This window comes from Rhinatrema bivittatum, chromosome 6 (assembly GCF_901001135.1).
Source record: "Rhinatrema bivittatum chromosome 6, aRhiBiv1.1, whole genome shotgun sequence".
In the NCBI taxonomy this organism is placed as follows: Eukaryota; Metazoa; Chordata; class Amphibia; order Gymnophiona; family Rhinatrematidae; genus Rhinatrema; species Rhinatrema bivittatum.
This window is the reverse complement of record NC_042620.1, coordinates 32,501,618-32,625,652: the sequence shown is the minus strand read 5'-3', so window position 1 is coordinate 32,625,652 and position 124,035 is coordinate 32,501,618. Positions and strand designations below refer to the sequence as shown.

Here is a 124,035-nt window from a genome sequence, read left to right as displayed (position 1 = left end):
CCTCCAGCCCACCCGAAATGTCCCCTACAAACAGGGACAGTGGAAGCACCGGGCGAGCTATTAGAGGTGTGAGCCATGTGTGTGTGGGGGGGGGGGGGGGGGGGAGCTGGCAGTGGCTCCTCTTTGCCATCGCTACTCATGGCCCAAAAACGAGAGGAAGGAGTTGGGGCTGCAACCCAGGGGGGAGTGTGTGCCTAGGGCGCCTAACCCACTTGCACTGACCCTGCCTACAAAGGCCTTTGTGTTGTGTTATGAAGCTGAATTGAATGAACAATCTAATAGCTTTTTCTTTGCATGCATTTTGTTTTAGAAAAACCTGCTTTAGAGTAATATTTTGTTTCTCTACCTTCTGTGTGTCTCAGGAGTCAGTTCCAGTTTTTAGTGCAGACTTGGTGAAAGCACCTAGGTACATGGGACTTCCTAAATGACAATCTTCTAATATGTATGATTAATTTATTGGAGAGAAAATCAGTTTATTAATGATTGATCAGGGATTTTGTAAAGCTACTCACAAAAGCACTTTATAAGCTTAGTATTAAAGACGAGGGAGCCTAGAAATAAATGTACTAGGGTTACATAGACTAGTTATGATGAAAACCACACCTGAGGAGTTTGGTGGGACAAAACGTTAGCTCAATCAAAAACTGACCCCTTTCTGGCTCAGGCCTCAAATCTTTTGAATAGGCCCGACTATATACTTCAATGTTTGAGGGGGGGAAAAAAGTTACATTTTCACATTCATCTATCAAAACAGCATCCAGGCTGGGTTAAACCTAACCCCAAGAAAAGGTGCTGCAGCTTGCAGGACGAGGCATTTCTGGTTAACAGGCCTGAGCTGAGCCTCACACTAGCTTGCCTCTCCACCTCATGCCTCCACGTTTATCTCAATGTAGCAGCCTGCTTTTTTGTTGGGGGGAACAGGCCTACCATTATACTTTGCTTTGCACAATGTTCTAGATCAGGGGTCCTCAATCCCGTCCCCTCTGGCCACACAGCTCATCTCGTTTTCACACTGAATTTGCACAAGATAGAGTTGCAAGCAGTGCATCCAAATGTACCTCATGGCTACTCATCCTGGCTAGCCTGAACCCATGACTGGCTGAGGGGCCAGAAGGGACTGGATTAACAACCATTGCTCTAGATTCTCCTCTTGTGACCAAATTGGAAAGGAATTGTCAGCGACTGCTACTGCTTTTTATGGGATGATAAATGGGAACAAGGAGTCATCTGTATCTTACAGTAGCACAGGAGATCATTAAAGCTTTTTGCTATAGTTCGGAGATGCAAACTGTGCCTGTTAATGCAGGAATGCTCTAAGGTCACATTACTTTTTATTTACCTAACATTTTTGGGTTTTGTATTTTTCCAAGAAAGAAGAAAATTGTTTTTTTTGAAGATAAAATATTTTTATATTCAAGTAGGAGGGAGTTTCGATCCTACCTTTAAAATTGATTTGGAAAGTCATTCCGATAGGTTGGTATTTTACTACTTTAACCCCCCTCGCCACCACCCGGTGTTTCTCAGGGCAGACTTGCTGTGGGGCTCCTTACCCCACTGCTTGTATGATAGTTAATGAAATAGATTAGTTTTTTGGAGTGAGTTTTCCTTCCACTTCTGCCAGTGGCTCAGCAGCAGGATTTCATGCCTTTTGATGAGGGTTTACATATTCAAAGAAGATAAGATTAGAAAATGCATGGAAAAAAAAAATAGTACTGTATAAGAACATAAGAACATACTGCCATCCTGACCACTGCCAAGTCTGCCATCTAATCCCATACCTTCTCTTCCTTTTATACTCTTATTTGCAAACTACAAGATGCCTTCTTGCTTCAGGTTCTTACCCTCCCCACCTGTATTGAATTTCATCAGCACCACCACATAAATTCAACTTACCTTCTGCGTTTTGTTTCGTTTTTCTTTACAAGTGTGTGGTTTTTTTTATTGTTATGTGAGCCCGCAGGTCAGCAGATCACCCGTTGTGTTGCTGAGGACATTTTGTTTTTGCTGACTGTGATTGTTGACTGTGGCAGGGTCGTTTTCTAAGGGTATGCACTTTCTTATTCCGGGTCTTGCAAATTGATACAAATACTGATTTCCCATGGAAACTGATAACTGTTTAAACATTTTAACTAAAATTAAACACTGTTTCACTGGTAAAGCACGCTTTTACTTATTCTGTGTCTGCACAAGCAACCTTCAGCTCAGCAGGAGCCTTGAGTCTTCACGTAGCGTGGGTGCTAGTCTTTAATCCTAAAATGTAATTATGAGTGTTAACACCTCTTGTATGTTTTAGTCCCAAAAGGGAAGGAGTCACATAAAGAATATTTATTTAATCAGCAACTACCAGAGAATAACCAACATGTGAGGAGAAGATGGCATTGCCTCTGCATCACCCTGCCAAGCTTCATGTTACCAGCTGCTAAAATTCTGGATTTCATCGATGGAACAACAGCATTCTACCAAAGCAACTCTTAGACCCCAATACACCCTCGCCAAGTGGTGGGCACAGCCCAATAATCATACCAGTGACTTTACTTAATGATGAAAAAAAATTGGGACGAACTAGGCTGATGCACAAAGATAATGCAGCAAACCTTGGAATTGTTCACCCAGTTATTAATATCCTAGAGTTCTTTTAAAATAAAAACAGATCCAGTTAAGGAAGCAAACACCCAAAAAGGGAGAAAAAAATATCTCTTCCAAAACATTTTCAAGTGAAAAAGGTTAAACTGCCCCAGTTATGTACAAAAGAAGAAAGTTACAGGCCTTGAAGGAAAAAATGAACACATTCCTATGCTGAGAAATTCTTTGATGCAGGCCTGCACGTAGATGGTAATCTCTCTCTTATCCCAGAGGCATTGAGGTTTCAGATCTGCCTCATTAAGTTAGAGCAATGTAGTCCCAACCTCTGACTCCATGGGAGGAAACAACTATTAATTGACTCTGACTTCAGAGGTAATTAATAGTTCTTTCCGCTCATGGAGTGAATTCACCCATCTGGTTTCCACTTTATAGGTTAGGCTGCATGCCCAGGACTGGTGTCCAGCAGCTTTTTGCTCTATGTAAGTTTTACAGACAGGGCCAGATTTTATCCTCCCTAAGGGTTGAAGAAAAAGTATAAGAACATAAGAAATGCCATAGTGCTTCAGACCAAGGATCCATCACACCCAGTATCGTGTTTCCAAGAGTGGCCAATCCAAGTCACATGTACCTGGCAAGTACCCAAACATTAAGATCATAAGCTACTATTGCTTATTAATTACTGTAATGGTTTATTAATTTAACCTTTAGGAACTTATCCAAACCTTTTTTTAAACCCAGTAACACTAAGTTCTGAAACCACATCCCCCTGGCAATGAATTCCAGAATTTTCTTCAATTTGTTTTAAATGAGCTACTTGCTAACTTCATGGAGTGCCCCCTGGTCTTTCTATTATCTGACAGAGTAAATAACCAATTTACATTCCAGCCAGGTTAAGGTGGAGCCCATCCCTTTGGAAAAAGACTCCCCCTTCCCCAAATGTTCCCCAGTTCCTTACAAAACTGAATCCCTCTTCCTTGTACCATCATCTCATCCATGCATTGAGACTCCAGAGCTCTGCCTGCCTCTGGTGACCTGCGCGTGGAACAGGGAGCATTTCAGAGAATGCTACCCTGGAGGTTCTGGATTTCAGCTTTCTACCTAAGAGCCCTCCCTCCCACATTTTCCTATGTCGTTGGTGCCCACATGTACCACGACAGCCGGCTCCTCCCCAGCACTGTCTAAAATCCTATCTAGGTGACGTGTGAGGTCCGCCACCTTCACACCAGGTAGGCATGTTACCAGGCGATCCTCACGCCCACCCGCCACCCAGCTATCTGCATTCCTAATAATCGAATCACCAACTACGCCGGCCGGCCGGCCTAACCCTTCCCTCCTGGGCAGTAGGCCTTGGGGAGATGTCCCTGGTGCGAAGACAATGAACCACCTGGAGAGCAGGTCCTTTCTACAGGATCCTTTCCTGCTGCACCAGTTGATGCTCTCCAATCAGAGCTTCCTCCTCCAAGGCAGCACCAGGGATACTAGACTGGAGTTGGAACTTGGCTACTATGTCCCTGAAGGTCTCATCTATATACCTCTCTGTCTGCCTCAGCTCCTCCAGGTCTGCCACTCTAGCCTCCAGAGATCGGACTCGTTCTCTGAGAGCCAGGAGCTCTTTGCATCGGATGCACACATACAACTTCTCACCATCAGGTAAAAAATCATACATGTGACACTCGATGCAAAAGACTGGGAGTTCTCCTTCTTGCTGCTGGACTGCTACCTTCATCTTAAATTGGTTCAGTTCCTATTTAAGTTTAGGTTGCTATGGGTGTAGAATTGCATACAATTAGGGTCTTTTAAATATATTAGTGTATTTACTATATATCTGGTAGTAACCTACAAGAGAATATTTAAACTTTGGATAAGGTATGGGGAATTTCTGAGTTTAAGTTAAAAGGCTGATTTTTTTTAATTGTATTTTTATTTTAAGTGTGAAAGTGACACCTGCCTATAAATTAAAGGATGAGCTAAGGGTGGGTGGGAGGCTTGAGAATTACAAACACACAAAGATCTGTTTGTTGCCTGACTACCTATTTAAAACAAAACAGACGAACACACTAAATAATATACCCCAATAGTTTAGTTCTTCCCAATACTCTTAAGTTTTAAAAATTTCTCCAAGCAGTACTTACTGAGTCTTTCCAGCCACCAGCAAGGTGATCCTACTGGATTGTGAAGAGATTTTAAGGAATGGGGGATATAATGGAGCCTGACCCCGATGTGATTAGGACACTCCCCCTTCTGATCTAGAGTCAGATGCGCTGCCATTGTAACACGAGTATGATCGCTCCTGCCCAAATCCTCTTCACAGAAGCATCTCTCACACTTTCCCTGCCTTCCTCATCTCGAAGTCCAGGCTGCAGCCGCAATAGAAGACAAAGACAAATCAGGCCGGAGCCTCCAGCATCCATCTCACACTGACGGACCCTTGCTATCCTGCACAAGCTGCCTGTTAACAGGGGATCCCATAAGAGAGGTGGGGCTCCGCCGCATCAGTCAGCAGGAAGTGGGGGGGCTACTGAAGGCCCCCACAGGTGGTTCTTTGTCTTCCTTGCACTAACTTGAGCCCATGCCACCGGAGGAAGGAAACAGCAGTGTAGCAGCAGACTTGGATGTAGGCTTAGGCAGTTGTGTACCTTGCCTAGGCCTAAATCCAGGTCTCTTTGCAGACACTCGTAGGGTGGGGCCTGCTTTTGCCAGATTCCAAACACCTTTTTCTCCTCTAAGCAAAAGTCACGGCAGTGCTGCTCTCTTTCCCCTTCTCAGTCTGGTGTTGGGGCAGGAGGAAGAACTCGGTGCAAACCCTCCAGTACGGAGGTACTTCTGGCTTAAAGTCCAGCCAAAGTTGATGGCACAGAGAACTCTTTGGCCCACGAGACAGACATTGGCTTGCTTACTGCTTGGAGAAAGATTGTTTTTCTTGCATCTGGGAACTCAGAGCTGATGCAGGTTAACCAATTGCAGGCAAGTACAAAAGAGTAGGAAAGTGGAACCCAGGTCCTATTAGCAGCATGGAATTAGGCTTTGTTTGAAAATAAGGATTCGAATTGAGGATAACATTTAAAGGGTCTATCCTGCAATGACAAACCTTATGATCAACCTCAGAAGTGCTTGATGCATGGTTTGAAGTGAATGCCAACCAAGATCTAGAGATACTTGGGCATCAGTTTATCCAGTGCAGTTTTGGTCTCTAGCCATTGAACAGGTACAGGATTACCAGGGGTTTGTTTTTTTTAAACCAAATCACAGCTGTTGTAAAAACAAGGGAGGTCTCTTTCCTCTTCCAAGACCTTTGCTAGATATGGCTGCATATTTCTTCATTCGCAGCTGAACGGGTAAGTGCATCCTCTTGCAGTCACCCTGAGTTTTCGATAGATTGTGGAGGTTACACGGTAGAAGGTTCATTTTGTTGAAAAATATTGCAATTTTCTATAGTTAAAATACCCTACAATCACAATTCACTTTGTAGAAGGAAACGTTAAGGACTACTTTATTTTATTAATCTGAGCTACATCTGAAAAGACAGACTGTAATGGCAGAGGTAAGGTAGAGTGGATGCGTAGCTTAGTGGTTAGAGTGGCAAGCTGCGATCCCTAGCTCAAATCCAACCATCACTCTTTGTGATATTAGGCAAGACTTTAACCGCTATTGGCTTAGGTACAGACAGACGGTAATTTTAAAACAAGCACATGCGCGCACAAGTGGACATGGAGTGGAATTTTAAATCATGCACGTAAATGCGCATGGATGATCTAAAATATACCTACCATGTGGATGTAGGCTCCTAATTTTAACAACGCTAATTAAAGGGAAACACCACTATTCACGTACAACCAAAAAGAACTAGCTGGTGGTGTTATTGTGTTGCTGTTATTTAACACAATATATCCTCTTATAAATATCCAATATATTGGAGAGGAAAAGACCTCAGCACTGGTGACAACTGAAGGCTATCGTTAGATTCTTTACCAGTAATTGCAATCATAGATCTAAAAAACCTCTCTTTATGATTTTTATATTTTTCAAAAACTTTAAAAAAATTTTTATTATTTATCATGTATCTTCCTGCTTTTAACACAGGTAAGTAAGCTGATTTTAAAACATGCTCATGGAAAGCGGAGTTGCTTACCTTGTTAGATAAGCGATCCGGGAACACCCAGACCGCATACCGGATTGGTCGAACCTCCAGGAAGGTGATCTGGCACCAAGATTGCTGAACAGTGCCCTGGGTGTGGAGGCCCTTCATATGGACCTCTGTCTGGGCACCCCATCCCAGGGTCGATGCATCCATGGTGAGCACAATCTGGAAAGGAGGAGAGTGAAAAGGAATCCCCCACTCCAAATTGGGCAGGCTCTCCCATCAAGACAAGGAGGCCCGGAGTGGCACGAATGCACATGTGGAGGTCCTGGGTGGCCTGGGACTACAGGGGCCACTGCACCCTGCGTCTATGCAAGCAGGCCAAGAGTGTAACATGGACAGTGGCCACCCTGTGACCTAGGAGGTGGAATATGAGGCGAGCAGAGATCTGACCCATAAGGGATACCACTGCAAGCACCCGATTGCGGGGCAGATAGGCTCTGGACTGTGTCGTGTGCAGCCGGGCGCCATTGAAGTTCAACTGCGACAACGGGGTCATAGTGGACTTTGGGTAGTTGATGACAAACCTGAGGGACTCCAAACACCCGAATGGGCAAATGCAGAGAGTGAAGTGCCCCCTCTGGGGTGGCGCTCTTGACCAGCCAGTCATCCAAGTAGGGGAACACCTGCACCCCTAGATGGATGGAGGTGTGCTTCCACCACCGCCAGGCATTTGGTGAAGACACAGGGGGGTCAAGGCAAGGCAGAAAGGCAACACCTTGTTTTGGAAATGCCTCTCACCCATGACAAACCAAAGATACTTCCTGTGGCTGGGGAAGATTGACGTGGGCATATACGTCCTTGTGAACAAGGAAGCAAAGTCAGTCCCCCCCCCCCCCCCCTTTGCAGGAAAAGGACCAGGGTACCCAGAGAGATCATTCTGAACTTTTCTCTTTTTAGAAACTGGTTCAAAGCTATCAGGTCCCGAATAGGGCGGAAGCCCTCTGTTCTCTTTGGAATCAGAAAACATCGAGAATAGAACCCGCTCCCTTATAGCCACAATGGGACAGGCTCGACTGCTCTAGCAGTTACAAGGGCAGAGTTTCGTCAAGAGTAGTTCCTGATGGGAGGACTGACCCCCAAGAGGGGCATGGGGGAATGTCCCCAGGAACACCCATAAAATTGAGTCGATACCCTCGAAGAACAATGGACAGGACCCACCGGTCAGAGGTGACATGAGCCAGCACTCCATGAAATAATGTAGCTGGAGGGCCTAGTGTCGCGGGTACTACAGATTGGCTCATGCGCCCCTGCAGCCAGTCAAAACCCCGTAGTGGGGCTTGGCTGGGGCACCAGCTGAGGTCTGGGGGTCTGCTGCCTGGGGCAGCCCCTAGAGTCCACACATTGAGCACAGGCATGAGAGGGCAGAGAATAATATTTCCTCTGATGGTAAACAGACCTCTGCGAGCCCTGCCACAAGGACTTCCTGACAGAGGACGGTGGGTCTGATGTACTGGCTGACAGATGCTGGAGGGTCTCATGGTGATCCTTCAACTGAGCCACAGCATTTCTGACCTTATCACCATAAAGTTTCTCACCAGTGCATGGGAGGTCTGCAAGCTTCTCCCGGACCTCCGGCCAGAGATCCAAGGCACGGAGCCAGGACATCCTGCAAGCACCAATGCCCACTACTGCCACCCTAGCAGATGTTTTGAACATGACATAGGTGGAGCGTACTTCATGCTTGCCAGATTCTAAGCCTTACTGGACAAGAGCCATAAAAGCATCCTGTTGCTGCTGGAGCAGATGCTCTGGCAACTTCTGGACCTGTTTCCAGAGATTCTGAGTGTACTGCGTCATATACAACTGGTAGGAAACAATACAGGTGACCAAACTAATGAGTCCAACACTGAGCTTAAACTGCCATCTCCCCAGCTCAATTAGATGAACTCCAGCTACCTTAGAAAAATCCCAAGCACCAGCTTGTATAGAATTTGAGGTCTAGCACTCAATGACATCCTGAGCCTGTTAGGAGCTATCCCCACCAGTCTAAGCACATGGCAGCAGAAAGACACTACTGCTGCAGCAGGGGCCTGGAGGAAGTGCTGCTGCCACCACCACCACCATCCCAGGCTGGGTAAAGAGATTATGAGGCTAGAGAGAGGCAGTAAAGGGAGGGACGTAGTGGAAACAGAACACACGTAAAGCAGAGTTGCTTACCTGTAACAGGTGTTCTCACAGGACTGCAGGATGTTAATCCTCACATATGGGTGACATCACAGGATGGAGCCCAATCACGGAACACTTTTGTCAAAGTTTCTAGAACTTTGACTGGCACCTACTGGGCATAGAAAACATATGTCAGAGTTTCTAGACAGAGTAGTGCAACAGCCTCCCTGTGGAGTTGATAGAAATGCTGCATTGCAGGAGGTCCTTGAGAGACTGGAAGATTGGGCACCCAAATGGCAGATGAAATTTAATGTGGACAAGTGCAAGGTGTTGCATTATAGGGAAAAATAACCCAATCAATAGTTACACTGAGCATGCCCAGCATACCACTATCCACGCATCCATGTGGGATCCTTCTTCAGTCTTTTCTTTTCCATGAAGCTATCGTCTCGCGTTTGTGGAGCTCTTCTCTTTTTTTCAGTATTTTTCCAATAATTCCTGGTCAGTTCAAACTTTGCTTGTGCCGGGGTCCCTCTTTTCTCCCTTCTTTTTGGTTGATTCCCGTTGGTGTCTTGCTTCAGTGGCCATTGGGCACAGACTGCTTGCTGACTCTTTTTTGCAATGGTGTCAGGGTTTTGTCGATGCCCTCAGTGTCCGCGACCATGTCCCTCGTGGACCTGCATGAGATTTGTGTCCTCTGCCTGGGGGCATCGCATGTCAGGGAGTGTTGTTTTTGTGACTGGATGACTCCTAAAGCCCATTGCACCCATTTAAATAAGATGGAGAACATAAGAAATTGCCATGCTGGGTCAGACCAAGGGTCCATCAAGCCCAGCATCCTGTTTCCAACAGAGGCCAAACCAGGCCATAAGAACCTGGTAATTACTCAAACACTAAAAAGATCCCATTCTACTGCTGCAATTAATAGCAGTGGCTATTCCCTAAGTCAACTTGATTAATAACAGTTAATGGACTTCTCCTCCAAGAACCTATCCAAACCTTTTTTGAACCCAGCTACACTAACTGCACTAACCATATCCTCTGGCAACAAATTCCAGAGCTTATCGTAACCTTCAGCTCCGGCTTTGGGGGCACTGACTCTGAGAGGCCGCCGTGGGGCACCGATGGACACACATCCTTTGCTGTCCACTCCCCCACCAGGTCGCCCTCTGAAGAGAGGGGCTGGAGATCGTCCATCATTGGTGTCTTCATGCTCCAGGAAGTCTGGATCATCTCCATCCTCCTCGGCACTGGGGAAAGACCAGGCCGAGCATCAGGGGAAATCATGGAAGCATAGTGGCATCAGGCTCGTGTTGGCACCAGTGACAGCTGTGATGCTCCCCAAAGCGACCCTGCAGAGAGGAGACACTGTCCTCCTTCAAACCTGGGAATCCCAGGTGTTCCCCACTGATGCTGGTGCTGGCACAGATCTCCCTCAGGGCTCTGAGGGGTTCTGGTGATGCCTCCTCCTCCTTCATCTGTTCTGTCCTCAGCGGACTTCCAAGAGGAGTTGGATCGTAGGGTGCAATTGCTGGTGGTCACAGCCCTTCAGGGCATCAAGCTGCCGGCCCCATCCGTGCTTCCACCAGTACCAGAGCCTGCACCCTCAATGTTGGTACCACTGCTAGAGCGCCTCGATGTCGTCCTTGGCATCCTCCCCACTCAGCTGCTGGGTCCATCGATCCCTAGCGGCCACAGTTACCTCCTCTGTCTGGTTCAATTCCCATTGTGGATTCCTCAGAGGAGGAAGGCCCTTGATTCCTTGACCAGCATTCCTCGGTCCTGTTCTGGGTCCTTTGGGGGCTTTGGTACCCTCAGTGCCTAAACTGAGAGGCCTGGGCAGGGGCCTTCCACTGGTGTCTCCGGGTGATCTCAGTGAAGAAGATGTCCCACATGACCCGTGCAGGGAATGATTCCTCTGAGTTCCCCGATAAGTCGGGGGATCTTCCCTCTGACCTATCTTCTCCGGAGGAGTGGAGCCAGTCCCCACCTGAGGACTTGATCTATGTGAGGTTTGTCCTGGCCATGGCAGAAACCATTCCCTTTCAACTTCTGATGGAAGAGGATGCCAGGCATAAGATGCTGGAAGTTCTCCAGTTTGTTGATGCCCCTAAAGAAGTGATAGCTGATCCCATGCATGACATCTTCAAGGAGCTACTCCTTACAATTTGGGAACACCCCATGTCTGTGCCTCCAGTAACTAGGAAGGCTGATACTGTCTACCTGGTACAGCAGGCCTTGGGTTTTGAGAGGCGCTAGCTCCCACACCAGTCATTTGTGGTGGAGTCCACCCTCAAGAAGACCAAGCGTTTCCGTATCCATGCCTCCATTCCTCGGGGTCGAGCACACAGAGCATTGGATACACTGGGCAGGAAGATATCATCAGATGGTACACATGGGTGACATCTGATGATGTCACCCATGTGTAATGAATAACATCCTGCTGTCCTAGGAGAAAAGATATTCCCAGTTTGCCCAGTCAAGCACGATGTCATTCAGACCCCCTTGGGATCTTCATCCTGCACTCCCCCTAGATGAGCTGGACCCCTCACCCTGTCATATTAGACCTAAAAATGTGATTGCTGCAGACTTACTCCTCTTCAGGAGCACCAGTAAATATAGGCGGCTAACAAGCCGCCGTGCGCTGCCGCCTGATTTAAAAATACAGATGTATGTACATGTGGTCCCACCCCAGAACGCCCATACCACATAGTTGCGTACATGGACCTTTTTGTGCAAATAACACTTTTAAAATTCACCTCTTAGATTGTAAGCGCTCTGGGGATAGGGAAATGCCTACACTACCTGAACGTAATCCACGTTGATGTGCCAAAAAAGCAGAGTATAAATAAAGGTATATTACCCTCAAATCAGGTTTGTTTCAACAGGAAGCAAAGAAAATTCCTTCTGACATGCAAGAATGAGAAATTTCAAAATTACTGAACACAGCAACAGTCACAAATGACTGATGCCTTAAAAATTCAAAGACTGTTTTTGGGGGAAATGTTGATCAGAAGTTATAGCAACCTGATTCCGTAAGACAATTCTGTTTATAGTCTCCCAAATAAAATGGCAAAAGGCCATAAAAGACAGGGAAAAAAAATCATACAAAAAGTGATTGTAGAAACCTGCAGTTGTTCCTGTACCTCAATCCAATACATATTTGAGTAGGCAACATATTAGTTACCCTGTCTTTTACATGTATGAAGAAACGAAATATCACAACTATGCTAAATTTAAGCTTTCCATTTCATATTTTGCAGTTAAACCACCCTCAATATTTCAATAGGCACAATAAAAATGTGAAAATGAATACAGCACCCCAGACGTTTTCTGCATATGAAGAGACCTTAAAAAGAAAACCATAATGATCCTACATTATAGACTCCCAAAAGAACAGGATGCTGGTCCACTGCCCCTGCACCTGGAGCAGGATAGGCAACAAATGCTTCTAAACATAATGCAGAACTCCAGATCTATCTGCGCACGAGAAGGCCTACTTAATTTAGAAATAAATGTAATTTACACAACATTTTTTGGATATTCAATTGAAAGATTTTAAAACCATGAACAGGAACACAGTAGAATTTGTGGGCTGAAATTAATTCCTGGGAAAGTAGCTGAAAGCCAGCAGGGAAGAACTTGAGTGGGTTATAAATCATCAAGAGTGACGTTATTAGCAATCAAATCACTGGAATCTAGCCATTTTTAGTACATTGTGTTGCAATTTCTCACTCATATTCACTTCATTTTTATGGAGAATTTGTATCTCTTTGCATCACAAATAGCTGTTCCTGAACTTTGTTTCATGACTATCACCACCCTCCAAAACATTCAAACATCATGGAAATTCATGTAAACTCCAAGCTTGTTTGAAGCAATATGGATAACAGGCAAACGCAATCCATGCACCATTCTATGAAATTTGGTCTTGAGAATGTTTGTTTGTTTTTTAATATTGGGGACATTCAGCCAACTAGACCACTGAATCAGCCCCGTATTCCACATCATTTTGTTGTGTACTACATTCATGGAGAGGAACAAGGCTCTGGTCCCATATTCCAGAGAGTTATTTTTAGAAACATTTTTTGGGATAGTCATTGACATTTCACAATGTTAGGCGATACCAAGAAACAAAGTTCCTCTTCTGCTCTCATGTGAAACATAAAGCAGTGAGAGGTGATGTAAATTCCACTATGGTAGGGTAAGAAAGCCATGAAGTGAAAGAGTAATTCTGGTCTTCTACAGCAGATGTACTAGATTCTATGAAATATCAATGCAAAAGCTCCAAGCAACCTGCAGTACTACATAGTGCTACCACCACTCACCACTGGTGAGCCCATCTGCCTACAAACTAAGAAGTCCAACACTGAACCTAAACGGCCATCTCCCCAGCTCGGTTAGATGAACTCCAGCTACCTTAGAAAAATCCCAAGCACCAGCTTGTATAGGATTTGAGGTCTAGCACTCAATGACATCCTGAGGCTGTTAGGAGCTATCCCCGCCAGTCTAAGCACATGGCAGCAGAAAGACACTACTGCTGCAGCAGGGGCCTGGAGGAAGTGCTGCTGCCACACCACCATCCCAGGCTGGGTAAAGAGATTATGAGGCTAGAGAGAGGCAGTAAAGGGGAGGGACGTAGTGGAAACAGAACACATGTAAAGCAGAGTTGCTTACCTGTAACAGGTGTTCTCACAGGACAGCAGGATGTTAGTCCTCACATATGGGTGAGCTCACAGGATGGAGCCCAATCACGGAACACTTTTGTCAAAGTTTCTAGAACTTTGACTGGCACCTACTGGGCATGCCCAGCAATGCACTGACCCTGCATCCAGCAGGGGTCCCCCTTCAGTCTAGTCTTATAGTAAAAAAAGTACATGCGAAAACAAAATAAGAAAACGTAAACGAACCCAACTTCACGGGGTGGTGGGCGGGTTTCGTGAGGACTAACATCCTGCTGTCCTGTGAGAACACCTGTTACAGGTAAGCAACTCTGCTTTCTCACAGGACAAAAAGGATGGTAGTCCTCACATATGGGTGAGTACTGAGCTGAGGATGTCTGAGTATGCACCAAATGTACCCAAAGACGTGCAACAGGGACAACAACAGGGGTCGGTGGAAGGATGTTGGGAAGTTAAACTGAAAACAAGTTGCATAGGATAGACTGGCCAAAGATGGAATCCTGTCTGCCAGCCTTAACTAAGCAATAATGGGCTGTGAAGGTATGGAGAGAACTCCAGGTGGCAGCCTTACAAATATCAGCAAGCGGCACCAAACGGAGGTGCACTACTGATGTAACCATGGCCCTGACCAAGTGAGCTTTTACATGGTCTTGTAGCGGAATGCCTGCTTGCTGGTAGCAAAAGGAAATGCAGTCCGCTAACCATGAGGAGAGGGGGTCTGCTTTCCCACAGGATTTCCCAATTTGATGGTATCGAAAGAAAAACAATTGAGTGGATTTCCTGTGGGCCGACGTGCAGTCTCTATAGAAGGCTAGGGCACGTTTGCAGTCCAAGGAATGCAGAGCCTGTTCTCCTGGGTTTGAATGGGGCCTGGGAAAAAAGGTAGGTAGGATAATGGATTGATTAATATGAAATTCCAACACTACCTTTGGTAAAAATTTAGGGTGAGTGCAGAGCACTACCCTATCATGCAGAATTTTAGTGTAAGGCGGGTAGGTAACTAATGCCTGCAATTCACTAACTCTGCGAGCGGACGTGATAGCAAGAAGGAAAACTACTTTCCATGTGAGATTACGGAGATCACAGGAGTGGAGAGGCTCAAACGGAGGTTTCATGAGCCGCCCCAAAACCACGTTAAGGTCCCAAGCAAGGGCCAGAGGGCACAGTGGAGGTTTTAAGTGGAGCAAACTTCTGATAAAGCATGTTACTAAGGGTTGTGTTGAAATAGGAACATCCCCCACGCCCTTATGAAACGCAGCTACCGCACTGACATACACCCTGATGGAGGAAGTTTTCAGGCCTGACTCCGACAGGTGCCAGAGATAGTCCAGAAACTTTGCCGAGGAACAAGTGAAGGGGTCTAAGGACATGGACGTGCACCAGACTTTAAACCTCTTCCATACAGAACGATAAGACCTTTGCGTGGAAAGCTTTCGTGAAGCTACCAGGACTCTGGACACAGACTCTGAAAGGTTAAGAGGTTGGAGTATTAACCTTTCAACATCCAGGCAGTCAGAGATAGGGCCTGGAGGTTGGAGTGGCGCAGGCATCCGTTGTTCTGAGTTATCAGAAGCGGATCCTTCCCCAGAGGAATGTGGCGACATACTGATAAGTCCTGGAGGATTGGAAACCACACCTGGCGTGGCCAGTAAGGGGCTATCAGAATCATTATGCCCTTGTCCCTCCGTAACTTCACGAGAGTCTTCGATATGAATGGAAGTGGAGGGTATGCATAGAGGAGACCGCTGGCCCACGAAAGGGCGAAAGCGTCCCTCGGTTGCGAGTGGCGTCTGCAAGTTAGAGAGCAGAAGTTTTCTACTTTGCAATTGTGAACTGACGCAAATAGGTCTATGTGCGGGTAACCCCAACGATGGAATATCGTGTCCGCTACTGTGGGGTTATCCACGCCTGGCAAGTGGGTGGCTGTGAGGTACATCGAGTGGGAAAGGGCCCATGCCCATCTGTACAGTTTCCTGACACAGGAGGTAGGAGCCCGTTCCCCCTTGCTTATTGATGTACCACATCGCTACCTGATTGGACTGTTTGAATTAGGATGGGCTTGTCTGAAAGGCAATCCTGAAAAACCCTGAGGGCATATCTGATCGCCCGAAGCTCCAGGAAATTTGTCTGGTGTTTGGCTTCCTCTAGAGACCAGGTTCCCTGAGTCTGACAAGAGCACCCCACCCTAGGATGGAGGCATCTGTTGTCAAGGTAATTTGAGGTTCTGTAGCCTGAAATGGAAGGCCTTGAGTTAGACTGGAGTGTTGTATCCACCAGGCCAACGATAGTTGGAGCTGTGTGGTAACGTGAACAGTGCTGGACATTGGCTGACAAGCTTGAACCCACTGGGATTTTAGGGTCCACTGCATGAGTCTCATGGCTAGGCGGGCCATCGAAGTGAGATGCACCGAGGACGCCATGTGACTCAGCAGTATGAGGAAGTGACGAGCAGTTGAGGATACTCGAGTTTGTAAATGATGCGCCAGAGAGGCCAGGGTGAAAGCCCGATCCTGAGGGAGGAAGGCTTTTGCCAGTATAGTGGTTAGGTTGGCCCCTATAAAATATAGTTCTATCCCAAACCCTATAAAAGATAGTTCCATCCCAAATCCTATCTTGGATTTGGGATAGTTTATTAGAAACCCTAGGGAGATCAGGGTATGGAAAGTGAGATGCAAGGATGCCAATGCGGCTTGCTGAGTCTGAGCCCTTATCAACCAATTGTCGAGATAAGGGTAGACATGGACACCCGACTCCTCAGGAAGGCTGTGACTACCACGAGGCACTTGGTGAATACTCATGGAGCAGATGCTAGGACGAATGACAGTACACGGTACTAGAAGTGATGAGGGCCAACCAAGAATCGCAGGAATTTGCGATGAGATGGAATAATTGAGATGTGTGTGTACGCATCCTGGAGATCTAGAGAGCATAGCCAATCTCCTTTTTGTAGAAGAGGAAGTAGAGAACCCAAGGTTACCATCTTGAACTTTTTTTTGTAGATACTTGTTTAGGGCGCAAAGGTCCAGAATTGGACAAATGCCACCTGACGTTTTTGGGATGAGGAAATACCAGGAATAGAACCCCTGCCCCTGTTGGGAGAGGGGTACTGGTTCTATTGGCCGGGACTGGAGGAGGGTTAAAACCTCCTGTTCCAGAAAGAACGAGTGGTCGGACGATCCCCACATCAGCCGAGGTGGGGAGTCTGCCTGTACAGTCAGGAAGTTGAGGTGGTAACCCTGAGTGACTACCGCAAGTACCCACTGATCGGTGGTGACTATGTGCCAAATGTTGGTGAAGAGGCACAATCGACCGCTGACTGGTACAGATGGAAGAGGTTGGCAGAAGCTCTCCATGGAGGAGTCAAAACCCCGACACTGGTACTGGCTGAGGAGCAGGTTGGGTCTTCTGAGGTCGTGACTGCCTGGACTGACCTTTTTGATAAGGCTTGGAAGGGCAACCTCGGGAAGCCGGAGGATAATACCTTCTTGGTTTGTAGGCCGGTTGTTTAGAGTCTCGCCTGAATGTCCTCTTGTAGATGGACGAGAAATCAGCAGGCACTGAAGAAAGTTGACGCAGCGTTTCATGGTGGTCCTTTAGCTGTTCCACAGTCTCCTGGATTTTGTCTCCGAAGAGATTATCCCCAGCACAAGGCAGATCCACCAACGTGTCCTGTACTTCTGGTCTGAGGTCGAAGGATTTCAACCAGGCTCACCTTCTTGCACTAATGCCTGCTGCGGACACCCTAGAGGCAGTGTCAAATATGTCATACGCAGCGCGGACCTCATGCTTGCCCGCATCCAGGCCTTTCTGAGCTACAGCATTAAGCTCATCCTGGAATTGGTCAGGTAAAGATTCAGAGAAATCCTGTATCTTCTTAAAAAGGTTCCTGTTATACTGGGTCATGTATAACTGGTAAGAAGCAATGCGAGATATAAGCATTGAGCCATGAAAGATCCGTCTGCCGAAAGCATCTAGGGATTTCTGTTCCTTTCCTGGAGGTATGGAGAAATGAGGTTTGGAATGTCATGCCTTTTTCTGGGCTGATTCTACCACCACAGAGTGATGATCCAGTTGTGATCTTTGAAACCCAGGAGCTGACTGCACAAGATAGGTGGCATCTGTCTTACGGTTGACAGGTGGTACTGAACCTGGGTGCTCCCAATTTCATTTTAGCAGATCAATGAGGATTTCATGAATAGGAATTGACATGATTTCCTTAGGAGCATCAAGAAACTGGAGTACTTTCACAGCATCTTGTGCCTTGAATCTTCTTCTGTCTGAAGCTAAAATGGAATCGTCTCAGACATTTCTTTAATGAAGTTAATAAAGGACAGATCCTCTGGAGGAGAACGCCTCCTCTCTTCAGGCGGAGAGGGCTCTGAAGGCAGATCATCTGTATCCTGGGAAGAATCATCAGTCCAAGGATCATAAGGTTGATCATCAGCTCCCTGAGGATCTTCAGAGGGGAGAAATGGTGTTCATCCCGAAGGGCCAGGCCTAGGCATCGATGGCATAGGAGGTGGCACAGACAGCATCGATGAAGGCACCGATGGAACCGGCGACATCGATGGATGAGTCGTGGCAGAATCCCAGACAGCAGTATGGGTATCTGTTTCTTTGTCTTCTGATGATACCGGTATCGGCATCAAAGGAAGAGGACATATCGGTGTTCTCGGTTCCAGCGGTGGAAGGGCACCTAGCAGCGAATTCAGTCTACCCAGTAGCGGTGCGAGCGCCATGGGAATCAGATCGGTGACCAGCTCAGGCACCGGTATCGGCGTCAATGGAGGCTGGAAGCCCTGCAGTGCTTTACTAATGGCCTTTGGATCATCCAATCCAATTCCTCGCAGAAGCCTGGGGCGTGGGAGGCAGCACTGGCGTAGCCGAAGGGTCCATCGGTGAAAGTGGAGTCGCAGCTCCCTGCACTGATGAAGGTGGGGAACGCCTCGGTGACCCAGTCACAGAGGAGGATAGGGCCTTCTCCAGACAAGATTTCTTTGTCGGTGGCTCTGTCGACGCCGATGCCAAGGGCTTGCTTGGTTCGGCAGACTGAGCCTTCTGATGCCGGTGTCAACGCTTTTCACGATGTTCTCCTCAGTCTTTCTCCTGAGGTGATGAGGAAGAAGTTGACACCTTAGGAGTAGTCAAAGCCGGTCGGGCAGCACCGGTGTCTCGTTGCTGGCGAGAGGTCGATGGCACCGGCTCAGACAAAGTTGAAGCGGTCGATGGAGTCAGGAGTTTTGAATGAAAAAGAAACTCCATCTTCTCTAAATGGGCTTTACGACCCTTCAGCGTCATTTGGGCACATTTGGTGCAAGTTAGGGTATCATGGTCGGACCCCAAGCACAATACACAAACTCTATGCAGGTCTGGAATGGACATTGTCAGAGGACAATTGGGGCACCGACAAACCCGACGCCATGGCTTCGACAAAAATTTAGCCATGGTGCGGTTGATGGCCGGTAGGCCCCGAAGGGAAAACTCGAAGGGAATCTATCGCAAACGAGAGTAAAGCCTTACCTTTCGATTGTGGATTACAGATATCAATAGGGGGACATCTATGGAGTAGAATTTTTTGAAAATTTTTAAAGAAGTTCCATGAGGAAAATTCCTGCAGGAATCTCAAGAGAGCTCCTTAACCCGTGTGGCTACTGCTGCGTGGAAAAAAAAAGAGACTGAAGGGGGACCCCTGCTGGATGCAGGGTCAGTGCATTGCTGGGCATGCCCACTAGGTGCCAGTCAAAGTTCTAGAAACTTTGACAAAAGTGTTCCGTGTTTGGGCTCCATCCTGTGATGTCACCCATATGTGAGGACTACCATCCAGATTGTACTGTGAGAAAAAGAATAAAACAAAAATGAGGAACCCTGATAACTCCAAAAAAAGCAAAAAGACTGCAGCACCACAAGTTAAGACTTAACCAGAAACCAAAAGAAGTACAAGAAAACTGTTAAGGCCAAAAAAATGCATGGGATTTTATTAAGAGTCACTGCAACAATTTAGGCTTACAATTGCAGGAGACGAGGGATTTTAAGTGTCAGCTTAACATACATGCAGTACAGACTGCTAAAATGCGGTAGAATCTCATGGGCAATTCCTGATCTCTGCTGCAGCCACTCATACATCATCTGTGGAAACCTTTATCACTTTAGTAATCTGCTCTCTATAACTCCTTGCCATTTCTGTTACATTAACATGTCTATGGCAAATAGGTGTCACAATTGTGCAAGAACTAGGACTCCAACTCTACAGCATCCCCAACCCTGGCTGATCTGATCAGTAGTGGAAGCTGTGATCCTCGCACAACAGCGCAGAGCACTGCTAGGAAGTCATCACGCTGTACTGAAACTGTTTAAAGTTCTACCTATTTACCATCTCCCATTGTTAACAGTCCAAGTAAAGGAGGGTAGAGCTGAGGCCACCTTCACAGCACCAAGTTTAGACAAGTGAGTGTGACTAACATGAGAAGTACTCACAAGCAGTCGCATGGAGGAGAGAGGGAATAACAATAAGAGATACACACCCTTTATTTCCAAATGTATAAACATAAGAAACAGAGTATCTTTTAGACAAAAACTAGAAAGAGCACCTAGATATTAGACGAAAAGGGGGAAAAAAAATTAGAAAACAGGCACATTTATATCTGAATGCATGCATGCAGTGCTGCTGTTTTAGAGAACCTGAATGTATCTTCTCACTGTTGAGCAGCAGTGATCTAGGTCCAGTACGTTTAATTCACCTTTGCATTTGACCTCCATCTGATCTACTGTATATTAAAATAATTTGGCCAGATGGTTTCTCTGGTCATGTGCTAATTTTATTTTCATTTCTGCATGTATTGCAATGCAACCCAATTTATAAAAGGTTTTAAATGCACTTTATGCCAACCTTTTAACAACCAGGTCCAACCAACACTAACAGAACAGGCAATAGCATGTTACATTATTATTAAATAGTATAGCAGAGTGCAACCCTATTCTTTAAGGCCATGAAGCAGTTACTATAAGGAGGAAAAGCACCCCAAGAACTCAGAGACATTTACTGTACAAGGAACGCCGACTCCAGAAAATACACTGGCAAGCACCCCATGACCACGAAGAATAGAGTAGGTCAGTGCCCTGCTTCACCTCAAAAAATGAATAATCTATTGTAGTGACATGATGTCGTTTCTTATAAGCAAGACGGGAATCAAAGCTCTGCAGCACATGCAGTCACTCCGATAGGCCACTATACACTCTGAAGAGCATATTCTAATCTAAACGAGAGAAGAGAGGGTCAGTAACCAATACAATGGAGTAAAATGTAGCAAAAGGAGGTGCCAAGAAGTGTGCAATATCAGACAGGGAAGGAGCCAAGACAAACTCAAACGCAATCTTGATGCTGTCCTCTTGAGCTGCCTTTTCTCCTCCTCGTCCCTCTAATGTAATTACATTGAACACAGAGACATAATAACTTGCTCATCCAGACATAGCTTGTTCCAATACAGCAGCCTTTTTTTTTTTATTTTTTGTTTACCTATAGAATAATACTGCCTCACAAAGGCAAAAGAGAGGTCTTGATAATATGTGCCAATATGCAGCTATACACCTTTAATATTCCTGCACATGTCAATGACCTTTTTATGCTCTGAACCAGTCAGCAGAACCTCTCTACTTTTCACTGCATGCATACGATTTCATTTTTCTTCATCGATAAATTCCAAAAGTCCTTCTTTTCTGGTCATTTTTCAATTATAGAATGTTTAGTTGTCAACTGGCAAATGGCCACAGGCATAGTGTGTTTAAAAAAAAAAATCCTTTTCGGTCCTGAGCGAGAGTGTTTTGTTTTTTTTTGAGCCGAGGCACGCGCCATCGCTTCCGTCAGACGTTGTAATCATGGCACTTCTCCAGTGGCCGCCGCATTCGTACCTGCAGCGTTACAAAGGCTCCCACCGTCACGTGGAAGAAGAGCTGCCAAAGATTTCGCAGTTCATACAGGTACATGTTACACAAGCAGATTAAACCAAAAGTTAGAAAGGATTTGACGTTCCGCCAGCTTGTCCAGTAAGCCAACAGGTAACACTGGGCAAAAAGAAAGAAGAGGTTAAAATAACTACTGGGCGAAAAATGTTAGCTCATAAACATCTGGTGGAACCGCCCAAGAAACAATGAGCTGAACTCTTTCACTGTTGTGTGGCAGCTGCTAAAATGCAGCCTGGTACAGTGCGCGTCAATTGTATAATGGAAGGGCCGAGCTGCACCCGAATCTTTAAGCGTGGACAGAGTAGCTCTCTTTTCAGAAACAGCTTTAGGATATCTTCCAGGAAAGTTATTTTGTCTTCATGATAGTTACTGTGTATAATACTCCCCATATGTGGTTTTACAATAGGAACATGTTGAAATGGATGAAGTGTTAAAGCCCCAAACTCAAGTGACTACTTCTGATGTCTCCAAAATATAAATAATCTAATGATAGACAAACATTCCCTGACACTATGGAATATAATCCAGCTATGTGGATATTAAAGAAAGATTCTGAGCTGGCTTACTGGAAATGTTCTCATCCCCCACAAGAGCTGAACACTAAACGTCAGTGCCATGCATCTCCAAAGATGAAAATTAACTTTAAGCATGGACCCCAGCTTTAGGAGCACAAAGCTCTGACAGGCTCAGTGGGCTTCTGGAAAGCTGATAGAAGGGAATGAGATTGTGTTGGGTGCACAACAAAGTCTAAACTACAAAGAATCACATTTTTTGAGGAAAATACTTTTTTTTTTTTTCAGAGCAATATTTTAGTGCCGTGCACTATCAAGTGCTGAGGGCACATTTTAACCTAGAACACTTTTACAGTAGAAATGCTTTCAGTATTTGTACCCAAACAAATGTCAATATTCAGAAAAGTGTAATACAGATTTAATATGAAAGGCTTACCTGGTATAAGCAAGCAGCCATCCCAAGGAAAAATGCAAGCACACAATTGAAGTCTTCCTCCTCATTCTATGAAGAAAAAGAGTTGGCTTATTATACACAAAGGCAAGAGGCCTGATTCTTTACAACATAGCTTCTAACTCCAAGTGCCACCAAATTCCACAACAGGAGACCCAGCCAAAGGGCAGCAGAACGCGGTAAGCACTCACTGGCCCTAAAGCAATGGAAGTGAGTCCATGTCTGGAATGGAAACTTAAAAAAAACGTAAACACCAAATACTGCTGCTGTCCACTTGAGGGCACTACAGCTCTACAGTCAACAAAAGTGAAAACATTTTAAATTTATAAAAGGCGAAAGACCAGTAGGAAGAAACAAGATACATCAATGGCACGGGAAACATTTTAAGAGCAAGAAAATGAAAATGTGGAAGACATCTGCTTCATATGACAGTTGACACTAGACCTTTGCTACCTCATGAAGTAGGACTAAAGCAACTGGACACAAAGCAGTTGGTTCAGTCTCAGTGGGGATAAGGAGGCAATTATTGTTGTGAGTCAAGGAAAATGCATGACTGGAAACACTAACACGCTGCAGATCTGAGGAATGCCAACAGCAAATGCATGATAAGGTATGCGATCTAGAGTCACATGTAACCAACAGCTCTACCAGGAGGTTCAAGGTGAGTCCGAGGCTTACAAAACCCTACAGCAATGAAACTATCATTTCCTGTCAAACGCAGACCTGAAAGCAGCAGCAGAACCTCCTCCAGGCTAGGCTACTGTTTTGTCTTTTATTTAGGGCTCCCTCGCATATCTGTGGAGCAGAGTTATGGCAAAATCCGATGAGTGGATTCCTAACAGATATAAAAGTGGGCTGTCCTATCTTCCCTTCTGCAAATGGCATTGGTTGCCAATCAACAGAATATAAAGCCCTAAACCTCACTGACCATACCCAGTTCCAACTTTCCAGGTCCCCAGGGTAGAATAAATATAATGTGTAGTTAGCTCGCACTTTTTCATTGGGAGCTCAAGGTGATTACAGTCAGGCACAGTATTTTCCCTGTCCCCAAAGCACTCAAAATCTAAATTAATCCTCTCATCATTCCCTTAGACTACCAGGACCTTCTCAGCTGCAGAGCCACAACTGTAAAGTCTCCTCCTATGCAAAGTAAAGTTATAAGCCAAGCCAGCCACCTCCTGGGCAAGGTTTTTCATAAGCAGGTTAGCCTGTGCTTATCTTAATTCAGACTGCTATATGAAATGCTTTTACTGGTTATTTTTAAAATTATGCTCATCACCACTTGGTGACCTTTAGATAAGGAGATACATACAGTGGCCCTTCAAAACGTTCACCTTTTGTTATAAGCTGGAAGAAGAAATCCAACACTACAGTGTTTGTTCCACATATCCTACCCCAAAACTGCCAAGTGAAAAATACATTCCAGAATTCCTTAGAATTCTGCTTCAACGGTAGGGGAGCAAGACTGATACTTCACTTTCAATGCAAAGCTAGCATAGCTCTCTGCTTCAACGGCAGGGGAGGAAGACTGATTCTTCACTTTCAATACATAGCCAGCATGGCTCTCTGCTTCAACGGCAGGGGGAATGAAGAAAGGTGGATCTATATTCAGGCAACAATCAACAAGGACTGAATTACACAGTCTGAATAAACAGATAAGCATGGGTGTAGCTTGCTTATTGCGGTGGTTAATACCCCTAACTAATTAAGCTATTTCACTTAGATGCAGGTCCAACACTGCTCTCTACATTAATGGCAGGGGTGGAAGGGAAATAGAATTAAAAAAAAAAAAAGCTACTAAGAGCCAAGAGAAACAGACAAGTATGTGAGAGGGGAAAAAAAAAGTGCAAAAGCTTGCTGAGCAGACTGGATGGGCCGTTTGGTCTTCTTCTGCCGTCATTTCTATGTTTCTATATATGTAAAATGATTAACTTGTTTGGATAAGTGTCCATCACCTTGTACTTCTCTAACAATCTTAAATACTTAAATCTCTGGGGTAACCAATCATCTTTAAAAGCACACACACTAAGTGAATTGGCCCTATTTGTGTTAAATTGTACAGACTCACATGATGACAGGATAAATTCAGGGGTACCTGTTATTTCTCCCTGCTGGGTAGTGTAATTCCAAGCAAAGACCCAACCATAAGCACAACCCCCCCCCCCCAAAAAAAAACAACTCTGGGCCACAGCTGTATAAAGACACAAATTTGGGGAAGGCTATAAAAGGACTCTGCAATTCTTGAATATCTCTTGGCACATGGCCAAGAGAAAAATGTTAAAAAGTGGAAGGGGTATGGCACCTAGATTAGGCCATCCCTCCAAACTGAATGACCAACAAGAAGGCAATGGATCAGGGAGTCAACCAAAAGGTCAATGGCAACGATGAAAGCTACAGGCTTCCATGGTCAAGACTGGTCCAAGTGCCCCTGTGACAAATCTCTCATGCATTTGCACAAATCTGGTTTGTATGGCAGGATGGTAAGAAGGAAGCCAGTAATCATATAAGCCCACCTTATATCCTGTTTGAAGTATGCAAGGAAACAATCAATACTGCAGCCATGTGGCAAAACATTTTGTGGTTGAAGAAACTAAAATATTATTTATTTGGCCTAAATGCAAAGCATCACATTTGGTGCAAACACAGCAAAGTGCAGCACCCAGAGAACACCATCCCTGAACCATTATGGTGGCAGCATCATGTTAAAGGGATTTTTTCATTGGGAAAGAACGAGGCACTTGTCAGAATGAATGCAGACAATGAATGGAGAAAAGTACAGAAAAGTCCTCAAGTACAACCTCCTACCCTCTGCAAGAAAGCTAAAATTGGGATGGATGTTCACCTTTCAGCATGACAACACGAAACACACAGAACAAAACAATAAATGCCTTGGAGTGGCCCAATCAGAGCTCTGTCCTTAATTCAATGGAAAATCTGTGGCATGACTTGAAGATTACTGTCCATTAATGCTCTAGAATTGCCTAATATTGGCAAACCTAGGTGTGCGCTCTGGGGACAGGGAGACCTAGCCCACCAGACACACAGCTGCAGTTGCCCTTCTTAGGTACTTCTACCAAGTACTGACTCAGGGAAGGAGACTTATCTGATTGTTGGATTTCAGTTGTGCGTTTTGGATACATTTATGTGCTTTAGCCCCCAATAAAACATTTTTGCCCTGAAATGCTTGGAGTATGATGTATAAGTCTGCATGCAAGGCTGATGCACTGACCCAATATGATAAGCCAGGCGTTTCAGAGTCAGAAGCTGCTGGAAATGGGGAAAGCATTAATCAACCAGGGCAGCAGAGGGTGATCTGGATGGAGTTCCAGAAGGGAAGGAGCAGGAATACGGAAAGTCTCTCAGGGAGATGGCTTGAAGAACAGGTGCTCTCTGGGAAATGGTGTCCAAAGGTAGGGCAGAATCGGAGAGAGGTTGGAGGGGCAAACTACAACCGGAAGTAACAGGTGTGTCTGGATGCATATGAAGCTAACTGAGGCACCTGGAAAGGAAAGAAGATATTCAAACACATGGTGGGTATTACACCTGGTCTGCTTCTGAAAAGAGGCAGTAGACAGTGAGCAATCTGCAGAAGGAGTTGCAGCCTGGGGTGGAGTAATGATGGGTCTCGCACTAAAGAGGCTGGCAAACTGACCGTACGAAGCCAGAAAAGCAGGACCAGCCCTAGTGAGAAGTGGAAGGGTTTGGCTCCTGTTCTGAGTAGATACAATAGCTTGTGGATGGTGTGGGAAAGGCTGAGTGGGGCCTGGCTACCGTGTAAAGCAGGAGGCACTGCGATCCTTGTTGCGGAGTACTGTTTAAGGGCTGGAAGTGATTTCACCGAGGTTTCTGAATATGCAGTTACTTCTGGGTCTGTGAGGAAACAAGCCAAAGTAGCAAATTAAACCCAGTTATCCCTTACAGTGGGCACTTGGAGTCATTACCAGTAGGCTAGACTGGTAGAAAGGAGACAAGGATTGTCCCAGAGTTGGATAACCTTGCTGGGGATGATGTAAACAGGGCAGCAGGGCACAGCTACAGTGGGCAGTTAAGGAAGATTGGATAAAAGCAAATTCCATTCCTGAAAAGCCGGAGAACTGGAAAGGGACGAATGTACATGTACCAGAGACCTGGATATAGAAGACCCAGTACGCAACACACAACAAAATGTAGTCTTTCGATAGCCACTGTAAATGTTCTGAAGACCTTCATACATTTCTTCTCAACTAAAAATCAGTTATTTTAAACATCTGAATGTACCATTTATTAACTAAAGCAAAAGTGTTCCAGGTAATGCCAGGCTTCATATTCAGATCATTCCAAAACATTTGTTGCATGATAAAATTCATTTGTGGAAGATAAGCAGAGGCAACAATGTATTCAGTTTATCCAAAATACATTTACCAGCGATCACCAGTCTCATATGCTGAAGAGAACAGTCAAAGAATTTAAAAGGGCATGGGATAAACACTGTGGATCTCTAAAGGTTAGAGGGCAGAAATGAGAGAAGTCTGCAGGGGGTAACTTGCTGGTGCGGTGGTTACTACCCTTAGCAGAAGTCACAGAGATTACTATCCTTAACTAATATGCTTTGATGCTTTTAATGCAACTGCAACATTGCACCCTGCTTAGAGAGCAGGGAGATAAGAGGAATTGGATTCAGGCGACAACAGAAGGCCCAACTTCCATGGTCTGGGATACTGTACTGTGGACATAAGGGGAAAAAAAGCACAGGACTGCTTCTATGGCCAATTCCTCAAGGAAACAAAGAAAGCATGCATGGGAGCAACTGGCTGGTGCGGCAGTTACTTAACCAATAAGCCTCGATGGAATTCATTGCCAGGGGATGTGGTCTCAGCAGTTAGTGTTACCGGGTTTAAAAGAGATTTGAATAAGTTCCTAGAGGTTAAATCCATAAACTATTACGGTAATAAACAGCAATAGTAGCTTGTGATCTATCTTCATGTTTGGGTACTTGCCAGGTTCTTGTGGCCTGGATTAGCCACTGTTGGAAACAGTTGGAAAAAACATAGAATATAACATAAGAACATAAGACATTGCCATACTGGGTCAGATCAAGGGTCCATCAGGCCCAGCATCCTGTTTCCAACAGAGGCCGAACCAGGCTACAAGGACCTGGCAAGTACCCAAAAACTAAGTCTATTCCATGTTACTGATGCCAATAGTAGCAGAGACTATTCCCTAATTCAACTTGATTAATAGCAGTTAATGGACTCTCCTCCAAGAACTTATCCAAACCTTTTCTAAACACAGCTATACTAACTGCGTGGCAACAAATTCCAGAGCTTAATTGTGTGTGAAGTGAAAAAGAATTTTCTCCGATTAGTTTTAAATTTGCTACTTTCTAACTTCATGGAGTGCCCCCTAGTCCTTCTATTATCCAAAAATGTAAATAACTGATTTAAATCTACCCGTTCTTAACCTCTCATGATTTTAAAGACCTCTATCATATCCCCCCTCAGTCGTCTCTTCTCCAAGCTGAACTGCCCTAACCACTTTAGCCTTTCCTCATAAGGAAGCTGTTCCATCCCCTTTATCATTTTGGTCGCCTTTCTCTGTTCTTTCTCCAGTACAACTATATCTTTGAGATGCAGTGACCAGAACTGTACACAGTACTCAAGGTGCGGTCTCACCATGGAGCAATATAGAGGCATTATGACATTTTCCGTTTTATTAACCATTCCCTTTCTAATAATTCCCAACATTCTATTTGCTTTTCTGACTGCTGCAGCACACTGAGCTGACTATTTTAAAGTATTATCCACTATGATGCCTAGATCTCTTTCCTGGGTGGTAGCTCCTAATATGGAACCTAACATCGTGTAACTTTTGCATGGGTTATTTTTCCCTATATGCAACACCTTGCACTTGTCTACATTAAATTTCATCTGACATTTGGATGCCCAATCTTCCAGTCTCGCAAGGTCCTCCTAGAATTTATCACAATCTGCTTGTAATTTAACTACTCTGAATATTTTTGTATCAACTGCAAATTTGATAATCTCACTCGTCGAATTCCTTTCCAGATCATTTATAAATACATTGAAAGCACTGGTCCAAGTACAGATCCCTGAGGCACTGCACTGTTTACCCTTTTCCACTGAGAAAATTGACCATTTAATCCTACTCTGTTTCCTGTCTTTTAGCCAGTTTGTAATCAATGAAAGGACATCACCTCCTATCCCATGACTTTTTAGTTTTCTTAGAAGCCTCTCATGAGGGACTTTGACAAATAGCTTCTGAAAATCCAAATACACTACATCTACTGGTTCACCTTTATCCACGTTTATTAACCCCTTCAAAAAAATGAAGCAGATCTGTGAGGCAAGACTTCCCTTGGGTAAATCATGTTGACTGTTTTCCATTAAAGCATGTCTTTCTATATGCTCTACGATTTTGATCTTAAAATAGTTTCCATTATTTTTCCCTGCAATGAATTCAGGCTCACTGGTCTATAGTTTCCCATATCACCCCTGTAGCCCTTTTTAAATATTGGGGTTACATTGGCTAATCTCCAGTCTTCAGGTACAATGGATGATTTTAATGATAGGTCACAAATTTTAATAGATCTGAAATTTCATTTTTTAGTTCCTTCAGAACCCTGGGATGCATATAATCCACTCCAGGTGATTTGCTACTCTTTAGTTTGTTAATCTGGCCTACTACATCTTCCAGGACCACAGTGATTTGGTTCAGTTCATCTGACTCATCATCCTTGAAAACCCTCCGGAACTGGCATCTCCTCAACATCCTCATTAGTAAACACAGAAGCAAAGAATTCATTTAGTCTTTCTGCAATGGCCTTATCTTCCCTAAGAGCCCCTTTAACCACTTGGTCATGTAACGGTCCAACCAACTCCCTCACAGGTTTCTCTTCCTTCTGATATATTAAAAAATGTTTTTATTATGAGTTTTTGCCTCTACAGCCAACTTCATTTCAAATTCCCTCTTTGCTTTTCCTATCAATGTTTTACACTTAACATGACAATGCTTATGCTTTTTCCTATTTTCTTCAGTTGGATCCTTCTTCCAAATTTTGAAGAATGATTTTTTGGCTAAAATAGCCTCTTTCACCTCACCTTTTAATGGTAATAAAAGCATTCCCGGACCCTACTTAATCTCTCTTCATATCTTTATATCTAGCTCAGTCATCCTAGCTTCAGGGATGTACTATCATCCTTACTGACATTATTCTTTCCTTTCATTTCTCTCTTCGCCCAGTTCAACATGCCCTGTTATTTGTAACTATTTTTCGCTGCACTTAAGTTAAAGTTTGAAGTTATTATACACCCCTGTTCAGATGTAAACCAGCATGATGTGATTATATCATGAATGCTGGTATATAAAAAATAATGCTGGTATATATAAAAATAAATAAAATAAATAATAGTTTTGCTTTCCTTCTACCTTTCTTAATGCGTGGAATACATTTAGACTGTGCGTCTAAGATTGACTGCTTCTACAGCCTAGTCCATAAGCAAAGCACATCAAGTGAAAATGATAGATACATGGGGGCAACCTGCACAGCGCAGCAGATATTACTATGGGCAGACTGGATGCACCATTGGTCCTTTTCTGCCATCATTTCTCTGTTTTCTATGTTTAAAGTCTTGCAATCTGAAAAATAAAAACTGAATTCTTGGAAGGTAAAGATTAAGAACATCAGGCCTGTCTAGGGACTAAAACCAGGTTATAAACAGAGTAGTAGGCACCCCACTCTAAATCTCCAGCAGAACTTTAGAGGTATGGTTCAGACATTCATTTTTATTTATTTATTTTATTTAGATTTATATTCCACTTTTCACACTTTTTTCAGCACTTCAAAGTGGATTACATTCAGGTACTATAGGTATTTCCCTATCCCCAGAGAGCTTACAATCTAAGTTTGTACCTGAGGCAATGGAGGGTAAAGTGACTTGCCCAAGGTCACAAGGAGCGACAGCAGGACTCGAACCCTGGTCTACTGGTTTATAGCCCACTGCTCTATACCATGACCCAAACTTTCCTCTGAACATGACACTTTGCATTTCCTTCCATTCAGTCTCAAAATCACAGGTCCATGTATTAATACACTAGAACCAAGTGCACGTTTTTGTACATTCACAAACTATAAATGCTTGCACAATCAGTAAAAATTATCACAGCAGGTTGACCATGACAATCATTTATACCAACCTTCGATTTCTGATAATTTGGGCTCCCTGCCCCTTTGGTTTTCCTCAAAATATTAAAACACCCTAGAACTGCTGAATGCACATTTTCGTGCGCGTGCACCTTTACTGTACCACTTTCCGGTATTATGCTGATATTCGGTGTCAGGTTGTGGTATCCCAAGGCGTAGAACCTCTGCTACATATTCAGATCACTTTTATTTTTGATTGCCATTGTTTTTGAACCACTTCACTACTGAGTGCATGAGCTTTACTGTACTATTTACTGTATTGTGCAGACAGTATCAGTCTGTGTAATCTCATAGCTTAGAACTTCTGCTACATATACAGATCACTTTTTGATTATCATTTTGTTATTGAGCCACTTCACTGCCAAGTGCAGGTTTTCGTGCACTTGAGTTTGTACATGGGTGTAGCTCCATGGTGCACAGGCGCCAACAACTTTGAAATGAGCTGTGCCTTGCACCAAAAACTACGTGCACATCCAGGAGAGCAGCAGTTGAGAAGAAGAGACCCAGAAGGTTGCCAGCGACCGAGAAGAGATAGAGGCCCAGGAGGCTGCCGATGGACCCCCATTTCGCCAGCGGCCAAAGAAAGAAGAAGCCCGGCAGGCCACCGGTGGCCAAGAGGAGGAGCAGACCTGGGAGGCCGCTAGCAGCCGAGAAGAGGAAGAAGTCCAATCTCCCACTTCTAAGCATGCTGGCCTTCAAATCACATGCGCACGGGCACTTGAGTTGAAGGATGAGAAGGTTCTCTACTCTTGCCCCTCTCCCCCTTTCATCCCCTATGCACCCTCACACATGCTCTCACTCACCCCCCCCCCACCCCCAGGCACCCTCACATATGCTCTCTCACAGCCCCCCACCCCGCCAGGCTAGCAATCTCTCACACACACACACAGGCTATCTCTCACACAAGAATACACACACACACACAAGCAAGCTACCTCTCACCCAAGCACACACACACACGCACACATACATGCACATACACGAGATGCCTCTCACCCAAGCACACACACACATACATGCCCATACACGAGATGCCTCTCTCCCAAGCACACACACATAAGCAAGCTGCCGCACACAAGTCCATGCACACAAGAAAGCTGCCGCACACAAGTCCATGCACACAAGAAAGCTGCCTCCCTCTCACGCAGGGTCTCTCTGTTCTTCAGCTACTGCTGGCCTGACCTCCAGCGGCGGCTCCAGCCTCTCTGGTTCTTCAGTCCAGTGGTATAGCCAGAAATTAATTTTTTTGGGGGGGCTCCAAGGTTAACATGGGTGGGCAGTAGACGTACAGATCTAGGCCCTACTAATTGTACTCTTATCAATAAATTATATGTTAGCATGCATCCTATAATGGATTTCTGAGTAGTTTGCAACAGCCATCATGTATAAGTGACATTTTAAAATATTTTAATTCTACTACTACTACTACTTCTTTAATGCCTTATCTATATTAACTTATTTTATATTTATTGCAGTTTATAAATACAAAATATCATGTAAAAAATAAACAAAGAACACTTCAGAAATATCTGATCCAAACATATAATAAAACATCAATATATTTTTATGAATCCTTTTTTCAAAAATGCATAAATCTACAATAAAACAGCAATAATCATAAAAATATTTGAAACAGGAGTAGAACAGAACTAGGACATGCAAAAAAAAAAAAATTCAAATTCCGGTGTCACCTCAATGATAGCAAAACACATTCCCTTCACTGCCAAACCCTTTCAGGCCGATAAAATAAGGACATGATAAAAAAAAAATAATAATAAGAGCACATTCGCTTTGGTGCCCGCTTTTTGAACGCTCACACAGGCCCCTCTCTTGGGCATGCGATGTATAAAGCAAATGAGGGTTTGTGCTAAAGGAAGGCTCTAGGGGCAATTATATGCGCCCCTAGCACCTCCTTGGCCCAGGAAAGATGGCTGTCGGCGGGTTTCAAAAGCAAACGCTCAATTTTACGAGTGTCTGTTTTCCAAACCCACTGACAGCCATGGGTTAGGAAAATGGATGCTCGTAAAATTGAGCATCTGTTTTCCTAATCTGACCCGTCGTCACAATTTTTTTTTAAATTAATTTATTTTTTACAATTTTGGTTCCTCAGACTTAATATCGCTAGGATATTAAGTCGGAGGATGTACAGAAAAGCAGTATACATTTTCCGGCTGCTCAGAAGTTATATACTTTTCCTGGCTGTTCAGAAATTAACGCCTGCCCTTGGGCAGGCACAAATTTGAGCATAAAATGTACAGATTGGCCACACATTTTTTTTCAGTATCCCAGGTGAATAACTAATAGCCTCATCAACATGCATTTGCAAGATATGAGCGCTATTAGCATCCGGGAGGGTTGGACACGCGTTTTTGATGTGCTAAACCCCTTACTGTATAAGGAGTGCTAGCCTGGGTGCACTTTATTGTATAGGCCTGTTTGTAACAAAACCCCTGCAAATAAATACAATTTTACCATACCATAACAATAACTCTCAGGGCTCAAACAGCATCAACCTTATCTATGAAAAGGCTGCAAGGCAAACATTACACCAGACCCTAGAACACTAATACACTACCTAATGGGCAAAAAGAACAAATCAGACTGCTACAAATCTCTTCAGAGAAACTAGATGCTAGCCAAAATGCTGCATCTCTGACACACATGTGTAAAACAGACAGACCCTTATCTAAGACAGAATAAGGGACTACAAATTAGAAACAAACATGTAAACAAAACTGAAATGGAAATCCTGAGAAACCAGACTGAGCACTGGAATACTAAAGAAAAAAGCAAAAAACAGATATATAAGAAATGCACATTCCCAAAGATGGTATATTCCAATCGCTGAAAGGCAAAAATTATTTTTTTTTACCTTTGTTGTCTGATCTTATTTTATAATCAGTTGGTTCCAGTCTTTTTCCCCCTTGTCTAGCCTTTCCTTTTCTAGGGTCTCTTTTATTCTGTCTTCTTTCCTTCCTCTTCATATATATACACACACACACACACACACACACACTCTCTCACACATACACTTTCTCACACAGGCTCCCACTCCTACAAACACACACGCAGGCTATCATTCTCACATGCTCTTACACACTAGCTCCTGCTCCCACTTCCATACACACATGCATACATACACAGGCTCTCACTCTTGTATGCAGGCTACCACTCTCACACAAACACACAGGCTCCCATTCTCACATGTAGGCTCCCACTCCCATATCACAAGTTCTCACTCCTACATGCTCTCTCACACCCCCTCAGGTAGGCTCTTATTCACATTCCCCCCAAGCAGGCTCCCATTCACACATCCACAGCCCCCTAAGGCAGTCTCCCATTCACATATTCCCCACCCCCACCCTACCCCCCAGGCAAGCTCCCATTCACACACACCCCGCCCCCAGGCAGGCTACCATTCACACACCAAACACAGGAACAGGTAGCAAAAGGGGGAGCCTGTTTTGCTGCTGCTGCTCCTGTGTCTGCCCGCATAATTCAAAACTCGCACGGCTAGCACTCCTCTATGCTGATCTTGTGATGCACGGGATCAGCATAGAGAACTTACTGGCCGCATAGGTTTTGAATGTGCAGGGCTGGCACAAGTGGAAGAGCAGAAGAATGAGCGCCTTCCTGTGAGGGATTTTTTTTTCTTTGACTGCCAGCGTCGCGGACCTCTTCCTCCTCTTGCCTGGAGTGTCCACTGCAGCCCTGTGACAGGGCCTCTCTTCTTGGGCTGTTGGGCTATGCCACTGCTTCAGCTGCCACTGGCCTGAGCTGCGGATGCCACAGTGGCGTTTTGAGAGGGGCATTTTTTGCTGCCTCAAAATTCTGCCAGCTGAAGCAGCCACCTCACCCTGCCTCACTAAAGAACTGCCCCTACATGAGTGGCCAGTATGTACTCTATGCTGATTTCGTGCATCGCGAGATCAGCATAGAGGAAGTGCTAGCCCTGCAGTTTTGAATAGCGCAGGGCAGGCACACAAGGAGCAGCGGGAGAATGGGTTCCTTCCTCTTCTCAGCCTCTGGTGGCCACCTCTTCTTGGCGGCCTTCCAGACCCGATGGGGAGCCTACCTGTGTTTTGTCTTTGCGATGAGAGTGAAAGAGAACCTGCCTGGGTTTGACTATATATGTTAATGAATGGTAACCTGCCTGGGTGTGTGTGTGAAAGAGAAAGAGAGCACATATGGGTATGAGAGCCTGTATGTGGGTGTGAGAGAGTGTATGGGTATGTGAGCCTGCACATAAGAATGAGAGCCTGTGTGTGTATGGGAGTGGGAGCCTGCATGTCTGAGCATTTGAGTTGTGTGGCAAGATGAAGCTGTGTGAGAGAATGTGTATGTCTATGGGGGGAATGGAAGTCTGCATGTGAGAGTCAGAGCCTGTATGTGTACATATGTATGTAAGTGGGAACCTGCATGTGAGAGCTGTATGTCTGTGTGAGAGAACATGTACGTGAGAGCCTGTGTGTGTGTCTGAGGGGGAATGGGAGCCTTGTGTGAGACAGCATGTGAGAGTGAGCCTGTTTGTGTGTTTGTGGGAATGGGAGCATGTGTGTAAGAGCATGTGAGTGTGAGCGCCTGTGGGAGTGGGAACCTATGCGTGAAAGAGCATGTAAGAGTGAAAGCTTGCGTGTGTGGGAATGGGAGCTTGCATGTGAGAGTGAGAGCATGCAAGAGTGGGATCCTGTGTGAGAGAAAGCTTGTGTGTATGGAGGAAGGAAAGAAGACAGAAGGAGAGAGAAGCAACAGAATGAGAGACCCTGAAAAAGGAATAAGAAAAAGATAGAGAAGGGGAAAAAAGAGCAACTGGGACCAACTGAACAGAAAAATAAGATCAGACAACAAATATAAAAAAAAATTATTTTGCCTTTCAGTAATTGGAATATGCCAATTTTGGGAATGTGCTTTTATGTATTTTGCTTTTTGTTCAGTATTCCAGATTTCAGGAAGTCTGACTTTGCCTGCATATTTCTCTGTTTCTAATTTGTATTCCTTTATTCTGTATTAGGTAAGGGTCTGTCTGCGATGTCCATGTGTGACAGAGGTGCAGAATTTTGACTAGCTTGTAGTTTCTCTGTAGGGCCCTGACTTTTATGGTCTGGAAAACGATAAGCATGGGGTAACTTACACAGCACAGCAGATACTACCATAAGCTTACTGGGCAGACTGGATGAACCATTTGGTCCTTTTCTGCCACTATTTCTATGTAGTGGTCTGGCTTGTTCTGTTTGCCCAGAAAGTGGTGTATTAGTATTCTAGGACCTGGTGTGTCACACACAGGCTCTCACAGGCAGGCGTGCAGAAGAGAGAGCCTGGTGAGAGAGGGAGTATGTGTGAGAGCACTGGCATAAGTATGAGAGAGGGAATGTGTGAAAGAATGAATGTTGATATGTGTGTGTGTGAATAAGAGAAGATACAGTTTGTGTAGCCCTACCTCCCCCAATCTATGATTGGGGGGGTGGGGGTAGGGGTACACAAATAAAAAAAGTCAAGGTATGGAGAAGCAGGAGATTTTTTAATCCTTTTTTTTTTTTTTAATTATTGAATGTAATTTGATGTTTCTATTTTGAAACATTTTTTTTTGTAAATATTAGAGTTTTTTATTATTGGATGTTTTATTCAGATGTTTTGAAATATTTTAGTGATGTTTTGGAAATATTAGAATAAGTTTATGCAAGTTTTTTAAAATTATTGAATGTTTGTCGGCTGTGTTGACATTTATTCTTAGTATGGTTTTATTATTATGAATGATGTTTTATATCTCTTGATTTTATTGTTTGATTTTGCGAGGAATAGTGAATTTTCAGTTTTTCCGTTGTTGCACTGTCAGGCTTGTGGTTTCCAGTATAGTTTTTGGTGGCATGTTTCTATTTTGTATTTGGTGAAGGTTTGTATGTCAAAGGTCCAGGTCTTGTGTAACTTGAATTTCTGCTGTGAAAATTATGGTAATTAATCACTGGCTTTTACGGCATTATGGTCCATCTTCCTCATTTCTATTTTAAACAAAAGTTTGCTCTTTAACAACTTCATTTGCATGCAGAAAAATGGTTTTGAATGTTCTTGCAGAAAATACTTTTTTCATTCACATTTTATTGTAACTGATGTTAGTAGATTAAGCGATTATTTTAAGGGATGGATTTAGCTAAGTTTCCCTTGATAGGCTTTTTGCAACAAAGAAAGTAGTGCTCACAAGGTAATGAGGGTGGACTGTGTTCTAGGGCACCTGACAGCAGAAAATTTTCTGGTGCACCACCAACTTCAGCAGATACTGAAGCTCCAGAACTCTACTGTATATTTAAGGTACCTCATTGGCTTAGTACCTCTGCTATATATACAGCTCACTTTTTTTTTTTTATCGTCATTGTGCTTTTGAGCCATTTATTTACTACCAAGTGCCTATTTTCATGCCCGTAAGCTTGTACTGTACTAACGACTATATTATGCTGACCATCCAGTGTCAACCTGTAGTATCTCATGGCTTAGATTCTCTGCCACATATACAGATTGCTTTTTTATGATTGATAATGGTGGCCCAGAACCAGAATGACATTCTCATTGTTCCCTCACACAAAATAATTTCTGGGTGTCTAAGTTTCTGCTGAGAAACAGAGTTGGTAAGTTTGCTCTGTTTTCGGCTGTCCCTGGCGAAATCCAGGTGCCAAATTTTGCAGTTCATGACTCTTAAGCCAGGTAACTACAGCCAGAAATACAAAAATAAATAAAAAGAGTACAGACAGAAATCAAAGTGCCTCAGAAGATGAATCAGGATGAACGTGAAGAGGGTGCACGTGCCGCCGGTTGCTCTAGAGTGTGACCATATGTGGAGCAAATCTGAATAGGTGGAGGGTAAAATCTTCAGAAACTGAAGGTCATATATTATTAACAATGACATGCAAAGTCCCGCGTTCTTTCCCAGGGGAATGTTAACAGTAGAGAGAACAAAGGCAGGTACAGTAATACTGTATTTGAGATTTGCAAGCATGTTACAATATTATAGAACGTTTTAAAACTTTTACAGACATTTGTCACCTCTGACTCATCACAGCTTTCCTCTTCTCTTCTCTCTCTGTCTGCCTTGTTTGTTCTGATTGCTTCTGATGGTTTGTTTTAGCCTGTGCTTGGGAAAGGATGTAATTAGGACATTTTATGTTCGGTATTGTGCGAGATGGTTGCAGCACGTCTTCAGTCTGTCTGCTCAACCTTTACAATTTGCTCAGTGTCTTATCAAACAAGTACTTGTACTTTCTTGTGCAATAATTTACAGACACATCTGTTCAGGCCTGATTAGATCAAGTTAGGTATATGTGTACTGTATGTCATACAATACATGTAGGCCCAGCTTGAATTACATTGTGGATATGTACAATACTGACAGTCAAAAGATGAAAAGTCATGGAACTGCAACCTGTTGCAATCGTGTTGATTGTGCGAACCTAAACACTTCAATTGTATAACTGTACTTTGATGTGAAAAATTTCATCAAATCCCTGTAAAAACTTAAAATGTGAAAGAGAGTTTAATTTGTATTGTAAGAATTCTTAAGTTTTCTTTCAATTATAGAGCCTAAAATATAGTTGCATATTTTCATGCACATAGCTGTCCAGAGTGTTAGCCACTCCCGGTGGGTTGTAGAATATTTTTAGATTTTATTGTAGACAGTCAATATTTGACACTTTTTAAGTATTTTGTTGGTTACTGCCCCTAGTTTTATGCTCATTGAAAAACTTTTACTATAAACAAACCAAAACCCTACAATAAGTTCCTTTATTATAAGTCATATAATACTAGCAGTAAAGAAACAACTGTTATCACAGACTGTACCATCAAAATTTAGAAATAATTTGAGAAAAATGCTTGTCTGTACTTATTACACAGCATCAATTTTTACACAAATGTTTTTTCTTTCAATTATAGAACCTAAAACATAGCTGCACGAAAATATGCACATGGTGATTCTACGGTGTAGCCAATCTTTGCAGTTCTAGTGTTTTAAAACATTTTGTAGAAAGCACTATACATGGGCATAACAAATATACGATATAAGATATATACTGAAGAAATGGAAAAAAAAATGGAGTTGTCAAGTTACAAGAATTCAGTTTACTTAAAAATCCTCCTCTTCCCTGTTAAGCCCCTCCTATTCCTTGGGTTTTCCGGCATGTTCCTCACGATTAAGTACAATAATACTTTTACTAAAATCTAAAGCGGAAGCAGTTTTAAAGTTAAATTGGAGAAATTACTTACCTGATTATTTCGTTTTCCTTAGTGTAGACAGATGGACTCAGGACCAATGGGTATAGTGTACTCCTGTTAGCAGTTGGAGACGGATCAGATTTCAATCTGACGTCAGCCCCTAGTACATATACCCCTGCAGGAAGTGCAGCTCCTCAGTATTCTTCCTTGCAAAGCATTGTGGATATATGTGTGACTGACTGATTGATTAACTTAATATGATTAACTTAGATAACTTTGTTAGAACGTTAAAAACTTGATTAACTTGAACTGGTTGGTTGACTATAGCTGGAGACCGCCAGTGTGCCCAACCGGAAAGCGTCAACACCCGGCAGGGTGGATGCCCTAGGGAAATGAAAGCATGGCTTACCCTTGAATCGTTGAAGGACCATGTATAGTGGCAGCCGAGGGTGGGCTGCTGAGTCCATCTGTCTACACTAAGAAAAACGAAATTATCAGGTAAGTAATTTCTCCATTTCCTAGCATGTAGCAGATGGACTCAGGACCAATGGGATGTATAAAAGCTACTCCCGAACTGGGTGGGAGGCTGCCCGTGGTCCATTTAGGATTGCTCTTGCAAATGCTGTGTCCTCCCGAGCCTGAACATCCAGACGGTAGAATCTGGAGAAGGTATGAATGGAGGACCACATTGCCACCCTGCAGATCTCGGCAGGTGACAGCATTCTAGTTTCTGCCCAGGAAACTGCCTGGGCTCTGGTGGAATGGGCCTTGACCTGTAGAGGTGGTGGTTTTCCCGCTTCTATGTAGGCCGCCTTGATGACTTCCTTGATCCAGCGGGCAATGGTTGCCCGCGAGGCCGCTTCCCCTTGCCTCTTCCCGCTGTGAAGGACGAAAAGGTGGTCCGTCTTTCATACTGGTTCCGACATTTCCAGATATCTGGGTAGGAGTCTGCCGATGTCGAGATGGCGCAGACTACGGGCTTCTTCCGACTTCTTCAAGCCGTCCATCATAGGTAGTGAGATGGTTTGGTTAAGGTGGAAGTGTGAGACCACTTTGGGGAGGAAGGAGGGAACCGTGCGTAGCTGAATGGTCCCCGGGGTGAGTCTGAGGAATGGCTCACGGCAGGACAGGGCCTGTAGCTCTGAGATGCGGCGGGCCGAGCACACAGCCAGCAAGAACACCGTCTTCAAAGTTAACAGACGGAGGGACAGGCCTCGGAGGGGTCTGAAGGCGGATCCCGCTAGGAATTCCAAGACAAGGTTGAGGTTCCACAGGGGCACTGGCCACTTTAGTGGTGGGCGAATGTGTTTGACTCCTTTCAGGAAGCATGATACATCTGGGTGCGAGGGTATGCTGTCGTCCTCGCTCCTGGAGCCGTAGCATGACAATGCGGCCACCTGTACCTTGATGGAGTTGAGGGACAGACACTTCTGTAGTCCATTCTGTAAGAATTCCAGGATCACGGGAACTTTAGAGGAACGTGGTTTGACATTGTGGTCTTCGCACCAGGCCTCAAAGACTCTCCAGATCCTTATGTATGTTAGAGATGTGGAGAACTTGCGTGCTCGGAGGAGAGTATCTATTACTGCCCCCGAGTATCCCCTCTCTCTCAGGCGGGCCCTCTCAATGGCCAGACCGTAAGAGAGAATTGAGCTGGGTCCTCGTGGAGGATGGGACCTTGTTGTAGCAGGTCTCTGTGTGGAGGCAGGGGTAGTGGATTCCCTGCCAGTAGTCTTCTCATGTCTGCATACCAGGATCTTCTTGGCCAGTCCGGGGCCACCAGAAGAACTAGCCCCCTGTGCCGCTGAATCTTGTGAATGACTGCGCCCAGCAAGGGCCACGGCGGAAAAGCATATAGCAGGGTCCCTGGTGGCCAGGCCTGTACCAGGGCGTCGATCCCCTGGGACTGTGGATCCCGCTTGCGGCTGAAGTATCTGGGTACTTGAGCGTTGGATCTGTTTGCTAGGAGATCCATGTCTGGAGTCCCCCACTGATTCACTATCATCTTGAAGGCTGTGGGTGACAGCTTCCATTCTCCTGGGTTTAGACTTTCCCTGCTGAGGAAGTCTGCCGTGGTGTTGTCCTTCCCGGCGATGTGGACGGCGGAGATGTCCTGGAGATTTGCTTCCGCCCAAGCCATCAGAGGTCTATTTCTAAGGACACCTGTTGGCTTCTGGTTCCGCCCTGCCAGTTGATGTAGGCCACCGTCGTGGCGTTGTCAGACATCACTCTGACCGCTTTGTCTCAAAGTCTGTGGGCGAACCGCAGGCAGGCTAATCTGACTGCCCGTGCTTCTAGGCGGTTGATGTTCCACCCCGCCTCTTCTTCGTTCCACCACCCTTGGGCGGTTAACTCTTCGCAGTGTGCTCCCCACCCGTGTAGGCTGGCATCTGTGGTGAGCATGGTCCAGGTTGGGGAGGATAGTCTTGATCCCCGGCTCATGTGGCTGGTCTGTAGCCACCACCTTAGCTGGGTCCGGACTCTGCCCCGTAGTGGTAGACATATGGTGTAGTTTTGGGATCGTGGGCTCCATCGTGATAGGAGTGAGCGTTGCAGGGGCCTCATGTGGGCCCGCGCCCATGGCACCACTTCCAGTGTGGATGCCATTAGTCCGAGGACTTGCAGGTAATCCCATGCTGTGGGACGAGGGGCGCTCAGCAAGGTCTGGAGCCGGTCCCACAGCTTTGATCTCCTCGTGTCTTCTTGTCTTCCTTGGTGTCAAATCGGACTCCTAGGTATTCCAGCGACTGCGAGGGCTGTAGGGAGCTCTTGTTTGTATTGACTACCCATCCCACGCTTTCCAGTAGAGCTATGACTCTGCTGGTTGCTTGGTGGCTTTCCTCCGGTGATTTTGCTCTGATCAGCCAATCGTCCAGGTAAGGATGAACGAGGATTCCTTCCTTCCTGATTGTTGCCGCTACCACTACTATTACCTTGGTGAACGTCCGGGGTGCAGTGGCTAACCCGAAGGGTAGTGCCCGGAACTGGTAGTGACGATTCAGGACCTTGAAGATTAGGTAGCGCTGGTGTTCCTGATGAATTGGGATGTGTAAGTAGGCTTCCGACAGGTCCAGGGATGTGAGGAACTCTCCTGGCTGTATCGCACGTATGACCGATCTTAGGGTTTCCATGCGGAAGCGTGGGATCCTTAGGTGTCGGTTGACTGACTTGAGGTCCAGGATGGGCCTGAATGTACCCTCTTTCTTGGGTATGATAAAGTAAATGGAGTAATGTTCAGTATTTGTTTCCCATGTAGGTACCGGGGTTATGGTCTCGAGGGCCAGAAGTCTGGTCAGTATAGCTTCCACTGCCGCTCTCTTGCGGGGGTCGTGGCAGGGAGATTCCATGAACTTGTCTGGAGGGGTTCGAAAGAAGTCCAGGTAGTACCCTTCTCGGATGATGGCTAGGACCCACTTGTCCGAAGTTATCTCGACCCATCTGCGGTAGAATAGGGTTAGCCTGCCCCCTATGGCTTCTTCCCTTGGATGGGTCGGCTGAATCTCATTGTGGGGTGCGGCTGGGGCCTGGCCCCGAGCTGGTTCCCCTCTTGTTGTGTTTGTTCCGAAAGGACTAGTTCCTGCCCGTAGGGCGGGGCGCTTGATAGTTGTTCTTGTAAGGGTTGAGGTGCTGTGAGCTTCTGCCTCTGGTGGACCTGGGAAAAGAACGCTGGTTTCTCTTCGTCTTGTCTTCCGGCAGGAGAGGTAATGGGGAGTCGCCCCATTTGTTGGCCAGTTTCTCTAGTTCGCTGCCGAACAGGAGGGATTCTTTGAAGGGCATTCTCGTGAGGCGTGTTTTGGAGGAGGCGTCAGCCGACCAATTTCGAAGCCAGAGTTGTCTCCTGGCTGCCACTGTGGATGACACTCCTGGCTGCTGTGCGCACTAGATCGGAAGCCGCGTCAGTGAGGAATGATAGTGTTGATTCCATGTCTTCTCCTGGGGTGTTGTTCCTGGCTTGGGATAAACAGGAATGTGTCACCACGGTGCAGCAGGCCGCAATCTGCAGGGACATGGCTGCCACCTCAAATGATTGTTTTAGTATGGCTTCCAGGCGCCGGTCGTGTGCATCCTTGATCGCCGCTCCTCCCTCCACTGGGATGGTAGTGCACTTAGCGACCGCGCAAGCTATGGTGTCCACTCTAGGGCATGCCAGAAGCTCCTTGGTTGCTGGGTCCAGGGGGTACATGGCCGATAAGGCTCGACCCCCTTTGAATGAGGACTCCGGCGCATTCCACTCCAGGTCAATTAGCTGTTGTGCCGCCTGTAAGAGAGGAAAATGACGAGACGTCTGTCGAAGGCCCTCCAGCGGGGGTTCATTCTAGGTTCCCCCAGGGTGCCTTGGCCCGAGATAGCGAGTTCCGATAGGCATTGGGATACAAGGTCCGGAACTCATCCTTTGAGAAGAAGCGTCTCATAGTTCGGTGTGGCTCTGTCCCCGAGGGAAGTTCTCCCTCCTCAAGGGGCTCGACTTCTTCTTCGGAGAAATCCGTGTCCCCGTAGGTGGGGCTTCTGGGTGGGAGCCTGTGCCTAGGCCTCGAGGGTCCTGGGGCATGAGGGTCTTCTGGTTTCGCATATGGCTGGGTCCGCCCGGGGTTCAGTTTGCATTTTGACAAAGACGCGAATCCCCTTAAATAACTCTACCCAGGAGATCGATGTTGGGTCTAAGTTGAGGGGCACCGGATCCCTGGGGGCCCCCGTCTGTGGGATGGACTCACTGGGGCCTGCTAAGTCCGGGGTGCCCCCTGAGGAGCTAGCATTGGGCCCTGGGTGGGACTGGCCCTGACCTGGATCTCCCAGGGCCTCCTCACAGTGTGCGCATAGGGCGTCTGCTTCCTCGCTCTGTGCAGCTCTGATGTGGTATGCTGGGCAGAGGCCTTGAGCTTTTATTCCTGTTTCTGGAGGTGCCATTTCTGTGGACGCGTAAGCTCTTATGCGCTCCATTGCGTCTATGTGCGCCTAGCCATAGATGTGTGCCTTGTACTGTGCGCGTAAGGTTTTATGTGCGCCTAAGATTATGCGCATAAATAATTTTGTGCGCTTAGCTTAATTTGTGCGCTCTGATCGGATGGTGGGCGGCGCAGCGAACAAGGCCAAGATGGAGACGGTGAGCATGCGGGCAATATGGCGACCTCCTTGGAGGGTCTCCACGTGGGCAGACCCTGGAACAGCTGGGGCCTAGCCCTGCTAGGGCGGATCAACCCGGTGGCACAGATTCCGATCGCCGAACTGTGCTCCTCCTCGATCTTCGGAGACCGGATTAAGTAGAAGATTTCCACCTTACCTAGTCTTCAGCGCTTCCCGGTTTTGCTCCGGGGGGTCTCCAGCTGCGGGGGGAGAGGGCAAATACCTTCACCACCGCGCTCAAGGGGGTGCACCCGCTGCCTCTCAGCCGCGCCCGAGATTGGGGGCTAAGTCCTCGCCGTGATTCGGTCGCCGGACCGAGGCTGCCTCTACGCCGCGCCCGAGGATTCGGGGGCTAGGTCCCTGCCGCGAATCGGCCACCGGACCGAGGCTCACTCCGAGGGACCACGGAAATCACCTCGGGAAACTCAACTGGGGGAGGGACCAGAGGGTATCCCGCAGGATTGCGGGGCTCGTCTTCAGGTAGGTTTCTTCTTTAAATTTCGGTTTTGTTCTTTAATTTGGTCTAACGCTCTGAGAGCGTGCAGATAGTCCCTAACTGCTATGGAGACGGAAAATACTGGAGAGCTGCACTTCCTGCAGGGGTATATGTACTAGGGGCTGACGTCAGATTGAAATCAGATCCTTCTCCAACTGCTAACAGGAGTACACTATACCCATTGGTCCTGAGTCCATCTGCTACACGCTAGGAAAAGTAGATTTAAAAGAAGCAGTTCCAGCACTTTCAACAGAGGCATGAAAGGGTTTCATTTTAAATCTGCCCTACTGCTCCACACCCTTTCATACCTTATGTAGAGTGACAGCATCCAGCAGATTACAGCTTCAGGCCAGACAAGCCAGCTCTGCTGCCAACTAACAAAGTCACCAACATGAAGGTAAAACCATCACTTGCACTCAGGAGAAAGTTTTCCACTGAGTATGAAGAATTTCTATGAGCAGCTAGATTGCTGTTCAACATTATCTTATCCCAACTGCTGTCTTACCCTATGTGAATTTATTCCATTCCTAGATTGAGTGAATCCCAAAGTTATTTATAAAACAGAATAAATACATTTTGATTTGTAAGCAACAGCAATTATTCTCCCTTCACAACAGCACAAAGGAAAACAAGTTTCCAATGATGGAATAAAATCAGTCTTCAGTCACTTTGTCAACTACAGCTTGTTATATCATCTTGACTTATCCTCATGCTAAAACATTGCTATAATCTGCAAGTTTATTTATGGGCTCTCTTTTAGCTTTTAAAATTTTGATTTTATAACAGAAAGGATATATAACATGTATATCATTTGGAATATAATGCAGCATCAAGGTAATGATTAGAATCACTGCAGTGGCAGCATTCACAACCCCTGAAGGGAGACATACGGGCAAATGTAATAAGAACCTATGCTAAAATAGACTTTTTCAGCGCATTTTTATTTTTTTAGCATGCACAGCAAAAAGCAGGCAGCTCAGCAGGATGTAATAAGGGGACGGCATACAAATGAGATAGGCGCAAAAAATGCTTGCAGAAGAGCAAATACACGCTCCAATACCTGTGCAAGCTCCAATGCAGAAAGCCGCAGGAAAAAACATGCACTAAAATTATAGGTACTAATAAAAAATGTTGCAGAGTTCAAACACAGGCAAGTGACCAAAGACAAGAGAAGTATACGTGGTACGTTGTTTAGAAAGGAAACTGCACCCCAATGGTAACCACTTTGTGTTCTTTCAAAATTCTGGCACACATTGTACACCTTCTACACAGTAAAATGCACGTTGGTTCCTTGCACGTGTCAGTGTGGGTAAAGGCAAATATGCAATCAGAACTATTTACAGTTGGCATGGCTTATTCTGAAGTATATGCACTCAAATAAGCAGCAGAGTTGGCATGGCTTATGTATCTCAGACACACGTTTTAACTTACTCCTGCCCTGACCCAGGCACTAAAAAACCCACAAAAAAAAATTTGCACTAACCGATCTCCCTGCTAGCGTGACTCCCTGCATTGCCCCCTTTACATGTCATTTGCATGCACTCGCACAAAACCTGCCACAGGTTTTTAAGTGAGGCTGTGCATGTATTTTTCTGCGCTGAACACGTCATTATACACGGATGTAAGATAAGCGAGGAAACCATGCACAATTACACGCGCAAAAACCTGCAGTAGGTTTTGCGTAGCTTATTATATCAGCCCCATAGTCCTCATGCAATGGTGACCCCTAGTCGCTGGATTTAGGCTCATGATTGGTGAGGTCTGTAAAGAACCCTGGTGTATGACTCCCAGCCAAGAACTGTCACTGAGATGACTGGGCTTATTGAATTTGGAAAGGATATAAAAGGAGAAATTTTACCTGTTAATTTTCTCTCCATGAATCCTGCTACATCAGCTCAGAGCAGTCCCAACAGAAGGCTTATATCCCCCTATCAGCAGATGAAGGCAGAGCTACTGATTTCTTCCATGATATCACCACCACTAATTATAGATGGTACAGGTCAGAGAAGAACCCAGTATTCCCTTGACAAAGCATGGAAAACAGACTGCATCATTTACATTGAAAATAATAAACTTCAATATGTTTGGAGAGAGAATCCTCTCAAATTACTCCCCTGTTCCAATACTGAGGAGAAAAACAGAACAAGTAAAACCAAAAAGACAGGGACGGGGACAATCAAACAGGTCGAAGGCAAAAATATATACGCACCAGAAAAAATTGGAAAAGAGAACCCTCTGCTAATCCACGAAGGCCCAACTTCCCAGAAGTGGGAGGGGATGGAGGTCCTGGACTGGTGTAGCAGAATCATGAAAAGAAAAGAAATCAACAGGTAAAAATTTCTCTTTCCATTTTATCCTTCTACACCAGTCCAGATCAGTCCCAACAGATGGGAAAATACCCAAGCCCAACTACTTAGGGAAGGAAGAAGTAAGAGCCACCTTGAAAACTCCAGCTCCATAAGCTGCGTCCTCTTTAGCAAAAACATCCAATCTGTATTGCTTCACAAACGAATTTAAGGACAACCAAGTAGCCACTTTGCAAATGTCAACTGGCATAACAGCCATCGCTTTTGCCCAGGAAGAAGATTGCACCCGAGTAGAATGAGCATGAATAAGCTCAGGAGCCCGTCGGCCCTTGAGTAAATATGCAAAGAGATCATGTCCTTGATCCACCTAGTTATAGGAATTTAGGAAACCGCCTCGCCTTTACATGGTCCCCCTAACAGCACGAACAAGCTGTTCACCTTACAAAAGGAATCAGATTCTCTAAATACTGGATGAGTACCTGACGCATATCCAAAAACCTCAAAGACTGAGTTACCACCTTGGTACTCCTTTAAGGATGTCGGCAGAGTAATGGATTAATATGAAACACCAACCTAACCTTTAGTTAAAAAAGAAGATACTGGACAAAAGGGCACTGAATCAGGCCTATGATCAGAAAGGGATCCCTGCAAAATAGAGCCTGAATTTCCAAGATACAGCAAAACGCCTTTATGGTAAGATCCTGCAGCAAGGTCAAAGCTTTAATATCAGATTAGGGTCTCACTGAGTAACCCAGAAGCCTAAAGGGTGGTCAATCTCTTAATGCCCTGAAGAAAATGAGAAACATCCAGATGGGATGCTATTGACATGCCATGAATTCTACCCCTGTAACAGGAGATAGCTGAATCTTGAAACTTTCAGAGAATTCAAGGCCAAGCCCTTGTCCAAACCCCACTGCAAAAAGGCCAAAATGTACGAAACATCCGAATGCCACAGAGAGACTGATCGGTCCTTGCAGAAGGCTTCAAAGAGACACTACACCCGAATATAAGCCAAAGAAGTTGAATTCTTGCAGGCTTTCAGAAGCATGGAAATTACAAAAGAAGAGCAATCCCTTTTCCTCAAATGCAACCTTTCAAGAGTCAGGCACAAGATAGAATGGAGAAGGGTCCTTCATCAGCCCACGGGCCCTCTGCAGCCACAAAGGAATGTTTACTTCAAGCCTCCTGAGATCTGCATGCCAAGGTCAATCTGCAGCTATGAGAACGACATGATTCATCTCCAACTTGATTTGGCATAGAGTCCTGCCGATCAGCAACCAAGGTGCAAACACATACAGCAGCTCATTTATTTGTTTAGGTTTATATTCTGCTTTTCACTCTTTTTTCAGCGCTTCAAAGTGGATTACATTCAGGTACTGGAAAAGGGAGAAGAAGAAATTCATAATCTTGGCCTTGATGAAAGAGAAAGAAGAGAAAACTGGAAGGGCTTCATGTAAGCTCTCACCCAGGGAACTAGATTCAAAGCAGCCGCCATGGACCCGAGCAGCTGAAGATAATTTCCCTATCCCCAGCGGGTTTACAATCTAAGTTTGTACCTGAGGCAATGAAGGGTAAAGTGACTTGCCCAAGGTCACAAGGAGCGACAGCAGGACTTGAACCCTGGTCTCCTGGTTCATAGCCCACTGCTCTAACCACTAGGCTACTCCTCCAAGGATTGAACAAGAGCACCTTTGCCTTCAGCTCTAAATGTCCTATGATGAAGAACTTTGGTGTTCCTGTTAGTTGCTATCAGATCCATGTGCGACATGCCCCACCTGAGCAGTGAAAGGCATCTTGGCTGAGCTCCCACATGCCCGGATCCAGAAGGTTCCTGCTCAGGAAATTCGCTTGGAACTCTCTTCCTAAGTCGTTACGTCGGATAACTGAAAGAGCTTCAAAAGCTAGCTAAAAACATGGCTTTTCAAAAATGCATACGATCTAACAAAATAACAAATGCCAGAAAATGGGCATTGGCTGTTGAAAGGAAGACAGTCATTAAGAAAAGTAAAGAGTATTAAGACAATTCAGTGACGATTTTAATAATCTAATCTAGTTAACATGCTTTGATGATATGCTGACCTAAAATGTGAATATTGCTTTTGTAAGCCGTTGTGATCTTCTTTTGGAACGACGGTATATAAAATGCCTAAATAAATAAAATTCTCTTGAACCACAAAATAAGCCACTGTCAAAAGCTGCAGATGCTCTTCTGCCCAAGGAAAGAAAAGATTCATCTCCTCAGACACTCCCTGACTTCTGGTGCCAACCTGTGTTTACATATGCCACTGCTATATCATTGTCTAATAGTACTCTGTCTTTCCCTTAATTAGAAGAAGGAATTGATACAGCGCTAGTCTGATTGCCCTGGTTTCTAGATGGTTTATGTCCCAGGTCCCCCCTCCTCCTGAGACTAGAGACCCTGGACTATCTGGTCCAGACAATGAGCTCCTCAACCAGTCAGATTTGCATCAGTCGTGACCAGAATCCAGGAAGGAGCCAACAGAATGGCACCCTGCGAGAGATTCTGAGGAACTATGCAACATTAAAGGCAGTCCCTCATTGATACTGGAAAAGGGAGAAGAAGAAATTCATAAACTTGACCTTGAGGAAAGAGAAAGAAGAGAAAACTGGAAGGGCCTCATGTGAGCTCTCACCCAGGGAACTAGATTCAAAGCAGCCGCCATGGACCCGAGCAGCTGAAGATAATCTCAAGCCCTTGGGACCCCCAAAGTAATGAATGTCCATACTTCCAGATCCACTTGTTCACTCTATCCATTGTCAAATACACGTGACCCATCTCGGTATCAAAGTGCTGCTAACTAGGAGTGCTTGCAAGGAGCTAGTTCCTCAGGGAGCTTACTGGCATCAGAGGAAGCCTTGCACTTCCCTCTGGTGTCTGTATAGCACAGAACACCTGAGGTAAAAAGAAACCCAAACAAACCAGAATTCTGGAGAAAAATTTTCAAAATTACTAGATTGCCCAATGGAAGCTGAAATGAGAAGGCCCTCTCCAGGTACCAAAATTGGAGGTGCCTCAAAATCGAGTGCAGGGCATAACTGCAGCTGACTGGAGGCTCCCTCAGGAGTTCAACTCAGAATGGCCAATGCTCCTGCAAAAACCAACGTGCTAGAGGCCTCAACCTGCTCAAGCTCCGAACACAGGCCTGATAGAGAAGTCTTTTCCACATGGTGGGGAAACAGCAGTAGTTTTAGAGCATTCCCTCGGGAGCTCACCAGCTCGGACACACACAGCCTATGCAGTCCTTTTACAGTCAAGACTCCATAGTGATGACCACGATCCAGCACGTTCATAGTCTCCTGCACCCCCCCCCAGTGCAACTCAGAATTAGAGAAGACACCACAAACCGGTCACTACCCCCAACGCTTTATCCCATGCAGAGAACGATGGGCTGGGCATAGATCAGTCTTTCAGTCTGAAGTGTCTTCGGCCTAACACTAGACCTTCAGCAACTTTTTTCCTCCTCTAGAAATGGGCTGCTGTGCAAAAAATGAAAGTAGGCAGTGAGAGTGCGGGGGCATTGGCAGGGAAAGGACTGGAAGATTCTCCCTCATGTACCCAAAATACAAAGGCTCTTTTTTCTTATTTTTTTATAACAAGGAGACAGCATCTCATGGGCTCTATCAAGTCTTCTCTGGGAATGGGAGCCCTTCATACTAGGCCTGCTTTTCTGGGGGAAATCAGAGGCCTGGCCCCGCAGCTTCAATGTCTACCATCTGCTGGAGGCACAATTTATTGGGTTCTTCTCTGAGCTGCACGGCTGTATTGGAAGAAATCAGTGTGCTTTTCCTCCATCTGCTAGTAGGGGGATATAACCAATCTGCTGGGACTGATCTGGACTGGTGTAACAGGATGAAATGGAATTGGGAATACAAACCACAGGTAGCAGTGAATGAGAGTTCATGCCATTAGATCCCAGCCTTGGTTTCAATTGAGCTGGAAGCTCAAAGAAGCAAGCGGATACTGCCTGGAAAAAAAAATCAATAACTTAAATACAATTTAAAGGCAAGGGGCAGATGGTGGAAGGGAAAGCTGCAGGCATGACTGTACTTCATTTCTCAACAAGCAGAAATGATCACATCCAAAAAACATTACAGCTTTAAAAAAGGGTTTTGCTGGTCCAGTTCAACCAGAACCAGCTTCTGTTGGGGCTATGGTGCCATGCGCTTTCAATCACAACCACCTGGGGCTTCCTTACCGTTAACTGCCCTTCCCATCTAACCCAGTCATAAAAGTAGGAGTCCTGGACCGAGACACAGACTCATGCGTGCATCTTGAGCCTGGCCACTTCCCATCTAACCCAGTCATAAAAGCAGGAGTCCTGGACCGAGACACAGACTCAGGCCTGCATCTTGAGCCTGGCCACTTCCCATCTAACCCAGTCATAAAAGCAGGAGTCCTGGACCGAGACACAGACTCAGGCCTGCATCTTGAGCCTGGCCACTTCCCATCTAACCCAGTCATAAAAGCAGGAGTCCTGGACCGAGACACAGACTCATGCGTGCATCTTGAGCCTGGCCACTTCCCATCTAACCCAGTCATAAAAGCAGGAGTCCTGGACCGAGACACAGACTCATGCGTGCATCTTGAGCCTGGCCACTTCCCATCTAACCCAGTCATAAAAGCAGGAGTCCTGGACCGAGACACAGACTCATGCATGCATCTTGAGCCTGGCCACTTCCCATCTAACCCAGTCATAAAAGCAGGAGTCCTGGACCGAGACACAGACTCAGGCCTGCATCTTGAGCCTGTCCACTTCCCATCTAACTCAGTCATAAAAGCAGGAGTCCTGGACAGAGACACAGACTCATGCCTGCATCTTGAGCCTGGCCACTTCCCATCTAACCCAGTCATAAAAGTAGGAGTCCTGGACCGAGACACAGACTCATGCCTGCATCTTGAGCCTGGCCACTTCCCATCTAACCCAGTCATAAAAGCAGGAGTCCTGGACCGAGACACAGACTCATGCGTGCATCTTGAGCCTGGCCACTTCCCATCTAACCCAGTCATAAAAGCAGGAGTCCTGGACCGAGACACAGACTCAGGCCTGCATCTTGAGCCTGGCCACTTCCCATCTAACCCAGTCATAAAGCAGGAGTCCTGGACCGAGACACAGACTCATGCCTGCATCTTGAGCCTGGCCACTTCCCATCTAACCCAGTCATAAAAGCAGGAGTCCTGGACCGAGACACAGACTCATGCGTGCATCTTGAGCCTGGCCACTTCCCATCTAACCCAGTCATAAAAGCAGGAGTCCTGGACCGAGACACAGACTCATGCGTGCATCTTGAGCCTGGCCACTTCCCATCTAACCCAGTCATAAAAGCAGGAGTCCTGGACCGAGACACAGACTCATGCATGCATCTTGAGCCTGGCCACTTCCCATCTAACCCAGTCATAAAAGCAGGAGTCCTGGACAGAGACACAGACTCATGCGTGCATCTTGAGCCTGGCCACTTCCCATCTAACCCAGTCATAAAAGCAGGAGTCCTGGACCGAGACACAGACTCAGGCCTGCATCTTGAGCCTGGCCACTTCCCATCTAACCCAGTCATAAAAGCAGGAGTCCTGGACCGAGACACAGACTCATGCATGCATCTTGAGCCTGGCCACTTCCCATCTAACCCAGTCATAAAAGCAGGAGTCCTGGACCGAGACACAGACTCATGCATGCATCTTGAGCCTGGCCACTTCCCATCTAACCCAGTCATAAAAGCAGGAGTCCTGGACCGAGACACAGTCTCAGGCCTGCATCTTGAGCCTGGCCACTTCCCATCTAACCCAGTCATAAAAGCAGGAGTCCTGGACCGAGACACAGACTCAGGCCTGCATCTTGAGCCTGGCCACTTCCCATCTAACCCAGTCATAAAAGCAGGAGTCCTGGACCGAGACACAGACTCATGCATGCATCTTGAGCCTGGCCACTTCCCATCTAACCCAGTCATAAAAGCAGGAGTCCTGGACCGAGACACAGACTCATGCATGCATCTTGAGTCTGGCCACTACAGGCCACCACTGCCGGGATTCCCTGATCTCCAGAAGCTGTGAACAAATTTAGCTATTTTCGATTTGTAAACTTTAGACCAGGGCGAGGGACATTTTTCTCTCTATAAAGCTATAGATAAACATTTTACCTGCAGCAGACTTTCCATGGCATGTAAGCCCCGAATTAGATTCAGAGCCCCGCATAACAGGCCAAGTATAAACGAGATAATCCCAGCCAATGTCACCGGTTCTAACTGTTGAAGAGGAGCTGAAAGGAAAAAAAAGATGTGCGCTAAAAATAAAATAATTCTTCAATTTGTATACATCCTATCATAACGGCTGTTTAAAAATGCTTTTCAAATAATAAACCTTTACCAAGTTTATAGTTTGGGTACTTGGAAAATGAATGTACAACTTATATCAAAGGCATGAACTAGAAAGCTATAAAGATGGATTACAGTTTTGGATGCCTTTTTAACTGAACAGGAAATTTCACCAAAACAGTAGTTCAGAGGTACTGAATTATTTATTTATTGGCTTTCTAAACTGACGTTGGTAAACAAACAAACAATCACATTGGTGTACAACTTATTTCACAAATGCACTATTAAAAGCATCTGAATAAAAAACAAATCTAAAGAACGAAATACATAAGATCATTAATAAAATAATGTATAAAATATAAAATTATAAAAGACACTAAAATTAATAAAAGTAAAAATTTTAAAATAGATTTAAGAGACTGTAATTAAGGAAAGGCTTGTTAGGATTTCAGATAGTATGGCCTACCATTATGTCTGACTGGAAACATAAAAATTAAAGGAGAAATACAGCATGAAAGATGAAATATTCATTTTTCATTATTTTTTTTTTTTTTAAGAGTCCCATTGCCATTTAATTGCTGCTGTGATGCAAGTGTTTAAAAATACTTAGTAAATTTACAAACTGGTCTTAATCGTGCCCTCCAAAATGAAATGCTGAGGAAAGAAAATAGAAAACCTCTAACAGTCCGGACCATGAGCGACAGCAAAAGGTTTACTGAACCATATTTAAATCACTTTGTTTAGATCGTGGAAGTGTAAAGTGGCAAACAATGAGGTTAATGAACTGTAGCACTAATATAGAGGAGGGTGTCAAATCTGGCAGCCTGCATTATAGAGCGGCAGCAGAAAAGCTCCCAAAGAAACGCGCTGGAGCAGTTTCAATTGTTTCACCTCTTCTGTGTTTTACAACACTTGTAGTGGGGCTCAAGTTTTCTATTTTGTTTTAAAAAAGGGTGGAGACAGACAGACACCATGCAAACTGAAACCTCTTTCAAAAGAAATGCCATTTCAAACTTTGGTGAAAAAATAAAAGATCAATACGATTTAAGACCGACATTCGCAGATGAAAGGCCAAAGTTGAAAGCAGAAGTACGCAGTGCATTAAGATCGCACTGCACCAAAGTTGGTTAGGAGTGTAAGGTGCCTTGATAGAATCCCACCCTTCCTCCAGAACAGCAAATGGATAAATTCTGCTGCAGGCCTTCTGCATCACAGAATGGACAGTGTCCATTCTAGATTATTTTCTACAGGATGGCACAGGTTTCATTTATGTTTTTAATTCTTTCCTGCTAGGTAAATAAAATGTTTTCTGTATCTTGGCATTTGTGTTTGTATCACGAAGCCTTGTATTTACTTTCAGAAGTAAAGGCGATTTAAAAATATAAAGAAAATTGCCACCATTGACACTATTTTTCAGCTCTTTATGAAATAATCACATAAATGACATCACTATCAATATATGACTTTTGTTCAACTAAGCAATTGTTTAATATAGCCATTATGATTTATGTATAATCATTGTTTATTTATGCTAATTTTCGCTGAGGTGGTTTAACATTCAGTTCATTTGAATTATCTCCTTAAAAAAGGTTATTAACAAAATTAATTTTCATATTATTACAGATTGTATACTGTTGTGGATTATACAGATGTTAGTATAATCTATTTAAACATATGTTGTCTGAATTAAATTGGGAGCTCAAGACAAAAACACACAAGGTAATACATACATTTTTTCAATTTGAATATATATCATACCAATATTGTTGTAATTGATCAGAATATTGTTGGAACCGTGAAGATTTTACATGATTTGATAGTTATCAATATGTTCCTATATGTCACCGTTATTTTAACATTTTTATAACTAGATATGTTGATAAGTTATTATATATTTTAGACTAATCAATTTATTTATTGTCGTATTATTGGATTCTTTTTAACATTGTTTTAACATTGTTTATTTATTTATTTTTTAGCCCCTGAGGCAGCCGTCATAAGCGGCGAAACTCGGCCAGAGTCGGGCCATCTTTCATGTCTCCACCTCTAAAGAAATTGAAAAAGACTATAGGCATCTATTCTTTTATTATTCCTCACGGCTTTCATAGATCGCCTTCCTTTGTGCTTTTTGGGTCACGCCCTGGGTCTGCCAGACCGCAGTTCATAGCACTGCTGCTCAGCTACCCCAGACAGACAGGTTTTACAGGTCCATTTGCAAAGGTCATCATTGGGTGACATGCATATACCTACAGTACATTATCTCCAAAATTCAAACCCTCCCCACCTTACATTATTTTTCATACTGGTCAAGGCCTTTTTTTTTTTTACAACTAGATTTAACAGATTTTCAACCAGTAAACACAAAGCTGCAGTGGAGCTTTAAAGGGAAGTAACTCTGGAAGTTCACAATCACCTCTTCAAACTTTAAAACCAGTGGTTCCCAACCCTGTCCTGGGCACCCCCCCGCCAGTCGGGTTTTCAGGCTATCCACAATATGGAGGCAGTGCATGCAAATTTCCTCTCATGCACATTCATTGGTGATAGCCTGAAAACCCGACTGGCTGGGAAGCACTGCTTTAAAGCTGGAAAGCACTGGATGTTTGCCGCCCTGCATATCACTTATGTACACAAAAAGTCACAATTACTATTCCTAACACAAAGTAAGAGGTTTTCTTCCCAATACCCTTATATTTGGTGGCTGCTCCTGGTATAAATCCATTTGATAATCCAAGTTCACACAAAGGAATTTGATAAGGAGGCCTCAGCTTAATTTCAGTCTGCATGTCAGCAAGATTTATCTTTGTTGAAAGAGACCGTGGGTTGTTATATCTTTGCTTGGTCTTTTGAATGAAATTATCTGTTTAAAAAAATAGAAAAGGAAAAAAGTCTTTGTAAAAGGTCTGCTAGCTAAGTTATTCAGAAGGAATTAATAAAACTAAAATACTTATCTAGATAACAGTAAAATCACCTCTAAATGCTAGGCCATTAATACTATTTTGCCACTGATACAAATGGGCTAATGCTACTTTGGAAAAATTCTAGTTCATCTTATCTAATGATGAAGTGTGAATGTTCTGCTTTCCCATCTATTATATTGCTTTACACTTGCTTTAACACGGAAGCAAGCAACGATTTGCTATATAGCTGGGAATTCACTATATTGAGATCCCAGATATCCAAACAATCCCTATTCTGTACGGCTGAATAGAAGTGGAGCATTTCCAGGCATCACCTTGCCTGCTGCTGCTCTGGGCCCAGGAGGAGTGCCCACCGCTGGCCCCTTTAACAGCAGAGAGAGAGAGGCTGGAGGGGAAAGAAAGAGAATAAAAACCAAACACACACACACACACACACAAAAAGGACAAAACCAGTAGAGCAGCAGGCTGAGAACTAGAGAAACCAGGGTTCAAATTCCACTGATGCCAGCCTGTGACCTAGGCAAGTCAATTTATTCTCCATTGTCTCAGTTACATGGAAAAAAAATGTGAATAAAACAGGTGAGCTAAAGTTTAGTTCACATTTTCTTTACTCAGGCAGCTTAAATCCCGATGCAGTAAGCTAACGGTATGCAAATCATCTGCTGGAGACAGAGAAATACTGAGGGACCTCAGGTAGCACGCTTGGTTATAGCAGTGTCTGAAACGTTTTTATTCTCTGCCTCCATCTGCTAGCAGGGATGCAAAATCCACTCATGTGGACTGATCTGGGGTACGAACAGGAACAGGAGTTTAAAAAAAAAAAAAAAAAAAAAAAGGCAAGCTAACCCAAGAATGTGTGCACAAAGACATGTTTTGTGCTTGGTGAATATGTCATGCGCACAAATTTGTGTTTTCTGCGATAAATGGAGAAATTACTTACCTGATAATTTTGTTTTCCTTAGTGTAGACAGATGGACTCAGGACCAATGGGTATTGTGCTCTTCTGCTAGCAGATGGGAGACGGAGTCAGATTTCAAGCTGACGTCATCCTGGGTACATATAGCCCTGCACTGACCTCACTTCCTCAGTATTCTCTTCGAAAAGCCAATGTGGATATATCTTTGCCTAAATAATTTGCGTAAACTTGATTAAAACTTGACTGGTTCAACTGATTTCCAAACTGGAGACCGCCAGTGCACCCAACCGATTAATGCCGACACCGGGCAACTGTGGGTGTCTAACTAGGGGTTGGCCGTGACTTACCCGCATGTGAGGTTTGCCATCCGAGGTTCTCCCTTTTCTGCGGCAGCCGTGGGTGGGATGCTGAGTCCATCTGTCTACACTAAGGAAAACAAAATTATCAGGTAAGTAATTTCTCCATTTCCTAGCGTGTGGCCAGATGGACTCAGGACCAATGGGATGAACAAAAGCTACTCCCGGACGGGGCGGGAGGCTGCCCGTGGCCCACTTAGTACTGCCCTTGCAAAGGCTGTGTCCTCCCGGGCCTGAACATCCAGGCGGTAGAACCTGGAAAAGGTGTGTATGGAGGACCATGTCACCACCCAACAGATCTCAGCTGGCGACAGCAGCCTGGTTTCCGCCCAGGAGGCCGCCTGGGCCCTCGTAGAGTGAGCTGTAACCTGTAGGGGGGTAAGGGTTTTCCTGCCTCTATGTAGGCTGCCTTGATTACTTCTTTGATCCAGCGGGCAATGATCGCCCGCGAGGCCGCTTCCCCTTGCTTCTTCCCGCTGTGAAGAACGAACAGATGGGTCCGTTTTGCGCACAGGTTCCAATCTTTCCAGGTATCGGACTAGGCATCTGCCGACGTTTAGATGGCATGAAGGTGTGCGTCTTCAGAGTCTTTATGTTCATCTGGAGATGGTAGCGAGATGGTTTGGTTCAAGTGAAACTGGGAAATCACTTTCGGTAAGAAAGAGGGAACAGTGTGCAGTTGTATGGTTCCAGGCGTGAACCTAAGGAATGGTTCTGACAGGATAGTGCCTGTAGTTTGGAGATTCGATGAGCTGAACATATTGCCACCAAGAATGCAGTCTTCAATGTTAAGAGGCGTAGTGACAGACCATGTGTTGGTCTGAAGGAAGCCTCAGCTAGGAAATCTAATACTAGATTGAGATTCCATATAGGCACCGGCCACTTTAGGGGTGGTTGGAATTGTTTGACCCCTTTCAGGAAGCGGGACACATCTGGGAGGAAGTGATGTCACCTCAGTGAATGGCAGCCTAACACCAGAGCTCCTCCAACAACAGCTAAAATCTCCGAAAATCATAACCATCCGTACTCCCAATTTCACCCAAACATCATCTTCTACAAAAGCTATCATCGCTGATGTCCACGAGGCGCAAGCAAGTAGATTTTAGGAAATATTCCTACCATAAATTGGGTGAAGACGGAGGTACCCTCTGCTTCTGACATGGCGGATCCTGAAAAAGCACAAGCAGAACCGGATAACATTGGGGAACTAGAATTGATGGAGGAGGGGGACCTCCCGACGAGAGCCGAGATGAAAACCTGGTTTGCTGAAATTAAAAATGAAATCGCCAATTTTACGCAGGACATTATGAACTCGATTGAGGAGCTCAAAGGGGAAATTGCCGAACATGGCCGCCACATTTTTGAGGTGGAGACCAGGGTGGATGCCAACAGTGAACATATTAAAACTAGCTGTGAACGCCAGAGTGTCCTGCAAATGGAAATGGAAAGGATGAACGAGAAATTGGAAGATCTGGAGAATCGCTCAAGGCATCATAACCTACGATTCCGAGGTGTTCCGGAGACGCCTGAGCGACAGGACTGCACGGCGGCAGTAATGCAGATTTGCACCATACTGTAAACTTCTGATATGGCAACCACAAATACTACCCCAGGAGCAGAGAATAAAATTGACAGAGCTCATAGGGTTTTGGGCCCGAGATTGAATAATAAACAAAAGATATTCTTGCCTGCTTTCACGACTTCATGCAGAAAGATAAGATCGCAGCGATAGCTTGGAAGCAAGCCACGTGGTTGTGGCAGGGCACAGCCATAATGATATTTGCAGACCTCTCGCCAATCGCCATACGACGGAGACAAGAGCTAAAGCCTGTTACAGATCTGCTGCGCACTGAAAATGTGCGATACCGATGGCTCTTCCCTTTTGGGATGAGCTTCACACTGAAAGGAGAGTCGCATCACATAAAAACTTTACAGGAAGCGGGACACATCTGGATGGGTTGATAGTCTGATGCCGTCCACTTTGGCTCTGAAGCAGGTCAGCACGGCAACCTGGACCTTGAGGGAGTTGAGCGACAATCCCTTCTTCATCCCATCCTGTAGGAATTCCAAAATCATGGGGGATCTTGGCTATGCGCGGGAGAATCCCGCGGTCCTCACACCAGGCTTCGAACGCTCTCCAGATTCGTATGCAAGACAGGGATGTGGAGAATTTGGAGAATTTGCACGCTCAGAGCAGGGTGTCAATCATGGCCTTTGAGTAATCGCGCTTCTTCAGTCGAGTCCTCTCAAGGGCCAGACTGTAAGAAATAATCGAGACCGATCTTCGTGGAGGATCGGGCCCTGCCGGAGAAGGTCCCTGTGTTGAGGTAGGCACAGAGGGTTCCCCACAAGGCGTCTTCGCATGTCTGCGTACCATGGTCATCTTGGCCAGCCCGGGGCCACAAGTAGAACTAGTCCCCTGTGATGCTCTATCTTGCAAATGACTCTACCCAATAGTGGCCATGGAGGGAAGGTGTACAGAATATCTTCCTCTGTCCAGGTCTGGACGAGGGTGTCGATTCCTAGGAATTGTGGCTCTCGTCTGTGTCTGAAGAACCTGGGGACTTGGGCATTGAGATGGGTGGCTAGTAGGTCCATGGCTGGGAGGCCCCAGCAATTTACTATCAGTTGGAAGGCTGTGGTTGACAGCGTCCATTCCCCCAGGTCTAGGTTCTCTCTGCTGAGGTAGTCTGCTGAGACGTTGCTTTTCCTGCCATGTGGGAGGCCGAGATCCCTTGTAGGTTTGTCTCCGCCCGTGCCATGAGGGAGTCTATTTCCAGAGACCCCTGCTGGCTCTTGGTTCCTCCCTGGCGGTTGATGTAAGCAACTGTTGTCGTGTTGTCCGACATTACCCTGATTAACTTGCCAAGGAGTCTGTGGCTGAATCACAGGCACGCTAGTCTGACTGCTCGAGCTTCCAGGTGGTTTATGTTCTATTCCGCCTCTTTTTTGTTCCATTGTCCCTGGGCCGTCAGTTCCTGACAATGGGCTCCCAACCCTCACAGGCTCGCATCCGTGGCGAGCAAGATCCAGTTCGGTGGGGATAGGCTTACTCCTCTGCTTAGGTGGTCTTCTTGTAACCACCATTGGATCTGGGCCCGAACCTCTGCTGGTAGTTGGAGGTGAATACAGTGGGTTCCATCGTGACAGTAGGGAGCGCTGGAGCGGTCGCATATGGGCCCTTGTCCACGGAACGACCTCCAGGATTGATGCCATGAGGCAGAAGACTTGAAGGTAGTCTGTTCCTTGGGGCATGCATTGGTCATCAATCGTCACAATTGTTCCATCAGTTTCCTTCTCCTCGGAGGGGGGGAGGAAGACTTTGTTCTGTTTGGTGTCGAACCGGGCCCCCAGGTACTCTAGCAACTGAGAGGGCTGTAGACTGCTCTTGCTCGTATTCACAACCCACCTGAGCTCCTGCAGTAGGCTCTTGACTCTGCTGGTCACCTCCAGAGATTTTGCCCTGATCAGCCAGTCGTCCAGGTAAGGATGTACCAAGATCCCTTCCTTCCTCAGTGCTGCCGCCACAACCACCATATTTTTGGTGAAGGTTCTGGGGGCGGTTTCTAGGCCAAAGGGAAGCACCCGGAACTGGTAATGGTGACCCAGTATCACAAAGCGCAGGAAGCACTGGTGATCCTGATGGACTGGAATGTGAAGATCGGCTTCGGAAAGGTCCAGGGAGGTTAGGAACTCTCTCGGTTGAACTGCTATTATAATGGAGCGCAGAGTTTCCATGTGGAAGTGTAGCACCCGCAGAAAACGGTTGACATTCTTGAGATCCAAGATGAGCCGGAATGACTCTTCCTTCTTGGGAACGATAAAATAAATGGAATACCGCCCAGTATTTTGCTGGGGTGTGGGCACCGGATTATTGCCTTCAGACTGAGTAGTCTTGTTAGTGTGGTTGCTACTGCCAGACTCGGAGTGGGAGTGGCAGGGTGATCTCATAAATTTGTCTTGAGGAATGCTGCGGAATTCCAGAGAGTACCCTTCTTGAATGATGTTTAGGACCCATTTGACCAATGTTATCTCGACCCATCTTTGGTAGAAGAGGGCAAGTCGACCCCCTATATTTATTCCTGTGGATGGGTCGGCCTCTTCTCATTGTGGGGCATGGCTGGAGCCTGCCCCTGATCCTGCTCCCCACTTGGTCTGTCTGCTCCAAAAGGACTGAGATCTTCTGGAGGGGCGAGGTGCCTGGAACTACGCGTTCCTATAGGGTCTAAAGCACTGCGATCCTCTGCCCTTGGCTCTTTTGAGGGAAGGAAGCAGAGATCTTTTATTCCTATCCTGCTATTAAGTTCACTTAGAGAATAGCCACTGCCATTAGCAATGGTAACATGGAATAGACTTAGTTTTTGGGTACTTGCCAGGTTCTTATGGCCTGGATTGGCCACTGTTAGAAACAGGATGCTGGGCTTGATGGACCCTTGGTCTGACAGTATGGCATTTTCTTATGTTCTTATCTTCGGATAGTTGAGGCAACGGAGATTTGCCCCATTTGTTGGCTAACTTCTCCAATTCGCTTCCGAATAAGAGAGATCCTTTGAAGGGCATTCTCATGAGATTTGCTTTAGATGTCGCGTCCGCAGACCAATTTCATAGACATAGTTGTCTTCTGGCTGCCACTTCAGAGGCAACGTCCCTGGCTGAGGTGTGCACTAGATCTGAGCTTGCGTCAGTGAGGAAGGACGCTGCAAGTTCCATCGTCTCCCCGGTATGAGATCTGGAGGTATATGTCTCTCTCGAGAGGAGTAAACAGGAATGTGCCACCAGTGCACAGCAGGAAGCAATCTGCAGCATTATTGCTGTTGCGTCAAAGGCCTGCTTAAGGATTGATTCCAATCGTCTGTCCTGCATGTCCTTCAGTGCCGCTCCTCCCTTAATGGGAATCGATGTTCGCTTTGAGACGGCACAGACTATAGAGTCCACTTTTGGGAAACGAGGGCATTCCTTGGCCGCAGGTTCCAGAGAGTATAGTGCATCCAATGCATGCCCCCTCCCTTTGAAGCTGGCTTCCGGGGCATTCCATTTCAGGTCAATCTGTTCCTGGATGGCTTCCATCATTGGAAAATAGCATGAGGCTTTACGAAGGGACACCAAGATGGGGTCCTTCTTCGGTTCCGCCATAGGGTCCGTGCCCGGAATACCCAGCGTCTTTAGGGTCTGGGAAACAAGGACTGGTAATTCGTCCTTGTGGAAGAAGCAAAGCATGGTTCGGTATGGTTCCATCCCTGGAGGGATTTATCCTTCCTCCAGAGAGTCCCTCATCATCTGAGGTGTCTGGATCCCTGTTTGGGAAGTTCTTGGTTAGGCGAGGCATGTCTTGAGGCATCCGAGCCAGACAGGGATGATCTAGAGCTCCCGGTGGGGGTTGAGCCTAGTGCGCCTGAACGAAGGTTTGCAACCCTTTGAAAAATTCCACCCAGGAGAAGGTCCCTGGGTCCATGTTGATCCCAGGGAGGGGTGGAGTAGGGACCCCAGAGGTGCCCTCCTGTGGGGACGCCATGTCAGAGCTACATAAGTCCGGTGAGCAATCATCAGTAGTTCCAGACCCCTCTCCCGACAGTAGAGGTCCAGGCTTTGGTTCCCCCAGGACATCTTCGCAGTGCTGGCACAGGCAGGACTCCAATTCAGGCTGCGCGGCTCTTATGTGGCAGGCTGTGCCAGAGGCTATGAGGCCACCCAACGTTTCTAAATATTTTTCCAGCCCTGCTGTTCAACTACAAATTGTCAATGAAAAACATAAAATTAGGCTTCACACCACTTTGTAAATTCATTCAAAGATACAGAAATCTCTGTACAAGAGTTAGAGAACCACCTGCTGTCTGTATACAAGCACACATGAGAGCTGTGATACAAATGCCGAGCATCTGAACATGCAATGCTCAATCTCATCTAATACAAACAGAGGTGGAGTTTCTGTGTGTTTCATTAGCCCACTCATATCAGTAAGCAAGGGTGGGAAATTTTTTTTATTTTAACGCACGTCTGTGGTTCTCACCTACATCAGGGGTCAGAGCTTCAACAAATTTATACTCCCAGGCTGCAGAATAATAATTAAAAAAAAAAAAACCCACAGCAAATTTATAGCAATTCTTTTAATGAACCTTGGGAGAATAATAGAAACAAAAGATTCAGGCTAGCATTGTCCCTTCCCTGACCCCCAGCTTCTCCCTCCCTCTACCCATACTCTGACCAGCCATAGCATAGTTGGCACTGACGGAGTGCGCCCAAGTCCAGGGAAAAAAGTGGAACGCATGCCCACGCGTCCTGGGTGTTCCCTGGAGTCAGGACTACATTAAAAAAAAAAAAAAAAAAAGCAAGCTTCCTACAGAAAAGGACTGGGGCGCCTATCGAAGCTTTACCGCATCAGCTGCAGTTCTAACCTCCCGCCTGGACTACAGTGCATGCGCCAGCCTCATGGGTAGCGTACAGTACAGCTCTCCAGGAGTCAGGTCCAGAACAGCGCAGTTCTCCTGCGGAGACGCGGAGCAGCCTTGGGTCAGCAGAAGGCAACAACGAAGGATATTGAGAATGACATCGGGAGGGCAGAGTAAGGACAGCTTTGGCGGGCCAGAGGTAGGGGAGCTCCTGACAGAGGGAGGTGGGCTACAGAAGGTGTGAGGACACAGGTTCTGGCCTGTGGGCCATAGGTTGTCCACCCCCAATTTAAACCAACAGCGCCTCCAATCTGAGGCAAAAATGAAGTTTTCACCATGAAAGGAAGCTGAAAAAAAAAATCACAAGAGGAAGGGGGAAGCCTTTGAAACCCATTTATTTAAAAAAAAAAAAAAAAAAAAAAAACAGACCTTGCAAAGCTAAAAAAAAAAAAATTGTTCTTTCCAATCAAACTATAAGATACAAAATCTAACAGGACATACATAGGCCTGCCAGCTCCTCCTCAAACAATGGTGCTGACTCGTGTCTCCAGTTGGATGCTTTTGACATGCCGATATTTGTGATTGAGAGCTGGGGAGATGATCATTTATTTACTTAAAAATAATGCCATGCAACTTCTCAGACCCTAGAAAATTATTTTTCTACCATTAAAGCTTTCTCCAAAACAGAAAAGCTTAAACAATTCCTGCCCCCAACCATCTCTATGTTCCTTTCAGCCTACTTGTATGTTATAATTTTGCTCCACATAGGAGGCGCTACTGCTTTCACAGCCATGCTCTTCGGAAGATTATTGTATTTGCTGGATAGTCTCATGACTCAGGCACAGCCTGCCCCGTCTCATCCCTACAATTTTGTCACTATCACGTTACACTACTTTACTACTGTGACAGGCAAATATTCAACACCAACTCACAACACCTAAAATGTGAACTGTCAGTGGTTATAATTTAAGCTGCAGAATGAAAAATTATTATAAGTTTACTCTCCGTCTGTATGGAAAGAGGCACGGTAGGGAATCGCCAGACTCTTACCAAATTCAATGAAAGAATACGGTCTGACAGCAGCATTGATCCTTGCTGTGTCATAGGAAGTTATAAACTCCTTCTGAAGCTCATCCAGGAAACAGAAAGACAGGACGCCTGGGTAATTTTCTGAGCAGAGCATCATGTAGCTGACTCCCAGGGAACTAATAAAACTATGAAAAGAGAGAAAAAAATAAAATAAGAGGGTTATGTTTCTAAATTAAATCTAGCTGGTCCCTGGCCACACATGCCATAAAAATGACATGTTCAAAAGTGCCAAAGTAGTAATAAAAAGAAAAAAAAATGATGGTGAAAAGCAACATGATTTGCAATGTTGGAACTGCCAAGGCTGATGGTTTATTACATCTGATCAAGCTCTGGAAAGGAAGGCTCAGATTTTTACTGCTGTCTTCAGTCACACACAGCTCCTCAGAGTAAAGTCTATGGACGGATACCACATTAGTAGTGTCTCTTTTCAAAAGAGCACTACAAACCCCAAAAACAAACCTGAGGGATTTAGTTGCCAGTTAGCAAAAAAGAGGTCAGTTTTTCTTCCACATTTTGAAAGGCAACTCCAGCTTAGCCTTTTACCAGGATTATGAAGCAAAGTAAGCCTCTGTGATCAGGATGAAATCTTCCTGGTACCACATCACAGAAACCCACCAAGGCAAATCTGGTTTCTGTCCAATACTATTTTGGGTTTGCATAGCAGCAGCTGACAGACACCATCGCTAAGGCCGAGGCTCGTCTGCTGACAAGGGTGCAATCTTCCTGCCAGCACAAGGCAAGGCACTGCCCTGAAAGGAGGGGATAATGAGGATAAGATGATACCAGCTGCAGGAGCACCTCTTTTGGGGGGAGGGGGTGTTTTAAATGCCACCTCTGTTCTTTTTCCATTTTGGACTGGCATTGTTCCTCTCTTCACGAGCCACACCAGAGCATTCAAGCAGCAGGAGTCTCCCCCTTCGAAGGACGCTATCTTGAATGCTGAAAGCAGCCCTGTGAATCGTTTCACTGTTACCCACGATAACAAGAGTGGGCACAAATGTTTCTCAGTTGTTTAATCATTTTTCTGCAGCTGTATATTTGCTATGGAGTTTAGAGCCTTGTTGTGTAGCACCAACAGCTATGCAAGAAGTTGGAGGCAAAACATTTCAGAACCAAGTAGGCATCACAAAAATCATCCGTACATGGAGATCGCTCTCATTTCAAATAAAAGCATAAAAAGATAAAAACAATTGTGAGTCAAAAAGGGAAAATGAAGAAGAAAAGCAATGCAATAAAGAACTTAGAGCTGCTTCAACACACAAAAACTTGTGCCTACCCACCATAATCAGGAAAAGATAAGGGAACTAGCATTGTTTTTTTCAAATTAGGAAGGGAATTGCAGGAAGTGCAGCAGGAGCAGCAAAGCTATGCGTACAGCCTCCTTTTCTAATACACATAAGAGAGGCAGGAATGTATAACACTTGAAACCTGACATCCTTTTATGTACCTAATTTAACCCATTTCTTAATATTTTGCTCTACTGCTATGTACAGCCCATCTGCTACCTACGTTTTGTAAGGAAATAAAAGGTCCCGAAGGAACAGTCTCTCACAGTAGCTCACAAGTTATCCCTTTAACAAAATTGTATTGTTTATCAAAAATCTAAAAATACAAGTTGACAGCCAAAATGTTCCTTTTGACAATTATCTAAATTTTAAAAGAGCATTTAAATTTTTATCCCTCAATATAGTATAACCCCTCAAAAATATACACACACTAGCATATCACACACAATCATTCATTTCACACACCCATTCCTAGAATACAAACCTCCTCCCCCAATTTTTCCCACCTCAAGATATACCATATTACTCACACCCACTGCTCAAACATTGTTTATCATAAAGACTAAAACCGCTTACTATATTTTTCAAAACTCTCAATTTCTAAATGATCTAAAGTTTCAAAGTTCTCAAAAGTACATTCCAACAGTTCAAAAACTGGAAAGCTCTTCTGGGAAAAGAATCCACATTCAGTATATAATGTAGTAATATTTTTATAGCATTCAAAAAATGTGCTTTGATTCTGAAGCTTGCTATAATTAAGCTGGCTCAAAAGTTGCCTGTCCCACCCGAAGACCAGCTTCTTCGAAGGACGCCCGATGTTTCAAACCAAGGAGAGCAACGATGGTGTATTATGTCCCTGAAACACCCAAGCTTCGGAACCAAAGCCATGAAGGTTCAACTTAAAAAAAAAAAAACCACAAAGTAAAATGTGCCCAATAAAGATAAAAAAAAACCCAAAAACCCATACCCAACATTTTCATAATGTTTTCTCTTTCATCCATTTGGAGTTCTTTCTTGCCTGGAATAAAGGCTGTGCAGTTGTTTCATTCATTTTCTGCACTAACAGGTGAATTTTCACAGCAGTTACATTTACTTGCGTAACATATATGTCACAGCAATTTTCAAAAGCCATTTCCCCCTTGTTAAGTGCATTTAACGTGGGTAAAAATCTATTGATAAGTCGACATATACTGTAGCAATTTTCAAAAGATCACTTACACGGGTAAAGTGCATTTACACGTATAAAACCCAGTTTTAAGTGTATACATACTTTTAAAAATCAGGTCCTGTGTGTGGATAACATTTTAAGCAAATAAAATTATACTTGCACACATGAACAAACCAAAAAAAAATAATGGAAAGAAATTAAGAACATAATAAATACCATACTGAGTCAGACCAAAGGTCCATTAAGCCCAGTATCCAGTCTCCGACAGTGGCAAATCCAGATCATAAGCACCCAGCAGGATTCCAAAGAATGGATCCAATCCTTGTAGCTCATAACCTGGGATGAGCAGTGGTTTTCTCAAGTCTACAAGGCTAACAATGGTTTATGGATTTTTCCTCCAGAACATTTGCAAATCCATTTTAAACCTAGCTGCACTAACAGCTGTCATCACATCCTCAGGCAACAAATTCCACAGTTTGTTTGCAGAGTGAAAAAAATACTTTCTCCAATTGGTTTTAAATGTGCACTATTAGTTTCATGGAACATCCCCTAGTCCTAGAACTATCATAGAGAGTAAATAACTGTTCCCTATTTACCCATTCCACCCCACTCATGATTTTACAGAACATAAGAACATAAGAAATTGCCATGCTGGGTCAGACCAAGGGTCCATCAAGCCCAGCATCCTGTTTCCAACAGAGGCCAAACCAGGCCACAAGAACCTGGCAATTACCCAAACACCTAGAAGTTCCCATGCTACTGATGCAATTAATAGCAGTGACTATTCCCTAAGTAAACTTGATTAATAGCAGTTAATGGACTTCTCTTCCAAGAACTTATCCAAACCTTTTTTGAACCCAGCTACACTAACTGCACTAACCACATCCTCTGGCAACACATTCCAGAGATTTATTGTGCGTTGAGTGAAAAAGAATTTTCTCCGATTAGTCTTAAATGTGCTACTTGCTAACTTCATGGAATGCCCCCTAGTCCTTCTATTATTCGAAAGTCTAAATAACCGAGTCACATCTACTCGTTCAAGACCTCTCATGATCTTAAAGACCTCTATGATATCCCCCCTCAGCCGTCTCTTCTCCAAGCTGAACAGCCCTAACCTCTTCAGCCTTTCCTCATAGGGGAGCTGTTCCATCCCCTTTATCATTTTGGTTGCCCTTCTCTGTACCTTCTCCATTGCAACTATATCTTTTTTGAGATACGGCGACCAGAATTGTACACAGTATTCAAGGTGTGGTCTCACCATGGAGCGATATAGAGGCATTATGACATTTTCCGTTTTATTAACCATTCCCTTCCTAATAATTCCTAACATTTTATTTGCTTTTTTGACTGCTGCAGCACACTGAGCTGACGATTTCAATGTATTATCTACTATGACGCCTAGATCTCTTTCTTGGGTGGTAGCTCCTAATATGGAACCTAACATCGTGTAACTACAGCTAGGGTTATTTTTCCCTATATGCAACACCTTGCACTTGTCCACATTAAATTTCATCTGCCATTTGGATGCCCAATCTTCCAGTCTTGCAAGGTCCTCCTGTAATGTATCACAGTCTGCTTGTGATTTAACTACTCTGAATAATTTTGTATCATCCGCAAATTTGATAACGTCACTCATCGTATTCCTTTCCAGATCATTGATATATATATTGAAAAGCACCGGTCCAAGTACAGATCCCTGAGGCACTCCACTGTTTACCCTTTTCCACTGAGAAAATTGACCATTTAGTCCTACTCTCTGTTTCCTGTCTTTTAACCAGTTTGTAATCCACGAAAGGACATCGCCTCCTATCCCATGACTTTTTAGTTTTCGTAGAAGCCTCTCATGAGGGACTTTGTCAAACGCCTTCTGAAAATCCAAATACACTACATCTACCGGTTCACCTTTATCCACATGTTTATTGACCCCTTCAAAAAAATGAAGCAGGTTTGTTAGGCAAGACTTCCCTTGGGTAAATCCATGTTGACTGTGTCCCATTAAATCATGTCTTTCTATATGCTCTACAATTTTGATCTTGAGGATAGTTTCCACTATTTTTCCCGGCACTGAAGTTAGGCTCACTGGTCTATAGTTACCCGGATCACCCCTGGAGCCTTTTTTAAATATTGGGGTTACATTGGCCACCCTCCAGTCTTCAGGTACAATGGATGATTTTAATGATAGGTTACAAATTTTAACTAATAGGTCAGAAATTTCATTTTTGAGTTCCTTTAGTACCCTGGGATGCATACCATCCGGTCCAGGTGCCTTGCTACTCTTTAGTTTGTCAATCTGGCCTACTACATCTTCCAGGTTGACAGTGATTTCGTTCAGTTCGTCTGACTCATCACCCCTGAAAACCAACTCCGGAACTGGTATCTCCCCAACATCCTCACTAGTAAACACAGAAGCAAAGAATTCATTTAGTCTTTCTGCAATGGCCTTATCTTCCCTAAGAGCCCCTTTAACCCCTCGGTCATCTAATGGTCCAACCGACTCCCTCACAGGTTTCTTGCTTTGGATATATTTAAAAAAGTTTTTATTATGAGTTTTTGCCTCTATGGCCAACTTCATTTCAAATTCTCTCTTCGCTTGTTTTATCAATGTTTTACACTTAACTTGACAATGCTTATGTTTTATCCTATTTTCTTCAGATGGATCTTTCTTCCAATTTTTGAAGGATGATTTTTTGGCTAAAATAGCCTCTTTCACCTCACCTTTTAACCATGACGGTAATCGTTTTGCCTTCCTTCCACCTTTCTTAATGCGTGGAATACATATGGACTGCGCCTCTAGGATTGTATTTTTAAACAATGTCCAAGCCTGTTGAACACTTTTAACCTTTGCAGCTGCACCTTTCAGTTTTTTTCTGACTATTTTCCTCATTTTATCAAAGTTTCCCTTTTGAAAGTTTAGTTTTAGAGCTGCAGATTTACTTATTGTCCCCCTACCAGTTATTAGTTTAAATTTGATCATGTTATGATCACTGTTGCCAAGTGGCCCCACCACCGTTACCTCTCTCACCAAATCCTGTGTTCCACTAAGAATTAAATCTAAAATAGCTCCCTCTCTTGTTGGTTCCTGAACCAATTGCTCCATGAAACAATCATTTATTACATCCAGGAACTTTATATCTCTAGCAAGTCCTGATGTTACATTTACCCAGTCAATATTGGGGTAATTGAAATCTCCCATTATTATTGCACTGCCAAATTGGTTTGCTTCCCTGATTTCTCTTAGCATTTCATCATCTGTCTGACCATTTTGTCCAGGTGGACGGTAGTATACTCCTATCACTATACTCTTACCCAACACACATGGGATTTCTACCCATATAGATTCTACTGAGCATTTAGTCTCTTGTATGATCTTTATCCTGTTGGACTCTATACCTTCCCGGACATAAAGTGCCACACCCCCGCCAAGTTGATCCTCCCTATCATTGCGATATAATTTGTACCCTGATATAGCACTGTCCCATTGGTTATCCTCCTTCCACCAAGTTTCTGTGATGCCAATTATGTCAATCTCATCATTTGCTGCTATACACTCTAACTCTCCCATCTTACTTCTTAGACTTCTGGCATTGGCATATAGACATTTCAAAGTGTGTTTTTTGTTTGTTTTAACAACCTGCTTTTCAGTTGTTTGGGATAATTCGGAAATCATTAGTTTTGGTGATTTTTTACATATAGGCATATGGACTATATTTGCTTTTAATGGAACCTCTCTGTTGGGATGCCCTAACTCTCCTGTTTCATTAGTATCCTTCAAGGATACATTTCTCCGAACCATGCACTGCTGAGTGACTGTCGGCTTTCCCCCTTGTTCTAGTTTAAAAGCTGCTCTATCTCCTTTTTGAAAGTTAGTGCCAGCAGCTTGGTTCCACTCTGGTTAAGGTGGAGCCCATCCTTTCGGAAAAGTCTCCCCTTTCCCCAAAAGTTTCCCCAGTTCCTTACAAAGCTGAATCCCTCTTCCCTACACCATCGTCTCATCCACGCATTGAAACTCTGGAGCTCTGCCTGCCTCTGGGGTCCTGCACGTGGAACAGGAAGCATTTCAGAGAATGCCACCCTGGAGGTTCTGGATTTTAGCTTCCTACCTAATATCCTAAATTTGGCTTCCAGAACCTCTCTCCCACACTTTCCTATGTCGTTGGTGCCCACATGTACCACGACAGCTGGCTCCTCCCCAGCACTGTCTATAATCCTATCTAGGTGGCGCATGAGGTCTGCCACCTTCGCACCAGGCAGGCAAGTTACCAGGCGGTCCTCACGTCCACCAGCCACCCTGCTATCTACATTTCTAATAATTGAATCGCCAACTATGATGGCAGGCCTAACCCTTCCCTCCTGGGCAGTAGCCCTGGGAGACTTGTCCTCGGTGCGAGAGGACAATACATCACCTGGAGAGCAGGTCCTTGCTACAGGATCACTTCCTGCTACACCAGGGTGATGTTCTCCTACTGGGAGACCTTTCTGATCCAAGGCAGCACTAGGGCTGCCAGACTGGATTTGGGACTTGACTACTATGTCCCTGAAGGTCTCGTCAATGTACCTCTCTGTCTCCCTCAGCTCCTCCAAGTCTGCTACTCTAGCCTCCAGAGATCGGACTCGTTCCCTGAGAGCCAGGAGCTCTTTGCACCGGGTGCACACATACAATCTCTCACCGGCAGGTAAAAAATCATACATGTGACACTCAATGCAAAAGACTGGAAAGCCTCCAGACTTGTATTATACTTTTCTTAGCCATCTCTTCTTCAGGCTGAATAGCCCTAATCTGTTTAACCTTTCCTCATAGGGAAGCAGGTCCATTCCCTTTATCATTTTGGTCACCCTTCCCTGTACCTTTTCTAGATCCGCTATATCTTTTTTGAGAGGGTCGACCAGAACCGCACCTAATACTTACGGTGCAATAGCACCATGGATCAATAGTAGCATTATGATATTCTGTTACATTCTCCATTCCTTTCCTAATAATTCCTTGCCTTCTATTTGCTTTTTTGACCTTCACTCTGCAGTGTGGCCAGGATTTCAAAGTACTGTCTACAATGATTTTAAGATCTTTTTCCTGTGTGGAACCCAGCACTGTCTAGCTATAGTTTGGATTATTCTTCCCTATATGCATCACTTTGCACTATTTAGATACTCAGTTCTCCAGTCTTGTAAAGTTCCCTTGCAATCAGCTCTTGATCTACCAACTTTGAATAAAGTGTCATCTACTAATCTGATCACCTCACTCATCACTCCCTTTTCCTGATCTTTTATAAATATATTAAAAAGCGCCAGTCCCAATATAGATGCTTGGGAGTCTCTATTATTTATCTTCCCTCACTGAGAAAGATGACCATTCACTTTTACTGTTTCCTATCCTTTAGCCAGTTTCCAATCCACAACAGGATATTGCCCTCCTATCTTATGACTTTTTAATTTCCTGATAAGTCTCTCATGAGAGACTTTGTGAAATGCCATCTGAAAATCCAGCTACACTGTGTCAGCTGACTCACCCTCATCCCTTAAAAAAAAAAAAAAAATTGTAAGGAAAGATTTTTCTTTGCTAAATCCATGTAGGCCCTGCCTTATTAATTAGTCTGTGTCTATCCAGATAGTAATTTTATTCTCCAGAATAGCTTCTACCATTTTGCTCGGCACTTACATCAGGCTCACCGGTACTTTCCCAGATCAACCCTAGAGCCCTTTGTTTTAAAAATGGGTGTTATGTCAGCCACCTTCTAATCCAGAGGTGATCAAACTGGGGTTGGGGATGGGGGGCACTGGGCATGAGCATGCTGGCTGCCCAATCAGGGGAGGAAAACAATGGCTACGCTGTCGTTAAATAAGTTGATAAAATATTAAAGCTGGATTTATGCCGTGCGGCACTGTGGAAAAAGGGAATGTAACATCTATTTATATTGGTGTAATATACAGACCCATCACAGACAGAAGAAATGGACAGAGATTTAATGGAGGATATTCCCAAAATTCCTCTGAAAGGGGAGGTAATATTTCCAAGGGAATTTCAATCCCACGGATGTTAATTAGCGACATCCCAGTTTCAGTGTCTTCTAGAAGCAGGGAAATACTGGATTCTCTGTCAAAAGGTAATTCACATGGGAGGGGGCAATACTGGACTGGTGCTTACCAATAGGGACAGTATCTCTGATGATCATCTAGGATCCAGTGATCACTGGATAGTGTGGTTTGGTATCAGAGCACAGGAGATAAAGGTTCATTCAAAAGCAAGGGTCCTAGACTTCAGGAAAACATATTGTTAAAATAGGGGAATACATCGAGGAGTCGTTAGCTGCATGGAAAAGTCTAGGGGAAGAAGAGCAGTGGGCAAAACTAAAATGAGATATTATAAAAGCAAATAACCTTTTTGTTAGGTAATTAAAGAAAAGATGAAAGGCTGCTATGGTTTTCTAAAGACATTTCTGAAAAAGTAAGAAAGAAAAGGTTAGCGTTCATAAATTACCAGAGATCACAGAAAGAGGAAGACAGGTGCAATATCTGGAAAAGCTAAGAGTAGCTGGGAAGGTAGTCAGGAAAGCAAAAAGTCAAGTGGAAGAAAAAAGAGCAAAACCTGTAAAATAGGATGTCAAGATTTTTTTTTAGATGTTAGCGGTAGATGAAAGTACAAAAAGGCAATGTGAGACTCAGAGGTGAAGGGGAGGAATATGTAGAGGCTGAGGAGGAAAAAGCTAAATTGCTTAAATATTTCTGAAAGGGTCAGGATCAGGACCATATAAAATGAACACAAATAAGACTGGAAGTGAAGTAAACCTCAATTTTCAAGAAAATGTGTTTGTGAGGAGCTAGCTAAACTTAGAAGTAGAGAAGGCGATGGGGCTGGATGGTATACATCCAAAGGTACTAAGACATCTGGCAGCTCTGCTGGCTGACCTTTTCCATCATTCTTTAGAGACAGAAGTAGTCCCAGAGGACTGGGAATGGGCAGATAATGAGAAATGCCTTACCTGATAACTTTCTTTTCTTTAGGACAGTCAGATGAATCCAGAACAAGTGGGTTATGAATTCCTACCAGCAGATGGAGACAGAGTAAACTGACGTCACAGTATATACACCCCTGCAGTTACATCAGCCTGCCAATATTCTCTTCAAAAGCATCTGTGGACAGATAACATTGCAATACTCAGCCAACAGGCAACACTGAGCTCAGACAAGAATGTAACACTAGTCTAGGGACTAGAGTAACACTTACCAGTAAGCCCTATAACCCGTAGGCAAACAGGAGGATCACTATGCAATCATACAGCAGCCAAGAGAGGGAAGAAAAGGAAATTATCAGGTAAGTAGTAATTTCTCATTTCTTAGCATCTAGTCAGATGAATCCAGAACAAGCGGGATGTACCCAAACTACTCCCAAATAGAACAGGGGGCTTCCAGCGGTCCAGTCAAAACCGCACGTACAAAGGCTGCGTCCTCTCGGGCTTACACATAATACTTGGAAAGGGGTGTAAGGAGGACCATGTCACAGCTCAGCAAATGTCGACGGGAGACAACAATCTAAATTCTGCCCATGACACTGCATGAGCTCAAATGGAATGGACCCGAACCCGACTAGGTTAAGGCTTCCTAATATCCACATATCTGGCCATGACTACCTCCTAAATCCAGTGAGCTATTGTAGCCTGCGAGTCTGGCTCTCCCTGTCTAGTACCACCATGGAGGATAAACGGGCAATCCGACCTAGGCAAATGCCTAGTGTCCTCCAGATACCTGACAACTTGACATCCAAGGGCCGCAACAAATGATACTCTTCTACATCTCTCTCCCTGAACAGAGATGGCAGGGAGACGGACTGGTTCAGTTGAAACTCAGGGACCACTTTCAGTAAAAAGAGAAACAGCTCCTGGCAAGACAAGGCCTGCAGCTCGGAAACCCAAAGCGCAGAACAATTTGCCACAAGCCACACTGTTGTCAAGGGCAGAAACCACAAGAACAGAATACACAGAGATTGAAACGTAGGGCCTACCAAAAATCCAAAACCAAATTGAGACTCAATAGGGGCACTGGAAACGCAAAGGACAACGAAGATGTTCCATTCCTTTCAGAAAATGGACCCCATCAGAATGAGATGACAAGGATCCACCATTGACCGAACCCCTGAAACAGGCAAGAGCAGGCCAAGGAAGTGGAGAACTTTCTAGCTCTTAGCAAATCGGAGATCACTGCAGCAGAGTATCCACGTTTCAGCAAGCGAGCCATGTCAAGGGCCATGCCCGTAAGGCAAAATTGAGCCAGATCTTCATGAAGGATGGGCCCCTGATGCAACAGGTTCCTGTGCACCGGTAAGTCGAAGAGGTGAATCCACCAGGAGCCTCCATAGATCTGCATGCCTCATCTCCCAGGCCAATCTGAAACAACAAAGAGCACCACCCCTCTGAGCCGTTTGATCCTTCGAATTAATCTGCCCAACATGGGCCATGGAGGAAAGGCATACAGCAACTTGTCTTCCAGCCACTCCTGCACTACGGCATCTATCCCCAATGACCTCAGATCTCTTCTGCAGATGAAGATATGTATGCACAAAGTCACCAACAGGTCCAGGAACGGGAGACCCCAGTGTCCCTGAATCAGCTGAAACTCCTCGTCTGACAACGTCCGCTTTCCTGAGTCCAGAATCTCCCTGCTGAGAAAGTCTACTCTTACTTAGTCTTAGCCTGCGATGTGCGAGGCTGAAATCTAGAGATGCACCTCTGCCCATTCCATAAGATGATCTATTTCCTGCGATAGTTGCTGGCTCTTGGTACCTCCTTGCCGATCCATTTAAGCCACAGTAATTGCATTGTCAGACATTATGAGGACCAAGTGACTCTGCAGCCTGTCACCAAACTGTAAATGTGCCAACCGGTCCGCCCTAGGTTCCAGGCATTGATGTTCCAGACAGATACTCTGTACTCTGGCGCTCTTGTGCCATCAGCTCCTGGCAATGAGCCTTGCATCTGATGTCAGGACTAGCCAGTCCAGAGGAGATAGCGAAACTCCCTTCCGTAGATGATCCGCCTGCAGCCACCACTGAAGTTGGGAGAAAACCTCCATCGGCAGGTGGAGCCAAACTGAATTGTTCTAAGACTGCAGATTCCATTGAGACATCATGTAGCGCTGAAGAGGACACATATGTGCCTTCGCCCATGGTACCACTTCGAGGGTCGCTGCCATTAAGCCAAGGACCTGCAGGTAAAACCATACGGTAATGCGCAGAGTGTTCAACAACAGACTGAGTTGAACTAGCAACTTCTGAATTTGAGTTTCCCACAGGAGCACCTTGGCCTGCTTCATGTTGAACTAAATCCCCTGGTATTTAAGCAACTGAGTAGGCTGAAGGCTACTCTTGGCTAGGTTCACCACCTGGCCAAACTCCCACAATAGGAAATCACCTTGCGAATCACCAGGCACCTCTCTTCCAGTGACTTGGCACAAATCAGCCAGTCATCCAAATACAGGTGTACTAGGAGTCCAACCTTTCTCAACTGTGCCACAACTACCACCATTACCTTGGACCTGGTTCCAAGGTCCAAGGTAATGGTGATCAGACCAAGGGCAGGGCCCGTAACTGAAAGTGGCGTCCCAGAACTATGAACTGCAAGAAGCATCGATGTTCTAGTCGGATGGGAATGTAGAGACTCGCCTCCGACAGATCCAGAGGGGTAAGAAATTCCCCTGCCTGCACAGTATTATCACCAAGTGCAATGTCTTTGTGCGAAGATACTTCACTCGTAGATGATGACTGACACCTCTGAGGTCCAGAACAGGACAAAGAGAGTCCTCTTTCTTTGGCACAACGAAATAATGGAAAATCGCCCCATGGGCACTGGGACTACAGCCCTCATACTAAGGAGCCTTGCCAATATAGTTTCCACTGCCTGTTTTTTGTTTGTTTGGTTTTTTTTAGTGAGTGACAGGGAGACACCATGAATATGTCCCGAGGAACACTGTGAAACCGCAGCGCATATTCCTCTCATATCACCACCTCCAGGACCCACTGATCCAATGTGATTTTGATCCACCTCTGATAAGAGAGAGAGAGAGACGTTCCCTATCTCCTGTTCCTAGGGGTGGGTCGGCAAACCTTCATTGGGAGGCTCTGGATGTTCCACTACCCGAGCCTGCACTTCTTCTGGGTTATCAGGGATGAAAGGACTGAGACCCACCAAAGGGTCGAGATCTCTGAAGGTCACTCCTCTACAGGGTTGAATACGCTTGGATCCTCTAGCATGCCCTTTCATGTGAAGGGAGTGCTGCGCCTGCTTCTTATCCTCCGGCAAACAAGGAACCAGAGATTCGCCCCACTTACTGGCCAGTTTCTCCAACTTGCAAACAAACAAAAGTGAGCCGTTAAGGGGTAATTTGGTGAGATTAGCCTTGGAGGTAGCATCAGCCAACCAATTCCTCAACCATAACAGACACTTGGCCGCTACTATCGAAGCCACCTCTCTGGCTGAAGTGCAGACCAAATCAAAGCCCGCCTCCGCCAAGAAGCTGGATCCAAAACTGTCCTGGAGTTTACCCCAGTCATCAACCTCCTGGGAGAGAAGCAAACAAGAGCGAGCCACCAAGGAACAATAAGAAGCGATCTGCAAGGTCATTTCCACTGCTTCAAATGCTCATTTAAGAATAGTCTCAATCTTTTTAGCATGAGCATCCTTCAAGGCTGCTTCTCCTTCCACAGGAATAGTGATCCGCTTTGAGACTGCACACACAAGTGCATTTCCACCTTGGGAAAAACATAAGCGCTCTCTTATCACTGGATCCAGAGGGTACAAAAGCCTTCCAATCTGATCCCCTTTGAAAATAGTCTCTGGGGCGGAGGTGGAGGAGCGAGGAAGTGCCGGATTTTGGATTGCCATTACCTGCTGGATGCGAGAAAGGAGTGAAGAGGGTTCTCCCGGTCCCCAACGGAGCCACAGTGACCAATTTCCAAACGCCGGCGTCATCAAGGAGCAACTGGCTAGATCTTTAAAAGCCAGCCCCCTGCGGTGCTTTGACGACGTCGGTGCATCGCCAAACGGGCGCGCGGCTTTGTTGGAGATTTGCCAAAAAATTACCTGGGAGTTTGGATTCCACCTCTCTAAAAAAAAATACTGTGAGTAAATAAATGTGTCTTATTTCTTGCTTCCCCGATCCGAAATCTCCACCCAGGAAGGAAGTAGATTATATTAGAGATTGCTGTGACAAGAGTGTCTTGGACCTGAAGTTTTTTCCTTATTAATCCATTGGACAACGATGCCTCATACCAAAAGGAAGGCAAAAGTTAGGGAGGTGACTACATCATCTCCCTTATCAGAGCCTTCCCAGCTTCAGATTCCTGCCTTTTTTACACCTACACCTGGTAATAAACAGGAGGAAAGGGCCATTGAAGAATTTGGCATTACCTGCTGGAGGTGAGAAAGGGGTGAGGAGGGTTCTCCCGGCCCCCAACGGAGCCACAGCCTTCAGGCTGAAATATCTTTAAGCTCCAGTGCCCCGAGCACTCCTCCTCCTCCACCTCAGTTAATTCCCCCAGATTTTCTTAATCTACAAGTTGATAAAGAGGAGAAGAGAGGAGGAGACCAGGCTAAAGAGGAAAATGGGAACCAAGATCTGAATGTAATATTTCCTTACAATCTGAAAGACCAACAGAGATCATGTTAGACTCCCTCTTGTCTGCTGTTAAATCTTTAGAGACAGCGATTGTTAATCTAACAAAAGTTACAATGGATTCAAATCAGCGCTTCATTGATATTGAGGCCTCTATCTTAAAGTCTGATAAAGAAAGGGAGCGGATGGAAATGAGAATGATTAACTTGGAAAGCTGCCATCAAAGACTTACAAAAACAGATATTGTACGATAAAAGGCTTGAAGCTACTGAAAATTCATTAAAATATTTAAATCTTAGGGTATTGAATTTTCCGAGACACGCTTTGATAACACCTCATGACATGTTTAAGGAATATTTAAATCAAATTCTAAAAATGCCACAACAAGCAATGCCAGCTATCTCTAAGATTTATTATACATCAGTAAGAGGACCTATACTATCAGAGGGCAAACCAGGGGAAACCTCACTGAATCTGACAGCAATTATTGAAGCTACTTTAGAAACAACGATTGCTTCTAGATCTACATTACTTGTTTCTTTCGCTTTTGCTTCTGATAGAGACGCAGTGTTTCGCCTCTACATGCGAAATAGAATGGGACCTTTCCACGGGGATAAAACATGGATCTACCCCGATTTCTCAAGATTAACGCAGGAGGGGATGAGGAAATTTCTAGCATTAAAATCAGAAGCAGAAAGTAAGGGGGGTAAAATGATATTAAAATTCCCGTGTAGGCGCGAAATACTGTGTCAAAATCAGAAATATGTATTTTATGAAATTTCACAACTACGAACCTTTCTTGATTCGCATACCAGAGAGACTTTAGCTTTAGGAACAGAGGCAAAGTAAATATAAACCAGGTGTAATCTCTTTTTTCAATTGCTAGTGGGGGGGTTGCCTCCTCATTTTACCTTTAACCACTTTTTTATGTATCTTTCTTTATTTAATATTATATTGTTGTTGGATTACAAAATATCTGTATTCCTTAAATTTACCTTTGTATTTTAAAAGGCATAAACAAAAAATTAAAAAAAAAAAAAAGAAAATAGCCTCTGGGGCACCCCACTCAAGATCAATTAATTCTTGAATGGCCTTCATCACGGGGAAAAACCACAAGAGGCTTTACCGCAAGGAAGCCAAAATGGGATTTCTCTTTGGCTCAGACACTGAATCTGCCCCAGGACCTCTAAGCAATTTTCAAGGTCTGGGAAATCAGAGCTGGCAGTCCATCTCTATAAAAGAACCTCAACATGTAGTTCTAATCCAGGGGAACTTCACCAACCTCAAGAGAGGCAGGATCGGTGTCATCATCCGTGCCGTCCAGACCTCCATCCAGAGGACTCGCTGCCGCTCCAGGAGTACCCCCGCACCCAACAAAAAAATCCAGGCAAGGTTTTCCACCTGCACCTCTGCTCTAGGAGCATGGGTCAGGGCAGAGGACTGCAACCCATGGAAAACTTCTACCCATGAAAAAGTAGAAGTATCCAGACTGGGAGGGACCTGAGGTGTACTCACTGAACTACCTTCCCCTGCTGAGGAACCAGTCAGGGGAGTTCCAAAATCAGGCACCCCCATCTGAATCGGCTTTACCCAGACCCACATCTGCCTGAGAAGAACCAGGCTTGGTGAAATCAGAAGAAGACAATTCACCCTGAGCCTCCAAACAGCGCTGGCACAAATCAGCTTGTACTAATAGCTGAGATGCCCGTATATAACAAGCAGTACAAAGAGAAAGACACTTAGGCTTCTTAGGCACAGGCACCATGATGGCCGACAACGCGCTGAGCGGTGGCTGGAGGCCTATGTCTAGCTGTTTTTTTTCTTTTTTCTGAGATAGGTGCTCAACTAGGCACCTAGAAATTATGCGTCCAACACTTAGGCGCACACACTTCGTGGCCAAAAATTAAGCGCACAAAAAAACTTAAGCACACAGTAACACTTGTGTGCATAGGTAAGCGCACTGCCACTACGCGTCACTCAATGTGAGCGACAGACTACAAAAACTGGGCGCACGACCTGGACACACACGCAGGACCAACAATCCTGTAGAGGGCAGCCTTAGAAAATGCGTGAAAAGCGTGTTGCAGCCTACCACACAGTGTGCAGCAAAAAGCCTCGTAGCAGGGCTTAGCCTAAGGAGGCTGCTCAACCCGTCAGGCTGCCCCATGTCCCTTGACCTTCCATGGAGCACAACGAATGTCGGACAAGCATGCCGAGCATGGAGACCGGGGGAGGAGGAAACCCCATACAAAACAAAGAAAACCTCCTCTGTATCTCTTTTTTTTTTTTTAGCTTATCGGAGCTCAGCCCTACCTGGCTGAGCGCAGAGGTGGTCTCCGGCTGCGGGAGGAGGGGGCATGCGCAGTCACTGCCAGGCTTGGCTTCCTGCACCCGCTGCCTTTCAGCTGCTCAAGCAGCTAAGACCACGCCGGGAAACCCAGCTTCCAGACCAAAGCACACCTCTGAGAGACCATGGAAATTACCTCAGGAATTCTCAACTAGGGGAGGGACCATTTCATATCACTGCAGGAAAGCAGGGCGAGTTTTATCGTTAATTCTCCTTTATTTTAAAATGAAGCAATCCCCAGTGGGGAGTTGCACATCCACCATCTGCTGGAGACATGGAATACCGACAGGCTGATGTAACTGCAGGAGTGTATATACTGTGATGTCAGTTTACTCCATCTCCATCTGCTGGTAGGAATGCATAACCCATTTGCTCTGGATTCATCCGACTGGACGCTAAGAATGGATGCTAAGAAAAGTTGCTATTCATAAAAGTGGAAATAAGGAGGCTGGGATGTAAGACTGGTTAGTCTGACCTCTGAAGTGAGCAAATAAATGGAATCACTACTTAAATAGAGGACAGTGCAGTTTCTAGAATCTAATGGATTGCAAGATCTGAAGCAGCCCGATTTTATCAAAGGTATATATTATCCGACAAATCTGATCAATTTCTTTGATTGGGTGACCAGAAAGTTGTTTCAAGGGAGAGTGCTTGAGGCAGTGTACTTGGATTTCAATAAGGCCTTTGACACAGTTCTGCATAGGTGACATAAAAAAAATTGAGGGCCCTCGGTAACTGACTGGATTAGAAACTGGCTACAAAAGGTAGTGGTAAATGGGGGTTTACTCTGGGAGAGGGGGTTACTAGCAGTGTGCCTCAGGGATCAGTCCTTGGTCAGGTTTTTTTTTCAAAAAGGTTTGGGGTCAACCATAGCAGAAAAATTGTTGAGAAAAGTTTGCCTTTTTGCTGATAATACCAAACTCTGGAACAGGGGAGACAGCCAGGAAGGTGTGGAAAATATAAGGTGGGATCTAGTGAAGCTTGAGGAATAGTCTAGGACCCGACAGCTAAATTTTAATGCTAAAAAATTGCAAAGAAATTCAATTAGGATGCAAAACCCCAAGGCAGAGGTACAGCATTGGAGGTGAAATTCTAAACATGAAAGAAGAGCAGGATCTGAGTGTAACTGTATCTGATGATCTTAAGGTAACCAAACAGGTGAATAAAGCAACAGCAGAATCCAGATAGATGCTTGGCTGCATAGGGAGAGGAATGGTCAGCCGAAAAAGGGAAGTGATATTGCCCCTGGTGAGACCTCCTTTGGGATAGCAAATGTTGCTTACCTGTAACAGGTGTTCTCACAGGACAGCAGGATGTTAGCCCTCACATATGGGTAACGTCAGTGGACGGAGCCCTGTTACGGAAAACATTTCTGTCAAAGTTTCTAGAAAGCTTTGACTGACACTGGCACACTGAGTGCACGGGAGCATGCTCAGCCTGCAATTATCCCTGTGACTACAGGTGTCTCCCCTCAGTCTCTTCTTATAGCAAAAAGCGCAAGCGAAACTAAAATAAAACATATGTAGACCCAACTCCGCGGGGTGGCGGGTGGGTTTCGTGAGGACTAACATCCTGCTGTCCTGTGAGAACACCTGTTACAGGTAAACAACTCTGCTTTCTCACAGGACAAGCAGGATGGTAGTCCTCATATATGGGTGAGTACCGAGCTGAGGATGTCCGAGAGTGCACCAAATGCACCCAAGACGCGCAAAAGGCGCAATGACGGGGGTGGAATTTGGAACGGAGGGCATCCTGAAACCCTTAACAGGTTGGTGGAAGGATGTTGGGTAGTTAAACCGAAAAGAAGATGAGTAGACAGACTGGCCAAACATGGAGCATGCCGGCCAGTCTTATCTAAGCAATAATGGGCTGCGAAGGTATGGAGAGAGCTCCAGGTCACAGCCTTACAAATATGTACAAGCAGCACCGGCCAAAGGTGAACTATTGAGGCTGGTATGGCCCTAACAGAGTGTGGTTACACACGGTGTTGTAGTGAAATGCCTGCTTGTTGGTAGGAAAAAGAGATACAGACCGTGAATTAGGAGGAAAAGTTCTGTTTGCCCTCTGGAACTCGCAGCTTGACTCTTGCCACAGAAGGAAAGAGTTAGGTGTAATTCCTATGGAGTGTAGTGCGGTCTAGATAGAATGCAAGTCCACTTTTACAGTCCAAGGAGTGGAGAACCCTCTCGCCCTGGTGAGAGAGAGGTGTTGGGGAAAAAGTGGGCAGAGTATATTCTGAGTAAGGTGAGATGCTGCGTCTACCTTAAGAAGGATATGAAATTGAATATGTAAGACCACTCGGTCACAGAGGAACGCAGGATCGGGTGAGTATGTAACAAGGTGCGGAACTCACTGACCCTGTTGGCAGAAGTGATGACTACGAGGGAAAGAATTTCCCATGCCAGCTGTTAAGTGAGAGGAATGGAAAGGCTCGAACAGGGAACGTACGAGTCTTGTAAGCACTAAATATAGGCCCCATTCTGTAACCAGTAAAAATAGAGGCGGCTTAATCAGTGGATAACCTATGGTAAGCTGACTCAGAAGGGGTTGAACCGTTAATCGGGTATCCCCACTCCCAAGTGGTACGCCAACTGGAACAGAGGAGTGCCCATGTGGAGGATGTCTGGGGAGCAGAATCCGAGGGAGTAAGAGAAAAAAGAGTGGTGTAGAAAAAAAGGGGGTAATACCCTTTTGTATGCACCATGTGGTAAATCATGCCATTTTGAATGGTAAGATTTATGTGTGGAAGGTTTTGCGACGCTACCAGTACCTGAGAACATCAGTGAGTCCATGATATGAGACTGACCTGTGAGAAGGCGAATTGGTTACTGGTGTGATAGATTGAGAAGTATGGGAAAGCATATTGGTCTTGGCCAGGACATGGGTCTGAGAAACAGTAAATCCCGTCCCGGTGCAGCATAATAAGAGTGCTGGCTATGAGAGGCATCGAAAGAGACACATATAAGAGGCCTTTGTTGCAGCAAAGGCATCCATGGGAACGCATTTGAGACATGTGCAGGGAGTAGAATCTGTTCACCGTATGGTTCGATTCAGACACAGAGGGCAAGGTCGGTTGACCTCAGCGCTAGAAGGTTTTTCTCGCTGCACATGTAGTCCGAGAGGATGGAAACCTATATGGAGAAGGTCTGCTAGTGCGTTCAGTAAGTCTGTTAGATAAGTGGCCCGGGATTGCATGGAGTGAGCAAGGGCCAAGAGTAGAGCTGTGCAGCTTCCTAGCAGAGCAGCTAAGAGGTTGTGCGTGCTTGTGTGTTGGAAATACCACATTATCACTATGCTGTCTGTATGCACAAAGGTTTGTTGCAGAGGCAATATTGTAAGGCATAAAGGCATAACTCATGGCTCGAAGCTCCAGGAAGTTGATGTGAAACTCTGCATGGAGCGGAATAGACGCATATTAGGTTGAGAAGATGTTAGTTTGAACACTGCAACCCTGAGTAAATGCGAGCATGAGCAGGACCAGCTGAGGATTTGGTTCTAGATCTGCAATATGGATCAGGGACGAAAGCAGTTGAACAGCTTAGATCCACTGATAATTGAAATTTCACTGAATCTTACTCATAGCAAATCTGGACCTATGAGTATAGTGCATGGTGAAAAAATCCCGTGGCCCAGCAATGAAAGAATTGAGGGGCTGAGGTTATGTTGTATGCGTGCAGAGACATATAGGAATTTCTCAGAATGTCTGTGCGGTTTTTGGAGAGGAAGTTCATTGCGACTGTGGTGTCCATAAGTGTTCTAAATGGGATTTATGGTAGTTAACAGCAATCCCAGGCAGTAGATTTATAGTGAGTTGTGAAGAAGATAGAGCTCCTTGCTTGGATTGACTGTTATGCAGCTGTCCATGCAAGGAAAAGCGTGAATGATGATGTACTCCATAGAGAAACAGCAGTCACTGCTAGTGATTTAATGAAATACCCAAGTTGCCGAAGCTGGAGCAACCGGCAGACTTGGGATTGTAATATTGTTGACTCACCATGAAGCACATAGAAAGATTAGAGAAGAGAGGCAACCTACTTACTGCGGTATGGAAGTATGGTGACAAAAGACACCATTTTACCTGTCCCTTCTGAAGAAAGTTGATATTTCTGAGGTCCAGGATGGGCAGAGAACAACTACTTTCTGTTGAAAGAAAGAATAGTGATATTAAAACTCCCCCCCCCCCCCCCCCTGCGCTTTGTAGCATCCAGGGGACTGTACCCTGAACCTTGGTACCAAGTGGAGTGGCCGCTCTGATATCTGGCAAGTTGAGAGACCAGGAGGTGTCCAACTGGCGGGGCTGATGTAATCTGGATATCATGTAATCTCCCACGGGAGCGTGAGCGGTAAAAGTCTTACCTCCATTTCTGTGTGCTGTACAAGAAAATGTCGAGATCTGTCGCCAGGCCTCGAGGTGGATTTGCAATTGAGGCAGTGTTTGCTGGATCTTGTGTCTAGCAAATCAGCGAATGCATCTGGGATTTCAGTCCTTAATTAGGAACCAGAAGCCAGAGTATTAATCAGTACAGAGTCCCATTGCTGACAACGGAAGGATGTCCTGATGCAATCCCAAATGATTGGTAGAGAGGTTCTCTTGGTATTGTGTCCGACATAGCTGGCAATAGCAATATGTGACACTAATATGGTTCTTGGAAAAGACAATCTAGAACCTTTCGAACCATGTGGCCCGATTTAGAGAACAGGTCTCAATGGGATTGTCGCTAAAGCGGGATTAGAGTACTTACCATCCGTCGTGGATCGCAGAAGGATGAGCCGGTGAAGATAGATGGCTCCGTTGATTTCAGGAGGCATCGAGGGACAGCCTGAAGGACGTAAATGTCCGACTCAACTCTGTAACCTGGTATGGTAGCGCAGATACAGAGGAGACAGGCTGAGCATGTCTGGCGCTACCACAGTAATTTGTGAAGGGTCAGAACCCCGCACCGGTGTCAGTGGGGAATGCCTCGGGTACAGGGGAGCCATTATGACTCATGAACCCGGCCCTCTTTGCAGCGGCTCGATGTATCGTGACAGCAGTGCAGAATTCCTCGGAACTCAGTCCGATCATTCTGCAGCACCAAGGACTGCCAGCACTGTGTGGAACAGTGGCGGTGGCAGTAGCGATGTTGCTTGGCCCAGGCATTCTCCAGCACTGAGTAGGATAGCACCGATGTCTTGGATGGCGTCGGTGGCAGACGGTCACCGTGCCGGTGACAATGAGTGCCACGGTGCTCGGCCCGGTCTTTCCCCAGCGCAGAGGTGGATGCCCTCGCTGTCTTGGATGGCAAATGATGATGGACGGTCAGCATGCCTGCACTGCTCCTGGCACTATGTAGTGTCGTAGGCTGATACGGGGCTTTAGTTAAGAACGCAAAGCATGGAGCACTGTGTTTAGGCGAGGGCATTGCGTGTAGGTGCTATGTCAGTATTGATGGTATCGATGGCGGCATAGAAGCGACTTTGAGGGTATCATCAAAAATATAGATGAAAAAACATCGATGGCCTGGGCAGAGCAACGATAACAGTGACAGAGGCACTGACGGCATCGGCGTAGGTATCGATGGAAACTATGTGGCATCGAAGAATCGAATAGACATCGATGGCATCGGGAAATTGATACCGGCATCGACGGAATCGATGGCCGCATCGATAGGAACGACGAGGACACCGTTGGAAACGATGTGGGCGTCGATGACATCGATGGCAGAGACGACACCAAGGTGTGCATCGATGGTATCCACCCGGGCATCAATGACATCGATGGAAAAATTGGCGCCTTGGATGAAAACATTGATGGCACTGAAAGAATCAATGCGAGGATCGATGGCATCGACGGACAGCGGGGGGAGGGGTGTCTATGGCATCGAAAAAGGCAGGAAGGCCTGGATGGGGGTACCGACGGTAGTGATGGGGGCATCAACTGCACGAAGGTACTAAGGTAATCAATGGAGGCATGAATTTGACAGAGGCCCTGGCGGCAACGGTAACCGTGGAAGTCCCTATCCCACTAGCGCTAATAACCAGGCAGAGGGTCACAGGAGGACACTCGCAGGCTATGTGGGGCTAACTGTGAAAACATAGGGAGAGGGAAGGCCACAATTCGGTTGGTAAGCCGGGGAAACCGTAGTGAGGTGACAGGAACCGACCGAAAAACAGGGCATAGTACTCACCAAGCGTCAATTAAATGTACGTGAAGGGAGACCCGTGCAGGGAAAAAGCATTTGTGAAGTAAAAGTTTAAGTGTTTCCGTGAGAAAAATTGTGAGAATTTCTCAGAGCTCCTAACCGCTATGCTTACTGCAGAGCGGAAAAAAGAAGACTGAGGGGAGACACCCTGTGGTCACAGGGATAATTGCAGGCTGAGCATGCTCAGTGCACTCAGTGTGCCAGTGTCAGTCAAAGCTTTATAGAAACTTTGACAGAAAAGTTTTCCGTAACAGGGCTCCGTCCACTGACGTCACCCATATGTGAGGACTACCATCCTGCTTGTCCTGTGAGAAACTGTGTATGGTTCAGGGGACTCCATCTTCAAAAAGATATAAATCAGTTGGAGTCAGTCCAGAGGGAGGCTAATAAAATGGTCAGTGGTGTTCGTTCTAAAACATATGGTGCAGATTTAAAGATCTAAACAAGTATATCTTACAGGAAATTATGATAAAGACATTTAAATCTCAAAGGTTTCCATGACAGGAGGCAAATCTTTCAATGAAAAGGAAGCTTTAGCACAAGGAGTCATGGGATGAAGGTGAAAGAGAGTAGACTCAGGAGAGAAAGAGGCGGCCATGAGTATTGAGCACTAGTGGGTAAAGAGTGGTTGGGGACTGGTAGAAATGGTTTCCTGCAGCGACACCGACACAGAACCTTCAGTGCCATCGCATTACCAGGCCAAGAGAGCAAGAAGTGGTATAAGCAGCTCATGTAGGCCGCCATGGCATTAGTGGCCTGCTCAGCCCAAAGAGAACACCACCAGCTTGGTCCTGGAGAGGAGCTGCTGCCTGCAAGTTGCAGGAAGAGAGAAAGTGTTGGGAGGAAAACCCGTACCACTAAAGAGTACGGGGTGGAGAGGTTTGCCCACCTTCCTCTCGTCCCTGTGCTGGTACCCTTTGTTTGTTTTTAGAAACCTGTTCTTAGGGTTGAGGACGGCGGACCACCAGGGGGGGGTTATAGATTAACAAAATCTGCCACTGAAGTAAGGACTGAAGGGTAGACTAGCCAGGACCATTCTGCCCTAGAATGCAAAACTGTGGAAAGGGGAAGGGGAGGGGGGAGGTAGGTAAAACTGGAAACCTACAGTTCACACCCCCACCAAAAGCGTCCTGCCCTGCTCCTGAGTTTCCCTTTCTTGTTATTTATTTAAAATCTTTTCTATACCATCATTAAGTTATTTACCATCATAACGGTTTACAAACAGGCACATATAGTAAAAAAAATCATTAATACTTAACAGAGGTGCCAATAAATATCTGGTAACATATAATTTCATATAAAGGTTATTTGATTTATGTCATGTATTGTCCTTTTGTTATATGTCTCGTGGTTAGATTACATGTAATTCATTCTTGTACTTTCAAATTTTATCTACATTTAACAGTGAGAGTAAAAATAGTTACCAGCAGCATGTGTAACTAATTGCTGGGTGCTGATTTGCTGATGCCCGCTTTTCCTGACGTACTTTCTCCATTCTCTTTATAAAAAGCTTGTTTGAAAAGCCAGGTTTTCAGACTTACTTTGAACAGTTTGAAATTTCTCTGTAATCTTATTTCAAGGGGCATTGTATTCCATAAGATGGGTCCAGCCAGTGACAATGCTCGCTCCCTGACCTGGGTTAGCCGTGCTGTTTTAAACAGACGGAACAGTTAAGAGAGTTTTATTCGCTGATCTACGATTTCTATGTGGTACATGTATACGTAGCTGTGTTGAGCCATTCCGCTTTTTCATCATGAATCAGTTTATGTATTGTACAAAGTGCTTTAAATTGTACTCTTTGCTCTATTGGTAGCCAGTGTAGTTCTGCTAGTGTTTCAGTAATGTGATCCCTTTTCCTTTTACCTGTGAGAACTCTTGCTGCGGAGTTCTGTAATATTTGAAGTGGTCTTATTGTCACATAAGATAGTCCCCAGTAGTTCCTGGCGATGTTACCCTCTCCCTCTCTCCGCTGGGAGTCTCTGAGCCTCCTAACACCCTAATGATTCGCAGTCCTCTCCAGTGCCAACAGCTGACTCTTACTCCACACACAAGTTCCCATTCCTATCCCCCATCTGCAGCCTGACGTCAGAGGCAGGAAAGCTAATCTACTATGGCCCATGCTGTTGCACAGTCTCCTGAATACCGTTTTAAGTTTACCTCCCTTCCAGACCCATTTATAGGAAAATTGGTTCTTACCTGCTAATTTTCGTTCCTGTAATACCACAGATCAGTTCAGACCAGTGGGGTTATACACTCCCACCAGCAGATGGAGTCAGAGCAAAGCTTCGAGGCACTGGTATCCCAAGTGTGCCACCTGCAGCTCATCAGTATTTCTCTGACTCCAGCAGATGGTGGTCATGTATACCTGTAGCTCTGTTTGAGACGGATTTTTCTTGCTCCCTGAGGTGCTAGGTTCAGTGTCTGGGCCATCCCGCAGGTAGAGCCGGGCGAACGGGGGATTAGATACCCCTGGTGGTGCTAGCCCTCGTGGTTCCGGGTCCCCTGGCTCCCCTCCCCCCTCTCAGTGTCTGTGGTACAGGGAAGTAGCCCCTTTGGGGACTTTTTTCTATTATTCTTAGCTTAGGCTTTATTTTTTTCTGTTACTAGAAGTTAAAAGTTTTTGTGTTTAAAAAAACAAACAAAAAAAACAAAAACCAACTCCAAGTTCCCTGTTTACCGTGGCTCCCAGGGTAAATCAGGAAATTTGATTTTCTTTGGTTCTACTCCTGGCCCTTCCTCAGTGCACACAGAGCAAAAATATTTGTTAAGCAATTTCACTTTTTCCTCATCAGCCTCTGCATACTATTCCCCTTCACCTCCGAGTCTCACAATACTGCTTCTACACTTCCCTCTAATCACTAACAAATCTTTAAGGAAAAAAGTCTTGCCTGCTCCAGATATTATTGGTCTCAAGGCTTCGCTCTTGGATCTCTATTTGTGGACTTTCAGAAGAGAGCATTAACTTATTACCTGGAGGTTACTGCAGCTCCTCTAAGGTCTGATTTATTAAGGCTGGGGAACTTAGTAAATGAGACCCTTAATGTGCCTTTACTTCTCCTTTCACTATGGCCCCAGTCTCAGTGCCTCCCCCAACCCCCACCAGCAGCTAGTCCCAGACCCCCCCCCCCCCCTGTTTGCTCGAGTCAGCCATCTCTCCCCCTCACCTGGGTTCAGGTGGACACGGCACGGCTGTCAGTGAATGTGAGCCATGCTCCCGTGCTGGTCTGGTGGTCTCTATGGGGTGAATTTTCAAAACATTACGCATGTAAAAGTTAGCAAAGACGCGCATGAGTAACCTCTATTTCGCATGTTGAAAAAGTAAAAAATACACGTGGTTTTCCACTTTCATGCACACGTGTGCATAAAAAAAAGGGGTGGTATAGGGACATTCCAGGCCGCTTACAGTTCTGCATGTAACTTGCTATTTTAAAAGAGTTACATATGCACCTTTTCCAACTTCCTCCTGCATTTTTACATCTGCCAATTAGATGCCAAACCACTAAGTTGTGGAAGACCCTCAGCAATTTGATTGGGAGATTCCTACATTGGTTTTCCAAGTACACCCTGGGGTAACATATGAGATGATCTGCTGAAGACTGTCGAGACAAGTCACTGTATGTGCATTAGAAACCAAAAAATATGATGGAACTTTGACCACGTGATTCAGTATAAGGCAACTGAAGGTATAATGACCGGGAGAGCCTAATATGATTGTCTGATTATTTTAAACTAGAAATATGCTTTGTGCAAACTGAAGACTCTAGAAGAAGTTGGCTATGTAAGAAGAGGATAGCTGTGCATTGCAAGTTTTATCATTGTGATATCCTGGCAGTATGAGCCACCGACATCCAGAGTCTGCAGTAATCTGTGAACTTGTTCTAAACTTCCCAGCTGCTCAGGAAAATTAACTATTTACAAAATTGTGAAATCAAACTGAAGCAGTGCAACACCACTACTTCCGTAGCTGCAAAAAATGAAGTTAGCACGCTCTCAGGGACCAACTAAATGCTAATTCAAAAGCATCCAACTGCTAGCTGTAAGATCTGACTAGTTCAGAGATAAGAGGATATGGGAAATATCTCAGCTGGCTGGGCAACATTTGTGGGATCGTAGGACAACACCTCAACAATGGAAAAGATTTTCAGTCTTCCTCAATAAAGAATTTGTTTTTTGTTTTTTTTACATGTATGTAGTACTTACCCCATCCTATCCTCAGCAAATTTAAATCTTATAGCAAATAAGAGACATCGCTGTTTTAAAAATAAATATGAATTGAATTCAGTGTCAATAGTACTATTTGCCATATGGACTTCAAACATTAAAGAAATCGTTTATTTTTCATCTTCATGCATTAAGCACACACAAAATTAAGAGTGCGCAACAGCGGCAGGCTCAAAGGGTCATGAAGACCAAAGTCTTACTTGATAGTATGTGGTCCTGTTTTCACTGAGCATCTGTCAGGGAGCTGGGCAAGCTTCTTTGAGAGCGTTTTCAAATATTTCTTACTCTCCTGTACGCCTACATTGTGCTCATAGTCCGTGGAGGCAGAGAGCGGGAGCCCATCTCTCACACGGACCACCGATGCAAAGAAGACCATCGACATTTCCAACCAATTTAATGACAGCCTAAAATTAAAAAAAAAAAAAGGGTTCAAATAATGTGAGGAATTTTATTCCTTCTGTACGAGTTCTGATATGTTTCATATTCAGATTTGTTCTGAACCTCATGTCATATTGCTAATTCACTAGAGCAAATAAATATATGTCAGATCCGTGCACCATACTGTAGCCTGTTTGGATTTGGCTATACATATACGTATGCTGGAAGTACAAGTACTTGGGGAATGATCTACTGCAACATAGAAAAGCTGGGAGAACTGTTTTATTTCGGAACTCGGTGAAAAGGCTGAAGGTTATTAACACAATTAAGAAGGATGAACACCAAATTCTAACTGGAGTGCTGAAGACAATTCTGCCTCGCTACGGAACGCATATTACGTTTTCAGCTCAAACTCCCAACTTTCTTTCTTTTTGGTTGAATATTTATACAAGGAGCTCGTCACCCTAATAAAGGAACAAGAAGCGAAGGAAATAATTTGCACTTACTTCTGCAAGTTAGAGGGCTGCCAGAAACTGCTTAAACAGACAACTCGGTAAATTTTGTACAAAGGTTAACAGCAAAAGTAATTCATTGAACAAAAATGATCCAAACATAAGAGAATGGTACACAATCCAGAGGCTTGTTTTTTTTTGGTTTTGTTTTAACATAATCTTAAAGTCAACTTTAAATCAAGAGAGTCAAATATTTAGAAGAATTTACTGATCAAAATTTCCAAGTTTCTTCAAATGGTTATTGGACTGATGCAATTGAGTGCTTGTAAGAAAGATGTTAATTTAAAAAGTCTTATTTTAGAATATCAAATCAGCTAATAAGATGGCCGAGTCACAAGGTATCCACATGAACTATCAAATGCTACCTACCTTCTCCTACTCGCTGCTCTGTGTCCAAGTATACATGCATCCCAATAATGAAACGTAGTCCTCTAGGCTGAAAAATATAAATGCAATACACATCTTTAACATTTGAATGAGATCTGTAAGGTTGCACAACTACTGCATATAATCAGTTACTTCACTGTAAACTGCAACATAACCTCACTACACCAGTTTTCTCTGGTCAACTCATGCTTTACATCCCATTGCAGTGGCTTTTTAATAAGCTATTTTATAATATATTTATGATGGACACATACGCAACTAATCTCATTTGGTAAATACAAGCTTAACTAGCCCCTGGAACTATGCAGCCTTGGAATTTGTACAAACTGAAACCGAGATCCTTTTTATGTATCTTTATTATGTTACAAATTAAACTTTGCTTCTGTGCTTGACAACACTATGCAAATCCCCTATCACTAACACACACCAATACAAAAGTTCTAGTGATTGTGTCACCCAGGTGGCTATGGACCGCGCAAAAAAATTAATTTTTTTTTAATGACATTAACCTACTGAATAGTCACTTCTAAGGGATATTCTACTTCAATTACCAGGTCACAAGTTATAGCACCTAAACCTCTGTAAAGTCATCTGGACCAGCACGAGCACAGCTTTAGTATGCTCGCATACTAAAGCTTACAAACGCAAATTATTTTTTCCATCTCTCCTACCAAACAATTTACAAAAAAAACATCCAAGAGGAAACTGCAAAAGTAAATGCAAATCCAGGAAGAATTCTAAATTCTTTTCTAGCTTCGTACTCCAAATCACGGCTATTTCCATTAAACGGACGAGGTAATAAACTATAGATAATGATAATTGCCTCCGTTTTTAACTGGCAAATAAGCTCTACTGCAGATGAGCACATCATCTAACCCATTGGAAACCTGCTTTCATAAAGCAGGAGTGGAAGGGTTTTTGAAATCTTGTTAGGAAGTGGGGTTGGATAGGAAGGGGAATATTTTCACACATTTCTTTTAACATTTGTTGTGCTCCTTTTCTCCTCCTTCCTCTGCAGACCAGTGGTGGCTCATGAACCCCAGCTTTCTCCCAAAGATGGCTCTCTCCCCACCTAATTTTGGGGTTTTTTTTTACACTACTTTTGACTCTCTGCTCTCCCCCTCTTCCTTTTCTCCAGTTACTCCTATCCAATCAGGGCCCACATTTTAGACACCCAAGTAGTCATGGTGGTTTGTCCAGCTCTGTCCTACGCAGTGGCCCTTCTACCTGGGCCCAGCAAGCAGACACTACATTTTAGACATTCGGGGAACCTGGCGCCCAGCTTTTCTCTAGCCTGGTCCTAAAAAGTACAAAATGCACAACCTCCAAATACATCTTCGGTTTTCAACACTGCAATTGTATCTTTTTAACCTCCTATTTCAAAGCTTTAAAAAAAAAAATCCACTTGGTGAGCAGACTGAAGAGAAAAGTAGCCTGAGATCTGATGCACTTCTCAGTTCCCACTAAGGTTTGGAGGTGACCCGGCAGTGTCCGATGCCATTAGAAGGTGCCTGAAGTACCCATTTAAAAACCTTTGGGCCTGTAGTGCGCAGCCACTGATGCTGCCAAAGCCCCACACTTTTGGTGTGAGAAGATATAGATTATAGAGCACAGTACGTGGTTTCTCCTCTTGCTTGTTTTTCTGAGCTTTGGTAGACTGTAAAGTTTAATGGGGCTAAAGAAGGAAGGGAACTGTTCAAACCCTCCTGGCCGGGCCCCATTGTCCCACCCTTAATGACCCAGCCAACTATGCAAAGGTTTAGGTTACCAGGTGGATGGCATAACCGGGTGGAAGAACTAGGCACCGATGGCGTAGATTCAGGTGGAACTTCCATCTCCTTTACCCCTGGTGCTCATACTCCTCCTAAAGTTGGACTAGGATCAATGCATTAGTCTAGGGACCATGAGTCTCTATCCAAAACCTTTTTTTTTTTTTTTTTTTTTTTTTTTAAACCTTTGCTCCAGTGATGGGAAGAGTAAGAAAAGGGACTTATAACAATATTCAAGGCGCTTCAGGATCCACTGACGACTTTATTCCTCCTAAATCAGCTTTGGTCAATTCAGAAACATTATGGATGGTTATTAAAGGTCTTGTAAGAGCTTCAACTGATAAGACTGATAAAGTGCAATCTGGATATAGGGAGCTGAAAAAGCAAGGACATTTTAAACTGAAGCTGGCCCGAACATAAGAACTTGCCATGCTGGGTCAGACCAAGGGTCCATCAAGCCCAGCATCCTGTTTCCAACAGAGGCCAAAACCAGGCCACAAGAACCTGGCAATTACCCAAACACTAAGAAGAACCCATGCTACTGATGCAATTAATAGCAGTGACTATTCCCTAAGTAAAATTGATTAATAGCCAGTAATGGACTTCTCCTCCAAGAACTTATCCAAACCTTTTTTGAACCCAGCTACACTAACTGCACTAACCACATCCTCTGGCAACAAATTCCAGAGCTTTGTTGTGTGTTGAGTTAAAAAGAATTTTCTCTGATTAGTCTTAAATGTGCTTCTTGCTAACTTCATGGAATGCCCCCTAGTCCTTCTATTATTCGAAAGTCTAAATAACCGAGTCACATCTACTCATTCAAGACCTCTCATGATCTTAAAGACCTCTATCATATCCCCCCTCAGCCGTCTCTTCTCCAAGCTGAACAGCCCTAACCTCTTCAGCCTTTCCTCATAGGGGAGCTGTTCCATCCACTTTATCATTTTGGTTGCCATTCTCTGTACCTTCTCCATCGCAACTATATCTTTTTTGAGATGTGGCGACCAGAATTGTACACAGTATTCAAGATGCGGTCTCACCATGGAGCGAAATAGAGGCATTATGACATTTTCCGTTCTATTAACCATTCCCTTCCTAATAATTCCTAACATTCTATTTGCTTTTTTTTTTTTTTTTACTGCTGCAGCACACTGAGCCGACGATTTTAAAGTATTATCCACTATGATGCCTAGATCTTTTTCCTGGGTGGTAGCTCCTAAAATGGAACCTAACATCGTGTAACCACAGCAAGGGTTATTTTTACATATATGCAACACCTTGCACTTGTCCACATTAAATTTCATCTGCCATTTGGATGCCCAATCTTCCAGTCTTGCAAGGTCCTCCTGTAATGTATCACAGTCTGCTTGTGATTTAACTACTCTGAATAATTTTGTATCATCCGCAAATTTGATAACCTCACTCGTCTGATTCCTTTCCAGATCATTTATATATATATATATATATATATATATATATATATATATATATATATATATATATATATATATATATATATATATATATATATATATATATATTGAAAAGCACCGGTCCAAGTACAGATCCCTGAGGCTCTCCACTGTTTACCCTTTTCCACTGAGAAAATTGACCATTTAATCCTACTCTCTGTTTCCTGTCTTTTAACCAGTTTGTAATCCACGAAAAGAAATCGCCTCCTATCCCATGACTTTTTAGTTTTCGTAGAAGCCTCTCATGAGGGACTTTGTCAAACACCTTCTGAAAATCCAAATACACTACATCTACCGGTTCACCTTTATCCACATGTTTATTAACCCCTTCAAAAAAATGAAGCAGATTTGTTAGGCAAGACTTTCCTTGGGTAAATCCATGTTGACTGTGTCCAATTAAATCATGTCTTTCTATATGCTCTACAATTTTGATCTTGAGAATAGTTTCCACTATTTTTCCCGGCACTGAAGTCAGGCTCACTGGTCTATAGTTACCCGGATCGCCCCTGGAGCCTTTTTTAAATATTGGGGTTACATTGGCCACCCTCCAGTCTTCAGGTACAATGGATGATTTTAATGATAGGTTACAAATTTTAACTAATAGATCAGAAATTTCATTTTTGAGTTCCTTCAGAACCCTAGGATGCATACCATCCGGTCCAGGTGATTTGCTACTCTTTAGTTTGTCAATCTGGCCTACTACATCTTCCAGGGTCACAATGATTTCGTTCAGTTCGTCTGAGTCATCACCCCTGAAAACCATCTCTGGAACTGGTATCTCCCCAACATCCTCATTAGTAAACACAGAGGCAAAGAATTCATTTAGTCTTTCTGCAATGGCCTTATCTTCCCTAAGAGCCCCTTTAACCCCTCTGTCATCTAATGGTCCAACCGACTCCCCCAAGTTTACGATCCCCAAAAATATTATTCTTAATATGAAAAAAAACCTTCAAACTCCATTCTATATCAGGGTCCAAGGAAAAAACTACTAAGGAATAGCAGTATTTATTTATTTATTTATTTATTTAATTTTATATACCGGCAACCGTTTGCACATCGTGCCGGTTTACAGATAACTTACAAACAAAGATATGTAGGCAGAGCCTTTACAAGGAACAGTGTTTAAAACATAGCTCAGAAACAGAGCAAAACTAGCAAACTTGTGGAAAGAGGGGTAGGGGTGGTCGAGACAGGGGAGGGGGCGGGGGGGGGGGGGGGGGGGGGGTGAAAAACAGGTACAAAAGGAGTGGGTGAAAAACAGGTACAAAAGGAGTGGGTGAAAAACAGGGTGAAAGGAGTGGGTGAAAGGAGTGGGTGAAAAACAGGGTGAAAAACAGGTACAAAAGGAGTACCTAATTGAGAATCCTGCAAGAAGGCAATTAGAGCTAAACCATCAGACAAAATATCCCACCTAGAGATGCTCCCACCCATTACCTCAAAATACTTAGCCGGAAGATAAAAGGCCTTAGTTATTTGGGGGGGGGGGGGGGGGAAGATATTCAATTGGTACCTTTTAAAGATTTCAGAGTAAAAACATTTTAGCATAACAAAAGGGAGCTATCAACCTAGATTTAGGAAAGAGTTCAAATATCTTAAGATTTAACCTTACAGAATAGTTCTCAACTCTCACAGCAACGATGAATTCCTTATCCTCAATTAAAGGCACTTCATACTTTTGAACACTTTTATATTGAATTTGCAAATCAGTTATGTTCCCTCCATAACTCTTGAGAGTTTGCCCATGAGAACTAATTGTGCTTTATGACCCTGATCAGCTTCTGAAGTCTTGGTTAAGATATAGCCTATTGTTTTGAGTACTTGCAGTTATAAATTATGCCATGGATATTTCTTGCAAATTCTCTTTTCTTGTTGTTCCTCCCTCCCCCATTTTTGTGGTTTGGTGTCGAAGACTTCTTGTTACATTCCCTCTTCTTTATCTTTTTATTTCCTCTGTTTCCTAATGTCAAGGTGCATCTTGATTTGTACTTTTAAAAGGAGAAGTTACTACTTCCCTGATAATTTCCTTTTCTTTAGTACAGATGAATCCAGAATCAGTGGGTTATGCACCTCTACCAGCAGATAAGACGGAGCAAAGCTGACATCCCAGTATATATACACACCCCTGCAGTGACGTCAGCCCGCCAGTATTCTCTGCAAAAGCAACTGTGGACAGACTAACAAAACTTGATTATTAACAGATAAGGAAAGTAGTAATTTCTCCTTTCTTAGTGTTCAGACAGATGAATCCAGAACCAGTGGGATGTACTCAAGCTACTCGAATAGGGCAGGAGGCTGCCCACAATCCAGTCAAAATTGCACATGTAAAGGCTGCGCCCTCCCGGGCCTGCACAGCCAGACGATAAAACCTGGAAAGGCGTGCAAGGAGGATCACATCTCAGCTCGGCAAATGTCAACGGAAGACAATCTAACCTCCACCCATGACACTGCCTGAGCCCTAGTGGAATGAGCCCTAACCTGACTAGGCAATGGCTGCGCAGCATCCACATACACGGCCGTGACAACCTCCTTAATCCAGCGAACTACTGCAGCCCACGAAGCTGGTTCGCCCTGTTTACATCCACCATGAAGAAGAAACAGGCAATCCGTCTTCCTAAGAGGTTTAGAAACTTCACGATATGTTTCTTGACCTCAGAGGGGCGCAACAGGCAAAATTCCTCCGCATCTCTTTCCCTGTCCCAAGACGGCAGGGAAATGGACTAATTCAGGTGAAAATCCAAAACCACACTGGGCAAAAAAGAAGGAATAATAGGCAGCTGAATTGCCCCCGGAGTCACTCGAAGGAACAGCTCTTGCCAAGACAAGGCCAGCAGATCGGATACTCTACGTGGCAAACAACTGCCACCAGAACACTGTTTAAGGACGGAAACCACAAGGAAGGATGAAGATGTTTCACTCCTTTCAAGAAACGGGCCACATCTAGTTGAGCAGACAAGGGTCCACCATTCATCTGTCCCTGAAGCAGGCAAGAGGCGATACCGGTACCTGCAAGGAATTAAGGGCCAACCCTTCATTCCATCCATCTTGCAGAAATTCCAAAATGAATGGGATCTGAACCGAACGAGGAACAACCCCTCGATCTTCACAAAAACCCTCAAACACTCACCAAACCCGCACGTAAGCCAAGAAAGGGAAAACCTTCCTGTCGCAGTAAGGTGGCACGAGGAATATCCATGCTTCAACAAGCGAGCCCTCTTAAGGGCCATACCATCAGACAAAATAGAGTTGGATCTTCGTGAAGAACAGACCCCTGCCGCAGCAGATCCCTGTGCGCTGTAAACTGGAAGAGAGCGCCCACTAGGAACCATTGCAGATCTGCCACCAGACACAGCATCCCCCCATGACTCTTGATCTTCCAAATCACCTTGCCCAACATGGGCCACGGGGAAAGGCATACGGCAGCTCCCCCTCCAGCCACTCCTGCACGAGGACATTGATGCCCAAGGATTTTAGATCTCTTCTGTGACCAAACAAATGAGAAACCTTTGCAGTGCGAGAAGAAACTAGTAGGTCCAGAAATGGAAGACCCCAAGATCCACTCACTTGACAGTTCCCGTTCTTCTGGATCCAGACTCTGTCTGCTGAGAAAATCCACTCTTACATTGTCTCTTCCTGAAACATGCAAGGCTGAGATATCCTGAAGATACACTTCTGCCCATTCCATAGATTGGGCTATTTCCTGCGACACTTGCTGGCTCTTGGTTCCACTCTGCCAATTGATGCAAAAGCACTGTCACCACATTGTCCAATATTATTTGAATCGCTCGACCCTGAAATCTATTGCCCAGCCACAAGCATGCCAACTGGACTGCATGGGCTTCCAGCCGATTAATTCCTCAGAGAGACTCTTCTGAACTCCACCACCCTTGCGCTAACAGCTCTGGACAGTGAGCTCCCCAACCCTGGAGGCTCGCATCTGTTGTGAGTTCTAGCCAGTCCAGCGAGCCTAGGGAAACCCCTCTTTTTCAGATCTACTTTTAACCACCACAGGTGTGTGAAGACCTCCATTGGCAGATGAAGCTGAATTGAATAGTCCTGAGATTATAGGCTCCAGACGAGTCAGAATGTGCTGAAGAGGACGTATATGTGCCCTCGCCCACAGTACCATTTCCAGGGTTGCTGCCAATCAATTCGAGCACCTGTAGATAGGACCACACTGTTAGGCGTATTGTGTTCATCAGTAGCCGCATCTGCGTCATCAACATCTGAAAACAAGCCTCCAGCAGGAACACCCTGCCCTGTTTCGTGTTGAACTGGGCACCGAGAGGCTAGTGACTGGGAAGGCTGAAGAATGCTTTTGGCCAGGTCCAGCACCCAACCAAGCTCCGGCTCTCTTCCAGAGTCTTGGCACGAAGCATCCAATTGGGTGAACCAGAACCCCATCCTCTCAACTCTGCCACCACAACCATCATCATCTTGAAAAAAAGGTACTAAGCGCGATGGCCAAACCAAAACGTAGAGCTCGAAACTGATAATGACACCCTAAATCCACGAAGCGTAGAAATTGTTGATGCTCTAGCCAGCTGGGATATGCAGGTATGCCTCAAACAATACCAAGGATTTCAATCTCCCCCGACTGCACGGCCATTATCACCGAGTGCAAGGTTTCCATGCAAAAACAAGCCCCCCGCAAATGTCAGTTGACCTCCTTGAAATCCAGGATGGGGTGAAAAGAGACCTCCTTCTTGGGCTGTGTGGGACAAAAGGACTGAGACCTACCCAAAGGCCAAGTCCTCTGAAAAGCTGCTCCTCTGTAGGGTCGAAAATGTTTGGATCCTCTAGAACGGCCTCTCATGCTGAAGGAACATTTCTTATCTTTCAGCAATTGAGGACCCTGGGACTCGCCCCATTTATTGGCCATTTTCTCCAACTTGCTCCTAAACAAGAGTGAGCCTTTAAAGGGCAACTTCGTAAGGTTAGACATGGAGGTCGCATCAGCCGACCAATTTCTCAGCCATAACAGATGCCTGGCCGCTACCACTGAAGCCACCCTTTTGGCTGAGGTGGGACCAAATCGCAGGCCGCAACTGCCAAAAAAGGTTGCTGCTAGTTCCATTATTGCCCTGGAATTCACACCAGATTTATCAAACTCCTGAAAGAGAAGTTAACAAGAGCAAGCTACCAGGGAACAACAAGAAGCTATCTGCAAATTCATTTCCATTGCTTCAAAGGCTTGCTTAAGTATGGCCCCAATTCTTTGATCATGTGCATCCTTCAAGGCCGCTCTACCCTCTACGGGAATAGTAGGTCGCTTGGCAACAACGCATACAAGCGCATTCACTTTCGGAAAGCGCACTTGCTCTCTTGCAGCTGGCTGCAGGAGGTACAGTCCTTCCAAGACTGGTCCCCCTGTAAAATTCACTTCAGGGGCTCCCCACTCAAGATTAATCATTCTTGAATGGCCTCCATTATAGTAAAAAAAAAAAAAAAAAAAACATGAGGTTTTACGCAAAGAGGTCTCAACACCTGGTACTTTCAACATCTTCAGCGACTAGGCACCCAGAACTGGCATTCATCCCTGTGAAGAAAAACAACGCCGTTTGTACAGCTCAAAATGCGAAGGAATATCCCTATCCTCCAGGGAGCAGGGATCTGCACCACCATCTGCGTCATCATCATAATGCCCCGCAGCAAGGCAAGATGCACCCCAGCGCCTGCGCGCTCTGCCAGCCTTGGGGAATTTGCAGCCTGCGATCCCAGACTGTCCATTTTGGCTGGCCCTCCTTGTAGTATGGACTGCATACCCTGAAAAATTCCATCCAAGAAAAAAGGTGGAAGAATCCATGGCAAACACGGGATGGCTGTATAGCACCCACTGAGAGCTCCTCCTCTGTTGATGATACAGTTAAGGGGATGTCAAAACCAGGTGAAACATCTGACACATCCCACTCCGGTCTTATTCATGTAACTTTAGGGAAGGGCTGGGCTCAGCAAAATCTGCCGGAGAACTCCCCCTGAGCCTCCCTGGCAGCATTGACACAGATTAGAGGGTACACCAGGCTGTGACGCCATAATATGGCAAGCAGCACATACCACAAGGTGCCATGGTATACGTCCACTATAACAAGCTCAACAGCATCTAAATGTGCATCCGTACAAAATAAGGAAGCCCAAGAAAAGGGAGACCTGCGCCTAACCCGGACACACTAAACTTTTGGACATCCAAGTACGCGGTCCAGGCAGACGCCCCACCTGGACAAGCAAGAGCAAATAAGTGCGGTGGACATGCACAGAACAAAAACGCAAGAACACAGCCTTGGCCTACCACATGGAGCCACAGAAGCCAGAGAACAGGGCCTAGCCTAAAAGGGCTGCTCAACCCGCCAGATTGCTGCAATCCCCCAAGCCCTCCACAGAGGTAGGAAACAAGTTGGAAGGGGGGATCCTGATTACTCTCTAACCTCTTACTCTTTTTTTTTTTTTTTATTAAAACAACTCTTTACCTGAGCTCAGCCCATCCCAGCCGAGTACAGCTCCAGTCTCCGGCTGCAGGCGGGGAGGGCTACTGCTTTTACTGCCACGCACGGCTTCCTGCAACCACTAGGCGTTCAGCTGGATCTCCCATCAGCTAACTCCATGCCAGGAACCGGCTACTGGACCCAAGGCACTAGACTGAAGGAGGAATCGAATGGATATCACTCCAGGAGAAACTCGACCGAGGGAGGGACCTTTTGGCATTTCCTCAGGAGAGCGATGCGTAGTCTCCTTCAGTTTCTTCCTCTCTATTAATTTTTTTTTTTTTAAAGCAATCCCCCAGTAAGGAGATGCACATCCATCATCTGCTGGAGACTGAGAATACTGGCAGGCTGATGTCACTTCAGGGGTATATATACTGTGATGTCAGCTTTGTTCTATCTGCTAGTAGAGGTGCATAACCCACTGGTTCTGGATTCATCTGCCTGGACGCTAAGAAATTTAATTTAAAAAAATCCACTTTAGAATGCTAGGTAACTTTAGAATCAGATTCAAGAAACATTTTCCTGGCATGAATGCGTTACCAAGGCAATACATTAAGTGGCAAATAGGAAAAAGTATGAAAGAGAAACCGGTTCTGATAATGTTCAGTATGATCTCTGGTCATATTAAGTTTCAGGCCTGGTGCCAGGATTTGATATTTTGCTGCCATAGCAGCAGTTTCTTCTGTTTCCCCAAGGATTTTATTGAGTTTTTTCTGTTTACTCTTGTGAGGGAAAATGTGCATCTCTGTATTTCTGCATTTTGAATTCCTATTTAAATTTTTTTGTCTGCATATTTCTATTTATGGTTTGTGGTCACTTTAGCAAGGGTCTGACTGTGTCTTGCATGTGTAACAGAGACGAGTTAGATGCATGTCGGCAGTCTATTTATTTAAAAGCATCTATATTCCATACACAATGTAGTTTTTGTATAGGGGTCTAATGTGTTCTGTACGCCAGCAATTCTCAACCAGTGTGTCGCCAAGCACCAGCAAGTGTGTTGCGTCTCCCGGTGTCCCACTGCCCCGTTGTATTTTCCTTCTCCCTTTTTCCAGACCCTGCGGGCCAATTGGAAGCCTCCTTTCTTCCTACCCCCACTGCCCAATGGGAAGCCTCCTTCATTCTGCCTGCCCCGCATAGGCCAATCGGAAGCCTCCTCCCTTTTACCTGTCAGTGGGAGTAGGAAGAAGGGAGGAAGCCTTTGATTGGCCGGTGAGGCAGGCATCACATCGCCCGGGGGTGGGGTGGGAGGAATGGCAGTTTCAAACCCCGACGAAGCAAGGCCACCACAGGAGCCCATCCCCTGGCGACAAAGAGGAAAACCCGACCCCGACGAAGCAAGACCACCACAGAAACACATCCCCGTGGCGGCGAAGAGGAAACCTCCAGACCAAGCAAGGCTGCCACAGGAGCCCATTCCCGTGGTGGCGAAGAGGAAACTCGACCCCAACCAAGCAAGGCCGCCACAGGAGCCCATCCCTGTAGCTGCGAAAAAAGAAGGCCCGCCGGAGTAAAGCCGCGGCGGAACTGGAGCCCATCCCTACAGTGAAGGAAGAAGATGTTTTTGGTGAGAGCTTGTGTGTCTGTGGATGTGAATGGAAGCCTGGGTGAGAGCTGGTGTGAATGGGTACGAGCTTGTATGTGTGGGTGTGAATAGAAGCGTGGGTGAGAGCTTGTGGGTGTGAATCGGTGCCTGGGTGCGACAGCATGAGTGTGATTGAGAAAGAGACTAGACAGGGAGGTGATGTATTTCTGTGATTGAGAGAGAGACTGGTCAGGAAGATGGCTAGTGTGAAATAGACCGAGGTGTGTGGGTGTGGGGTGTGGGCACTAAGGAAGAGAACTGTGAGGACAGAGCTTGAGCAGCCTTTGCTGCTTCTAGTGAGTTCTAATGGCCTGGAAGGGAAAGGAGTATTGGGTATTATGCAATGTCTGTTTTGAAATATTTTATTGATATTTGGACATGTTTTAATCATTTTTATGAGGTTTTAATTGTTGGATATTATTCTGTTCAGCAGCTGTTTTGTAACATTTTTAGTATAGTTACAATTATTTCTGTGTAGGGCTCTATAGCAGCTTGGCTTATTCTGTTTTCCCAATAGGAAATGTATTAGTGTTTAGGGCCTGATTTAATAGTTGCATTTCTTAGATAGGGTTGTTACTGTTTGAGTGTGTTCCATAATACAGGTGTAACTTTGTGCTGGTTAGTTTGTGTGCATTATTGCAGATCCTGGGACTATGTTAGGTGCTATATTTCTCTTTCCATTTCTCCAGGTTCGCAGTGCTTACAGAGTGGCATTTTTTGTTTTCCATTCCAGTTTCTGTCTCCATATTTATAATTTGTGGTTTTTCTGTACTTGGTGAAGGTCAGCTTTATGTGTGTGACCGAGGTGAGGTATTTTACTAGCATGTAGGCATTTGTATCAATCTTATTTGTTGTGTTTTCTCAATAGGACATGCATTAGTGGTAAATTACTGTCTTTTCATAAGGAAGGCTATTGTGCCTGGTAGTAAAGGGAGTTTGTTTTGCTTTTACTGAGATGTCATCAGAACCAGAATATCTTTTTTTGTATGGCGAGTTGTACAGGGTAATGCTCCAGATCTGCTCTGCACTCATTGCTGGGGGTTGAGGGGATTCCTGCGGATGCAGAGTGCATGTTTACATTTAGCCCCGTGATGGTCACATGTTCAGTGTGTCACACATGTGAGAACCATCTGTCAGGTGTGTCCCGGCCCAAAAAAGGTTGAGAACCACTGCTGTACGCAGTCAAATGTGCTTTGTTTTCCAAGTCACATCTCTCAATAGGTGTAGTGGCGTTTTATCATCTGTTGTAATTTTTGCAGTGCTGCCTTTCATAGGTAGGGATATTGCCGTTTGACTTCTGAAAGTTAGTGCTGTTATGGTATGGCAGGTTGGCCACATAGGTGCTGAATGTTTTCTATGCAAGGTTTTATGTTAAAGTGCCTAGGCGCTCTCAGTGGTCAAGCAAGGGAAGGAAGTCTCTGAGAATGAACGTCTCAATGCCATTCTTATGCAAAAAAGGAGTCACCACAGTAGTGCCAGCTGATTTTCCTCCATCTGCAGGGCTTCAGCACATCACTTGCATGACATACCAAAGCCATGCTATTTGACAGGAGCAAACAAGGTTCCTTTGAAACACCACGCTAGGGCTGAGCTATGGGACCATCCTATTTACTTTCCATATAATCTCCTTTCCCAGAAAGTTTATTTAATCAAATACCAATCTGTCTACCTGAAATGAAATATGCCATTAGAAAGACTCCATTAGCAGATATCGTATGAAATAAAAGGGTACAAAAATGTTAATTATATAAATGAGGAGTATTAAGGAAACAAGAATTTGATATGAGGAAAGGTGAAGCATGACTGGCAAAATATAAATGCCCAATTTTATATCCCTCTTATCCCTGTGCAGGTTTCAAGTCACAATCTTTTTTTTGTTTTTTAATGGAATATAATTTACTTTCAACAGTCCAAAGTTGTATTCAGCCATACTACAATAGTAGTGCAGTTTTAGTGAATCGGGCAAATTTTTAAATCAAAAATGTGAATTTTACTTTCATTCCTTGGGGCAGTGTGACATTTCCAAGGTCTTAACGTTCCTGAATGAGACTCTTGCAAAATGTCCCATAAAATACAGTTAATTTAACATTTAGCAGTTTCTACAGATTTATAGTCTCCCAGCCAATAATTTTCATACTTTTTCTTACAGTTTAAAAAAAAAAAAAAAGTAGCCTGACCCTGGCTTACCACCACCACAGTCACGCCTGAATGTATCTTTAAAGGTCTCTCAGTGAAAACAACAACAGTAAACTGTTTGGAACATGGGCTTTACTCCTTCTTTGAAGTCAAATTAAAAAAATCTTTCTCTTTTAAAAGCCTTTGTTGTCAACAAAAAATGAATCCAAGAAAATGTTTTGCTTTTCTAACCACTACTAATGGGGAGGTAACAAGCCAGAGGCATTTTCTTCTGTAACATGCAGTTTTCTCCAATCTTCCCCAAACAGCAACTTTGCTGGTCTTGAAAGCACACAAGACCTGAGGAAAAATACCGCAGGATGACAGATTAACTTTATTACACACCTACTTAACACCAGCGTCACTTTTCATACTGCAGGTGCAATAAGAAGGATCAAAAGTGTACCAGCTGAACTGTGCAGCATTCCAAAGCTCAACATATGTACTTCCTCCGAGAGCTGCCTTGCTTTGAAATGTTAAACTGCCGTACATTCAATTATCTCATACAGAATGTGATGCATCATGGTCAATATGGATCTATAGCATACGCGGATAAGTCCAGTCCTTGAGGGTCAAAACCAGGTCCGGCTTCAGGGTAACCAAGCTATGTAAACTTAGGCCAAATGCACGCAGATCTACCCAATGAATATTCGTCGTGGATCACCTGAAATCCAGGCCTCTTTGTGACCGGTTGTACAACTTTGCTCTATAGGCTGAGGAATTACAGCAACCAGAGCTTGCAGTATGCTTGCAGCTAATGTCTCTTCCTCTTTTCCCAGTACTCACCACTATCATCCACCTCGTTTTGAAGGGACTGTGCTCCCCTGGATCACTGGCACCCCACCCAGTCTTATAACTGCTTAAATCTGCCAAATGCATAGTTCTGTTTACTAACTTGGGCCCCTGACATAATAAGGCACACTCACTGTGTGCACACAACTTTACTCCTGTTTTAACAAGAGGTTTAGTGTACAGAAAATGTGCACACAGAAGTGAGTGAAACTGTGTGCACAAATCAGCGCTCCTCCATGCCAACCCCGTGTTAATCATTACTCCCCAATGCAGAGCAGTGTGTAGGCTTAACCCACGGTTTCTTAACACTGGAAATGTAATTCCTGTTCAGAGGTGGAGTAAAGTTTTTAGGACTGAATTTGGGGTTTGTGTGCAGGGCTCATATACCTGGGATTTATACATATAAAAATATAAGAACATAAGAAAATGCCATACTGGGTCAGACCAAGGGTCCATCAAGCCCAGCATCCTGTTTCCAACAGTGGCCAATCCAGGCCATAAGAACCTGGCAAGTACCCAAAAACTAAGTCTATTCCATGTAACCATTGCTAATGGCAGTGGCTATTCTCTAAGTGAACTTAATAGCAGGTAATGGACTTCTCCTCCAAGAACCTATCCAATCCTTTTTTAAACAAAGCTACACTAACTGCACTAACCACATCCTCTGGCAACAAATTCCAGAGTTTAATTGTGCTTTGAGTAAAAAAGAACTTTCTCCGATTAGTTTTAAATGTGCCCCAGGCTAACTTCATGGAGTGCCCCCTAGTCTTTCTATTATCCGAAAGAGTAAATAACCGATTCACATCTATCCGTTCTAAACCTCTCATGATTTTAAACACCTCTATCATATCCCCCCTCAGTCGTCTCTTCTCCAAGCTGAAAAGTCCTAACCTCTTTAGTCTTTCCTCACAGGGGAGCTGTTCCATTCCCCTTATCATTTTGGTAGCCCTTCTCTGTACCTTCTCCATCGCAATTATATCTTTTTTGAGATGCGGCGACCAGAATTGTACACAGTATTCAAGGTGCGGTCTCACCATGGAGCGATACAGAGGCATTATGACATTTTACGTTTTATTCACCATTCCCTTTCTAATAATTCCCAACATTCTGTTTGATTTTTTGACTGCCGCAGCACACTGTCCCGACGATTTCAATGTGTTATCCACTATGACACCTAGATCTCTTTCTTGGGTTGTAGCACCTAATATGGAACCCAACATTGTGTAATTATAGCATGGGTTATTTTTCCCTATATGCATCACCTTGCACTTATCCACATTAAATTTCATCTGCCATTTGGATGCCCAATTTTCCAGTCTCACAAGGTCTTCCTGCAATTTATCACAATCTGCTTGTGGTTTAACTACTCTGAACAATTTTATGTCATCTGCAAATTTGATTATCTCACTCGTATTTCTTTCCAGATCATTTATAAATATATTGAACAGTAAGGGTCCCAATACAGATCCCTGAGGCACTCCACTGTCCACTCCCTTCCACTGAGAAAATTACCCATTTATTCCTACTCTCTGTTTCCTGTCTTTTAGCCAGTTTGCAATCCACAAAAGGACATCGCCACCTATCCCATGACTTTTTACTTTTCCTAAAAGCCTCTCATGAGGAACTTTGTCAACCGCCTTCTGAAAATCCAAGTATACTATATCTACCGGTTCACCTTTATCCACATGTTTATTAACTCCTTCAAAAAAGTGAAGCAGATTTGTGAGGCAAGACTTGCCCTGGGTAAAGCCATGCTGACTTTGTTCCATTAAACCATGTCTTTCTATATGTTCTGTGATTTTGATGTTTAGAACACTTTCCACTATTTTTCCTGGCACTGAAGTCAGGCTAACCGGTCTGTAGTTTCCTGGATCGCCCCTGGAGCCCTTTTTAAATATTGGGGTTACATTTGCTATCCTCCAGTCTTCAGGTACAATGGATGATTTTAATGATAAGTTACAAATTTTTACTAATAGGTCTGAAATTTCATTTTTTAGTTCCTTCAGAACTCTGGGGTGTATACCATCCGGTCCAGGTGATTTACTACTCTTCAGTTTTATATGGTTTATACACAAATGTTTTTTGTGCAGGGAACATGCTTTGCACATAACGTGTACAGAAAACATACATTTCTGGGCATAAATCACGTTTTATAGGCACTAAGCATGTCTTCTACACACATTCGTGGGTTAGCACAGTTTTTTTACCACCTCAGGAGCATAAAAATGTTAACACTAGCCCCGACGGGACCATAGAACTTTTTGGAAGGTAGCTAGCCGGAGTACAATACATATTGTACTCCGGTGAACCGGAGTGATATGTATTGTATACAGGAACTTCCGATATATAAAAAAAACAAAAATAAATAAATAAATAGCCAGTCCCTGTCATACAAAAAGTTGACAAATGTTGCTTTAGATTAGAGTTCAGAGTGAGCTAAAGAGTGCATGTTTTATTATTTTACTTTTATATTAAATTTCATTTTTATATGATTTTGGTTTTTTTTTATGTAAAAAGGGCGAGGTGGAGGGCTTCTAATCATTTAAAAAGATCAATACAAGATGGCCCCCGAAGACCTAAACAGCAATTCTCCCATGAGTCTCTAGTTTTATTTTCTGACATATTCAGTATTTGTTTGGTTTACACTCCCCCTATCTTGCTCTTTCATGATTTGTCACCATTCCTTGAGCAATTAGTTTCCTCTAAGGCCAATTTAAACAACATGATCATTTTGGGAGATTTTAATTTACTTCATCTTCAGCCCAAGGAGTAATCTTTCTTGATATTCTCTCTGCATTAGGATGGGAACAGCTAATCTCTTCTCCCACACAAACACGGAAATACTTTAGATCTCATTTTCGTTAACAAATCTATTTTTGTGCAAAATCTATTTCAATTACTGCAGTCCCGTGGTCAGATCATTTCCTGATCAACTTTTGTATTCCTTTTCCCTCTAGCTCATTTAAAGCAGACAATAAACCTTGTGATATCATCTCTAGCCAAGGCTATATTGATGTAGAAAAACTCTATCTAGTTAGTTCTAAATATACTACGTTCTCCCCTACTGATACTGAGGGAGTCATCGTCCTCTGGACCTCCACGCTGACTGATGCCCTTGATGAGATAGCTCCATTATTGCTTAAACCCAAAAGTTACTCCCTGGCTCTGACCAGTTATTAGATCCCATAGACAACAACTACGCCGGATAGAACAGCAATGGATACAATTTTGCATCAACGATTTGCTGCTTTGCTATCGATCTTTACTATCCTCTTATCGTTCTTAGATACAGGAAGATAAACGTTCCTATTATACTAAACAAATCCATGATATTGGTTATAATTCCAAGGAGCTTTTTAAGATAACAAAACAAATGACAAAACAAACAAACAGCTCCTTCTATACGTGCCCCAATAGGCTCTTCTGCGAATCTACATTGTAATAATTTTCTGGATCAATTTAAAAACAAAATCAACACATTTCTGCTTTTTCTTCTGTTCCCAATTGGATCTCTTCCTCTATCTCTAACTCTGAGCCATCCTGGATTGAATCTGACACAATTTCAACTTTAAAACTCAAACAAGTGATCTCTAAATTGAATCCATCCTACTGCGTGCTGAATCCCTGCAGTGTGTCTCAATAATTAAGAACATCAAAGATGCTTTAATACCCTCCATCAAATCTCTAATCTTTCACTACATAAAGGAGTTTTTCTGAAACCTCTTAAGAAAACCTTGGTTAAACCTCTTTAAAAAAAAAAAAATAGTCTTGATCCATCAGATTTAAACAACTATCAGCCCATTTTCTCACTGCCCTTTCTAGCCAAACTGATTGAAACATATATAGAAACATAGAAATGATGGCAGAAGACCAAACGGCCCATCCAGTCTGCCCAGCAAGTTTCGCACTTTTTTTTTCTCATACTTATCTGTTACTCTTGGCTCTTAGTTACCTTTTGGTTCTATTTCCCTTCCACCCCCACCATTAATGTAGAGAGCAGTGTTGGAACTGCATCTAAGTGAAATATCTAGCTTAATTAGTTAGGGTTAGTAACTGCCACAATAAGCAAGTTACACCCATGCTTATTTGTTTACCTAGACTATGTAATTCAGTCCTTGTTGGTTGTTGTCTGTATATAGATCCAATTTTCTTCATTCCCCCTGCCATTGAAGCAGAGAGCTATGCTGGATATGCGTGATGTATCAGTCTTTCTACCCTGCCATTGAAGCAGAGAAAGTGTTGTCTTCATTCAACTAACTTCGTTGAGACCTTTCAGGTATTGGATCCTCATCAATTTGGTTTTAGGAAGTCACTTAGCGCTGAACTTCTTTTATTATCCTTAATAGATACTTTCAGAAGAGGCCTTCATTCAGGTAATACATATATTTTAGTTTCTCTGGACACCACTGCAGCTTTAAGAACATAAGAACATAAATTGCCATACTGGGTCAGACCAAGGGTCCATCAAGCCCATCATCCTGTTTCCAACTGTGGCCAAACCAGGCTACAAGTACCCAAACACTAAGTAGATCCCATGCTACTCATGCCAGTAATAGCAGAGGCTATTCCCTAAGTCAACTTGATTAATAGCAGTTAATGGCCTTCTCCTCCAGGAACTTATTCAAACCTTTTTTAAACCCAACTACACTAACCACATCCTCTAGCAAAAAATTCCAATTAGAAAGGGAATGGAAAATGTCATAATGCCTCTGTATCGCTCCATGGTGAGACCGCACCTTGAACACTGTGTACAATTATGATCGCCGCATCTCAAAAAAAAGATATAGTTGCGATGGAGAAGGTACAGAGAAGGGCGACCAAAATGATAAAGGGAATGGAACAGCTCCCCTATGAGGAAAGTCTAAAGAGATTAGGACTGTTCAGCATGGAGAAGAGATGGCTGAGGGGGGATGTGATAGAGGTGTTTAAAATCATGAGAGGTCTAGTACGGGTAAATGTGAATCTGTTATTTACTCTTTCGGATAATAGAAGGACTAGGGGGCACTCCATGAAGTTAGCAAGTGGCACATTTAAAACTAATCAGAGAAAGTTCTTTTTCACTTAACGCACAATTAAACTCTGTAATTTGTTGCCAGGGCATGTGGTTAGTGCAGTTAGTATAGCTGGGTTTAAAAAAGGATTGGATAAGTATTTAGAGAAGTCCATTACCTGCTATTAATTAAGTTGACTTAGAAAATAGTCACTGCTATTACTAGCAACAGTGACATGGGATAGACTTAGTTTTTGGGTACTTGCCAGGTTCTTAAGGCCTGGATTGGCCACTGTTGGAGACAGGATGCTGGGCTTGATGGACCCTTGGTCTGACCCAGTATGGCATGTTCTTATGTTAATTGTGTGTTGAGTGAAAAAGCATTTTCAATTAGTTTTAAATGTGCTACTTACTAACTTCATGGAGTGCCCCCTAGTCCTTCTATTATCCGAAAGAATAGATAACCAACTCGCATCTACCGTTCTAGACCTCTCATGATTTTAAATACCTCTATCATATCCCCCTCTCAGCTATCTCTTCTCCAAGTTGAACAGCCCTAACCTCTTTAGCCTTTCCTCATAAAGGAGCTACACCATCCCCTTTATCATTTTGGTCGCCTTTCTCTGTACCTTCTCCAGTGCAACTATATCTTTTTGAGATACGGTGAGCAGAACTGTACACAGTACTCAAGGTGCGGTCTCACCATGGAGCGATAGAGGCATTATGACATTTTCCATGTTATTAACCATTCCCTTCCTAATAATTCCTAACATTGTTTGCTTTTTTGATTGCCGCAGCACACTGAGCCGATGATTTCAATGTATTATCCACTATGATGCCTAGATCTTTTTCCTGGGTGGTAACTCCTAATATGGAACCTTATATGTAACTACAGCATGGGTTATTTTTTTCCCTATATGCATCACCTTGCACTTGTCCACATAAAATTTCATCTGCCATTTGGATGCCCAATCTTCCAGTCTCGCAAGGTCCTCCTGAAATTTATCATAATCCGCTTCTGAATTAACTACTCTGAATAGTTTTTCCTTTCCAGATCACTTATAAATATATTGAAAAGAACCGGTCCCAGTAAAGATCACCGAGGCACTCCACTGTTTACCTTTTTCCACTGAGAAAACTGACCATTTAATCTTACTCTCTGTTTTCTGTCTTAACCAGTTTGTAATCCATGAAAGGACATCACCTCCTATCCTATGACTTTTTAGTTTTCTTAGAAGCCTCTCATGAGGGACTTTGTCAAAGACCTTCTGAAAATCCAAATACACTACATCTACCGGTTCACCTTTATCCACATGTTTATTAACCCCTTCAAAAAAATGAAAATTTGTGCAGCAAGACTTCCCTTGGGTCTATCCATGTTGACTGTGTTCCATTAAACCATGTCTTTCTATATGTTCTGTAATTTTGATCTTTAGAATGGTTTCCACTATTTTTCCCAGCACTGAAGTCAGGCTCACTGGTCTATAGTTTCCTGGATCACCCCTGGAGCCCTTTTTAAATATTGGGGTTACGTTGGCCAACATCCAGTCTTCAGGTACAATGGATGATTTTAGTGATAGGTTGCAAATTTTAACTACTAGATTTGAAATTTCATTTTTTAGTTCCTTCAGTCCAGGTTATTTGCTAGCCTTTAGTTTGTCAATCTGGCCTACTACATCTTCCAGCTTCACAGCGATTTGGTTCAATTCATCTGACTCAGCACCCTTGAAAACCATCTCCAGAACCGGTACCTCCCCAACATCCTCATTAGTAAACACAGATGCAAATAATTCATTTAATCTTTCTTCAATGGTTTCTCTCCTATCAGATCATTTTCAACGTGTTGAATATGATCATATTTATTCTCCTTGGTCGGAAGTTTCTACTGGTTTGCCTCAAAGGTCGGCTCTTTCCGCGATTCTTTTTAACATCTATTTAGCACCCCTCTGTAAGATTCTGGCTAGTCTGTGTGATGGATATAAACTGTACGCAGACATTCAATTTTTTGTTCAAGACCGCCCCTCTTGGAACAATCCTGTTGAACTGGTTAATCTATGCCTATCTCCCATCAAACATGGGCGGTTTTTCAATAAACTATCTTTAAATATCTCTAAAACACGTGTTTTTATTCACCGTATCCATTCCAAGATTTTGCTGTCTTCAATTTCTATTGAAAATACCTCTTTTTCATTAAACACTCTGATACGCAACCTTGGCATACTAATTTATTTATTTATTTATTTGAAACTTTTATATACCAGTATTAGTAAGCATACATCATACCGGTTCACATTGTAACTAATATGCTGAAATTACAATCAACAGGGAGGGGAAACCGGGAGGATTATACATAGAGCAGAAGGCATTGAAATTAAAGCATTAAAACTGAAACGGGCTATTTACAGGTCTATATATAAAGGCTTAAACAAGTCCATCTTTCCGCCTTCATGTTAAAATCACCATAAAGTCTAGATTTTTCAAACTAAGAATCTTTTGTGGTCTTAAACATCTTTTGGAAAAACCTGATTTTCGAACAATTGTTCAAGCTTCTATTCACTCCATAATAGATTATTGTAACTCTGTTCTACTAAGTCTTCCTGCATTAACTCTAAAACACTTACAACTACTGCTCAATGCAGCTGCGCGTCTTATTTCTGGAAGCAAAAGACAGGATATCACATCACTCCTGTCCTGATGGATTTACAATGGTTACCCATCAGTGAATGTATTAAGTACAAAATCACAGTTATCTATAAATTGATTTCTGACTGTTTCTTCATGGGGCAATGTTTTATTACATCTATATTGCCCCACCTGATAACCTCACTCTACTCAAAAAGGCCTTCTTGATGGCTCCTTCTCCATCCCATGCCAGGCTGTGTACAAGCAGGGACAGTGCTTTTTCTGTCATGGACCTTATTTTGTGGAACACTTTTCTAGTTGAACTGCGTTTAGCAGACAGTTTTAAAACTTTCAAATCCTTATTAAAAACATGGCTTTTTAAGCAGGCTTTTTACTAAACTATGGCACTACTGTAAGCATCTCCTGATTCGGCTACTGCCTGTCCATGTTCAAGTTTATTTATTGATATATGTTCGTAATGTATATTTATTTTATGTATGTTTTACGATGTATATCGCCAAGGTTTTTTTTTTTAGGTGATTAATACATTTAAATAAAATTTAAAAAGATAAACAAAGATATATACACTCTTTTTTACTGACTGTATACTGTTTTGATTGATCTATAGACCAGAAGGCAATATATATATATATATATATACAAAAATGTAACTTTGTCGAGTTACTGTTGCCTATGTAATATTTATTGATGTTCCTATGTTCAGAAACTCTGTTTATTGTAACGCCTTAACCGCGACAGTTTTGTTCTTTGGAAACCGACCTGATTTGATACTTGTATTAAGAAGGTCGGTATATAAAAATCCTAAATAAATAAATAAATAAATAAATAAAATGAGCTTGGATCAGCCACTTTGGTTGATCTGTGGGATAAGATGGCAACCCTAGGGGGAGGAAATGGGGTATGTATGCCTGTATAAGGTGTGTTGCCTTCTCTATGTGATGGAAGGCAAGGGTGCATGTTTTTTGTAACTGATTTTCAACCTTTTTTTTTTAATATTATTATTATTTATGACCTAGGGGAAGAAAAATGCACTTTGTTCTTATATTTAATTGACCACCTTTTGCAAGCAGATGCCCCAAAGCAGTTTACATGTGAATACAATACCATAACATTTAAATTTTACACAAAAAAAAAAACCCCACAACATAAAAAACAAAATACAAAAGTATAATTTCTAGTTCTGATTTTCTTCACGGAGCAGAAGGATGGAGGGCTGCCATCTCCAAAAAAAAAAAAAAAAAATAGGGGTGGGTAAGAGTATGTAAAATTACCGGTGGGGTCATAGGCTATAGGTATTGCCAATTATTAGGCTTGTTCAATATTTGTTGTTTGTTAATGTGGCTCACAGAAATGGGGGTACTACCTGGAGATAATACCCTTGTTCAGTGTACATACACACAGTTGAAGAGACTCCATCATTGCTCTGGGCTTCAACGGCAAGAGGTAATGTGGAAGGAAAAAAAAAATTTGTATTCACAGGGAAGCGAGGTGTAGCTGGGCAGATACTTTACTTTCAATGCATGTCCAGCGTAGCTCTTTTCTTCAACGGCATGGGAGATAGTCTAATACTTCTCGTTCAACGCATAGCTCTCTGCTTCCACGGCAGGGGGAATGAGGAAGGGAGGATCTATATGTGGATTGCATAGTCTGGGTGGGCAGGGGTGTGGCCTGCTTGTTGCGGCAGTTGCTACCCCTAATTGAGCTGGATATTCGCTTGGATGCAGTTCCAGCGCTGCTCTCTACATTGATGGTGGGGGGAGGGGAAAAAGAACTAGAGAGTACTGGAAGCCAAGCGTAACAAGTATGAGAGAGAGAGAGAGAAAAAAAAAAAAGTACATAGCTTGCTGGGCAGACTGGATGGGCCATTTGGTCTTCTTCTGCCGTCATTTCTATGTTTCTATAACAAATCCATGCATGCAACGGCGCAAAACCAAGAATGGCTCACCCTATTCAACTGATCTGGAGTGAGATGGCACAACGAGGAAGAGCACAAACAAGAACGACAACAAAAATTGTCCTGGATAAGAACAGACAACGTAAAAGCCATTACACTCTATGATAGGCAACAGGGATAGACATAGAAACAAGGAAAGTGATGGCAGAAAAGGACCTTACAGCCCATCCAGTCTGCTAAGCAAGCTCCCATAGTTATCAGTTTCCCATACCGCCAAGGTCAGGGCTCTTGTTGGTTACTGTTTGAGACCAATTTCCCTCTTCCCCTGCCATTGAATTGAGTTGCACCAGAAGTGTAGTATCAGACTGCAAGTTACCCCCTTGCTCAAGTGTTTTCCCAGACCGTACAGTTCAATGTCTTTGTTGATTGTTGTCTGAATCCAATTCCTCCTTTCCTCTTTATCCCCTGCCATTGAAACAGCGAGCAATGATGGGGTTTCATCACATTTTGAAGCCTATATGCCAAAGATAGTATCTGCCAAACCAACAAAATACCCCCCATGCCTTACTTCATTTCCTTCCCCCTTGCCTTTAGGGATCCACAGTGGTTCCCATGCCCTTTTGAAATTTTCGTCTTCACCACCTCCTCCGGCAGGGCATTCCAGGCATCCACCACCCTCTCCGTGAAGAACTATTTCCTGACATTGCTTCTGAGTCATCCTCCCCAGAGTTTCATTTCGTGACCCCTAGTTCTATTGGATTCATTCCAGCGGAAAAGGTTTGTTGTTGATCCTGCATCATTAAAACCTTTCAGGTATCTGAAGGTCTGTATCATATCTTCTCTTCTCCAGGGTATACATATTTAGGTCTTTCAACCTTTCCTCATAAGTCATTTGATGAAGACCTCTCACCATTTTGGACACCCTTCTCTGGACCACTTCCATCCTGTCTTTTAGGCCGATACAGTACAGTGCGCTCCACTGCCATTGGACGCCCGTTTTCCCTTACCCCTTATTCAGTAAGGGGCGGAAAACATGCGTCCAACCCGCTGAACCTAATAGGGCCCTCAACATGCAAATGCATGTTGATGGCCCTATTAGGTATTCGCGCGCGATTCAGAAAGTAAAATGTGCAGCCAAGCCGTACATTTTACTTTCAGAAATTAGCGCCTACCCAAAGGTAGGCGCTAATTTCTTCCGGCACCAGGAAAGTGCACAGAAAAGCAGTAAAAACCGCTTTTCTGTGCACCCTCCGACTTAATATCATGGCGATATTAAGTCGGAGGTCCCGAAGAATAAAAAAAGTTAAAAAAAAAAAATTTTTTTTAAATTGGAAGTCGGCCGGCGGCTGTCTGATCAAAAACCGGACGCTCAATTTTGCCAGCGTCTGGTTTCCGAGCCCGTGGCTGTCAGCGGGCTCGAGAACCGATGCCGGCAAAATTGAGCGTCGGCTGTCAAACCCGCTGACAGCCACTGCTCCTGTCAAAAAGGAGGCGCTAGAGACACGCTAGTGTCCCTAGCGCCTCCTTTTACCCGTTTCTACCGCTGGGCCTCATTTAAATACTGTATCACGTGCACAGGCGAGCGGGCGTTCCCGCGGACTTTGCTGAATCGGCCTGAATTTGTCCCTTTTGAGATACAGTCTCTAGAACTTAACACAGTACTCCAGGGGAGGCCTCACCAAGGCCTTGTACAAGGGGATTAACAGTTCCTTTTTTTTTTTTTTAACTAGCTATTCCTCTCTCTATGCACCCCAGCATTCTTCTGGCTTTAGCTATCGCCTTATCACATTGCTTCACCATCTTTAGATCACTAAACACTATCATCCCAAGGTCTCTCTCCTGTTCCATGCACAGCAGCGCTTCACCCCCTATCACATACAGTTTCTTCGGATTACCACGTCCCAGATGCATGACTCTACACATCTTGGCATTAAATCCCAGATGCCATATCTTTGGCCAATCTTCAAGCTTCCTTAAATCACATCTTATTCTTTCCATTCCTTCTGGCATGTCCACTCCATTGCAGATCTTAGTATCAATCGCAAATAGACAAACTTGTACCTTCTATCCCTTCGCTCACAACAATGTTGAACAGAACTGGTCCCAACACTGATCCCTGCCACACTCCACTTAACACCATTCTCTCTCAGAGCAGGTTCCATTTACCATCACTCGCTGTCTTCTATACATCAACCAGTTTGTAATCCACACCACCACCTTAGCACTCACTCCCAAGTTTCTCATTTTGTTCACAAGTCTTGTATACGGGAACGTATCAAAGGCTTTACTAAAATGTAAGTAAATCACATCAAGCGCTCTTCCCTGATCCAATTCTCTAGTTACCCAATCAAAGAAATCAATCAGATTTGTCTGAGCCGTACTACCCTTGGCAGTGTGGATAGGAATAACTGGGCAGACAGGATGGATCTACTGGTCTTTTTCTGCTGCCAGCAACTTTTTTTATTCCCCCCAAGACTCGGTCGCAAAGGTTACACATACACACTCAGTCCCCCCACTTCTTCGCGGCCCTCAATCGGATAAATTATATCATATACATCCCAGCCACATTCCTTCTTTGCTTGCCGTCAGGCACAGATTATATGTACACAACTCCACTCCCCCACTCAAAATGACTTCCACAGACACAGTTTATATACGCTGCCCCTCCCCTCCAGCCGTTACTCACCTGCAGACGTCACTGCGGTCTGTCAGGGAGGTTCTGTCCCGCCGACCCACCCAGTGGCCCACCCGTCACCTCCAAGCGCAAAGCTCCCCGGTCTCTTCTGCCCGCCTCCGGAGCGCCCCTAGCCGGCAGCTTTCCGGGGGCCGCTGACGCTGCACGCACAGGCGTCGCGCCGCGCGCAGGACGTGTGGCTCTATCCTCACGGCATTATGGGTAATGGAGGGCGGGCCGAGGCTGCCGAACAAGGTTGAGGCCGCCGGGCAGACATTCAAAGAGGCGGAGCCATAGCCTCCGGGACGCTAATAGAATTAGGGGGTGGGGCCGGCGGCGCTGATGCACCGGAAGTCTCGTGTCAGTGATGACTGGTTTGTGTGAGCCGTGGGTGCTTGAGCATCTTCCGCTTATGTTGAGTAGGTAGCTTCTGTCACTGTGTCCAGTGGGGGCTAATTTGGGTTGAATTTAGCATCCCTCCAATCGTTTGGAAAATTTGCCTTCTACGATGGAGGGGAGGATCAGGGGATGATCTGGAAGTGCAAAATTCATTCTTCTTATAAGTGCGAGAAAAAAATGCTTTGGCGGCAAAGTAGCAATATAGCTTTGCTGTCATGATTGTTAATTTTTTCCTTTTATCGGGAGGTTTAATCCCCTTGCTTTACAATAGTCCAGCAGTCTGTCCCAAAGGGGGCAGGTGGCAGGGTGTAAAACCCCCTTCCCCCTCCATATTCAGCAACATTCAATCTCAGTCAAAAGGCCAGGAAGGGTTCATCTTCAGCTAAAGCTGAAAACTGATTATTACACTGCATTTGATTTTAGACAAAGACCGAAAAGTGATGACAGCCTGAAAAACCCTGTTGATTTTAATTCTTCAGCTGTGAAAGTAAATCAAAAGATTAGGAAGGAGCAGATTCTGTCAGTGGTTAGTTTTGTAGTTGTGAAACTTTAACTTGCTTCACGATGATTATATGCACTATTTTTTTTTTAATTAACGTTTTTTTTATTAAGGTTTTAAGCAATAACTTGCACAACTGTAAACAGACTTTCCAACATATTGAAATATAAACAGTCGGCGCAAAGTTGTGAACATATCCCTTCCCCAACCCTCCTCCCCGCCCCCCCCCCCCCATGGTTGAAAATTACCAGAACAGATTCAGTTATATCAATATAGTCCACAATGTCGCAAGATATAAGCCAGTAGAGCACAGCAATGCTGTCTTCCGTGTCCATAGTTCTCCTATAGTTTGACGTAGATGCACAAGCCTATCAAATACCACTCCTATTTCCACCGTTGTATTGGTCCGAAAGGCACAGTAGCCCCTGCACATTGGCCACGGACGTGTAGTACCATAAAGATCACAAAAGTGAAACATAATCTGTGAAAGGTTTCCAGATCTTCATAAAGGAAGTCATTCTATTGTATTTGTTTACTGTTAAGGAGGCCAACTCAACGGCAGGGGAGAAGAAAAACTGATACTTCACGCATATCCAGCATAGCTCTCTGCTTCAACGGCAGGGGAGAAGAAAAACTGATACTTCACGCATATCCAGCATAGCTCCCTGCTTCAACGGCAGGGGAGAAGAAAAACTGATACTTCACGCATATCCAGCATAGCTCTCTGCTTCAACGGCAGGGGAGAAGAAAAACTGATACTTCAGCATATCCAGCATAGCTCTCTGCTTCACCGGCAGGGGAGAAGAAAAAAGGATTCGCACTCACAAAGCGTGGAGTAGCTGGCTTGTTACGGCGGTTACTACCCCAAACCAAATAAGCCTGATACTTCACTTTCAATGCATTTCTAGCATAGCTCTCTGCTTTAACGGCAGGGGAGAAGAAAAACTGATACTTCACGCATATCCAGCATAGCTCTCTGCTTCAACGGCAGGGGAGAAGAAAAACTGATACTACATCCATATCCAGCATAGCTCCCTGCTTCAATGGCAGGGGAGAAGAAAAACAACCAATAAGGGCTGAATAACATAGTCTGGGTAAAACAAATAAGCATGGGTGTAGCTTGCTTATTGCGGCGGTTACTTCCCCTATTACCCCTAACTAATCAAGCTTGATATTTCACTTGGATGCAGCTCCATCACTGCTCTCTACATTAATGGTGGGGGTGGAAGGGAAATAGAACCAAAGAGCTAAGAGAAACAGATAAGTATGAGAAAAAATGTGTGAAGCTTGCTGGGCAGACTGGATGGGCCGTTTGGTCTTCTTCTGCCGTCATTTCTATGTTTCTATGTGAGTCGATAATGTCCTGAAGTCTTGGGATCTGATGTGATTTCCACCGAAGAGCTATCTGACTTCCTGCAGCAATAAACATTTGAATACAAAACTGTTGTTGTATTTTATTGACAGTATCAGGGAATATTTGCAATAATGCTGTGTTAACAGAGGGCACCAATAAAATTCCCAAAAGGGTACTCAACCAGTTAAACACTTCATCCCACAGTTTCTTAATCAGGGGGCACTCCCACCAAATATGCAGAAACGTACCCTGTTCCCCACAGGCCCGCCAACAGGAATCCGGTATGGAAGGGTAAAATCGATTAAGCTTATCTGGAGTAAGGTACTACCTGTATATTATAACACCATCTAGCATTGCTAAAAACCTCTCCCCAGGTCTTCGTCCCCAATTGTCTGCCCAAGTCAGATTCCCACCTGGAGATAAACTTACAAGACTCTGGCAAGATAGGGAAGAACAATTGATATAATTTAGATATCAAGCCTTTGAGCCTATCACTATGTAAACAGTAAGTCTCCAGCAGCGACCATCCCAAACGTAGGGATCCATCCCTCAGCAGACCCTGCACATAGTGTAAAACTTGTGCATACGCCAGAAAGTCATGGTGGTCAAGTTGAAATTGGGTAAAGAACCTGTCCCTGGGAATAATAGAGCCTTGGGAGAATAGGTGTCAAATTGTGGTGATCCCTATCTCCCGCCAATGTAGACGTTGTGTTTTATATGCACTATTTTGACTTGCCGATGGCATCCTGTTTTAATCTGGATTGATATCTGAAATGTAATTTTTGTATTAAATATGAATCCCAATCAAGTTAATGCAACATTGAGGCAAAAAGCTAAATAGGACAAAAACTTGCAATACACAGTTAGGATAACCAGGAGTCCTACTTTTTATAAAATTATCCTAAATCCTATTTATCCAAAAACAGGGCACACAATTGTTGGGTTTTTTTTCAGTCTGTCTATACATGAAACAGATTTAACTGAATTCCCTTTATCTCCATCCTAAGATTATTTTCTCTCCTTCCTCTCCCTCCGGTAGCTCTCCATCAGTTTGGAGTAAATTGTAAAGATGATAGGTGGGAGCTTAGAAGAGTGGAGAGAATGAGTAAGTTATGGGAGTCAGGAGGAAGGATGGAGCTAAAGAAGTTAAGAACTGATGGGAAAGGTTGGAGGAGGAAGAATGGGGACTAGTAATGGTGGAAAAGGAGGCTTTGATAGGAGAGTGGGATGCACTGAGAGCCAGAGAAAGAGAAAATATGAGCAGAAGGAATGGGTGATGCTGGAAATTGTGGGGGGGGGGGGGGGGGGGGGGGGGGGAAGAGAGAGAGAGCGAGAGAGACTGGCCATAATAGCATGGCCCATAGGCAGGTATTTGTATCCCTAGGGTAGGCCCACCTAGTAACTCGAGGTGGGGATTAGGTAAGGTGTTACCCAGGTAGAGAGTCCATCAAGCTAGGTTGAGAGAACATTGCCCAAATCTCATCTTGGAGTGAGTTTCCTCACGCCGAAGGCCAGCTAATCTTCACAAGAGACCACTGTTCTGTTCGTAGGTGTCACGTAGCATGTCAAAGTGGCCCCTAACCCCCTACACACTTACCTAATCCCCACCTCGAGTTACTAGGTGAGCCTACCCTAGGGATACAAATACCTGCCTATGGGCCATGCTATTATGGCCAGGCTCTCTCTCTCTCTCTTGCCCACTCTCCGCCCCTAACTCCACCTATTTTTGGAATTTGCATCGCACCATACGATATGGTGCGATCACATGCGGTAAACACATTTTTGCATGCGTTAAAGGCCTATCGCATGCGAAAACGGGGCTTTTCGCATGTGATAAGCCCTTAACGCATGCGAAAATGCCCCCTGGTAAACCCTTGCTTCTCCCTGCCACTTCCTCGCCACCTCCTTACCATTTCCCCGCTAGTCCTTGCATCTTTACAGATTCCAACCTGCTCCCATGTAAATCCCCGCTACCCTATAAACTGTTGATATCTTTCCCCTCTACCCTCTTCTCTCCCACCTCTGTTCTTTGATTATTTTCCCTTGACCCCCTCCACCTAAGAATATAATCATGTTTTCCCATTGCATTGTTTTTGACCCCCCCATGTTACGATTTAATCGTTAATTTTAATTTTTAATTTTAAATTGTTAATTTTTAAATTGTTAATTTTAAATTAATTCTTCTCTCTGCCTATCCTTTCATCCAGTTATTGTGTCCCCTCCCCGTCCCTGTTCTCCCCACCCTGTTCCATGTATTTTCCAATCTCAGTTTTGATGTAAACTGATATGATGTACACACGAATACTGGTATAAAAAAAGTTGTTAAATAAATATAAATAAATAAGAGAAAACTCTTTTTCACTCAATGCACAATTGAGCTCTGGAATTCATTGTCAGAGGATGTGGTTAAGGAAGTTAGTATAGTTGGGTTTAAAAAAAAAAAGTTTGCACATGGTCCTGGAGGAGAAGTCCATAAACTATTAACCAAGTTG

The 124,035-nt window shown here is 44.4% G+C and overlaps 1 protein-coding gene across 2 annotated transcripts; it reads right to left on the bottom strand.

Moving 5' to 3' along the window:
- Positions 1-19,460: 19,460 nt before the first annotated feature.
- On the bottom strand, positions 19,461-119,553 carry SEC22A (SEC22 homolog A, vesicle trafficking protein). 2 transcript variants are annotated; one of them, XR_003857318.1, is made up of 9 exons: positions 119,304-119,553; positions 92,807-92,873; positions 91,748-91,951; positions 64,707-64,870; positions 55,764-55,937; positions 52,907-53,025; positions 37,658-37,749; positions 22,420-22,485; positions 21,510-21,570 (listed from the first exon to the last, which is right to left on the bottom strand). XR_003857318.1 is itself a non-coding variant. In XM_029605223.1 (8 exons), exons 3-8 carry the CDS (start codon positions 91,927-91,929, stop codon positions 21,370-21,372), a joined length of 906 nt encoding a protein of 301 aa, XP_029461083.1. In that variant the 5' UTR covers positions 91,930-91,951; positions 92,807-92,873; positions 119,304-119,551; the 3' UTR covers positions 19,461-21,369. The 2 variants fall into 2 exon arrangements, 1 of the variants encoding a protein (XP_029461083.1); XM_029605223.1 differs by lacking the exon at positions 37,658-37,749 and having other exon boundaries at positions 19,461-21,570; positions 119,304-119,551.
- Positions 119,554-124,035: the final 4,482 nt, after the last annotated feature.

Bases quoted from the DNA above. Each gene is read 5' to 3' on its own strand.
- SEC22A (XM_029605223.1), bottom strand. From the start codon at position 91,929: ATGTCGATGGTCTTCTTTGCATCGGTGGTCCGTGTGAGAGATGGGCTC. The intron at 53,026-55,763 runs GTATTGGGAAGA...TTTTCCTTTCAG, and splicing joins AGCAGCCACCAAATATAAGG to CTCCTCTTCAACAGTTAGAA. The intron at 22,486-52,906 runs GTAAAATGTTTA...TTTTCTTCATAG, and splicing joins CCATGGAAAGTCTGCTGCAG to AATGAGGAGGAAGACTTCAA.